Genomic DNA, 139,694 nt, shown 5'->3' with positions numbered 1-139,694 from the left:
TTTACATTTACAAATGAGCAAAAATCAGAGCAGAAGGCTCGAGGCCAATAAATTTGAATCATGAGGGGCAATGTTATTTATGGGCAGCAGCAGTTGAACCACCATTTCTGAAACCTTCAGGACAAGCCTCATTAAGGTTCACATACACAATATATGGTTGTTGCAGTTGTTGCGTGAAAAACAACATAAGCAAGCATTTGCAGGCACTTGACTTAGGCTTGCTGTAGCTCAAGTTGTACCTTCCAAAAGGTTTCAGACATGGGGTTTTTTCCTGGTTTGTTGCTTCAATGAAACTGAAAACTCTGTTAAACTGTAAAATTATTGTACTGCATTACCAGAAGCCTGCAAGTTTATAGAAATAGGAATGTCTTTGTGATAGAGGGGTGATGGTGCTAGGGATATTTTCTTGTGTAAATAGAATCAGCAAAAGGAGATAACATTTAACAATGGTGGCTCTACATCCATAAAAGATTAATTATCTAGAGAAAGTATAAATTGCTTGTAAGCAACAGCCTTTATATTTTTAAATAGTGACTCGTTTAAAGATCATATAAAGGTACAGGGAATGGCTGCGTAGGCCAGTCATCTTTATTCTGGAAAACAGACACCCAAAGGGAAATACGAGGAGTTTACAGAATCATGAGGCACAGAGATAAATAGGGATCAGCTGCTCACTGTTTTCTCCAGTGCAAAACCATGAAGGCATAAAGTGAAGACTGCATATTCCAGCCCAAACAAATGTAACACTATGGGTCTTCTTTCAATATGGGCAGTACTGGATGTTGTACATAGATGGGTTTGAGGGGACACTACATCAGTTAATGGATGAAAAATCCATTACAGGTTACTAAATACGTGGAAACTACACCTGATTCAGGAAGTCTCTCAGCTGGCAATAGTATAAAACTGGGAGTCTCCAGAGCATACTCATTTGCTTGCTCTGTTCTTGTTTTTCATTAGTTATCTGTTATGATTATTGTTCTCACTGGATTTCCCCTTACAAACATGCTTCAGTTCATGTCTAATACCAGCTACCCAGCCAGAGCAAAGGATTATGACATTAAAAATTCAGACATCAAAAAGGAAGAGAGCCAAAGAGTCAAAAGTAGAAAAAGGTAGAACATGTGGGTGAGGCAGAGACATGCCAACAGCATCACCATTCCTTCAAGGCATTCAGCTCAAAGCACACAAAGAGAGAATTGCTCAGTGGTGTTCTTCCCAAATGGAAGGGACAGAAAGAGGGAACACTGGATCCCATCGAGTTTCCTTTCCTTATATCTGTGAATAGCCAGCATAGACAGGGCCAGGAGGAGTTTGACAAGAAAGTCTTGGGACTTTGTGGGTCCTCAGGTGTGGAGATTGTAAATGAGAAGCTGAGGGGAGAAATGCAGCCACAACCTCAAGAACTGAAGGACCCAGAACTGCAGAGTTGTGGACTCAATGTACATATATGCCAGAGCACCTCTCTCATTGCCAGTTAGGGATCTTTGAACCAATTTGTGCAATGTTAATTCACATCCCTATGCCAGCTCCATATTCTCCCTGGATATAGCATAGTCTGCATTCATTCTCTGCTTTAGTATGTACCAACAGCTCTTTTGGATAAAAAATCTAAGCAGCAGTTGGGGCCAGTCCATATTGGGGTATATGGACATTGATCCCAGTTCTGGTTCTGCTAGCACATTTCTCTCTCCACATCTCACATGAAGCAGGGCTCACACTTTCTGAGATGAGGAAAAACTGTGGTACTCCTTAGCACATGCAGTGGTGCCTGTGAACAAGGGGAGGAAGAGGTGGCATTTGTAGCACAGTGTGCATCATTGATGTACAGCAAGGATAAGACCTATCCTTCCAAATGGCAGAGACTTAAGCAGTGCAGAAACAGGCCAATCTGCCTCATTTGGTCAAGAGTCACTCTTTGGTGTGAATACCACTGGCTTATAAATACCACTGTAGCTTATAAATAAAAAGAAAAATGTAGCAGCGCAGTTCTAGCACCTCAGAGTTCAAAGCCCAACATTTATACAAGGCTGTATATGGATGTTTCAGGTGTTCTAGGCTCTTGGGTAATGTGTTGCTGTCACTGGACAATACTGCCCCCCAGACAGCCTGGAGAACCACCCAATGGCCAACCATGGCACCAGCTTCACAGTTCCCATGGACAGGCAGCCATTCTGAGAGGCTGGCCCCAGGTGATCTTGAGACCCAACAGGTGGCATCCTGATCAGCCTTGACTTTCCACCTGGTTTGCCCAGAGAGGCTGCTTGTGAGCCTCCTGGGAGTCAGCTGTGTCAGGGAGCATGCCATGAGAATGGTTTCATGTCAAAGGTTGTGTAGACATAGGCAAAGTGATTTACAAAGCCAAGTGAAGAGAGGGCTAGGTCTGTTCAAATATCAGATACCATAATTCATCCTGATTAGCCTGGGATGATTCAACAGCTGTAACCATTTAGGCTACAATTCAGAAAGGCAAATACTTTAATCTAGTGCTAGCAGGGGATTGCCAAGGAAAGGGAGGAACTGAAAATACATCAATATTTCAAACTTCATCCTAGAAACAGAATTCCAAAACTTCATTAAAATTCTTATACTGAATGTATAAAAATATAACTCAGCTATACAAAAAAAATTTGCTCCAATTTCTTGAGAAGGATTGAGAGCACCCAGGTTGAATGCAATGTAGACAAACCTTAGGTCCAAGGAAAGTGATGAAGAAAGCTGTTATCCAGCCGTACGTTATCATGAAGGCATCTAAAATTTAGTGGGCACCTCTATTATGCCTTTTCAGTGTCTTAAAGCTCCCTAAGTGCCTGCACAGCCACAGCAGGACTTCAGATGTGACGCACGTTCTCGCTTATGCTGTTCCATGATCCAGAAATAAGGTTGTCTCTCTACAGCTGCAGTCCATTACAGCCCGCTTCCGACTCATGTAAGAGCAGTAAGGTCAGCATGTAGCACAGCACGGCCAGCTCCTCACAAAAACATGGCCAGTGCTGCAGCGGCCTTTCCTCTAGATGCCCTGACAAAGGACATAAAAGAGCACAAGATTAATGTACTCTGTAGGAGTCTGACCCTACAGGTGAGGTAGAAGACATGGGCATAATTTTTACCAGAGAGGGGCAAAATGGGTCAGTTTCCCTCTCTCATGTGAGCTTTCTGTTAAAAGGACTAGTCACACTGTTAGTAGAACACGGAGCCTCATCTCTGTTGGTTGACCAGTTTCCAGAGACTCATTTCTGCAGATGCAGTTCCTCATACCCCATGATAGTTCTGCATTATGCAGAACTGCCCCTCCAGTGATAAGAAGGGAAGGAGACCCAGGGTCTATGAGGACTGAACCTGTGGATGTAGCAGGCTTTGAAATAACTGTTTTTCACCATCTAACTATCAGTGTAATGCAGCCGAGTCACTGAAATGATATTAGGGTTGACTTAACCCTTCAATATGTAGTGCCTTTTTGAGCTACTTAGTAATCACTATTAAAAAAAAAAAAAAGTGGTCAGGTAGCGTCTTTCCTGTCTTTCCTCTCCTTTAATTCACAACTTAGTTACTTGTCTTCAATAAAGACCAAAAGGAGAGGCTTATGTAGCTCTGAGTTCCAACTAGGGTGGAGATTTCCCAGAGCAGCAAAGACAATCAGTAACTGCAGCACCACTGAGGATGCACTGATATAATAAGTGTATGAAAAGAAGTGGTCAGGTCCTCTTTTGCCCCATTTGTTCTTATAAATTGTTTACTCTTGTTAAAGTAAATAGGCTTTCAGATAAGCTTTCTGTCAAAGGTGAAGTGAGTAGTCATACGAGGCAACTGGGTTTTTTTTAAAGTAAACTGATATAAGGTACTTTTCCTGAAAGATACTGGTTTTAGTGGCAGAGGGAAAGTTGGCCACGTGCTTGCACACAGTCAAAAAGAGTGGTAGAGCTCAACCTCCTAGGTGTTCATAACTGACATTAATTGCTCCATGCAAATGCAGTGGCCATCCTCACACTACTTCCTAGCTACTCTGCACAATCATTTCAAATTTTACTTTTTTTAATAAGGGACCTTCCAATAAGTAGTGAAATATCAATGTATTGACATCAATGTATATGCTATAGATCTGTGGTTTGTGTTAGACAAGCAATATAACTATATAGCTTCAGACTCAGAAAGTCTTCCCACCAGAAACAATTTCTCAAGTCTACAGCTTCAGAAATTCAACAGATGCATACTGAGATGTTAAAGTAGTACATTTTAAAGGGAACTGGGCACCTTAAAATTGAAATAAACTACCAAAGAATGAATTACTGAAGACTAGGTAAAACTGCTTAGGTTATTTCTTTAATGTTTAAGAAACTACAGGAAAATTCAGCAGAAGCAACTTGTGGTACACCCTGTGACGGTACTGGTACCCCTGGGAGAAAAATTGGTAAGAGTTCCAGAATGATGACACATGTAGATTACATTTTATATCCTCATATGAGAAGTGACTTCCTTCATTAATAGTATTCTTAAAAACTGAGCATAATCTGATATATATAGGGAGAGAAAATCAGGTGTGACACCAAGAGAACCTCATTTTTAAGCAAACTCCAAACTTGACTGTTTCAGTATCAGTAGGAAGATTTAAACAAAGGTGTATTTTAATTTCTTGAGGTTATTACAGATTTAATACTAGCCAGATAGTGTCAAAATAAAGCTGATCCAAAATGTACTTTGAGGGTATATTCAAGAAAAGTCATTCAAGTAGTGCCAACACAAGTTAGTGATGTATGGCACCATACAAACTTAGAGAGACTGCTCTGACTCAAACTGAGCTAGCTTTAATGTCTCTGCACAAGTTTCATAGTTAATGCAGAACCTGAAAATTTGTTTTGGATGAACAAAAGCTGACTGCATCTGTGGTATACCCAGGGGAAAAAAAACCCCAAGGTTCCAAATTCTGACCAATATAGCAACAACAAATGAATCTGAGGGGTTCAGAGGATAGCTGAAGTTTGAAGTAACTTCTTGCAGTCATCTAGTCTGCTCTCCCAGCTCAAAGAAGAGGGTCCAGAACCTTCCCTAGTCTGATTTTGAAATATCCATGGATGAATATTTCCACAGCCTCTCTGGGCAACCTGTTCAAATGTTTGATTATCCTTACCATAAAAAGGTTTTTTCTGTGTTTAAATGGAATTTCCTGAACTTCAGTTTTCACCCATTGTCTCTTGCCCTTTCTTTGGGCACTAACAGGAAGCATCTGGCTCTCATAATACACTACCTTGTTCCCCTACCCTTCTAGTCAAAAAGTGTTTTCCTAATGTCCTCCCAAGCCACACTGTATGCCCACTGACCCTTCTTATATACTTTGCCACAAAAGATAGAAGTTTGACTCTGTCACCGCTGTAACTGTTTCTACTGCTAGTAATCACCCTTTAGGCTTTTCTTTACCAGGAAGAAACAAGCCCAGCTCCTTCAGCCTCTCCTCAGAAGTGATATGTTTTTGGGGGTCCCAACCAGTTTGTAGCCTCTCTAGTCTCTCTCCTCCTTGAACTGGGGCCAAGACTAGATGCTGTATCCCAGACAGGGCTTCCCAAGCACCAAGTAAAGGGTAATTATAACTTTCTTTGATTAACTATCCATGTTCCTCTTAATGCAGTCAATATGCGGTCTGCCTTATTCACTCATTTGTCCTCATTCATTCATCCTGTCCTTGCTCTAAAACATAAATATCTAAGCATTATTTGAAATTAATCAGTAAGTGTAATGACATAGTTAACCTAGGCTGCTCTTCAAAGATAGACCCCAGAGTCCACTGTTTCACGTTCCAGTGGTAAACCTGTTCACCTCAATAAATTAACATCACAGAAAATAATAAAATAGTTCCATCCAACTGAGCATTTCTGAGCCAGTCTGATACTTGGCACACTGACTTATGCTGCTGGTCTATGTGATGGGTCAGAGCAGACTTCTGCTGTAAGAATAGAGCCCATCTGAAAATCAAAGATAAATCTTCCTTTGTCAAGGAGGTCAGGTAGTAGCACAAATTCCAGAGTCGGTGTGTGGTACATGCAGGATCTGTTTATCTCCAGAAAAGTACTTCAAAGCCAGAGCATGACTTTTAGAAGTATTGACATGCACCTCCACCCATCCCTTCAAAAACTCTCACTCAAAACCTAAACCTTCCACCCTGGCCTAGGCGAGAGACCTTGGCTGAAGGCCCAGCAGTTCTTGCAGTCTGCCTAAACCAGGCTTGGGTGGACCCTGAAATGGGATACACACTCTCTCCTTTCATTATGAAGGCAATGGTTTAAAGATAAGCAGTGAAAGAAAAGGGAAATGAAGAGAATTGTATTCAAACTGTTAGAAACTTCAAGAAAGGGTAAGGGTTGGGGAATTAAAAAATGAACATTATCTTTTTAGAATAAAGAAGTAGTAAATTGAGAAAATTACTTGTGTCCTCTGGAAGGAGTTTGGCAGCTTCCACTCTCAGTAGCTTCAGTGGGAGAGGCTGTATTTTGTCAGCTTCTCCCTATGTTTAGCAAAACTGTGTGCCATCTGAAACACTTATCTCATGCTAAATGGTCATATGCCAGCTATTGTGATGATATCTGATCTTGCTGTCCAAGTGGAATTACACAATGACCAAGAATGGAAATAAGTAGGTGTTTAAAATAGTTGTGCTCTTAATTACATGCTTTTGGAAGTCCCTGACTCCTTGAGCTATGGCACTGTTTTAGAAAACATTGGTACCCAATGACACCCCTCCCCTTGACTGCAACCACAGCCATCAAACCAGCAGCTTCAGAAGCATCTGCAGTACTAGAGTGTGACCCAAGGGACACTTGTCCCATGCCTCCCAAGGAAGAAAGTGTGCTCCCAATGAAGCAGCACACACAAGGCCCTGGAGCTCGTGCCTATCATGGGGTTACAGTCAGAGAGCAGCAAGAACAGGATTGTCCCATAGAGGAGGAGAAGTCAACAGCCAGGGGTGACCCCAGCACAGACCATACCCTCAACCAACAAGGCGTGATCCGATAGGGTCTGTAGCAGGGGCCACAGAGCAGCATAAGGGAGGAACCAGGGTCAGTGTTCACCCACAGGCTCCAGTCAGGAGCAAAAGGAGATGGAGCTGAAGACAGATGTGGAGATAAGCTGCAACATATGACTGAGGGATCTGTTCAGGACTCAAGGTAGATACAGAGTAGGTCCAAGGTCCATGGTGGAGACAGGGCTGGAGATAGTCACACCTACAACATAGCTCAGGACAGGACTGAGTGCCCATTTGTGACTTTACAAAGAGCCCCTGGGCAGAGGAAATGCCAGTGAGCACCCCAAGTGAGGCCAGCTTAGGCCACTAAGGCCTGTCAGCGCCCTCCAGGCACTGACAGTTACCTCATATGGCCCTGATTCCAGGAGGATACATTTCACTGTGTTATGGAAAGATACCATCTCAGCAGGAGCAAGCCAGAAGCAGAGCAGCCCAAGCAGGAAGCACAAGCCATCAACCCAGCCCTCCTCATTGATGGAGACTAAGCACAGAGAGGCCAGAACTTGTTTGCAAGGAATCACTAAACCTTGTCCTGAGACCAGCTGATACCAGTAAGGCCTCACAATCCCTGCTGTCGACAGCTCATTCGCATAATTCATGGCTGCCTCCAATTATCTGTGGGAGCTTTGCAGGCTGGACTGTCCGCTTGTGAAGGAGGTTCCACATGGGCAGGCACTTAATGAACAGATTGGATTATAAACACTAGCTAATCTTTCCCACATGTACACCTGAAGAATATCACAAGTGACAGCTGTTTAAATTTCCAAGGAAATTAATGATTCCTAAAGAGGCAAAACTTATCAAGGCTTTGACTGGGCCTGATAACAGACAACCTCCAAAGGGCAAATTGTTTATAATAGTCTATAAGTGCCTCATTCTATGGGTTCATTTTGGAAACTTTTATTGACATGGTCCCTTTTATTAATGGTTGTGCTGGTAAAGACTAGAGCAGCTTGGTTCAATCTACTGATGATATTAGGCTACTAAGGCCTCTAATGAGCACCTCGTATCTTCAGGTCACAGTCAGTTTAAAGTGATTGGTACTGGGACCAGGATACCATGGGCTCGGCTGAACTCTAAGAGATGGCTGCCTTGTGCCTGCCCCATGCAGTGCTCATGTCCTTGTGGGACTCGTTTGTGAGGCTGCTGAAACATTAACTCGTGTAGTGAGTCATTTGCTGCATTCAATGCCTTGAGATTTGGGGATTTGAGAAGGGTCGTGGAAAGAGAGAGATACAGATTTACTGTGAGACTATAACATTTCCTGACAGAATACATATGGAAGAAGAAAACTCTTTCCTCTATCCCCTTTTGCAGAAAGCCTGTACTGTTACATTAGCATACAAAACCTCCATCAGTCACCCTGGCATTCCTCCTTCCCCATGAAACATGTCACAGGACATGTTCTCATTTCTAAGGGGACTCTTCAGAGCCTGATTCTATTCCAAGGAAGGCATCATGAAAAAAGAGCATCCATCTTGGCCTGTGAAAGTTGCAACATGGAAAGATCTTTATTAAGCTCAGGGGTGAAGAAAAGAGAATTAGCTACAGCAAGTAATTTTCCTGAAGCTACAAATAATGCAATTCCCATGCAGAACTTGGTTGCTATGGGAATATTTTAAAGTTCAAACTTTTCTTCCTGGTTGGTGAGTGTTTCACAAATAAGCATGGAATTAATTTAAATTCAAGACTACAGACAAAACAAATGGGCCACAAATGGTTTATAAATGTTTTCTTGCTTAAGAATAGCTCTGTGATCCATCACTGAGTTCACTGCTGAAGTGTCTGGCCACAGCAAGAGACCTGTTCCTCCTGCCACACTGGTGTAAACCAGAATTGATTCATTTGAAACAAATGGGTGAAGGTGATGGTTAAAGTTAGACTAAAGCAAATCAAACTAGGAGGAGTCTGACTTGTGTTTTATCTAAACCCACGGTAATATTACCGTCTGACCCACTGCACTCAATTAAGCTGCTTTTGTACGTATGTCATATATTCTGCAAAGCAGTTCTTTCCCCGTTTATATTCATATAATTACACTGACTCTGCTTGGTGAAGATCTAACTCAGTCTATGCAAATTTTAATTCCTCTGTCATTCAGTGTCAAAACTAGTTGAGGACTTCACTTAAAGAATGTTGGAGCCTCTCATGACTGGGTAAATAATTTCTGTATAGGTTATTTCTTGTGCTTTCTCTGACTAGCACAACATTTCTTCTGGTGATAAATCAGAAAGACAAGTAAACCACTGATCTTAAGATTGGATTAATAAATAATGGATATTTTAAAACACAACATTCAGGCAAAAGATGATATATATACTCACAGTGCACGTGCATACACACACAGATACATCATTTCCTCAGTTTTATTTTAGGACCTAGCATGATTGGGATACTTCTTCAGATGCTGAATACCTGCCACAGAGAATGTCCTGTTATAACCATAACAATGTGATACTATATTAGGAAAATAACTCAATTTGCTGGACATTTGGAATCTTTGTTAATTACGATTTTGGCCTGAGGTGAAGAAACCGAAACAGTCAGCTTAAGTAGGAGATGTTGCTAACAGGTAGTAGGACTGCTTTGGTCAAATTGACTGTTTACTAATTTGCTGCTAGATTTCTAACAAAATAAAATTCCTGAACATCATAGGCAAAGATACAGCTGTACATGGGCCCCTCAATGGCTAATACAGCACTTTTTAATCAGCTTCTAAAACCTCTCTCCTTAAGTGACAAATGTGAAGAACACATACAAAATGAAGGTATGTGTGATGCCAGTTGGTTTAAGGCAGACAAGGGACATGCTGAAGCCATGTAGAATAAATAAGACTTTCCTGAGCTGCACCTTGGTTTTTCTTCCCATGATTCTTACATCTAATATTCCATGTTTGTCTTGATATGAAGACTCTACTCCCCTCCCTGGCCCAGGGAAGCTGCACCCCAGAAGCTGGAGAGAACAGATGGACCCACCTGTATGACAGTTACATTTTCATGGCAGGCAAGAGAGGAAGAATTGAGGAAAGGGAGAATGACTTCTTTTTCACAATGGCTTTGCAGCTTTGCCGTTGTTATCAGTGTTATACTAGTCTTGTCTTAATGCAACTAGTTTTATAATACACCTACACACTACTCGAGGAATTTCTTTTCTTTTGAGGACCACTGTTCAAATACCTGTGCCTGATTCTCAAGGTCAGAAATCTCTATCTGGTGAAAAAGTTTCTGTGGCAGACAGTCCAACAAAAAAAGCAGTGACTGCTTCTCGTGGATCCTAATGAGGGCAAATGCAATAGGATCTGGGGGAAAAAAAGACTCAACAAAACCCTTTTCTTACAGGACTAAAATTTTGCTCAAATGGGCTAAGAGAGAATTTACAAGATTATGTGCAACAGTGCCATCTGATGGGCTTACTCAAAAGGGTAAACAAGGTGATGAAGTAATCTTCAGGCCTGGCAAACTACCCTCAGTCCTAAGCAAAATGAAGTGACCAGCACTGGATTTGATAAGAAGGTACTCTCCAAGGAACTCGTATTTGCATAGCCTTTTCCCATGAACCTATCTCAAACTACTTTTTAAAATAAGGTTATGAGGCTTTGGGGCTTTTTGGTAACAGTAATAGGGTTAAAATCATTTCCATGATGGGATAGTTGATTCAGTACTGTGGAACATTTTGGTTGAGGCACTACAGCTATGAAACATACAGGTCTAATTCAATACACTAATTACTGGGTAATAGACTTCAAGTGAAATTTCAGAACTGTAAGCAATGCTGGGGAGATGAAGGTTTAGATGTCTCAGAAAAAGATGATGTTTCACAGGGACAGACTGCACAGCTGCCTAGAATAGCACAAAAGGAAAGGAAATATTATATAATTATATAATTGATCAGCATTTATATGTTCATATCTCTTTGACAATATAAACAGCTGTGGGCTTCATCTTTTGCAGAGTATATTGCCCTGAAATTGTTCCTAGAAATTTTAGGACAAAGGTAACATAGGGTTGCTTTTTTTTTAATCAAATTCATTCTTCTCGAAGACCCCAGTCAAGTGACTTTGTTTTGGACAATAAGGCACGTTTATTACCCATTAAAATAAATGCAGAAATTAGGCTTCTGAGTTTCAGACATGAGTTCTAAGTGCTTGGTGTGACTACTAGACTACCTTCCCTTAATATTCTTCTTCCTAGAATTCATGAAGTTGTTATTATGTTATTAATGTTGAAAAGATTGCTCTTCTTAGATCAATTTAAATGTAAAAGTGAGTTTTTAATTGAGTTGCATCTTCACTACTGTATTATGGTATAGATAAAACAAACTAATTTTCCCAGATCTGAATTTCTGTGAACATGCAGAAGTGCACAGCAAAATTTATTTCATTTGCATCAGTGAAATAGCAAGAGCCATCCTTGGCCACTGAAATCAGTTTGTGGCTCTGTAATATGAACAGTTTTTATCAATGAGCCCAGAGCAAACCTTAAATCATTATTTATACAATCTCTAAATAATACAAATAGTGGTAATATATATAAGTACTGAATATATATATATATGTATATATAAAAATATTGGAAAGAAAGAAAGAAAGGACTTCTGAAACAGACTTGGATCATTTTGGTAAATAGGGTTAGAATTGGCATTGTATTGTTCAGCATGGGTAAATGAAAGACTTGGGGGGAAAACGTATACTACATCTTTTTAGAACTCACTTTACCTTCAACAAGAACACTATTAAGAATGTTTGGAGATTATGATAGAAAGCTGGTTAGCTGGCTTCTTTTGTGTTTGTTTTCAACTTCCTTCCTAACACTTGCACTTCTACAGACAGAAATCATGATCTTTTAATTCCACAAATTGATCAGTCTTGAAAAGCAAAAGCAATGCTGGACTATTGTCAAGCAAAAATAATTTTTTTTCAGAAATGAAATATAAAAAATTTTGCTTTAGCTCTTGATTTTCTTTGCAGTTCTAACTCCTGTCTAGGGAATGTTCATGGAGGAAAGCCCTGTTTCAGCATCTGTCTCAGAGAGGGATTAGATGGATAAGATATGAAAGGCCAGGGTAGAAAAAAGGTCTGTGTTGAACCAGGAAGAGATTGTTTCACTTATGGCCATTTGAAGTGAGAGGAGGAAATGGAGAATGATGGCAGGGGCAGGGGGAGTGAGATTGGTGAGATGTGGGCATCTCACACGTATCATTGCTGCTTTTGGAAAGCTGAAATTGAATATGCAAACACTACTGCTGAGACATCTTTGTGGATCTACCCACATCAGTCCTTGATATTACCAGAAGAACAGTCAGTTCTATGCCAAAAGCTGTTAATAACCTATGTCATAGGAAAGCTCACTTCATACTGGTACCTGGAGGTAGTACTGATAGAATATTTAGATTCTGTAATTTACACATTGGCCCTTACTAAATCCAGGAGCTATTTTTCAGTAAAGGCATAATTGAAAACCTCAGGTAACCAGGGGTTTTTTTTGTATGCTGTATTATATGTGCAATGTAGTTGTGCAACTGAGAAGGACCAAATCCAAATATCCTGAGCTGACATAGAGACCGTGTTTAAGAAACACCAAGACTTGCTGTGAGCAGAACCACATTGCTGTAGCAGGACACAGAGGTATAACACATGGTGCTACGCTTTTAGCTTCACGATCTGAGGAAAGGTAGGAAGCAAATATGCAGCCCCACATTTGTGCTTTTATCTGCTTTTATTATTGATCCCTAAGTCCTATGGGAGCCACTCATTCTACAATGAGTGATTGATATTTAAATTTATGTTTACTGTTTAATCTTCTGGCTGCTATCTCCTTTGTCAGTAAGTCTAGACCTGTTTATAGGCTACAAGGCAAGATGGAAATGTGAACTCCAGCCAGTAACATTATCAGAGTTGCTCTAAACCTGCTAAATCAATAAAACCAGAGGCAAGGGTTCATAAATCTCTCTGTGTGTATATAGCTGCCACGAACCAGCTCCTTCTGTGAGCCTGCATGTGGCCTCCAAATAGAGTTCCTGGCAGTTCATCTTTCTGGTCTAGAGGTACATCCGTGATAAAGCAGATTTAATGGGGAAGACCTCACAGTGGAATAACATAAGCTGCATGTTTTCTTTCTTCCCTCTCACCAAAAAGTTAATATTCAATTTCTCTCCTGTCCAAGTCAGATTAGCTTCCCATAACAGCACTCACCCATGACAGTCTCCAGTATTTTCGTTCATGACAAATTGAGCTCCATGAACTAGAACACTTACTTTTGGAGCTGGCTGCAATGGATGCTGGAAGAGCCTTGAGCATTTCCATTTGGAAAGGGGCAAAGCTGTGTATTTATATTCTAGCTTTCTGCCTGCGTGTCTGAGTGTATATGTAATTTAATGCCAAGCTAGAAAGTTCATATATGAATTGCAAAACTAGTGTAATCTGCAGTGCATGTAGAAAGGAATAGTTTCATTTATGGAGCACAACACACAGTGATATCTGTAATCCTTTGGTTTTGTTAGCCAAAAGAAAGTCTCGTTATTTTTTATTTGTGAAGAATCAATATTTTAGCAGTTTCTCAGTATAAATATTATATTGTACTTTATTAATACTGGAGTGGGTTGAATCTATTGAGTTAGATTTAAAGAGAAGGCATTAGCTTATTCCTTTTTTATGTTTTGTCCTTTTTTTTTTAGCTGTTCCAGTCATAAATGCAATGTTTTGCTGCCTACGTAGCATAAATTCTAAAGTTTCATGGTAGTTTTCAAAACTTATGAAATAGAGGAAGAAGTGAAATAAAAACTTAACAAGGTTTCAAATGCATCAGAAGCAAGAAGCGTAACAAAGAGTCTGCAGAGTCAACAGATTTAGCTGTAAAAGAAGCTTTCCGGAAAGATAAGGTCATTAAAGAAAAACTAAATGAAATCTTTACTTAATAAGGGAGGTTTCCACCACAGCTTTTCTTTATAGAGATCTGAGTCTGATGGGCTGTTTCAAATTGCAGTGTCAGAAGAGATTTTTTAATAAAATTTATCAAATGGGAAGTAGCAAATCAGAAGGACCAGATGGTGTTCACACAGGTTTTCTGAAGTATCACACGTGCCAATGTGAAAATGTTATGTGTAATCTGTCACTTAAAATCAGTCTCATTCCTAGAGAAACAGAAAACAACAAATGTGATACCATCAGGAAAGATTTGTGGAAGTAGAGATCAGTAAGTCTCACTTCCACAGAGGAAACTATAGAAACTATAATAAAATTTATACTTAGTAGCCACAAGGAAAGACTTGATCTAGTAAGGAAGACTCAAAACTGATTTTCTTGGTGAAAGTCAAGCTCAAATATTAAATGTTTCTTTAAAATAGTGAGCATGCAAAGAGCTTTCTAGCAGGCACAGAGGATAGAGGGGAAAATGAAAACTTCATTAAGCCACTGCATGAATCCATGCTGAGTGCTGCATGCAAGTCTAACTCTTGAATATCAAAGTGTATAATAGTCTTAAAAAACATATATAGAAAGAAACCATGTTAGCATAGGAAAACTATGAAGAAAGGACAGCTATCTTCTTAGACTGCAGCATCACTGAGAGTCAAGCAAGTTCATTTTATTGGAAAAAGCAATTTCAGATTACTGATGACAGGAAAGGAGAAATCTTTAAAGTCTTATAAAAATGTCATGGAACACATATGCAAAGTTTAGAGACAAATAAATTGCCATCTGTTTCAGGTTTTTATTGTGTTTGCACTTAGAGTCATCAGAATAAAAAGATGTCCCCTGGTTCTCTTGAGCTGTGAACAAGGGATGATTTTCCCTAGTGTAGCAAAAGGGCTACTGTTAAGTGGAGCTTAAAGGTAGTTACTGAATACCTTTTATGGAAAGAAAGGGCGACAACACTTTTCCAAATGGAGAGGAAACAAAAGTCTGAAATTTGGAAGAGTTAAAACTCCAGTGAGAATGGCTGGTTTAACCAGGACTTTATTTCCGCAACACTTTTAGCACTTGTTTCTCATGTTTCCCTCGCCATCCTTCAGGATTATCTTCTGCAAAATCTGGTTCTTGCAGGCACAAGGAACCGCATGTGAGGGTTCAGCACATTTGAGGTAGATATTAAGCCAGGGAACAAGGAATGGGAGTGGGTGGATCCTTGTTAGCACAAAGGAATTGATCCCATGTGTGAAAGAAAAATACTCATCTGCAGTGTAGGCAATATTTGGGCAAGCCCGAAATTCCGAGGCCTGTTTCCCCAGTATTGAAAGATCATGACACTCACAGACATTTTCTAAAATGCTAAAATCCTGTGATCAATTTTCGTGCAGTTTAAAAGCATCCATAGCTGGCAGGGGAATGGAGTAATAGCACCCACATTACTAAAAGGAATTAGATTTGCAGCAATACCAGGTATGATTGCTCTTTCTTCCCTTTTATCTTTATTTAGATTTATGTACATGGGCAAGGATCTATCTGTATTGCCTAGGGGATTTGTGTTTTTTAATGGTATTATAACAAATATTTACAAGAAATATTCCAATGAGCAATTTTAGAACTGTAGCCTGTCCTCCTCTTCCAGTGTTTTATGTGACTTCTTTTGGAAATGGATCTTTTAATCTATCCCAAGGGTTGTGACCATAACAATTACTTTTTAAAACAAACCTCCTTAGTGGCCAATGTCTCAAAGCCATAGATATGTCTATGTCTAAGAAGAACATCATACACGTGTAAGCACACAAGCACTCGTAACACCACAGGCTACATTACAACAAGAAATTCTTTCTCCTTTCACTGTTCTTATGCACAGAAAACACCTCTTTTTATATGCCTGATATTCCCCCTGACATCTACAGCAATTATGTGCACAAGAAGTGGGCGTCCCAGTAATATTTCTAAACCTTTCAGTTCACAGAAGGAGTCATTGCTGAGTGTTTTCTTAGCAAAAGGCAAAGCAAGTAGGCGCTCATCTTGATTAAAACCCTCTGACTCTCGGAATCTTCTGCTAAATTATATTTGTCATACAGGAAGGGTGTAGGAGGGAGGAAAAGAATTGAAAAACTCCATTCTTTTGTCAATTATCAAGTGTTTTAAATTTAGAGATTTTCCCATCAACTAGAAACTAAATCCCTTTGTTTTTTGCCAGAGAAAATGGGTGAAGATGCCATTTCTAAAGTGTGTAAAGACTTTGTGGTTCATTTCACAATAATATTTGTTGAACTTTTGTGGCACGCTTTCAGAGGAAGCAAGACAGGGCTGTGTTAGTCATTATTCGCTAAATAGTACGTACTAATCCTTCCTAGTTTTTGTTTATTCATGCCTTGCTGTGGGATTTATAGCATTAGCTCATGGAAATAAAGAGAAAATCCCAGCAGATAGTGGAATGCAGCCTTCCAGTCTGCTGCTTGGAGGCAGGTTTGGATATTTCTGTCAGGAGGACTTGCTTCGATTCTGACAGAAACCCAGATGCATGGGGAATGAGGAAAAGGAGCAGAAATAGTTGGTCTGCTTCTCTGGTGACAGCATATGAGACTGGGAAGACCAAGTTCCACATGCAAGATGACCTGGAAATCAGAAGTACAGCAGGCCAAGCTGCACCTTTCTCTTCAGAGGCGTTCAGATCCCTGCCATGGCTGCTTACAAATAAAACTGCCATCAGTTACTGATCATCTTGCTTTGGGTGCCTCAGGACATCTCCAAGCAATGTCACAGTAAGGAGGGGAGTGCAAACTGTGCTAGAAGTGTCCCCACGAGCTTTACCTCCAGCCTCTTGAGGTTGTTTCAAAGGTTGCTTTCATTCTCATCTCTCCAGGCTGAGCTGACTGATAAGGGATCGCCTCTTATTTTTTTCTCAACTGCTCTGAAAGAGAATCTGTTTGTTGTGAGAAGCCCTTTTGTCAGAGAAGGGTGTCTCCTCTTTGTTCTGTCTTCTCTTAACTCTCACTGGCCATAACCTTGGTGGAGCTGGAGGAAGGAGCTGAGTCACTGCCATGGGTGGTGAAGCCCTGTCCTACTGGTGGAGAGCAGGTGTGGAGGGGTGGTGAACAAGGGAGCAAGTGTGTTGAAATCCTGCCTGTGCTTTTCCGGTTCAGGTGATCCTGCCAGTGACAGATCTAGTCTGAACTTCAGCTACCACTGAGGAAGGCTCAGGCAATGGGAGTGGAAAACCAAAGCCTGTGGTACATAATGAAGTCCTTATGTGCTGAAGACTCATATTTGATATGCCAGAGATGGAGATGTTGACAGCCGCAATCTGTGCTTTGCAGGAAAAGGTTTCGAAGAGAAAATACGCTGCCTTTGCAAATGCTGGCATAGAGCCAGCATGAGCCTGCAGAGCATTAGGTCTGTTCAGTGATGGCTCCCATCAGAGAATGATAGAAGAAATAATTTCTTTTTTTTTTTTTTTCACTTTGGTGCTCAGTTTCTGAGTACGTGGAACAAGAATCACAGCATCCAAGAGGGTTGTATTTCTGTTCCTCACCTGTCATGGACTTGGTGTGTGAAGCTATGCAAGTCTGCTCTGTTCTGGGCACCTTGATTTCTTCATCTCAAGTCTTTGCAATTTTGGGGAACCAAATATCAAATATTAACTAAAGTCACTTGATGCCATTGGTCAGTTAATCCTCAAAAAAAGTCACATGTTTAGCAAATCTCTCCTTTCCAGTGAAAATGCTTTTTCCTACACAAAGTACTGTGAAAATTATATGGTAAGACTCCATAAACAGGATGAATGTATATTCTGAGGCTGATACATGAGAGAGAAAAGACCCTAGCTGCTTCTTCCTGAGCTGCTTGGAAATGACTGGGATGACAGGACTCAAAAGCATGTATACTTCATTAGTTTAGAGCTGACCGTACCTTGTTTTTCTGATCCATCAATTTGGAAGCAAGTATTCTTAATCGTAACACAGGATTTTAACATCCATTTTGAATTGTAGTAAGAACTTTTGGCTTGACTGCTCTAGCACATTATCCAGTTCACACATCTTTTATCAGTAGTCAGTGCTAAGGTTATCTCTCTTCATTATTTCTCTTCACTTATTCTTGTAATATTGGACTCAGATTTGCAGGACCCAACTTGTGATCACAGGTTAGACAATCTCACTCTAGCTGTCATGATGTTACGTAGCTATTCTGCCATCCCAAACTGTAATACAAGAATTTTTACCCAGAATTAGACTGAGACCCCAAACCCAAATCCCTCAGACCCCAAAACCACGTTGAGCATTCATACTGTATACAGTGGTCCATCATATCCATATGATTTTATCCCTCTTGTTCACCATATTACCACAGGTTGACAATCACCCACACTTCCCACACTGTGCTAAGTGGTAGAGGAGACGCTTGTATCAAGCTACTGTAGATTTTACTGATACAGGAATTCTCCTCAGTATTTCTATGGTAGGGTGGCCATGACCCACATGTCCAGCTAACACATCCACAGGTAGCTTGGCTGTATCAGCATGGACATATATTTATAGCTACTGCTGTGTCTCTTGGGAGAGCAGCTGTACCAGTATGCACCTGCAGGGCTGCACCCCTGGCTATAGTTAGGTGTATATACCAAATGTAGTTCTTTCCCTTTGCCTTTTCAAATTCCTCAAAATAATGTACCGATATAATATTTAAAAATGGAGACCCCAATCAATAACTTCCCATCTATGGTGGCACTTTCATTGTGCGTGCTCTGTCAGTGACTCTTCAGATCTCCCCCTTTTGTCTAGCCAATAAATCACAAGCTGTTTTCAAATTAAATGAGATCCAGTGTGAAACACCTAATTTCGTACATAGGAATGAGGGCAGGATAGAATTGTACATTTACTAGATCTCATTTTAGGTTTTTTGAACAACTGTGATAGTTTTTGCAATAAATTGAAATTTGTATTTGACACTACTTTGATTTAATGTAGGCTTTTTATTCTATATAGTAATCAGAGCATCAGTTTTAATTCAGGAGATCAGGAAAAAACAATGGGAAGCATTTATTTTCAGCTCATTTTTCAATGCCGTTGCAAGATAAATGTCTGTCCCAAGAATAGGTTTTTCTGTTACTCATATTATATTCTTAGAATATAAGGGATTAAAGGCAGAGTAAGAACTAGGTACAGACCTCTCTAAATTATATCATAAAGTGTATGTAATAAAAAACACCCTCTCCTCTCAGCACTGCCACTTCATATTTTATTCTTCAAAACATTGTCTTCCAAAATTGTGATCCTGTCTATTAAGACCATGATGCTGAAGTCTGCTGTTATGTCTACTGTGAAGCTACTGATGGCCTGACAGGCAAAGCATACAGCTCAGTTCTAGCTCAGTGCCATTTATTTCAACAGTTTTCCTCCCAGTTTTCTCCTGTGTACAAAGCAAATTAGAGGCACTTATATAATAATATTGTATTTCAGGATGCAAGCAGCAGTTCTGGGGAATTCAGCATTAACACTGTCATGCCTCATTCAAGGTGGTAGAAAAATGTGCATTAAAACATTTGGGTAAGTGTTCCCCATGTTTTGAGTAATTTCTTACAACAAAACAAAACCTGGAATGTTTTTGGGTAGCTGAAACTTGCACAGACCCACATGCAGTTTTGGAAATGTCTGGTTCAGATGATAGCATGGCCTGCAGAGGTTACGAAACTGCATTCATTTCTACTCCTCTCTATTCAAAATTAAGTTGCTTTTAGCCATGTCTTTCCAAGATTATCTCACATTAATACCTTGCACTGTTGCTGCCAATTTATGTTCTTATGAGGAGTAAACAGTGGATTTAGTTACATAAGGACTATCTTATACTCCTGCAGATACCGTGCAAATTTTCACAGGATCACAGAATGGGTCAGGTTGGGAGGGACCACAGCGGGTCATCTGTTCCAACCTCCCTGCTCAAGCAGGGTCATCCGAGTGCACATGGCATAGGATTGCATCCAGACAGTTCTTGAATATCTCCAGTGAGGGAGACAGCACAACCTCTCTGGGCAATCTGTTCCAGTGCTGTCACTGCAAAGTAAAGAAGTTCTTCCTCATATTCGGGTGAAACTTCCTGTGCATCAGTTTCTGTCCATTGCCTCTTTATTGCTTGGCACCACTGAGAAGAGCCTGGCTCTATCCTCTTGACATGCTCTCTTCAGATACTTGTAGACATTGATGAGGTCCCCTGTCAGTCATCTCTTCTTGAGACTGAACAGGCCCAGATCCCTCAGCCTTTCTTCATGAGAGATGCTCCAGTCCCCTGATCAACTTTGTTGCCCTCTGATGGACCTGCCCCAAGAGTTCCATGTCTCTCTTGTACTGAGGAGCCCAGAACTGGACACAACACTCCAGATGTGACCTCAAAAGGGCTGAGTAGAGCAGCAGGATCACTTCCCTCAACCTGTTGACCATGTTCTTCCTAATGCACCTCAGGATATCGTTGGCTTTCTTGGCACAAGGACACACTGTTAGCTCATGGAAAGCTTGTCATCCACCAGGACCTCGAGATCCTTCTCTGCAGAGCTGCTTTTCAGCAGATCAGCCCGCAGCCTGTGCTGGTGCCATAGGTTATTCCTCCCCAGGTGCAGGACTCTACATTTGCCTTTGTTGAATTTCAGACACTTCTTCTTTGCCCATCTCTCCAACCTGTCAAAGTCCTTTAAATTTTTATTATAATCTATCTTCTCCGTAGTGCAAATGTGTCTCCAAAAAAGTTAGTAGCAAAGTGAAATAATTTCCACATTAAAACAGTATTCAAAATCATATCTCACTTTTTGTGAGAATGTTATGGGGTAGCAATGCTACCTACCTTCAATTCAGCTGGTGAGGTTCCACCTACCTTCCTACCACCCTATATCCTGCTGGGAATGTATGTCCATGGGCATTTGCAAATTTAGACTTGAATTGAGAAGTATGAATACAAGGGGGAAAGTTATTATTTTTCTAATTAGATCAGATTATTAGATTCATGTTTACGATTGAGACAGTAAGTTGTTGCACAAAGTTTTCTTTTTGGAAAACAGGCAAATATTTGCCAAGTTGGATAGAGAGACAGAAAGTGGTAATGCAAATACAAAATACATCTTTATTATCTTTTCCTTGAATTGTTCCTACCATCTACGTTTCTGGTGACATCTGTCTTTGCTCAGCGAATGCGTGTCATTGCAGTCCCATCACCTTATGCTGAGTAATTGAAAAAAACCAACATATACCCAGCTCAGCAACACCCTGTTTACAGGAGAAAACCTTTAATTTCAGCACTTTCAACTTGGAGTACTATTTGGAAACATTTAGCTCATAAAAAGCCCTACAGTTCATGCTTTGACCTTATCATGACCTGAACATTTTGTTAGCAAAGTACCCTGTTAATGTTTTGACCAAAAGAACTAATGTACTTGGGTTTAGTTGTGTTGCCAAAGTGGTGCTTGCTCCTAAAAAGGGAAAGTTTTAATTCTATTTTCAAAAGCAATGCCTTACTCCTAACTATATATGGAAATGTCATCAATCAGTCCTGAAAACAGTGTGCACTGCAGTGCATTTTAATAGCTTGTGTTCCTGCGTTCGGTGTAACAAATCTCACCATACTGGAGCTCATAGCGGAAGTCTTTTGCTATATCTGTTTTGCCTCTACTAGCTTGAGTAGATGTGAATATAACTTTTGTTTTAATCACCAACAATGAAGTATAAAGAAGCAAGCTAATCAAAAGAGCAGATAATAAAATGCATTACCACTCCCAGAATTTACAACAGAATTCCCTGACTAAGATGTTTTTGCTGGTGTTCTTTTTTTAATTAAGAACTAAACCACCCAAAAACCTTCACCCTCCACAGGTACAACCTTCTGTTGTTGGCCTTTTTTTAATGTAATAAACAATAACGTAGCTAAAAAATGGATTCTAAACATTTTGATCGGTGACCTATTAATACGTACCAAAGGGCTTCAGCAACCAAAAACCACCTTCTAACTTAAAGGGGTATGTTATTTAAGCATTAGACCTACCAGGAATGCCAAAGGGTAGTTGTTTCTTAAGCAGGCAGTGAGCTCAGACTCTTTGCTCTTCATCTTTACAAACCAAATCCTAAGAAATCCCCGACAGATAAATTCAGCAGCAATGAAAGTAACAATCACCTGGAAATACTGCAACAGTAATGAAAGGCAATAATTAAGAAGGGTTGTATTAGACAAATCAGAACCGAACCCTGAAAAAGCACAGTTCATTGGGAAGTACTGCCTGTGCAGTTACCATTTATGAGCCACTTAACTGTATTTCATCTGTATCTTTTAAATTTTTGGTAAGTGTTCATCAAAACTGAAAAGCAATATAGAGTGTACATATTTTAAAACAGTCATATTAACACCCATTTTTATATTTATTTTTTTTTTTTGTATGAAGATCATCAAACATTTTGGTTTGATTTTGGAGTTTTTTTCATTGTCAGTTATCTAACTTACTACTCCTTCATATGAAAACAACAAGCCTTTCTCAGTACTTTCAGAATTGCGTTTTAGGAATTCAAAACAGTCATAGTTGATTGGATTAATATGGAAAAGGGGCTTCTGAAAGCCCCTGGTAGAAAAGTTTGCATGGAATAAAATACCAGTTAAGCAGACAGGATGCAGGAAAAAAAAGTGAAAGAGGATAATAAACAGGAGGTTTTGTGTCTTCTTAAAATATTTTCAGCTAAACGTGGAACAGCAGAGACTTTGTCAAAAGAAAGGAAAAGAAGACTATTGTAACCTACTTAGCTGCAGGATATTGTTTCTGACACTTCATCAGCACATTCTTATTAATATGGAGGGTGAACATTATTTGTGTCAAAATTGTCATTTGGAGCTCTCACTTCCCAGCAGACTTCAACTTCTTATCAATATGCAAACTCACACAGTTATTTATATTTTGGGGTTCGAACTCCATTTGAGGCCAGAGTAAAAGTGGTAGATAAACAGAAAGAGAAACCCTCCACAGAGCTCAAACTACTGAGCACAGATTTCCAAATTTAGAGTATTTTAAGTAGGAAGCCTGATTAGAAAACAGAATTCATAGTTAGAGGGACTTATTTGGTCTCTACTCACTTTTGCATCACACTCTGCCTTGAAGAGGTTATGGTATATATTTGAGAAAGTTCAGCTAATTAAAATGTTTACATTAAATGCTGAATGTCCTGAATTACAGTAGGCAGATATAAACTCTACGAGAACAATTGGATACGTTTTAGATTTAACCCAATAGCTCTGTTAACCAGGGTTTGAGGGAAATCTCCTTCAGCAAGTGTATTTTCATGAACAGTCTAGATGATGGAAAACAGAAAGTCTTTATTAAATCTGCAGACAATAGGAAGGGTAGAGCTTCAGACATGTTGAAAAGCTCAGAATGATCCTGAAAACTAAAGTTGCATGAAAAAAAACAGGATGGTATTCAACAAGGAAAAACACAAAGTTCTACACTTAGCCAGAAGGAATCAGCTTCTTAGATGCATGATGAGAAAAACTGCTTGGGTGGACAAGGACAGAAAGATCCTGGGGTTATAAAGTACTGCTGGCTAAGTATAAATCAGCCACATCATCCTACTCTGGACAGGCCAAACACTAAACTAGGACTTATAAACACAAGAAAAGACATGCAGCAGCTTCTGTCCTACTCAGAAAATAACACCTGCTATTCTGTTTTAGCCAGTTTTGGTGTTTCCACTTCTTGATCCACTCTAGCTCTATTTTCTAGGATGATTGTTACTCTAGACTTTGGAATACCTTCTTCAGAGGACATGGAGCCAGCCACTGTTGGTGAGGACATGCAGAATGAGTGGGGCTTCTGCTGTTCCTCCATACTCCGCTGCTCTGCTGAACGCAGTGCCCCATATAGGGGACTGGGCTCCTTGTTTTGCATAGCTTTGGTTGTTTTTTTTTTCATTTTCATTTAAGGAGTTAGGCCCAAACACCAGATCAGACACTAGTTCTGAAATGTTTTTGTTCCTAATTTCTCCAAAACTCTAGGCTTACCTCCAAGCCCTTCAGATGGGAAAATGCCGTATCACATTTGTATTGTCTTTACCTTGGTAGTTCTGCTGCACCACCAGGCCAAACATCTGTGGGATGGAAGGGAAGACAGAAGAAGGGATAAAAGATCAGGTCTCCAAGTATTGCACATAACTCACTGAGGGGAATGAAGAACTTTTACATTCATAATTTTACTTAAGTTCCAGCCAGTCAGTAAACATCCTTATTCTGAAAAATATGTTGAACAGCTATTGAAATCTCACATTTTCTTCTGCTGGTTTTTAGAAACCTTCCTTAGATTTTGCTTTTTCTAATTTGTTTCTGATTAGAACAAAGACATTTATTTGTTCTGACATTTTTTCTTTATTCTCTAAACTGTATGCCCTTCAGAAAGCAGAAACTGTCTGGTCACGAATGAATTATAGATTGCATGCGGAATGGCCTTATGAGGAAAACCAGCCACTGTTGAAGTCCAGTATTCCCTTTTGCCTACAAAAGACTTAAACCTTTGACATTTCTATTGCAAGCTAGTAACTATACTGGTTTTAGTTCAACCCTCCAGACAACACACCACCTCCCTCAAGTGGTCAGCATAGTTAAGATTGTTTTTTCTGCTTCAAGGGCTGTTTTCTGGCAGCGCCCAAAGAATGTGTTGAAGAACACACTTTTTATAAACATTATTAATAGATCAAGTTTAAAAAATTCTGCAAAAAAAAAGTATTTTGAATGGTAGAAAGAGATAAGAATCCCACAGAAACAAATACTTAGCTGGCATCGCTTGGGCACTGTAGGCTTTTGATGAGAAGGAACCAAAATAGCTGCTTTTTTGTGGATGGGCTCTAATAGCTTTCTGCCTGCGGTTACAGGCATTCAGTTACGGTCACTGCCATGGCGGGGATTGTATAAGTGCATAAGCTAATCAAAACAGTGGCAAATTTGGAAAAGCAGCACCGTTAATTCTGATGGCTTGCTCAAATCCTCATTGGAATAATTACAGTTTTCTTCTTTTGTTCAAAATTCTCCCCATTTAGAAACAGTTCTTTTGCAATTTGCTGCTTAATATGTGCTTGCAGTACAAACTGGAACAATGCTGAGGAAGAGCTCAAACTAGAACTCAAACTAGAGTTGCATAAATTTAAAACAGCAATAATGATGGTAAGAATAAAAAAAGAGAGTAAATAGAAAGCTTCATACTTCAAGAAGCAACCCAGTCATCACTACCAAGGTTCAGAATAAAATTTGCTCATAGAACAGTGTACTATAGAAGTACCTTACAGAAAGGCATACACTCTACACATGAAGCAATGCCTTTGTATGTACACTGACAATATTCAGCATGGCAATAGGTATAGAAATTCCTGGTAATGCAGCCAAATCATGCTCATCTACACATCAGTGGACACCTGTGAAATTCTGCAGGTATTATCCGGGATGAAACCAAACATTCACACAGACCACTACTGCCCTGTCAGTGCCCAAACACCGTGATTACCTCATATGAACAAAGACTGATAGAAAACACAAAAGGAAAGCAGTTCAGGTAGAACTGGGTAAACAATGAAAAATCAAGAACACCATAAAAAATATTCTAATTTATAGTCTCACAAAAAAGATCTAAATAAATCTATCTATCTTACAAAAAGCTATGCAACACAAAGGCTTAGAGAGAAGGCAAAAAACCTCAATGACCAACTGACCAATAAGTTAAATTAGTACAGGAAACACAATCTTCATTTCAAGGCTCAAGTCAGTCCCCAGCAGTAGTCAAGAATAAAATTGTGAAGTATGACACATATAGACAAATATATTATAAGTGTTGCTCTTGATAGAGGCAATGTTCTTTTCTAGGAAGTAATTTCTTTCTTTTGCTGGGTAAAACTGCAATCAGGTAGCTCCAACCACTTCTTTTAACAAAAGCCTGCTAATTAAAGCAACACTATCCAGCATCCTTCTTGGTATGAATGAAGTGACAGAGGAAGGAAGCCTTAAGCATTCATTTTCCTCTCAGAGCATCTAATATCCCACACTACAGCTGGCAGAAAAATGTTAACACATTTCCTGACTAAGGAAAGAAAAAAAAGAGGGAGAGAGAGGACATATTTAGCACAAAATCTTGAAGTACAAAGTTGCTTTTAGCAGTCTGTCTGAAAGCTGTTGAAAGGATAATGTCCTCCACATATTTGAAAGAAACATAAGTGGTATGAAAAAAAAGGTCCTTCTTGCCTTACTACAGCACCAGAGTGGTTTAGGTTGACTGTTGCAGATCTCTGAAAAATATGGCCAAATCAGACTGTACACACCTTGCAGATGTTGTGACAGAAGCACAGCTAAAGACAACAGTCCTTAGCTTGTAGTACAGATGTGAAGAGGTACAGAGGAAGGAGATGACTTCAGATAACTTGGAAGATCATTGCTAACTTTATGTGATTAACCTACAGCTACAATCTCCATCTAGTTGTCTGCTATTTTCCCTTATTCTGTGGCTCCACCTTGAGCTGCCTTTCATTTACTCTGGTGTCTGAGAAGCCTTTAGAAAGAAAAGAGATTCTTTGGTACTAGACGCGAGCCAAACCAAACTCCTGCCTCTAAATATCCCTGAAGTTTAGAGTTGCTTGAAATTCAAACTTATATCTAGATCCACATTTGGCTGCTTGTAGTCATCTTTACACCTTTTTGTTTAAAAAAATAGCATTGTCTGATTCCCCCAACTTCTTTCACTTCAGCCTTTTGAGTCATGGTCAGATTGGCTTACCAGAGGCCCTGGTAATCTAACATGCACATCCCATTCCCCCGCCTTTTCACTTCATAATCTTCCAGAGATGAAATTCAAGATTGCCCACTAATTATAACAGGACAGCTTCTCAGACAGATGACTTTCCAAGTAACCTTCTCATTCCACTCATTTTCAGGGAATGAAAAAGTATGCCAGAGCGTTATGTGATGACGGATGAGGGCCAACATTACAATTTATGTTTGTGACCTGACACATGGATGGAAACAGAGAGTATGATTCAGTGGTTTTTGCAGGCTTAATCCCTACTAAAGAGTGGCTCTGCCAAGGTAAACGTGGCATTTTAAATGAAACTACTTTGCATACACTGCATGGAACCTGAGATCCCACTTTTGTACTGCGGTTTCCTTCCAAAATGTAGCTACTGCCTTACAGGGCAGAGTAAGTGTACAGTCTGGGCTCCCCTGTGTTAAGAGTGTTTGGTCTGCTTCAGCAAATAACAGTGATGAGCAGACTGTGCAAAAGGAGTGAGACATGTTATTTGAACATGTATATTCCCAAGGCTAAGAAGAGGAGCAAAAATAAAGGCTGGATCCCACTTTCCTTCCCCACCCAGGCAACTCCCAAGCAACAAAATCCAAATTAGGCTCCACATTTGTAATAACATCACATTTCCTGGTAAATCAGTTATTATTCTACAGACCTAGGAAAGGCCATATATCTCATCATTATGTCCACAACTAAACCAAGATTTTAGCACTGGGAGCAGTTTCCTTTCTTCCCTCTCCATTGCTTCCATTGTGCTCTTTCTAAAAATAAAATATTGACCACTTTGAAAAAGGAGGAAGAAAAGGAATACAAGTCGTTTAGTGCTCCTTATAGCACCAACCCAAACCAGCACAAAAAGCTAGCCTCTGATTAAGTATACTTAGCCAAAATCAATGAGGTTTATCCAAGAGCTTGAAGCGAGCCTCTCTGCACCAGTGTGGCAGGAACAACACCATTTTTCCTCAGGCAAAATCCCACCAAATACCTCACATGCAGTGGGGTGAGCTGTACCATAAAATATAGCTCATCTTCCCACTTCCTTGCTCTCCTAAAGACTCTGCTGTGAGAGTGCAATGACAATATTTATCTAGACTAAGAGCAAGTTATTTCACCCAAACACCCCATAGTCATCAAATGTCATCAAGCTCATCATAATCTCTGTCACTGGCCAGACCTGGAGTCAAAGGTAGAACCTGTGTAGTAAAAAAATTACATGTCTTCAAATGCTGCACAAGCCTGGTAATAGAATAGCACAGAGACAACTAGAGACAAACAGCTAACGTGGGTTTCCTCAGCATGCTCATCTCTGCCTGGAGAAAACAAAAAGCATTTAAGAATTCCCATGTCTTAATTCTCATCCACACCCAGCCACTTCATTCAGACATAGTATGTATGTAAATAGATGAAAATTTGAAGCCTCAGTAAAGTCAGACAATGCTTTGGACTCTGGGACTGAGAATCAGAAGTGCAAGAGGCTATTCAGGAGCTTGCAGGTAGCATTCCCTTGCCTAGATTTACCCACATGTGCACATTTTTGAGTACTTGCTTTTGAGCCTTCTCAGGAGCTCTCCTGCCTAATCTCCCAGGCCCTGTCAGAAAGGAAAGAAAGATTTCTTCTTATCTTTGAGAATTTGACAGTCCTAGGGACCTATTGTTAAGATTCAGGTACTATTAATACCCAGGTAGGTGGTTTGTCTTTGGGACCAGTTTATCACGCTCTATTATGACCACAATGAAAGACAGTCCAGTCTTTGCATGCATCCTCCACGCACACACACATGCGCGCGCGCGCGCGCATCCTCTTCCTTTTGATTATCTCTGCTGGGCAGTGTGATTTGTCCTAGGATAAGAACAGGAGGTGGTAACTGCAGGAAGAACTATCTGGGTGCTTAGGTAATGAATGCATTCCAGAGATGAGGGAGCTGTGATGTTTGTGATTGGCTTTGGTGCACATTGGCTTGCAAAAGAGTATAAAATGCTGCTGGAGATTGGGCCAACTGGGCAAACTGGTCTCCCAAGATTTCCCAAGATTGCAGGCAGCTTCCTGATGGGTTCACACATACATACACACCAGTTCCCAGGTAGAGACACCTGCAGGGTACGTCCAGCCCAAAGACTGAGAACATTCACTTTTGGATGGCTGAGTAAAAGTGCAAAGGTCACATGTGGAGGTTAAATCCTGAAGTAGCTCCATAGGTGTTTTGTTGCTTTGCAATTGTGCATTCTGAAAGGCCAAAATCTGTAAACCTTTATGTTTCTAGCTGAACCTGCATATATAACCCTTTTGACCTGCTTGTATACTTCATTGGCAATATTTAAATACTGTATTAGCAATAAATCTAGTCATAATCATCCACATAATCAGTGTCATACTTTGCGTGTTTGACTGAGAGTCTTCTCTCTATTACTTTGCCACATCTATCTATCTATCTATCTATATATATACATGTACGTCTGAAAATAGCTGAAGTAATAATTTCTACATTTATTTATTTAAATATAGACAAGAAAAGGCTATTTCAATCATCTATTTGATCTAAGCCTACTAATGAAAATGCCACCACTTGGGCTTTTCAACCTCAATGCTAACAAGAGAGATGGGTTGAGAAATTCCTGTTCTTTCAGAAGAGAGTGGGTGGGGAAAGGACAAAACAGTTCATGAAGAAATAAAAATCAGAAATGTTTGAAAAACGTGATTTTCCATTCACTTTTTTAAAAAATATTTTCAAGGACAGAAAAGGGAATAATTGCATGGATTTTTCTAGTCAAACAGGTTTGAAATGGACTCTTCTTTATACCACAGAGGTACCAAGAAGGTTGACTATCTGCCTTCACCATCCTAAATATTTTAGCTTAGCCACTGTTACTCCACCACCTCTATCCTCCTCTAGCTTCCCCAGTAAATATGTCCCTGACCAACTGTATGCAAATACCACTGTCTTGGTTTCAACTGCCCCCAACCTCCCAGGTTCATGGGGGCCCTGAGTTAGAGTTAGAGCTGATTGGTCCCAGAACAGTCTTCCCTCAGGAGCAAATCGGAGCTGGTCTTATTTTGCTTCTGTGAAAATTAGATATCAGCAGCTAGCCAGAAGTGAGTTGGCAGAGTTGGCAGAGTTGTGTGTGAGAGCGTGTGAAAGAGAGAGAGTAGCCAAGGGGTGGACGGGGCCCCCACTCGGGGCCCCGTGCCCCCGCAGCCCTGGCCAAGCCGGGGCTGAAGGCAGCGTGTAGGTGTGTGTATGTGCTGTGAGAGAGAGACTCACAACCACTGAGGTAAGAGGAAGGGAGGCAGGCCTTTGGCCAAGCCCTCTTCCCCCCGCAGACAGACTGCAGAGCTCGGGACAGCTCATAACTGGACCAAATGCCTTTAGCTAGTTAGGGGGCTTTCTTTCCCCCCACTGCATGGGGTGGATCTTAAGGTTCAGTATTTTAAGCTGAGCCAAGGAGATGGGCTGAAAGGAGCTCAGTGCCAGGAGAAGGAGAACTCCAGGCAAAATTGGAGACAGGCCAAGCAGGCTCGGAGGTGCCTATGTTGGGTTTGGACACGGCTACCGAAATTGAAGCTACAACAGCTGGAGAAGAGTGAGAGCGTCAACTAGCAAGAAGCGAGTTCTGGGTAAAGACTCAGAACAGCATCTTACCACTGGGAGGAAACCTCCATGAACCAAGGAGGACGGACTCAGAGCTGTCTTCTTGGACCTCGTGATGGAGACCTCAGCAAGTAGCTGAGACAGGTGGAGGGGTGGTTCAGAGGAACCCTTTTCCTGATACCCCAATGAGAGAGAGATTGTTTAACTATCAGCCTGAGGGCTTCTCCTGGACTGATTGTGGGAGGGGCTCGAGGGATGATAGAAGTGTGTTAATATTGTATATATATAATTGCTTTTAGTTTGTACAGTATTTATTTTGTATAGGAATAAATTGTATATATTTTCCCTTCCCCCATACAGAAGTTTGCCTGCCTGAAAATTTCTCTTCGGTGTTGAGGTAAATTGTGGGGAGATTGGATTTTTGTGGGGGCCAAACCTTCACAAACACATAGCAGGGATAGCACAGATTTCTGATCCCTTCAGCAAGGTCAGTTTGGACTTCAACCACATTTCTAGGCAACTAGACACAGCATCCTCTCTCATGCATCTATAAGCTTTTCCTAATGCAGTGGAATCTTCTCCTATTTAAGCAATTTTTTCCAGAGCATAATTTAAACAGGATTGACCATAATTACATATATTTTGGAAAATGGAAAAAATGTATGATAGGAAATGAATGTTTCCTGCTTTCCATCAACTGATTTTGAGGCTCTCCAAAGGGGTCTCAAACTTCGAGAACTTTCCTGTTGCTTTTACTAATCACATCTTTTTGATATTAGAAGTCAAATTGCAGCAGTTTACAAGTCAAAAAGTCCAGCACATTTTCTTCTCTATACAGCAACACAATATTGCATTGCAGGAGTTGCAATAGTGATGCCTTAGAATTTTTAGGATTTTTAGCTTTTTGTAGATTTAAATGTAGCTGGAGTTTTCCTTCAATTTAGACCGTTACTTTCTCACAGTTTGTGTGTCACATTCCTGAAGCTTCAGTTTAACTGTCTTTTAACTGACTTTTCAAGGTAATAGATATTCAGCAAGAACATTCCATTGGCTTCCATTGGGATGTGCACCTGTACAGGAATAACAAGAGATATGGTAGACAAAACAAGATAGAAGGCTCAAGGCCCTTGGAGGGGCTCCAGTGGGGCAATTATGAGGGTGGTACCAGGGCAAAAGGGGTCTTAGGATTGGATGTCCCCATTAGATATGATAATTAGTAAAGGTGTAAGAATTATGTATGTGGGTGCATGCCTTTTGTACTCCATGGTCAGAAGGCCTTCATTAAAAGAGCTGTTCTCTGTCTTATCTATACTAAATTTGCCTGGAGGGTTTTTTTGCTCCTGATGATCTTTAGGCAAAAACAGAACAAGGGTTAATGGGTTTAAACTAAAAGAAAGTAAATTTAGGCTGGATATAAGGATGAATTTTTTTATGGCAAGGGTGGTGCAATGCTGAAACAGGAGGGGTTGGAACCAGATGACCTTTTAAAGTCACTTTCAACCTAAACTACTCTGTGATTATATGATTCTATCTATCTTTAGAAAAGAAGTGAAGATAAAAATGAGATGAAGAGTAACTGGCAACAAGGAGGAGAAATAATACAGTGATTGAAAAAAGAAAAAAAATACACAGGGACATAGAAACAGCAGATCTCTAACTAGCTGCAGATCACTACACCTTAAGAATAATTCACACTGGAAGGAGGGAAAAACTGAAAGCAGCTTTAAAATGTTGTTAGCTGTAGAGAATATCCAGGTACAAAGATGTTTATTTTAATCAGGACACTCTGAGCTCATTACTCCCTAAACATTTATGCAAAGATAGAAAGAAATTAAAACATATTGTAACATAAGAAGATGATTTTAGTTGGCTAAGCTATAGTATTAACTTTGTAAATATTAAGACAGAAGATGTTAAAAACTTTTGGACTGTGCTTTAGCACTTCTTTTAACTGACTAGTTACACAGAAACTGTAGAAGCATATTATGCATCGTAACACTTAGGATCAGATTTAGCCATTTTTATTGATATAACAGCCTAAAAGATTCACAGGTCACTTGTAAATTTATTTCCAAGGAAAGAAAAACAAGAAAGTTGTGAACAAAAACTCTGCCAATATTCAAACAAGAAGAAATGTAACTAAAGTAGTGGAAATCAGAAACCGCATATGTAGTTGTGTGAAGGTGCTGGCATACAAAAATAGGTGTCCAAAAAAGAAGCAAAGAAGAACTTTTGTGTGGGTTCCTGAGGGACTAAAATGGTGACAGCTGCTCCCAACGACTGGAGCACTTAAGGATGACATCCTGAGCAGCGCTGCCTGTGAAATTCTCCAGATGATCAAGGTTCTTCAAATCTTATCTGCAGGCACAAGCAGGTTTGCACAAATGCTAATCCAATCCTCCTTCCAGTATTTAACCCAGATTCATTTGTTCTATTATAAATGTTCTTTGGGCATTTCCATCTTCATTCCCTTTATGTCCAAAAGTGCATGCTCTGTAGAGACAGGCATACAAAGCTCTGCTGCAGAATCATTTCAGTGCATGACTATTGCACCTGAACACTGCACAAGTCTCTAGGAGAAACACAAAGAGTTAAAGAGAGTCAGAAGTACTGCTGATATCTGCTTTTGGCTAGCAAATGATTAAAGCAGAAAGCAAAAGGGACTGATCAGCCTAAGACGGATTAAGCTCACTCACTCTCTAAAAAGTGCTCTGACCACCAGATCATAGGGTATGCTCCTGAAGAAGAGCATTCCTCCTTCTCCCTCTTGAAACTGAGCCATAGTACAGCCAGGCATGCAAGAGCTACAAAGACAGACAGAGAAAAGGCAACAAGGAGTATGATTCCTATCAAGCTACTGATTAGGGCACTCATCTTGGAGGGAGAGGGTGGTAAGGCCTAGCCCATTTGCCCAGATCTGTTCTGCATTTTCTTTAACCCACTGACAAAGTGAAGGGAAATTCATACACTCCCAAGAAGTAGGATCTAACCCCAGCTTCCTCCCTTCACAGTCAAGTAACTAACTAATCAGCTAAAGTCACACATCTCTTGCTGCTGTTTCCTGTGGTTCATCTTCAACAGAAGGAAGAGATACTCTCATGCAGGATACAGTATGGCCTTGAAGCTCAGTTACTTCTGCGAGATGAAAAGATAAATTTGGTCATTGTCCAGCGGAGTGGACCCAGTGTTTAAGGCATCTCACTGCCTGTGAGAGCACTGTGATCACTGCTGTGAGAAAGGAGCATCGCTCTCCCATAAGGTACCTGTGCTCAGAAGAAAGGTATGCAGACAAGTCAGGTGAGTACAGATAAGGACTCAGTATTTCTGAAAGGTCTACTATATTCTTAGGGGAAGTTTTAGGTATCTAAATTAGATGGCTTGAATGACCATAAGAGATGGCACTGCTCACACAACTGGCACTGAATGGGATGTGGGGGCTAAGCAGATGAAGAATACACCTAATGCTGGGGGTGGGTGGGTGAGTGTGTGTTTGAAGAAACATAAGCATCTTCCAGTCCAGTAATCTCTCAGGTAATGTCAGGAGAAGTTAAGACACACAGGCACACAGACACAGAGTAGTGATATAACCAGACTGCCCTAAGCTTTTGGTTTCTATTGATACAAACCAGATGTTGGTGAGCTCTGAATTTCTAAGTTTGTTTAACTCCTTGGAGCATCATTTTAGAATAAACACAAGAGGTATCTTTTCTCACAGCTCTCCTTTCTCTTGCATCAGACTTACCTCAGTGGAAAAGGTTATTTATTGTCCAGTCAACTGTGAAATGTCTGTTGCATTGCATCATTTGAAAACTTAGAGGGAGGAATTTTCCAGTCAAAACTCCATTTTTACTCTTGATTTGATCTGATATAGTGGTTTGCTACTGTCAGCTATAGATCCATTGATAAGCAGACCAGAGAAAAATCTCACATTATTCGGCATAGTAAGATAAATATAAATTTAACGTATGACTCGTTAAAAACTGGTTTAGGATTGAAGTCAAAGAATAATATCATTCTCATCTCCCTTGTGATTTATTTAAAGCATGTAGAACAGGTGCTCACAAAAGTACTTCAGAGAGAATGTACCTAGTCAAAAGAGATCAACATCTGTCTCATTTTACTTGTGTGAGATAGTACACATCCAAAATATGGAATTCAACACCACCTAGAACAACTCTATGTACTTCAACAACTAGCATAAAGTACCCTGAGTTATGTCATCACAAATGTAGTACAATGAAATTTGGGAAGGGGAATTACAGTGAAAGTTTCAAAATTTTAGCTTGCTGCCATATTCTTTGCTCCCACACAACAAAGGTACACCTAGGAGTCTATCCAAAACTACTTCATGGGAGTCAAGAGCCAGTGAGAAGAAGGAAGTGTGCCCTTGTCAATGCTGCGATGGTCAGCAAGAACAGAGTCTCCCCAAGGTCTATCTCCTCTTATACAGAGGGAATAGATAAGCTCCGTGTGCTGTTACGTGATGCTCCCCACTACTCTTTAAAAACCTCAGTGCCAAAAGAGCTGAGAAGAGGAACAGGGAAGAGTAGAACCCTTTCTGTGCCAACTCTCCCCCTTCAGACTAGCTGACCCCAATCTGCTTTGCCTTCTGGATGTCCGTAGTCTGTGTTTCTAGCTCACAAATGGGAAAAAAAACCTTTCCTGAAGGAAAATTTCTTCAAACATGGAAACTGCGGAAAGAGGCAGTAGACCAGAATAAATGGCATGGCAAGGTCTCTGACCAAAGTAGCCTAAATTGCACTTATAAAGTGAACAAAAGTTGGGGAAAAAAGAACATGTGGATGGTCTATAATGAATTTTTTTACTAGAAGATATAGTACTCTTTTTGCCATTTCCACTTACTACTGAGAAAATCTGTTGTTTTGCAATGCATTTACATTTACAAATTTGCACAGATGTTTAGTGCACTGCTGTGCCACAGCACTTTGCTGCCTAGCTCTCCAGAAGTACACAGGGGGGGAAGATTTGGCAGAACTGACTTGATTGTTTTCACTTGTACTGATCAATAGCACCAAAAAATTTGTAGTAATTGTAATTACACACTGCAAAGATCTCTTATTGTGTAAAATTGGAGTGGGCAGCTAGCTGTTCATGAAAATCAAATTAATTTTATATTAATTTTATGATCAGACAACCTATTCACATAAACATTGCAAAAACTTTTTTTTTTTAATATATGAACCATCTTTCTCTTCTTGCCCCAAATCAGCAAGGATGATATATCTGTTCCAAAGAGAAAAGCAGATTTACAGTATCCTAGAAGAAAGCAAATGGCTGAAGAGGCCTCTTTCAGACCGGGAGGTGCAAAAGCCTGCAGCAAGGCCAATCTGTAGATCACTGGCTTATAAAGCCATGGAGGACTTCACTGAAAACGGATGCGAAGTAGATGATGTTTGCAGTGCTGCAGATGCTTAATCCATTCAACAAGTAAAATCAGTCTCTGGATGCGGTGAGTCTGCAGGAATGTATATACATATGCATCGAAACACCCTTCTTTTATTAGAATCAGAGAAGAGGAATCCTTAAACTCCCTTCTTTTTGTGACTTGGGGTCACAATCTGGAAGAGATTGAGAACCACTGCATTTAGAGAGCCTGTTTCTGGTACTAATCAATCCAACAACTTTCTTCAGTGGTAGAAAAGCTGATAACCCATTTATACTGACCATAGATCACTGACAGTAGTCTAGCTGGCTGACTGATCAGCCAGGCATCTGAATAATATTCAAAGTGAGAGAGAATAATTAGCTCTGGCTGTAGATTTTGAACATACATCTAACTAAATCATCTCTTTCTTTAAAAAATGTGCTCTTTCTGTCAATTTTGTAAAGGTGCTGCTTGACAAGCCTGGTCTCCCTGGTCTCTTTATGTCTGACAGTTCTGCTATGGACAGCTACTCTGTAATCATTCCCATTTATTAGCTGGAGTCTGACAAGTCCATTGAATTCCATTCAGCAATAAAACATGTAAAGAGTGACACTGTCTTCTGCTTCTGGGATTACTCACTTGCCTTGTTTCTGAGCAGTTTTTAAGTGCCTGGCTGGAGCAAACCAAGACACTCAGCACCATCCAGGATCTGGCACTGCCACCTTGGATCCTGCAGTTGTACATCCAGAGCCCTACACAAGTTGCATTTAGGGTAAGAAAAGGTGGTGAATGTTCAGAGATTTGAAGGAAGATGATCAGAATTAGAGTAACAGTGGAGAAATCCTTAAAGCTAATAAAGAAAACCTTCAAACCAGATGTTTTAAGAGATGTTACTCTACACAGAATAAACTAAAGGGAAATAGTTCTTGTTTGAAAAGGGACAGGACATGCTGGAACAGCCTGACACACTGAGATGACAAATTTAGTCTAAACATCAGAACTTAACTATAAAATCACTTGGGCAGAAGCACAGACTCTGAAAAGAGACAGATGAAACCACAAGATCTGCAGCTATACAAGAACCAGTAGGGTACCCTGGGATATGAACCAGGGCACGGTCCCAGAGATGTAAGGGACTCTTTTCTGGATCCCCCAGGTTGATGCTGTACTTTTCTCTACCCATTGATAGACTACGCTTACTTCTGTTGAAGCCAGTGGGAATTTTGCCATTGACTTCCAAGGGAGCAGCAGCCCTATGATTTGGCTGCATACAATTTCAATTAAAAAGTCTATGAATCACATCATTCTGCCCTTGGCAGCTGAAAGATGAAGACAGCGGGATAGGAAAAGAGCAGCTCAAGCAAATGGAAATAATTTTTCTATTAATTTTTTTTTAAAGGAAGATACTCAGCATAACTTGTCCCTTTTTTACTCCTGTTCTGTTACTAATAACTGTCTGGTGTCATTAGAGTGAATTGCTAGCACCTTGTTTACTTTTCACAATCGACAGGTTAGATCCTGTAGGATTTATTCACCACAGATAAAACTCATTCCCATAAAGAAAAAGTTTTCTTGTTCAGGGGTCATTCAAGTCCTTACTTAGATTGATTTTGACAGTTAATCTGGGCTTTGGCTAAGGGCACACCCCTGTGAATAGAGCACAGGAAAGCCTCTCAGAAGTTCTGTGAGTTTCAGTGATGCCAGTGGAGCTGAGTAACTGTTCCGATTGGAAACAGACCTCTGCCCTTTCACTGCCTCTGTGCCGTTTGCACCCAGCTGGTTTGAAACATGCCATTGTATGTGCATGCCTGCATTATAGACTGTGTGTGTTGAAGTATATTATACAAAAAAACCCAACAAAAACCCCCCAAAAAAATCCAACCCAAACAAAAAAAATTCCAAGAACACAACTGCAGTTACACAAAGAAGCATCATATGCAGTATTTTCTGAAAGAACATAGGAAGGACACAGAGTACTGCCAGTGGATAAAGGCTGATGCTCAGGTGGCTTTGGCTCAGCTCCAGGCTTCCTAAATGCCCAGGTTCCAGTTATTAGGAAGACATCAATATAGTTCAGCAGACAGATGACCCTGCTGATTTCATTAACATTAACTGCAAAACTGAAAAAAACCCAACACCACATACAGAAACCAGAAGGTTGGAGGAAAAGTGTAATGACTGTGCATAAGTGAGTGTGGATAAGGGTGTGACTGCCTGATCAGTCTGTGGAGAGGTATTCCTGTGGGTTCAGAGATGCCACTCCACAAGCCAAGCTACCCTGCATCCTCACCAGATCTGCCTGGCTCGTCTCCACCACATTGTGTGGTGCCATCTCAGAACATCCCTGGCACCAGCATCTCAGATGTTCAAGGCACTTAGGTGTTTGGCTCACATTGATTTCAGTGAGACTTAGGTACATAAAGCAGGAAGCATTTGGGAAGATCTGGGCCTCAATTTGATCTATGTAAAACAGAGATATTTGCCTTTTCCGATGCTCCACAGTGTCTATTTTCATCTGTAAGACCCTGTAGAGTACTTTCTTGCTTTGGGGATGTGCAATATTTAGCCCAGTAAGGCTGCAACCCCTGGAAAGGCTCTGCAAACATGAAAAAGTGTATTATTAGTAAAAATAGAATACACATTTTTACTGTGAATCAGTATTGACCTTAAAATAGAACTTTCCTAAGCCTTCAGAGGCAATAGCTTGCTAGCTTCAGGTAAATACCACCAAATTATTTCAAATGTAGCTAGGGTCATTGCCAATTGGGCTGACTCAAAAGATCTTTTAAGAAGTGTTTTTCTAGACATAATACTGCTCTCTGCCTCTTTATCACACTAGCATCCATATTCCACAGCACTGTGACCTTGTCATTACACAGTAAATTAATTGAGGTATTAAGATAATTCTCTCTCTTGTAAAAACAAGAGCATCAGAGCCACAGTAAATCTTAACCTGACTGAAACCCACTGATCCAAAGCTCAGCCAAGATACTGTGAGAAAAAACCCTGAGTACAGCAATAAACAACAACCTATTTTGGAGAGAAATATTTCTTGTTTGTTTTTTTGTTTGTTTGTTTGTTTGTTTTGTATGAAGGCATCAATTGATAAAGGGAAGATTAAGAATCTTCCACTCCATACATCCTTTTATCCACAAGGTCATCTTCTTGTTTGTGCCATGTGTCCCCTGGTAGTCTTCCTATCTAATACCCATAATCCACTCATAATCCTTTGATGCTGCGCGGAGCAGAGTTTAGAAACTTTGCAAGCCAAGACATTTTTAAGTGATTTATACAGTGAAGTAGAATTTCCCCTGCCCACCTGCAAAAGCTGAAGCATTTCTGTGATTATAGTTTGTTTTTAAAAGTTTCCATTCATGTAGGGTTTTTTAATTAAAAAAATAAGCACATTAAAGGGATTCATATGTACGTGTCTGCTACTTAAATATTCAACAGGTTTCACAGCATGCCACTTAGAAGAACAAATTTAGTTTCATTTGAAACAGTCTGTTTGCTACATGCAATTGTTTTAGTTGTAAATTGTTTTGTTACACTATAAACAAACAGAATATAGGAAAGGGAAATATCAATTACACATGCAGAATTTCTCCTCTAATAATATCACTACACACACTTGTTTTTATTGTAGAATTAAGAAGCAATCTGTTCATTTTCATTAATGTCACACTCTTAACAGCTATTAAAATCGCTTACTGAGGATCAAATTGGAGCAATTAAATGCCAAAAAAAAAAAGAGAAACTCATCTCATAGAAAACCATTTTGCTAACTTCCTCAGTCTAGACATGCAGTAACAAGATAGTGGCAAACATTTTCATATCCCATTGCCTACTCCCTGAGCCATGCTGTCCCTTGTTAACAGAAAAGAACATCAGATTAATCAAAAGAATATGTATCAGAGAATATTCCACTCCATTCCAAAGGAAAAATTATTATCAATGTCATAAAATCACAGATGGTGACTTAAATGTCTGCAAGGATTGCAGACAGAGAAACAATGTTCAAAATTCTAAATTAAACACATAAAAGGTCTTGTGGATATTTAAGAGACGTGCTCCTACATTTAAAATAAAATGTGTGGAATAGGATGTTGAAGAAACTAGTAGGAACAGCAACTGTGGAAGAAAAATTATTGCAGGGTACATAAACACTAGTTAGAAGAATAGCGTGGCCTTCTTCCATCTTGGAAGGCTGCTATGTTACTAAAAGGCAGCAGTAAAAGATCAGAGCATTGTTAATCACCATGAAAGGAGAATATCAGCCAAGAACGGCAAAAAATAAATATATTTTTAACAGCTATTAAAAATTGCAAGTCTTCTGGCCAAGCAAGGAGCCTGGGATGTCTGGTTACCTCACTATAGCAGGAGCCATGGTGATTGAATTTACCCTTTGGTGTTTACACAAGGGAGGCCAGTTTCAGCAGAACCTGAGGCACCTATGAGCAGGCAGCACTGGGAAGACTGGACAGCTGCTCTGGCTGCCCTCTTGGTGTTGGCCTGGGTAGACAATATCTTCATCTGTTTGTAAAGAGCAGCTGAATAACCCCAAATGCTGTGGCACTGAACCACCATTGACAATAATAGCCTAAATTCTGCCTACATTTAATATAGTAGGTTCTATTTCTTACAATATATAAAATTTCCTACAAAATTTCTGTGCAGTAAATACCATACCTCCATGTTTCCAGCTGGTGCTGGGCCTTTTGAGGCACTAAAACAATAGAAAACACTGGAAATTTTAACTGCTGGGAAGACTTTCTGTAGAGTTCAGTGAATGAGGAATATGAAAACCAATACATCAGAGTTTCAGTAACTGTAAGTCTTGCAGATCAGTCATGTGCCCACTAGAGGAACAGGGCATGGAGTCCCTGTGTTAAAAAAAATATTATCTAAATCCTACCCTCAAAGAGGAGGATCTCACTGCTGGAGTTTTGATATCCCCTGTGGTCACTCATGAGCTTCCAGACATCTCTCCCACAAAGCTTCAGGCTAGATGTATACCCAAAAGCCCTCTCACTAAACATTTTTGGCAGGAGGGCATACAAAATGAGATCAGACTGCTAAGTCAAATGTATTGATTATTGATCAACTGCTGAATAGAATTGTTCTGCATATCACAACTTTTCTTCACTCACTTTCTAATGCAGAAGTGGATCCATCTTTAATAGGAGTTTCTGAAGTGAAACAAAGTTAAAAGCTTATTTCACAGGAGTATTCAAAAAAAAAAAAAAAGAATCTTACACCACCTATTCCTGCAATGGGACTTATTGCTGTACATATGACACTGTGACCAAGGCAAGAATTGATGACACCCTTTTCTAGGAAAAGTAAAGACTGAAAAACAGAAAGTTTCGAAAATGTGATACTTCAGTGAATCATATGCCAAAAATCATCTCACCCATGGGTCATTTAATATATAATTTCAAAGCAGAGGTACTTTCCCTGATTCTATTTACAGATCTCTCAAACTCTAAATAAAATTCCTTTTGTTGCTCAGACTTTTTCTTCCTTGCTGAAATATAACACTGACACAAGTCTAGCTGTTATTTTAGGATGTCTCTAATATTTTTATTTTTATCTTTCACTGTGTGTTAAAGTTTCCCTGGCTCCCATTTAAACATCTTTGGAAAACACAAATGGATTTACATTTCAAGATGAAACTTTCATTGGTTGTTTTTAGTCCTGAATGAAATCCCTCCTCCTATTTTCATGCTTTCATGGGAGGAAATCCAGTTTTCTTCTGCAATACCTTTTTTTTGTTGTTGTTCCTTCTGAAACCTTTAAATTACTTCTTTAACTGGTTGGGAGCAAGGAAGGATTCCTTAACTCACTGTGTATTTTGGCCATTCATTTTTAGCAGCATCTCAAAATTATATAGATTATATTCACAAGTAATATATTGTGATATTTTTTATGCAGGTAGCAATTACTGAGACAGCTTTGGATTTTTAAAACTCCATCTGTTGTTCAAGCATTAAATTCAGAGGTAGTGACTGCATTGATCCATGTGAAATGCAGTATAGTCCAACCAAAGGCAGTTAAAGAAAGCAGCATTTAAGATGCATGGCACATTTCAGCTTGGGTTCAGAGTCTGGATCTGAAACTGAACCAAAGCCAAGAATAATGCTCCATTTATTTCCATGGCTTTATTTCTCATTTAGATTAAAAAGGGAAAGAAAGAAAACACAGAATTTCTTCAAATCTCACAGATCAAATGTAGTCAGAACTGCAGAGTATAATCCCACAGGTTCAGATTCAGGAAACAGAGTTTTAAGTTTCAAATGAATGGGGTTTACATTTGATGGTGCACTTAAGGTGGTCTAATCTAGAACTTTACTAGCTTATTTTATCTTAGTTTTTACTATAAATATAAAAGGTGAGTCAGATGCTCTCGCCTAACGAAGCAGCATGGTCACACAATGTTAAAATCAGAATAAGTCTTTTCAGGAGCAAGGCATTTTGGCAATTCCTATTAGACATTGTATAGGCTACAAGTATTTACTACATATAATATTGCTTTAATTCGTAGCAGCAGCAGCAGACTACTCTTTGACAGTTAGAATTTTAGTTTTATTTTGGTTCATTCTCAAAGCTAGGCCTATCTAAAGCTGCAAAGTTCACAGCATGAGATTAAAAATCCTGTGGAAGTGGACTTTACCACCAGTTTTCTAGGACTTCATGAAGCTTGAGATTTTTAATAGTATCTCAGGACCTGTGCTTTCATTGCTGATCACAACCAGAAGAGTAAAGAAATTTTAGAAGTGCTTCAGCATCATACTGCTTTATTCAGCTTCACTTCTGTAAATAACCTGCATTTTGCACAAGTACAGGCAAGTCAGTTATGCCAGGCTAGTTTGTCTGTCTATAGTCTGTGTCACCTGACTCTAGGGCTTGATAAAAGCAAATATCTTTTTGTATGTTAAAGGTGACTTATTGCAAAATCTTATCACTTTCTGTCTGCTTGGGCTTCATCCCTCCTCTGCAGGACAAAGGCAACTATTTCCACATTCACCCAGAATTTTGAAGAGCATCTGTAGGATAGAACCTGTTTGAATAGAGAGAAGTTTGGGTATCCTAACCATATAAGGCTGTAAAAAAAAAATGGCAGAAAAACAAGATATTTTGCTTATTCTTTTTCTCATATTTATTTCTTCGAAAGACTAACTGCACATGGAGAAGCACACACAACTAAACTAAACCTTCAGACTTAAAAAGATAACAAACTTCAAGGAAACCCTGAAAATATGGAATATCCTCTGGGAAAATAAACCTTTACCTTCTTGCTGTTCCGCTGCGTTAAACACTTTCACCCAATTTATTCTGATTGTTTGACTCTTACAAATTAAGGACCAGATCTACAACATCTAGTAAATTAGTGCAGTACTGCTAACCAAGGCAAGTGCATTTATAGGAGTCCAGATCTGACTCCTCTGTTGCCCTTGGGTATGTCTTCTGCAGTAAGCAATTTCCCCAAGCTCTTTAATCACTTTGGATTGTTAAGATATTTTTGTGCTCTATTAATGAGATTAGTTTTATTATGTTTATCTAAAGTTTCAAAAGATGATGTAATTTTAAATTACTAAAGCAATAAAATGGAGGGGTTTTTATTTAAAAACAAAACAAAAAATCCCTAGCAAGTTTGCCAGTACTGTAAACTGAAAAAGAGGCAGTCAGAACTGGCAAAATACTCAACATGCATAAACCAGGTTATGACTGGGAAATATAGAAAATTATTTGTCCAACTGCATAATGACTTAATAAAAATATGTACTTTACACAGTTCAGGCTACTATATCACCATTTGTACTTGTAAAAACAATCTCCTTTTATCTCTACAGGCTGTGGAACATCTGGTAAGCAGCTTCCACTCTGCATTCTTTGTTGCCCACTAAAACTTTAAGGTTTGAGGAAAACCCATTACCCAACTTGCCCCTAAAAAGTAAATATTTTAAAGATCCACCAAAATGTCTGAGGATAATTCACTTATTTATGGACATGCTATTAACTTTATAGTTCAAGACAGTTCTGCCTCAAAGGTTCTGCATATGATGGTGGGAAATCTGTTTTTCATGGCAGATGGATGGGAGGGAGGATAGCCCTTCTCATAAGGAAAGCTTTTAACAACTTTTGAGGACTGAGCTGTACAGTGCAACTCAATCAAATGTAGTAAGCTGATCTGAAGACTGAGCTTCTTGAAAAAATTTCCACCATGACTGTCTTTGGAGGGGAATTTTCTCACAAGTATTTTGTTTCTAAGGTTTTTTTAAATCTCTCATGAAAAAACTCAACACCCAAACTCTATTACTTTCCTCTCTTTGACCTGCCACATCAGTGTCCCTCAGGATAGTCATGCTCTTCCTCACTTCCCTCAACTGGTGGTGCTTCCTTCAGTTTCTCTCTGGTCATACCTACGGGTGACACAAGGAGAGCTATGCGACAATCACAGAGCTGAGCTTACAGGTCAGATTCAGAGGGTCTCCTTTGGATCTTTGCCAGATCTTGTTTAAAAGTGGATGACATGGGAGCAGAAAAATATTATGTTCTAAAACAAACCTGCAGATTTAGCGCAGCTACATAACCTCCCAATATTTTTACATTCCCTTTGCCCCAAAGCAGCAAGGTTTGAAACACCAATATTTTTACTTGGTTTGACATTTGCCTAACTTATTCCAGCTCAGAAAGGGTAACTGGATGCCACGAGATGGCAGGAAACAGAAACACCTCTGGAGCAACTTTTCTTTCCAGGTATGCTGCTGAGTCTGTCACTGAGGCTGAGTCCTAACAGTGCTCAGCAGGATCTAAGCCCAGGAACCTGCTGGGGGCTTAAGCAGCACAACATTCAGACTTGCCTGTGCCCAGGCCTTCCAGAGTAGCCGTATCAAGGCCATATGAGGGATCTCAAGGACTTTGACCTCTTCTCCCTCCATAGACTTCTAGGTCTGGCTCTGGCTTCACACCAGAGCAAATGTCTAGTGGTAGTCTGACAATAGACTCTATAGGGACAGTTTCTCTGACAGGAAAATGTCTGAGTTCCTAACAGTTTTGTTTTAGGAGTCTGGGCAGGATAGGTCAAGTAATGGTACGATCTTAAGGATGAAAGACATTGGAGTTACATCATTTCTAGACTTTGCAAAAAGAGACCGGAGCATGAATCTGAAAAGGTTTGCTTGAAATTAGCATTGAAAACATATGCACAGGCCCTAAACTGAGCTCTTATGGCTCATACAATTTGTTATACTGGCACTTCCCACCCCAGGCTTTGTTTAAACTTACCCAGATGAACAGTATTACAGAGGCCCAGACATAAGGCATGCACATTTACTGGTCCTCCCCAGCCCTGCAGACTGTCCAACAGGTGGGATTGCTGAAGAGCAATACGTCCAAATGAAGACTAGGAGAGAGATACTCTGGGTCAACAGGAATATATGAGGCAGGAGAGCAGAATTTTAGTTGTTTTAGCAACTAACTGGTGGGATTCTCTGAAGGGAGTCCATGATGCCAAAGAGAAGGTGCAACTCTCTCCCAAGACCTCCCTGCATTTCCCTACCCACATCTCAACTGCCACTTCCTTGTTGAATTTGAAGAGACTTTTTCCTGACTTCCCATGAAACAAAACTCTCTCTCTCCCTCCTACCCTGTGCTTTGGATGAAAAGAAAGGATGAACATACAACGACCCCTCCCCCGGGGCTCATGGGCGGGGTAAGGAGGAACTACTGGCACAGGTTTCCTTGTTCAACTTTAGGCATACAGGATTGCAGTTATGTCCTTAGCTTTTAGCGTGTTTCTTTTTAAGAGAACATACTGGATAAAAGTCATTCCTCAAGGCAAAAAAAGACACTGGGCTTTGAGTTTCATTCAACTTATTAGTCCAAGCTGCTTGTGGTATAATTGTAATTGTGCCAGCTATCTGGTTAAATGTCCAGCTTTCTCCAGTTCTATGACTGTTTCTCCTTGGAGTAGCTTGTAGCCATAGAGAAAAGGATATGAGTCTTAGCACTTGGAGTAGACAAGAAAAACTATTACTGTTAAGTTCAGAGGTTTTGGTATTTAAAGGGTGGGGTGGTTTTAATCTGCATATGCTGCTCTTAAAATGTTCTCCTTTGTGATTATTACTTCCAAATTGCCTATTGGAATGCAAACATGAAAAAAAATGGAAAAAATCAGCAGACAATGTCAGCAACAGCAAAACACTAACAGAGGAGTAACAATTTACCTGTAAGTATTTATCAGAAAGTGGGTTCCAGCTGAATAAATACAGTGAAGCATTTGCTTAAGTTTAGCCTGCAACACTTTTAGAGACCTAGAAAAAAGGATTCTTGGTCTGTTAGCATAGCTATGGGGAAAGCAGCATGTCCTGGGTGGGGGAGCTGGGACACTGACTCCTTTGGGAACTTGGGTGGAGCCTGGCTTCTTAGCAGCACTCATCTCCCTTCCCAAATCTCCAGGAGACCTCTCTGTGAATGCCGATGATGGTTTTCAGGCATCTCTTTATTTGCAGACACCCTAAAACATTATGCTGGAGAGGAAGAGTACATGGTACTGCCTATTACCACTGGGCTTGTTTTCCTTGGCTACCATTTACTGGCCTTTTCAAAGTAGTCCACAGGCAGTCCAGAGATGGAAAAACACTGCCCTTGGACCCTTGCTTGTGGCAGCAAGTGAAAACAGAGACAGTGGCAAAGCTGAGAAAGCATCCATCAATCACAAGCAAAATTCCAGCATGGGCAAAGGTTCACAGAAAGTCCTTAAAGAACTTGCATAGGACTATCCTAGGAGCTGCATCAGCTGCTTCTATACCAGGATATACTCTCTGAGGGAAGTTGACAAGATGGTTGACAAGAGTCTATTAGAAATTCCAACAGAAACTCCGTGACATCCAGAACAAGTGATCTAGCTGAAGAAACTCAATTATGCGCAGACACAGGTGAACACAGAGGGTTCTATGAAGCCCTGAAAACAGCATACGGGCCCACGTACCAAGTTCAAAGTCCTCTACTCAGCACAGATGGTCAATCACTTCTGACAGATAAAACCTCCATTCTGAATTGATGGTCTGAACACTTTCAGACCCCTTTCAGCACTAGCCATGTAGTCCAAGACACAGCCATTCAGTCCATCACACAACAACCAGTAAAGTATGAACTGGATACTGCCGCCACTTTAGGAGAAACCCTTAAGGCCATACAGCAGGTGAAAATCCACAAGGCAGCTGGGGTTGATGGAATTCCACCTGAAGTCTGGAAACATGGGGGCCTTGCACTCCATGCTGAATTTCATGAGTTTGTGGTGTGCTGTTGGGAACTAGGCGAACTACCATCAGACCTTCGTGATGCAGTCATCATCACTTTGTATAAGAAGAAAGGTACTAAATCAGACTGTTCAAATTACCATGGTATTACTCTGCTCTCCATTGCTGGCAAAATCCTGGCAAGAATACTCTTGAACAGACTAATACCTGCTATAGCAGAAGGAATTCTACCTGAAAGCCAGTGTGGTTTCAGAGCCAACAGGAGTACCACAGACATGGTGTTTGTTCTCAGACAACTGCAAGAGAAGTGTAGGGAACAGAACAAAGGTCTCTATGTAACCTTTGTTGACCTCACCAAGGCTTTCGATACTGTGAGCAGAAAAGGTCTATGGCAGATTTTGGAACACTTAAGTTGTCTCCCCAGGTTCCTTAAAATGATCATCTCACTCCACGAGGATCAGCATGGCCAAGTCAGATACGGCGATGCACTTTCTGAGCCCTTTCTAATAACTAATGGTGTGAAACAAGGCTGTGTTCTCACACCAACTCTATTCACAGTCTTTTTCAGCATGATGCTCCAAAGGGCCACGGCAGACCTCGATGATCAGGATGGTATCTACATTCGATATCATACTGATGGAAGCCTATTCAACCTAAGGTGACTGAAGGCCCACACTAAGACCTTAAACCATCTTGTCCGGGAGCTGCTTTATGCTGATGACTCTGCCCTTGTTGCCCACACAGAAGCAGCTCTGCAGCATTTAACATCCTGCTTTGCAGACGCTGCTGAGCTCTTTGGGCTGGAAGTCAGCTTAAAGAAGACAGAAGTTCTCTATCAACCTGCACCTCAGGAAGTCTTCCATCATCCCCATATCACCATTGGCCAATCAGAGCTTAAATCAGTCCAGCAGTTTAATTACCTAGGTAGCCTCATCTCCTCGGATGGTAAGATTGATGGAGAGATAGACAACAGGTTAGCAAAGGCATATAGTGCCTTCAAAAAGCTTCATAAAAGAGTTTGGTGAAATAAACACTTGAAGAAAAGTATCAAGATCAGTGTTTACAAAGCCATAGTGCTGTCTACTCTCTTATATGGATCTGAATCATGGGTCATCTACCGCCACCACCTGCATCTCCTAGAACGCTTCCATCAACGCTGCGTCTGTACAATCCTAAACATCCACTGGTCAGATTATGTGACCAGTACAACTGTTCTAGAACAAGCTGCAGTCACAAGTATTGAGGCCATGTTGCTGAGAATGCAGCTGCATTGGGCAGGGCACGTCTCAAGGATGAAGGACCACTGCCTCCCTAAGATCTTGCTTTATGGTGAACTTGCCACTGGCTGCCGCATGAGAGGAGCCCCAAAGTGAAGATACAAGGACTCCCTGAAACAACATCTCAGCCTTGGCCATATTGATCAACATAACTGGTCTACTCTGGCCTCAAACTGGGAGGCCTGGAGACACACCATCTATAACGCTGCTGCTTCCTTTGAGAAAGCACACAAGATCACTCTTGAGGAGAAAAGACAACACAGATAGAATCATACCCTACAGAATATACCACCTAAGGAGTCTTTCTGTTGTGCCTTTTGCAACTGGACGTGCCTGTCTCGTATTGGCCTTTTTAGCCACCAGCACGCTTGTAACAAACGTGGGTAGAGACCCTTCCCAAATCTTCGTTTGCGAAGCCCAGCCATGATGATTGACCATGATTGATCAGAAATTCCAGAAGATGCCATACAGGAATCCCTATTTCTTCTGATATCAGACTTACATGATGTCAGAGGGTCAAAAAATTGTTCAAGAACTAAAGCTGCTCTCTTCTGATGACAGGGACATGGCCAAGTCTGCTCTTCTTCAGCCTCTCCTGACCTGCAAATATATGGGATTACAAAGTCCCCATAAAATACAAGTGAGAGAGGGTACATTGCTCTTGAATTCAGTGGAAGTTAATTCACTATTTTTAAAGAAAGCAGTAACAACCCTCTTCAAAGCAGAAGTATCTTGCCAAGTGCCCACAAGGACAGTCTGATGAGGTGAGGGAAGGCTTTGGGATTTCAGGATCAGGCCCTTTGGGAATGAATAAAATAGAAGGTTGTTTTATGCTGATAACATTCTTCTGTGCATTTCAGTCTCCATAATGCCCTGGAAAAAAAACATTTAATCAAATTAGGGATAGAACAAGAAGGCCATGTTATGGTTTTGGTTTTGAAGAACTACATTAGTCAGGTTGTGATTTGCACAACCCAAATTGGGGATGGTTTAACTCTGGGTTCCATTTTTAGCCAAACCACCAAAGTCCAGAGGGGACAGAGAGCCCAGATAAAAGGGGTTGAGTTCAGTCTCATGTCTGTAATGGACAAACTGCAGTGGCTTGGGTTTAAATGTTGCAAAACCTCATCACTCAGGTTTTGGTTTCGCAAAAACAAAACCAACTAGGGGTTGGTTTGGATGTCATTCTATTTTATCTGAATCACTAAATTTGGGGGAGGGGATGGGGTTGGTTATGCCCCATCACCAGCTGTAGCAGCAGCTTTAATGGCATTGTTGTGAATTTTCCTGTGATTTTTCAGGAGACAAAGGAAACCAGCCAAAAAACCCAAAATGAAACAAAAAAAATCTCAAAAATAACAACAACAAAAAAGATAATGACATCAGTTTAGGACTCAATTTTTCAAGATGCTAAGCAATTCTGCAAGGTATCAAGCAAACGCAGCTGCCAGCACCTTTAGAAAATGTTGAGAGTGCATAGCATTTTACAAGTGTCTAAGCGAGTGGCACTTTACAAGTCAGGCCCTTGACTGGCAGAGCTGTCACCATGCCTCTGAAGATTGATAGCCAAGGATCTGGTCCACTGAGCCAAATTTCACTGCTGCAACCAATCATGTATGTCCTATTTATGAAGTTAGTCACTTGGATAGAAGTAATTAGAACCCTAAAATGTTAGAGATTTAGGAATTCAAATGACATTTGAAACTGAGAATTCATATTCTCTGAGCTGAAAGGTTAACACTGTCCAGTAAAGGACATGTGCTGGGAATGATTAGAAAAAGAACATCTGATACACAGTTATGAAACAACTCATTTAAAACAATCCTATTCATAGTGTAATTCAGTAATGTTTTATTATTCTTTCTTCTTCTTCCTCTGGCTCTATGTTGATTTTTCTCAAAAGTAAGTTCATATATAAGGCAAGTTGATGACATTTTCAGAAATTAATCCTAGTTGTGTTCTCTAGAACCATTTTCCCTCCTCCTTTTTGATTGCTCTGTTTTCAGCAAATGAAAAAATAAGATGTATATAAAAATGTGCATTTATATAAATATAGACATTGTCAATGTCAAACCCAAGCTGTTAAATTTAGGTACTCTTTTAATCTAGACCAGAACAAACATCAATACAAGGTTCACTTTAGATGATATGTCCTTTGCTTAAATCAATATTGGATCAGATCTATAATCAACAATTACATGTCTGTATAGCGCTGTCAGGTAAATGGGTGAGAATATGTTAATGAAAAGTAAAACATTTCTGTCATTTTTCTTACTATCGTCTGATCACTAGATCCCTCTTCTTATACTGCTACATTCAAACCCTTCTTTCACACTCAAGTCCTGCATATTAATTTTTCCAAAATGACTGGTTCTTCTCCAGATTCTGACACTTGATTATTACACAGACACTATGTGGTAAAGTTCAGCCATCAGAGACATCTACTCTCCACAGTTTACTGTCCAATGTCCTCAATACATCCAGGTTTCCAGAGTCCGTAAAGGAGCACTCTGGAAGACAAAGCAGATTGGAGGCACCTGTCCTCATTGTCATTCTTGGTCACTGTTAATGACTATATAATATGTTAATCAATTTTATTGTAAGTTGTCTTGTCCATTTTCTGAATTCTCTTGGTGTCTGTTGTTTATACATTCTTCTCTTCTTTGTTTTGTCTTTTCTTTCCCCTCTGTTATTTTTTTTCACTTTCTCAGCTGACTTCAGAATACACCCTTTTCCCTCCATCTCTTACCACAGCTCCACTATATCCTTTCTTTCTCTTTCCATCCCTATACCTATATCCTTAATATCAAATGCCTGTCCCAACCCCTTCACATGGACTTCTGACCATTATACTGTTGTTCTATAACAACAGCAAGTTACTCTAAGGAGTTGCTTGCCCCCTCACACAGAAACCAAGCATTCTTTTGTAACTTCTGTAATTGTTTTACACACTGCATTCATCCCTACAATCATCAGTTGTGTACTGACATGAATGCAGTTTTCAAAGACTGGAGAGCAGTAGTATGATTTTGCATTTTGTATGTACACCTAGGTATGTGTTTGAAACAGAAATACAACCTTATGTCTTTCCTGAGTGCAAAATAACATTTTATGTTGCAGTGGTAAGTTCTTAAACTCTACAAACACCTTGGCTTTGCTACAAATACACTCCTACCAGATATGTACCTACCCTCTAAATTACAGCTTTGAGAGTAACAGGTTATTAAGCACCCTGTCTACTTTAGCCTGAAACTCTACAACTGTTATTCTGCTCCAGCAACTATTCTCTTATCATGAAAAAAATGAACTGTTTTCCTGGTGGTATTTGGTTACTTGTTGTCTTCAAGGCCTAGATCTTATTCCTTTCCTGCTAAAAAGAGGCTAAGAGCTAATTTTAATGGGGAGTAGGAAGCAGGGAGGACATCAAAATATCAGACACACTCCAAAACTAATTCTCAAAGAGGATTTTCCAGATAAACAACAACAACAACATTGGGCTGTGATAACAGTAAAGTCGTCTTCCACTTACATTGTGGGAATTGAATAAACTCTTGTGAGAAACTGCTCAATCTCAGTGTGCAGATTAGAGCATCAGACCTTCTAGTTTTGTGCCTGGTAGAATCACGATAAGGGACTGTCTTGCTGATCAAGAAGAGGATGCTGATGAATGCCAGGCAATGTGCACTAGTGGGAATGGGGAAATGTGAGATTACATGGAAGCAACTAGCGCTTTAACATAGAAAATTTTTGTACCTATGTGGGGGGTAAAATTCTCCTTTGTAATTCCTAAACCAGACCTGGTGTTTACATATTCTGTCATAACTGATTTACACTGCATGAATTATAACCCAGATTTTTCCAATTCCCTACCTCAACCTCATTCAGACTTCTAGTAGAAGTATTGAGTAGACCTGGAAAAAAATAAAACCAAAAAGGTGGATAAACAGCAAAAGCTTAATTTTGCAGACAGTGAAATAAAAATAAAATAAAGATTAAAAAGTCAAAAAAATCATTAAGATGGAAGGAGTTTGGCAAATTTTGTCGCAAAGGGTTGTGGATGTGGTTTCTTTCTGCCTTTGACAAAGGAAATGAAATGCGAACAAGTCTCCTTTATAACTCATTTGAGACTTTTTAAGCACTGAGAACTCAAGAATTTCATTACTAACATTCCCATGGCAACTGTAACTTGTCCATACTGCACATGTATATGGCACCATAAAAACTAACACTCCAGACAGTAATAGCAAATTTCTGAGCAATACTTTTGTACTGTGGCAGTTATTGCAGAAATTAAAATGCTGATTTCCATCATATATGTTGCATCAAAATGTCAGTCAGAGGGCTGCATGGGCCAAGCAGGTCATGAAGAAAATGGAGTTAGTAGTATGAAGGGAAGCTGAGTATGTTCACCAAGGAGCAAGTGGAAAGATGAAAATATGGGACACTCCTGCTTCGACTGTGTTTTTGGCAGTTGTGGGACTGTCGTTGGCTTGGACCACAGTACATGACTGGCACAAATAGCTACTTGGAGGAACAAGGGAAAGGAAACACTTTATATTTCAGTACGATTTGACCCCCCATAATCAAATTTGTTAATAATAACCAGTAAATAGCTGAATGGTAATGAAATGATAGAGAACATGTTCTGTGGAAATTTCTAGACAGCACCAAAACTCTCATGCTGAGTTCTATAAAACACCACCCTTTTAAGGATAAAAAAACCATTTGAAAAACAGCCTTCCCATCCTCCCGTTGGTCAGACGCAGCAGATGGATTCAGTTATGGCAAAATCAATAAAATGAAGAATGGAATTAAAAATAATCAGGTAGCTAAGCACTAATACATCCAAGCAGTAGAGTTAGGGCAGCAAAGAAGGACGTATTGCCAGTGACCGGAGGGTGAAGGGGAAAAATGTCTGAGAGAGTGGGAGAAGAAGGAGAGAAAATTTTGGGAAAAAAATAGCAAAGCAGAGCTAGAGACAGACTCCCAGACTTGGTATTTCCCCAAGCAGGCAGACCTTTGGTCTGAAGGTACATCTACACACAGAGACCTGTGCGTAGAAACAGGAATATAGAGAAAAGTTTGAGAAAGGCGAGTCCACTGAAGCCAAATAAAGATTGTAAGCAGCGAGGGGGAAAAGATAACTAACAGGCTAATCTGGTTTTTGAATCAGATAAAATGAAGTCAAACTCCATATAGAATATATATACGTATATATATATATATATATATGGTACTTCATGACCTAGATGGTGAAGAAGGTCAGAACAAATTATTGCGATGCTTTCTACTGGGAGCCATACAAGGAAAGTCACAACCAACCAGGCAGTGGGGCTATTGCAATCACTTTTTATGCCACCATTTAGGAAAACTCTGAAACATCTCCCAGTATTTTTTCCTTATGAGAAAAAATAGCTGCAAGTTCCAGGTCTCAGCATGGGGATGAGTATGCAGGCCGGCCTGGGAAGCTTCTGCTCTGCAGCTGGTCATTTTGCACTGCTTATCTCACCACCACCACAGAGTTTTGTCAGCACAGTGCTGCTTCCTGACTAGTGAACTCCATGAATCTTATCCACTCAGTGCATCACACAGAAGGGATTTTGTTTATACAGACATGTGATGTGCACAAGTGATACAGAGCTCCCTGGAGCTGTGTGCATTATAACCTGTGCTTTGACCTTTTCCCTTCACTGGCTTTGATCAGGCTGCAAGATTTTTTTTGAGGATGTGATATATATGCAAAGTATTCAGTCAGCATGATAAGGATTAAGCAGTGCAATGCTAGCTGAACAAACAAACAAACACACAAGCAAGCAAACAAACCCAAACGGCTTCTAAAATTTAAATTTTGCTGTCACATGATTCTAGTTTGGCATCTGTTTACAACATTTAATGATAACCACACTGGTGGCTGAACTTGGAGAACCCAGCTGCACATCTATCCCCCTCTCTAACTTCGCTGTTTTCTCTCAGGTTATCCCATAACCCTCTTTTCTCTCCTTCATATTTGCCCACACACATCATTGCATTTGTAATCATAATATTTGAAATCATAAACACTGAATTTTTTTGCCTGCCTGCCTTGGAAACATTGCAGCCACTCTACCCATATGCACATTCATCTGCTGTCTTTCTACTCCACTGAAGCCCCCTCTGAAGCTGCATGCAGGCTGTCCTTGAGGCTGGTTAGGGAGCCCATGCCTGGCTGAGGGTGCTCTTAGCACAGCTGGGTGAGCACATACATGATCACGGCCCCAGAGATGCCCCATTCCCAGAAGGGGTTTCCATCAGGAACCCCTGTTGCCTGCTCAGCCAATGGATACAAATCATAGCTAATTAGGCTCATTGATTCCCGCCCACAGGAAGACAATTGCTTTTAAAAGGAACTACATCGATCCAAGTGCCACATGGAGTGTCTGTGGCCCTGGTTGGGGTCATTTGAGGTGTCATAGGGACATGGTTGCACTTCACAGACGTGTCAGATTGACCCCAATAAAGAAGAGGGCTGTAGGAAAGCCTGTGTGTCCTCCCTCCCCAGCCACCCCTGTCCCACCAGGAAAAGCTCTGGTAAGACAGGAAGTTTATTATTGTTGTTGGTTTGTATATTTGCTGCATTTGAGAGTCCTGGGTAGAAATTAGTTAGCTCATTACAGAAGGTAGTGTCAAAATAATGGTAAAATTTCCAGCCTCTGTCATTTCTCTATGAGGTACGTAGGTTTTCTGATGTGCTGTCTTCCTTTCTGTTGCTGCCTCTTTTTACAATAACATGCTCAAAAGTCTCCGAAGGTCCACTTAAATATAAACAGCAAATTAGATCCACCCATACACAATAGTCTCTATGCTTTTGCTTTCTATCTATTTGCCGATAGAAACTGAATTTGAAGACATACATTACCTTTAGACTTTACATTACACAGCTGAAAAAGCAGTGACTGCCTAGCTTTCTACAAATTATTTGTCTTGAATTTATTTCTCAAGTTATCATAAATTGAAAATTACAAATGAAGGAGAAAAAGTGCAAGAAAAAAAATCTGACCGACAACTCACTATGTGCTCTGCAGTAGTCACTCCATCAGCCAAGAGGACTAGCTTTCAGTTAAGAACTCTGACCTGTAAAGGGTTATGTCACTGACACAGGGATATTTCCTCAGGGCTAAAATCTTGACAGAAGAGATCTTACAGCTCACACTTAAAAGCAATAGCTCTGAGAAGGGCAGGTACCAGAGACTGTGGTTTTTTAAATCTCTGTTACATTCCCAATACTTGAGCAATGACCGTATCCTGAAAGGAGTGGATTTTCTCTCTTTCTCAGATCTGACTGATTTAGATCAGAATAGTTATTTGGTTTTCAAGAAAGAGTTATTGTTCCCATGTGCAGCAATTTTTATATGGCCAACAAAGCTTTGTGATGTCTCTAGCATATGGCGTGAGTGCCTTTAACGGTTGGACTCAATGATCTTAAAGGTCTTTTCCAACTTAAATGATTCTATGATTCTATGATTTACTTGACAACTCACTTTATATTTAATCCAGAAGCTTGGGTTAGAAGTGGGAAAACACAAGCAGTGATTAGAAACTCCTTAGCTCTCACCTGGCTCTTCTCACTGACTCCCTGTGTGGCTTTGGATGCTGGGCTAGAGCAGCTTCTGAGCAGGACTGCTGAGTTTTTGGCTAGTGTGAGACACTGAAGGCCTTCTCCTTACACTGCTGTAAAAAATCAAATAATTTTTTCTTCCGAAGTGTTCACCCAACAACTAAAAGTTACTGGCCCTAAATGTCTGTATCACTTTCCCAATTTCAGAATGCAGTATGCTATTATTAATCTGCTTCATCAATATGGACTGAGAATCAGCTATTTAAAATCTATACAGACCTCTGATGTTTGCTTTGAATCGGTTCATACTCAGTCTCTATTATTTCTACAGAATTAAAGTTGGGTTGAATCAGGATGTACATATGTTGTATAGATAGCATAAGGAGACCTTCCTTTACTGGCAATCCAGAATGGTCTGATTTCACCCTCATTCTAATGGCAATTGGTTGAAGTGTTAACTGCAAGTCCAACAAGTCCCAGCTGCAAGACTCCTTGTGCAAATGTGAGGATTGACCACTTATGCCGAGTGGCCATCGTGCAGGATTTCTGGACACTTGGCTGACTGAGAGCTCAATATCCAGTCAAACAAAGTGGCAAGGCATTAGGGAATTGCTAAAATTTGTGATCTACCACCAAATCTTATACAGCCAGCAGGAGTATAATAACCCCTGATTGTATCTGCAAAAGAAAATTCTTTCCGCATAAACTGTCTCAGAATAAAGCCACATTCTGGCAATTGCTTCAGATGACTTCACTCACACGAATCATAGGCATTCACTTTTTTTCCACCATTGTTGCTCTGGAGAAAATGGTAGGGTTATGAAAGGGCTCCCCAGCTTCCTTACAGCAAAGTGATAATTGTCCGGCATGAGGGCAATTCAGAAAACAAGCATCATGAAAACAATTTGTAACTCACAGGTGAACAGCCACATGGAAATGTTAGCTACTCTCAAGTATCTCTGGCACTCTCCAAGGACTTATTCTCTGGGTTCTCACCTGTCAGTGCTAAAGTGAAGAATATTTTGCTGTGTTTCCAGCATTGTCATCCCAGTAGGTGGCATATGGGGAGGTCTCTGGGACTGAGGTCTCCTCACAAGTCATGGTGCCTGGGTGCTGCTCTTTTACTGGGATTATTGGTGGGCATGTGATGAATGAAATTCATCCCTCTTATCTGCATCATCACACAAATTATACACGTTCCATAAAGAAGATATTAAAGCCATAAACCTCTATATAAGGATAATAAATTCTATAATGTAGCATAAGGCCAATGCCACACTGATCACCTGATGACAAGCAGCTCCTTTGGCAAGTATTATCTATTTGTAGGCTGTCTACTGTTGTATTCCTAAAATTGCTAGGATCTCCTTAACTCCATCTGACGTGGGGACCTCAAAAGCAATTACCAGTTTCTGAGCACAATTCTCAGAACTACCTTTGTTACTAAGCCTTGGTGACTTTGAGTGGTACTGAGAGATCAAACAAATAGTCGGGTTACTCAGACTGGTCCAGCCAGGAGTTACCAGAGGCTGTGTGTACGCTGAATGGGAGTAAGTGTCTGAGTGCACACAAGTGCAGTGTAATTTGATCTAATTTAAACCTCTCATGTTATGAGGTAAATTCAGAGCTGCCACAGACTGAAAGCAGGCACACAGGGAGGTATTGCAGCTTAGTGCACGCACAGTAATCTGCTATGCGCTAGGAGTTGTGTGGTTGTTTGGGGTCTTAGGTTCCCAAATTCCTTTCCAAAATGGAACATAGGCACTTCCAAAACTTGCACAAATCTCACTTGTATGTTGAGAGCATAAACTCAGCTTTGTGAGTGCCACATAACTTTGGAGGTACTTTTAAGATGTCTGCTACCAATAATCATAGTACTTGAGGAGAAAAGGGAAAAAAAGGCTTCAAAAAATAAAAGGTGATTCTGATAGAATTTCTTCTTCCCCTCAGCTGAAGGAACTATGGTACCTTGCAACTTTTGGTGATTTCCAACTCCCACGTCGAACACAACAATTTCCCTCAAATAGTCACAGTGAGGAGATAACTCGGTAGTGGAAAACTGAATTACCATGTACTTACTTTATTCTCAGAGAGATTGTTAATGAACTTATCATGTAATTTTCATAACAAAGTGTGTAATTATTCCTCTTTTATACTGAGTAGTTGCCTCAGGTCTATTGCTAAACCACATGCTACAATAAAGCTGTTGTTTTGTTTGAATTTAATTCTTACACTTAACAAAAGGACACCCTGGTAGAGCTTATTTGAAGTGGAAAATTGGCTACATCCCTTGAAGCTCAAAGAAAATATAATTTATTATACAGTGTTCTCAATATCTTCATAAGCATTGTCCATGTTCTGGAAAACCGTGTCAACAAATCAGCACTAATTGTACTTTGAAGGTCAAGCTAAAAGTTTTGTTTTTCTTGTACTTGGCTTCTGTAGGTGAAGAGACATTTGGCTTTGTGGCCAGACATTCTTGGAATTAATTTTCTTATACTACTGAATGTCAAATATTTCTGCCTTTGAAACTGTCACATCATTCTGAGCAGCTAAATCTAATTGTCACCTCTTTGATATATTTCTTTTAGCATTTCTGTGGCTTTTTAATTTTTGTCTGTGTTCTTTCTTTTCTGCCTTTGGTACTCTTTTTTTTTTTTTTTTTTTTGGCTCTGAAGGCCCTTTTGAATCTAAATACCTTGTTGGGAGCCAAGCAAAAAACAAAAATGGCAAGTGAAGCTTCACTGTTGTGTGCTGACTTTGTTATTATTGTAAAAAAGGGTCCCACCTGCCCCACTGGGCTGAGAGTGTCAGTGTGGGGGGCTGGGTGGGGATGCAGCCATGGGATTTTGCTTCACAGGTGTAATAGTCTGCATGGGAATAGAGGTAGCAGATGACTGGAGAGGGACATGTATAGACAAGGGCTGACAAGAGGGATACAAGGGAGAGAGCAACCCAGGTAAGCTGTCTGGCTGCGGGTTTCTGGGCTTTACCTGTGGGGATTGGGAATGCTGTGGGAAGGGCCATCCAAGAAAGGTAAGAGGCCACGATAAGAGTCTAGCAAATGAGGTAACCTGGAATCTGGATGCCTGAAACAAGCAAAGATAATTACAAGGAGGCAACTCTTCCCTGATCTCATACAAGGAGCTGCTGGAGGGAACTGCTGTATGTAGGACATGATCACAGTTTCTCTCTGATCATATGAGTTATCACATACCACTTGGCACAAGTCCCAAGGGACTGGCTGCAGCAATGTGCATGAAGCTCTGGCTATGCTGCCCATTCCTTTACTCCCCATGGTGTGTCAGGGTGGAAGGCTGCCACATCACTCCTGGTACAGTATGCTTTGCAACATCCTTTCTGCTACAGACACCGAGGCTCATCTCACCTACCAGCCATGGACTCTACCTTAGGCCCAGGGCTCTTCGACATCTTTATTAATGACTTGAATACAGGACTTGAAGGGATACTTAGCAAGTTTGCCAATGACGCTAAACCAGGAGGAGCTGTTGACTCCCTCAAAGGCAGGGAGACCCTGCAGAGAGACAAATTAGAGGGCTGGGCAATCATCAGCTGTATGAAGTTTAACAAAGAGAAGTACCAGATTCAGCACTTGAGATGGGGCAACCCTGGATGTATGCACAGACTGTGGAATGAGATGCTAGAGAGCAACACCATAGAAAGGGTCCTGGGGGTCCTGGTCGACAGCAAGTTGAATATGAGACAGCAGTGCCCTGGCAGCCAGGAGGACTAGCAGTGTCCTGGGGGGCATCAGGCAAAGCATCGCCAGCTGGTCGAGGGAGGGGATTGTCCTGCTCTACTCTGCACTGGTGTGGCCTCACCTTGAATATTGTGTGCAGTTTTGGGCACTGCAATATAAGAAAGATATTAAGCTCTTAGAAAGTGTCCAAGGAGGGCCTTGAGGGAAAGCCATATGAGGAGCAGCTGCGGTCACTTGGCCTGTTCTCTCTGGAGAAGATGAGACGGAGGGGAGACCTCTTTGCAGTCTACATCTTCCTCATAAGGGGAAAAGGAGGGACAGGAACTGATCTCTTCACTCTGGCAACCAGTGACAGAACCCAAGGGAATGGTCTGAAGTTGCATCAGGGGAGGTTTAGGAAGGATATTAGAAAAAGATTCTTCACCTACAGGGTGGTTGGGCACTGGAACAGGCTTCCTAGGGAAGTGGTCACAGCACCAAGTCAGGCAGAGTTCAAGAAGTGTACTTTCAGGCACATGGTGTGGTTCTTGGGGTGTCCTGTGCAGGGCCAAGAGCTGGACTTCAATGATCCTGATGTGTCACTTCCAACTCAGGATATTCTATGATTCCATAAAAATAACAAGGACCACACAGCAGACTGGGAGCAGATTATTAGAGAACAGAACTGAATTTTGGACAGTAGAGTTTGGATATGTTAGGTGGAAAAGAAAATCTGGGTCCACTCTTCTAAGGAAGGAAATGAAATCTTTGCACATGGACAGGAGAAAAAAAAAATTAGAGAAAGAAAGAAGAAAAGAATATAAGAAATGAGTGAGGGCAGTTTGGGGTGGTTGTCCATAAATCTCTCTCATCTCCTGCTCTGCCACAATCAGACCCCATTTTAGAAATGCTTGATAGTGCTCTCCTTCCTTGTCTCTTTCCACAGGCAGCTCATGGTGTCCTGGTGTTGCCCCTGCTCATGTTCCTGAGGAGCAAGTCTGGTCTTTAACAACAGCTGAGGTAAAGGAGTAGGAAGGAAGGACTGCAGGAGAGATGTGAAGAAACTGCTCAGCTCTGTTTGGATGGGAGGGGTTTGTACCCTACTGAGATCTAGAAAACAAGTGGAAATTGTAGACATAAGTTTTGAATAAATAAAATAAATATTAAAAAACACCACCAGTTCTGCAGTTCTAAGTAGAAAATAATATTTGATTAAAAGACAAAACATGTATGGGGTAACTTTTTCATTTCCTGTTCATGATGAAGGTATTACTGACATTATTTAAGCTGTGTTGAAGACATATAACAAGAGTCTAAGCAGATATAAATGTTCTTCTGGAATGTTATTTATAGTTCCTTGGTATACCCAATGCCAAATGCTAACAAGGTTTATGAGAAACCAGTGAAGACTGTAAACTGTTAGACTTCTAATTTAAATCATGTTGCTGACTCCATTTGTTTCCTAGACATTGATCTGACATTCAGATAAATCTGATAAAATTCTCCAAGTTGGAAAGAGATTTGTTTTTGGTCAGTGGGAATCTAACTATTAGAAAGACAAGTCGTGAGGTTATTGGGAACAAAGCCACAAGCAGTAATATACCACACTTGAATATTTCTTTTTTATTTATTTAAACGTTACCTTACTTGATAAATTGCTTATGCAGCCATTTAACTGACTCTTCTGGAAAGTGTTTATTTGCAGTCACCTCAATGTCAGCAGTGAAATGAGCTGGGACTGAAATTTCATTAAGAAAGTAATATTTCATTATTATCGCCCCAGCAATCATCACTCTGTGTACATTAAGTCCAAAACCTATAAAATTTTATAATAATAATACAGCTATGGCAAAAAATGGGCATGAGCCAGACAGGATATTCACTGTTAATGCCCTGGCCACAGCAGCCTGGGCTCTTGTGGGACAATTAGCTCAAAGAGTATGTAGGTCTTAAACTTTGAATTTCCTTTGATTTGCCCATTTTAATTTGCAGCCTTAATTTCCTTTAGTAACAAAGAAAAAGCTCAAGGTACCTGCTCCATGTCAAAATGAGCTCTCCTGCTGTAAAACCTGAAGGAGAAGGCCAAAAAGGGAGGGATAAGTTACGAGGATCCTCCCTGGGATATCTCCAAACATTTACCTCAGGACAAGAGGTGATTTCCCTCCTGTGAAGAGTGAGGTGACGGAGGAGGGTCAATCTCCCATCCCCTGGACAGCCACAGGGTGTGGACGAGGGGCTGGTGCTCTCCTGCTTTTGAAATGCCCACCATCTTATTTCCATTTTTAGAGCAGCTAAATGAAATCTTTTTCCTTACTTGTCTGCGATGTGTGTCTACAAACCAGCTTGCCCCAGTTCAGCTAAATTGTATTAAACATTTCTTCTCCCAGACCACAAGTCTCTGTTGCAAGGATTTGGTGTTCCTATAGAGGGACAAGATTCAGAGCTCAGGGAGCCAACAGAGAGAAGGAAGGATGGACGCAGAGACAAGCAGGGCTGCAGCAGCCATGCTGGCCCAAAGCAGGTGAGAGTCTGTGGAACAAAGTTCAAGGCAGGGTAGGCCTCTGCTCAGAGGGATGTCTTGCCCAGGTGTAGTCCTGCACCTGAATTTTTCTTCCTATTCCATACCCTGTCACTTAGGCAGCGTCATGCACCCCAGGTGTTACACACTGACTCAGAAGCAAGCTGCAATATTTGCATCTGACTGTGTTATGAAGGTAACAATGGTTTAGAAGCCTCATTTTGAGGAAACCATGTTTGGAAATAACAGCCTGTTAAGATACGGAGCACTTTTGTGGCTCCTTATGCCTTATAGAGATTAATGAGATGTGGAATTTTATTCCTCTCTTCTGTCGGTCTTAAAAGTCCTCAAGGGAAACAGGCATACCAAAACTAAAACAATTCAGATATAGTAAATAAAATAAATCATAGAAGTTAGGGTTATATTGGGGTTTTTGTTTGCACCTTTTAATATATCAGGCAAATGGGATCAAAGGGGACTTTGAAAGACATGCAGTTCTTACATAGCTTACCCACACCTTCCCTCCCAACAGTGTGATTCAAACCCTGCAGAAGTTGGTGTGTGCCATAGGCTTCAGTGGTTTTAACTCAGCTTCTCAGTGTGTTACAATCCCTTTGGAGCAAGAGAAATCTAACTTGACCCCTCCCATACACCAAATAAAGTTTCCAAAATGGCACCTCTGCCTTGCTGACTACACTCTTTTCTTTTTTAATGGTACACGTGAATCCCTGAGAAACCTCACTCCAAGTTCATGATAAACTCATGTTTCCTCTGCTTGCCAGACGAAAATGAAAAGTAAAGCCCCATCAATTTTATTGCTCATAATTGTGGATAAAATGCAATATATTTGGTTCATATAAATTTGCTAGCAAATTATATTCAATAAAACCCTGGTGAGCAATTTAAAAGCATAAATCGCCCCATGCTGAAAAAAAGCTCATAAATTACACAAGAAAAGGAGTGATTTCATCAATGAGCCAAGGTCTGCCCATGGAATGTTTCAATAGTACTGGATTTATAGTTTTCTGGGAGACGATTTATGATCCCTAATTTTCTGCAATAAAAAGCTCAGCAGGGATTCTCTGAGTGAAATATCTTCTAACAAAGAAATAAATAAATAAAAAATAAAATCTGAGAGTGAATGCAGAAAATGTCATTCTTGGAGAGCTGCCCCTTTCATGTTCCTACTCCAAAACTGATCATGGAAGACCCTAATAAAGATTTCATAGTGAAAAAGGAAGACCATTAGTCTTTGAAATAAATGCATTGCACAGTTGGAGAGGGCATTCTTAGTAATAAATTCATCCATGATGCTTCATAGCCATTGTCTTTAAGTAAGAATAAAATTATCAGACTGGTTTAAAGGAAAGGTTAAGCATTTCCAAAACACACGGATATGATTACATTATACAAATAACCTAGAGGGGGAGGTTGTGTGTGAAGCTTGCACGCAGATGTGACGTGCAATCACAGCTAGATGCACAGAGAGATTCACTCACTTCCCCTAATTTTAGGGCTCTGATTCACAGCCCTTGTCAAATTTAGTGGCAGTGGCTGAAGAGGTTACTGTTCCCTTGAGCCATCAGTCACCAGGCAGCAGGGACGATGGATCAGAGCACATATCTGTTGCAGGTCACAGCCCAGGGCACCAAGGTGAAATGGGAACAAGACTTAAGTTAATACACCAGACTATGAATTGTGACAGCTGAGGAGGGAACTTAATGTCTCTTTGACTGCTAAAGGGATAGCATAGTACAAAAAAAATCTGCAATCATCTTTTAAAAACTCCTCCATAAATCACCAAGGTTGTGACCAAGAACTCCTGCTTTGAAAATCTGCTACTGGGTGATAAGAGAGAGAAGATAATGGGATGGATGGACATTTGCTGTAGTATACCATGGTTGTTTTTCAAGATGTTATTATTCCTATTTTGTTCATAAGAAGCCAAGGCATATAAAAATGTAAGGATCTGTGTGAATGATCAGACAAGCAGATTGACAATACTGCGATCTGAGCACATTATCCTACATGTCAGATTGAGGGCTGTCCTCCCTCTGCTCCATACTAGTTAACCACACACAGACCATGACCATCCTACGAACGGATAGGGATAGCCAGCAGGAAAAGTGGGAGCAGTGAAAGTACCTACTGCTGAGTACCTACATCACTCAAAATCTTTCACTGTTCCTCCAGACTTTCAGAAATAGAAGAAGAGTGAAGGTGCAGTTCAAGCAGATTTCCCATTTCTATCCTTTGGATTTTCCCTGTTTATTTTTCTCTTGCAAGGGCTACACTCTAGGGCCCCAAGCTTTCAACTTCCACAGCAAAATTACAGACTTGGGCAGTTAGGGGCTGATCCAATGTCCACACAAGCCTGTAGTTGAAAGGACTCTGTTGCCTTTGGTAAGTATTAGATAGAGCCCTTGCCTAAATCCATGGAATATGAATGAAAATAAAATGCTCAAAACCATTTAGTTTTAACAGCAAACAATGGACAGAAAAGACCAGTGAAGATATTTGACAAACCAGGCTTAATGTCATTGAGTTTTGTTATGAAATAGAACAAGAATTGCTGAAAATAACCTTGGTTCAACTACCTCTTTTATAAGGTACAGCAGATTCAGCTGACTGCAGCAAGGAGGAAGATTTTTCAAGAAATTAATTTAAACTCACATTGCAGCTCTGGAGGACTACCAGCTAAGAGTGCTGAGGCGGAACAGTTGGCTGAAAGGAAGGAATCGTGTCTTTGGAAAGGTAATTCATAAGTATTAAGCATGCAAGATTTGCTATCTATCACCTCTCCCTGCTCCAAAACACTTTACAAGCACCAGGCACTTTGCCCATGTCTGTCTGGCAGGACCTGGGAGTACTTCCTAGCTCCTCTGCCTAGGTATTCATGCCAGCTACACTCAATTCTATGTTGAGACCAGACCCAGATACAGATTAGTCCCCTCTATCCCATGTAGTGGGAACCCTGCCTTATGATCCAGGAGGTGACTACAAAGTGCCCCTGCTGCTCCCTTGATTGGAGCAGAAAGTATGTGCCTGGAGCTAACCTACTCCATACTCTTACAACATTTGTGTCTAAAGCAGACCAGGAGAAGGCATTCATCAGTATCTCATTCAATGTTCCACTAGGAAAAAAATATAGACTGCAGTTTGATCATTTACTGCTCTTACAGAGATGGGGTTTTCTTTGGTTCTTTTTTTTTTCCCCAGAAAATCTGGACTGCATTTCTAATTGATCAAGAAAGCCAAATAAAACTTTTTTTTTTCAGGTGTAAATGTTGTAGTTATCCATAGATATTCCAGTAACTACATCTATATTATTTTCATCTACCACTGATACCAGAATGTATACATGTAGCCATATATTAACATGTCTACTTGGCATCCCAGTGTGCCAAAACAATCAGCATTTTCTTATGCAAACAGTGGTATCTGGCTTCCCTACCAAATAGCAATAACATTTATTTGACATAAGTAGAAACTTCCCTACAAAACAATGACTTCCCACAAAATAAAGGCATTCAAAACTAGAATGGATCAGCTTCGGGGTCCATTCAGTCAGCTGACTAAATTTCAGAGACAAAATTAAATTTCTTTTCTATACATATTGGAGATACCTCTAGCATTTCTGTAAATGAGACATCCTTGATGTTCCAATAATCAGGTGTATCCTCTGAAGCACATCAAGTGGCTGACCTGGGCAGGAGCTGTGTCTGCTTAGGAATTCCTGAAAGGGCCTTTTGAACACTCCTTCTGTGGATCTGTCCATGACTTCAACACAACTGGGGGGAAAAAAAAAAGCTATCTCTTAGATATTTATCTTGATCCACAGAATAGATACAAACCAACCCTTCAGACTTTTACTTGATCCCATATGAAAACTCAGGTCAATCAAAAATTATTAATGGCATTGTGAAGCCATACTGCATCAGTACAGGTTCCCAATGATCCGTAACAATAAAACCAGGATTTTTGAACAATCTGCCCATTATTAGTGCCTAAAGTAGCAGAGTTGGATCCCCAGAATAGGTTATGCTCAGAAAAGCAAAGGAACCCTCCCTGAAAGCTTTCCCTTTTTCTTGTTCAGCACTAATTCACCTACGTGAGAACTTGCACCTCCTGAAAAGAGAACAAAGCAAACAAAAAGCTGATTTCACAAATTGAAATGCATAAGAGGGCATCTGAAAGGAGACAAATCAATGAAATGACAGTTGTACAGAAGGCATAAAAGAAGCAATTTGAGTTAGAGCAGACCACATTTATAGACTGGAAACAGCCAGAGATGTAGCGCCTGGGGAGGGGTCCAGCTCACAAACAGCCTCACAGGCAGCATACATAAAACACAGGGTAACATTTTTGCATAGTGTGTTGTAGTAAAGTGCGAGTCATAAACATCCCAGAAACAAAGCTGGAAGGGATCTCAAGAAGTCATTTATTCCATGCTTTTAACGTGAGGCAGGCTAAATACAGCTGAGAGTATATGTTCAATCTGTTCTTAAAAAGCTCTAATAAAGGTCAAGCCATGGATATACATGGAGAGTAAGGGAAGGAAATCAAAATACACTAACAGCCTTTCAAATGGCTGGGTTCCCTATGTCTTCTCTGCAAAGATGCTTTATTGAAGCAATTAGCTGTATCTCTATTGTCGGTTACAACCAGAAGTACTGGGTGCTGAGATCAGATCCCCAGTGCTAATGCTGGGTGTGCCTATTTTGTCCAGAACAGTCAGAAGAGGATGAGGAAGAAGTGGGAAATGGCCCGTTTGTAAAAGAAATTAGCTGCTATTGACACAAGAACAAGAGAAATATCTCAGTACATCACTGAGTCAGCAACTGGATCCTAACGACTTTTCAATGCATCCAGGAAATGTCCAGAGTCACAGGCCATGGCACTGAGCAGACACTAATCAGTAATTATGATCCTGAAGTCAGCCTCAGTGAAGTCAAGATGTTCCCACATCATTCAGATTTAATGCAAAAGTTATTTTTGTTATTGTTTCTTAAAACCCAAGGCATAGAAGGCTCTTCCCAAATTTTGTGAAGGTATGATCCAAGACACACATGCAGTACAATCAATATTTAGCAGCACCCAATCACTAAGGCTTATGAGAGGAAAATATTAAAGAGAAAGGAAATGAAAGAAATGTTCAACAGTAAAAACAGGTGCTTACTAAATAAGCCATAACTGATCCATGGACTTCTGGCCTAAATATCATGGTGTACTTATTCCTTTCTCTAATTTCAGACACAAGAAGGCTGAAAACGAAGACAGAGCAAGAAGGGACTGGGTGGTTTACCGAGGGTCAGTTCTAGCATACCCCTGGGAGTCAATCAACAGAACACAAGAGAAAAAATACCCGGAAGGAGTGCACTAACCTACCTATGTGTCTGCTGAAGCAGTCAGAAGCTCACGATGATTCTGGGCTACAGTGAGATAAACTGGTGCTGATATTCGTGCCAAACCACAGACACCACACTCAATTTGTTAGGGAATAACCCCAGGTCTTTCCAACAAAATATTCACTCCTTCCATATCCCGTCAGTGAGCAATATGGAAAAATTTCCCTCTAATGGGGGAGTGCTGTGTCCTAAAACAAGCCTGGGAAACCATAGCTTGTACTTCATGCATGAAAGTACTGGACAATTAGAAACTCAGTTGAACCATGCAGATTGTCTGCTGATGAGGGTAGACGCTTATTAAAAAAGTGTGGAGGAATTTATTCTTTGTAGTTTACAGCTGTTGCCATTTCAACCACAAGGCCAAGTTTACATCCATGACAGCCGAAAACTACAGCACATTAAAAAAGATCCAGCTTGATAATTACACTACCATTTTCCACCTTTCTGAGGGAATTTTTTTCCTTCTATTTCAGTGGCTTTGTCAGGGCAAAAGATGACTTGTTTGGTACTCTAGAAAGATGGAGTCTCTTGCTGTTCCCCAAGATGGGTTAGCTGGGACAGGAGGAGGGTCTTGGAGCAGTTCCTGTCCCCTCTGGTGGGAGGCCAGGCTGTTTTCAGCCTGAATGGGATTGCTAGTGTCTCCTCCACACTCCTCATAAAACTACTTCTACAAAAAATGTACCTCCCTCACAGAGGGGAGCAGGGATGGGGCTCAAATAGATATGAAAGAGCACATTAGTCTTCATGTGGTGTTTCTTTTTTTAGTTACCTGTTAAGATCCAGCAAAGACTCCAGAGATGTGTTTTTCTTATTACCTGGATAAAAAGAATATGCTCTTTAGACACTGCAATGACACTCTTATGTCACCCGTTTAATACAGTCCATTGAGCAAATGAAGACAGTCTTCCATTACCTTGATTTGATATCCTTGATTAAACTGAGCTGCTCCCTGTTTGGAGTTCACCTCAGAGTCGAGTGATCTCTTCACTGCTATTACAAAATCAGTGAAGCAAGATAAAGACCAGCCACCTTAACATTGCCACGTGGCCCCAGTTCACATCTTCATAACAAAACCTTGTAGGAAACATCCCTGAACATGTAGATTGCCTAGTCTGATCAGAAGAGCACAAGTGTTGGGGCAGGCATCACTTGTCATGCTGCATGACTCTAAAGTTGATGTCCTAGGATCATCTGTATATGCGACGGCCAAAGAGCAGCCTATTGCATATTTAGCTGGATAGTGCATGGTGTGATAGACACCTCGCAATAATTTTAACGGTCTGCATTGGCCTAGTAACTGTTTATTGCACAAATATTTTGGTTAAGTTTAATAGCAAGGAAAACAGTCAGATAGTAAGGAAAACAGTCAGAAAGGAAGAAAAATGGCTTGAACTCAGCCAGCCCTGCAGTTAACACAGGACAATGGGAAAGTCATGGGCTCACAGGAGTCTGGTTCAGCTTCCTGCAGGGCCTACTGAACTGGCTGCGAAAAACAGAGCCAAAAGTCTGACAAGCGAGAAGCACAAATGAACTCTGGCTGCATCAGCAGGACTCTCTTTTCAGAGCCAGGGAGATCTTGCGGAGCTGTTCAGGGGCACCAGACCGAGACTCAGGCGCTCACTGCAGTGTCTGCAGAAGCAGACACCTGCCTCAGTTGCCAGAGGGGTAGAGCTTTGGATAACTTGGAGAGTGGGGAAGAATTGCTAATTTTGTAAATGCTTTTTTTGGAAAAGGAAACAATACTATAATTTTGAGAAAGTGGTTTTGACATTTTGTGGGCATCATTTGTCACACTATCCTTGAGGGAAAGTCCACAGACATCCAAACATGGTTTCTGGTGAAACCTTTCTTCCCTGTACTGTAAGCCCCTGGCAACTCAAGGAGAGTCAAGACTCAGACTCTTGAAATCTCCCCCAGTTAGCGAAGACTCAGTGTCCAAGATGAGGCCAAGACCCAGTTTCTAGTAATGAACTCTGATGGGACTACGGATGTGAGCCCCACAGCCCCACTGGTCCAGGATTACCCTGGGGCAAGCTTGCATCAGGAGAAAGCATTGACTATTGGCAGTGATGATGGTAATATCCTTTGCCAGGACCTAGTACCCTTTGCTCTAAAGCAAGTAAGTAAGCTAGGCTTGTTTAAGTCACCTGAAATCATGTTTAATCTATTATCATATCAGTGATTTTGCATTATATTTGCAGCGGAGAATGTGCCAGGCCTGCTCAGCTCCTGCCTTCCAGTTCCAGGGCACTAACAAGAAGTACTCTTTATGATCATCTGAGTGTATCCACACAGCATTGCTTTTCCATGCTGCATTTCAAGAACTAGCAGTTCTCCTCTTCCAAAACCAAACTGCTTATTTAGATGAAATTTCATCAAGACTCCTGTGGTCATTATAGATGTGTATCAGTAAGAAAGGACACAGCCCTTGCTGGACAACAGCAAACACTCACTGGCTTATGTATATAAGGACAAGTGAGTGCTAGGTCATATTTAATTTGCCCTTACCACACTGACCATAATTCCATGTAACCAGAAGAAAACATTGCATGATGGGGAAAACAGGCAGACCACAAACTAAGTATACACCACAAAATCCAGTACAGCATGTTGAGTAAGCAGATGTCACAGGAAGGAAAGTGCAATATAATGTAGGTACTGAAAACCTTCAACTGACATCTGCTCTTCTTTATTTCTGTCTAAAGATCTCTAATACCTGGCTTCATGATCTTATTTTTTATTCTTTCCGAGGTAAAATGGAAAGCTTTTATCTGCAATTCTCTGAAAGACATTTTTCCCCTGTTCAGAAAAATGGGTATCTTCTTGTTACAGGTGAATTAATGTTCATCTGGTAGATGATTTCTGACCAACCAACCATTGACACTGGTGGGTTACTTTAGAGAAGATCTATTTATGACCATAAAGAAAATGACTTTTAGCTGGAGTCAGCAGCAGAAACAAAAGGTTTGTCAATCTTAGGTAGCCTGAGCAGCACCTTGTCCCTTAGCAGGGAGCTAGTCTTGAAACCCAATACTAATAAAGGAAGAAGTGGCCCATAAGAGCATCAATCTTTTCTCTTCTGTACACAATGGCTCATAGAAACTACAGCTTAAAATCTCAGCAGGGAGCTGGATGTCAAGTACCTCAAGCTTTGGAAGCACAACTTGAGAAATATTACAGGGGCTCAATTTTAAGGAGTCTTCCAAAAATCAGGCTTTGTTTTGGGCATCATAAGCTGTTCAGCATCACCAGCCAGATACTAAGATCTTGGGCAGATAGTACATCGTCCCATAAGCAATATGTACTTCTTTACAATAGGAACTCAATCTGCTGTTTGTAATGCTTGGCATTCTAACCTCAATTAAATACACCAAGTAATCTGCAGGATATGTCTCTGAGCATGCTTACATGGTAATAATGATGTTAAAGTAGAATGGCCATATGATTTATTATGTCTTGTGAAATAAAGCAAAGCCAATCTACTACCACAGGAAGCACCATCACAGTAGAAAATGGAAACAAGAAAAAATTAAATACCACCCAGGCCTGGTTTAAACATGCAAACTTTCTAATAAAATATCAGAACCAGATGCTGCTAAAGATGAGTGATAATTAAAGAAGATAAATTAAAGAAATGTTTTTCCAGGGAATGACTCTACTGCACACAAATTGTTTCAGCATGGGGAAAAATATATAATAAAATTACTGCTGCTGCCTGTTTTCAAAAGTTTCCATTAATAAGTGAAGGCAGGTTCCCTGCTAAATTCCCTTATATCCAGGCTCCCTCTTTGCCTCTGTTGGTTTAATCTCAGTGTGGTTTAGCAGAGTGAGCAGCGGACTGAGCGCCAAGAACTCGGTTCCAACACTGACTCACTGTGTGGGCTCCCTTATGTCATGCTCCAGGCAGGTCAGCCCTGAAAAGCATATCTCTAAAAATGGTCCTGAGGGGTCCAGAGCCTGACAATCTCCCTACTCTTGTGTCAGATGTGCACAGTTCACCAGAGGTTTTCCTCTGACCGCCAGCCCAGCAAACTGATCTCGGGGTAAGATGGTGTAATGTGATTTTTTTTTTGGCCTGGTGTCTCATCACAAGAAATGAGTACACTGGAAGCCAAATTATGCAGGCACCTGTGCAAACTCACGGCAGGAAATATGGCTGGAGGATTGCAGATAAAGGGTGGATTCAGCAGACCCACTAAGACCACCCTGGAGCTTTATGTGCCTGTGTATAAACTCATCTTAGTCCAGGCTGTTGTTAAGCTTCATTTTAGCTAAACACAACATGGTGTTTAAGCCCCTCAAAGACTTTTAATTTTTTTTTAGATTTCTCGCATGCAGCAAAGTGCCTATCTAATTGTCAAAGGCATTTTTGTAGCAAATAAAATAACGTGCTGCACCAGAAGAGGAAAAGAATAAAATGAAACCACGTAAATACATGGCCTACTTCCCTTTTAACCACATGTTCCCCCGGCTCATAACCTCTGCAAAAGCCTGTGAGGAATAATGTGGTTTGCAGTGTGCCTGTAAGGTCAACAAATCTGGCCTGCTTCAGGCTGAACAAGGGCTCAGACACAGGATCAGGTTCCCCTTGCTTACTGAGTGTCTGTGTGAGCACTTTGCTTCGCACACAGCAAGTGAAAGGTGAGACAGTGTGGCTTCAACCCACCTCATGTGGATTTGTGTCCCTGGGCTCCACTTCCCGTGCCTGAGGCACTGAGAGGACAGGGCGGCACGGTGGTTCACTGCAGTTCGACTGCCTCTCACAAACGGGGATAACACAGCTGCATGTCTTGTATGCGACTGTGAAAGCAAAGGGAGCATCATGAAGGACACCGGGCTCACAGCTCTTTCTCCTGGATAGCAAAGTCAAATGGAATGGATGAACACACACGGAGTCAAGAACAGGGACAGGCCTCTTGAGCATGCAAGCTTCTAGCTATTTGCAGATGTTTTAGATCAGTTTGGGAATTTATCCTCAATTTGAGACTCTGTGCAAGCTAAATCTGTCCACAGGTCAGTCTGCTGGCCCCAGCCATGTGGTGAGGCCAGCTGCACTCTGCACCTCTTCCACCCCAGCCTCCTAGGAGGGAGGCTGCTGCCGCTGTGCTGTGCAGGCACAGGGGGACAAGGGCTATGGATGACGGTAGCTAGGGCTGATTCCAAAACAGTAACAGGCATGTTCTGCAGGCCAGACCCAGAGACAGAAGAGCAATGCTGATCACAGCTCTCCTTTAGTCCTTTAAAAAGTGCATTTATTAAGACCCTCTACCCACTGTACTTTGAACTCTAAATAAAAAGTGTTGGTTATGCATCTCACAGGGAGACTGGTGATCTCTCCTTGATCTCTGCTTCAGTCCTCATGTTACCAATGCTGCAGGGCATCTGCCCCCAAATCATGCTTCTCACCAGCTGGACAGACTTCCCTGGACATGCTGAATACAAGATTCAGTTGGAAAAGAAGAGGAGGGGAGGAGAGGGGAGGGGAGGGGAGGGTTAGGGAAGGAAAGGGAAAGGGAAAGGAAAAGGAAAAGGAAAAGGAAAAGGAGGTAAGGAGTCATGAAATGGGGTGTGTAATTTATATATGAGGGAAAGTTTAAACCAGTGTTTAAACCAGAATACAACGTTACTAAAAGCCACAGACACGCTAATTGGTGAGTAATTTAAGTAAACTCTATTGATCTTGTAAGTTTGCCAGTTTTCAATTTTCACTTTTGCTTGTAAACAGCTCAGAAAATAAGACTTAACCAGAAACGCATGATCAGTGACTTTTTCATCCAATGTAGCTTCTGTATCTTGAGCAGTGCTCAGGTTTGACTAAGGGAACAGTTACAGAGAGCTTCCCTTGACTCATCTAAGCCTCCTCCAGAGAGAGTTGGAGCAGGCCAGATCCTATATGCTTTCCATATTTCCATTATTTCCATTGCAGCTGCAAACCAAGATATTCTTTTCAACCATGGTCCTCACTGCTAGCAACCAATCTTAGGTGTATGAGAAATAACCACCAGAGGCCTGTGATACCTCAACCATGGCACTGCAGAGGTGGGGGATTCTAAATGGTCAAGTTTGGTCCAGCTCAATTTTCTGCAGTTCTTACAGCCATGCCCAGCATAGAAGCTCTGAGCTGCTCAGAAATTTGACTGACATCATCAGCTTGCTGACAGTAAAGGAATGTGACTGTTGTCTAATGATTCAAAGACGAGTTTAGTTCAACAATTCATGTAAAGGAACAAAAAAAGAAAGCTTTTATCCCATTATCCCATTTATCCTTTATTATTTGGGCTGTAGTGAAGGCAAATTTGACAGTGTAGCCAAACCAAGTATCCCTGCCCATCCACTCTGCTCCTCTGCCACAGGTTAAGAAGGTCTTGTCCTCTCTGAAAGAAGTACCACTGTCTGCTGGCCAATTCTCAGCTGCTGCAATAGAGGGCTCCTTCTTCCCCTCGGAGAGAGCATCAGTAAGCAGGCACAGGCTATTCCACATTAAGAAGAATATTTACTTTACAAGCGCTGAAATAAAATTTGGAAAAGTGAAGAATAATATTTATTTTGATGATGTTAAATTGCATTAAAGTCGAAAGTGAAAATTAGATGCATATACATACACCAAAGGCATTATTCACTAATCACAGGAACATAAAAGAACTGGAAAATACCCTCCTTCACTGCCAGCAGGAAAGTCGATCTGGAATAAATTACAGGCAAAATGTATAATTAAGCAAGCTATTATTATCCTGTGTCTTAGCAGATGCTGACCTCGTTTATGGTGATTGGGATAAGAATTTGAGATTTGATTTCATAGCTATGTCCATGATGCCTTGGACCTGTTGTACTGCCCCAGAAATTCCCAGCATGCTAGCAGTGGTATCTAAGTGTGGTGCTCATGGATTCCTGTCCTCCTCAGCTGCTTTAGCTTCTTGGAAAGGAGAAATGATTTCACTCATCTGTCAGCCAGCCTGCATACTTGTAACCTGTGTTTAATTACTTTGAAGAAGCTTTAATATTCTACCAGTACAAGGAGAGGGGACCTTCCACTGCAGTGCTATTCTCTTATTTTTTATTTTTTGCAGGTGTAGGCTTTTGGCTTAGTTACTGAAACAATAATTCTGTTGAAAATATCCTTGGCATGAGAGATGAGCTGCCAAAGTGTTATGGGCACAGTAATTTGTACATAGAAATGAGGATCCAGGGAACAACATGAACATCAGTGTCTGGAGGGGCTTATGATTAAAACATTATGCTGAGCTTTTATGATTTCTACAGCTAATTAGCAAGATTTACAAGCATCTAACAAAACCCAAGGTTGAATACAGTAATGATCCTTATTTTCCACTTGAAGCAGAAAACTACTGGGTTCTAAAATAGCAGGGAAAGGAAGAAGAAAAACACCCTTATCTTTTCATTTGCCCACAATTTAGACTAATTGCTTCTCTTTTCCATAGGATGAGTGGATGTCTCTCAGGTGGCAAGTATGAAGTCTGTGACTTACTCATATTGATGGCAAAACCTTGTTGATTTAACAGAGAAAAGGTTTCCTGCTGTTTTGTTATGGTTTCAGACTAGCACTGGCTTTTGTTTTCCAGCAGTGTAGTGGGGGAATGAGAGGTGTCTGAAAAAGCCACTTCCACCAATATATACTTGGTTGATTCTGTTCCCCTGAGGTGCAAAAGGAAAAGGAGGGGGGGGGGGGGGGAAGAAAAAATACTAAATTAGTCTGTAGAGCAATGAAGGGCTTAGTCTGCAGCCGTATACTGCAAGGGCCTCTGCTGCTCCCAGGAGGGCTTCTGGCCAGCAGCACATGGAGGGGGTATGTATGACCCCAGCCCTTCCACTACAGTTTTTGCATTTTCAGAAGCGCAAACATCCTCATGTAGTCACAGACTGAAAACCCCTGGCCAGCATTGTAAAACTTGTCTATTTTGCCTGAACGAACCTTTCAGCCAGAAAAGGAGACACTCTCCAGAAAACTTGATTGCATGGACATCTCATTGCACAGGATGAGCCTCACTCAAAGTGAGATGAAAAACAATGATTGTTACTGAAGCCAGTGGCAAAGGAATTGCTCCAATACAGACCCATAGCAACTGCAGTCATGTGTGGTGACTGGTTTTGTGGTGATTGCAGCTAGCTCCTGTGTGCAGAACAGCTGAGATTTCACCCAGAACACAGCTGGTTGTTTTGGCCAGGGTGTCCCTTGTCCAGGTTTGCCTTTGGGAAGAGACTCTCCAGCCACTGTGGGCATTGCCCTTTCCCAGCATCTGCATAGGGCACCTCTTCTGTTTCTAGCCAGGAATACAAGGACCAAGGTTGGGTCTGCACTCCCCTGGCTGGGAATTGTGACTCATGAGAGCCTCACTGGGCCCTCAGCTGCCTGGGCAGCAGTGCTGCCCTTGGAATAGCGCTACATGTAGGGAGATCTGCTGTGTGTAGAGCCACCTGAGGCAAACTTGACCTTCAGAGGGATGTAATTCATTTTTTCATGGAGGCAAACTTCTACTGGCAGGCACACCTTCCCGTATCCCAGGGAAGTGCTGTACCAACTGTAGGTCACCACAATGTAATAATTAAAAATACACAGCTAGTGTGACCACAAAAGTCCACTTATAAAGTTCCATCTATTTATGCTGGAGATATACAGCATATCTCTGCTTAGAGATATACAAATACTAATATGCCACACTTTAGAGTATCCTAGCATTTTATCCTTTTTAATGAACCACTGTCATCACCTCCTTCAGTATTTTTTTTTTCTCTTTCCTGTATTCCTAGACAGTTGACCTAAATGGGTATAATGGGAGAATTTCCACTCCAGTAACGGTCTGGCGCTTACATTATACAGTGCTTGGTAGGTGGCACATCATTAAGACAGAGAATCTGATGAAGTTTATGATGAGTCCCACACTGGAGTCATGCCATACTCTCCATTTTCACCTCCAAAGCCAGTCCATTTTTCTGGTGACATGGAGTGGGAGTAATTACACAGAAACATTTTTGGAGAGTTCCTCGTCTAACATTAGATTGGAAGGATAAGCCAGAGAACTTTCACCTTGGCCAGAAGTGCTTCAGACTATGAGAATGTCATGTTGGCACCTCCTACTGCAAAATGTCCAGTGACAGGAACATCAGCAGAGCTTGACCTCACCATATAAAGCCAGGGTGTGTATGGGTACAAAGCTCTCAAAACAAGGCTGTGTGTGAAAGGATCTCACCCTGTTGTAAAAAGGAAAGTGGAAAAAAGGCCTGGCTTGGGCAGCAGTGCTGGGACGCCAGCAGAGCTTGGACTAGTACCTGTAGCAGTGGGAGGGGAGTAGGGCAGGGGGCACCCTGTCACAGGCAGTCCCCTGCATTCTTCATCCTCCAGCACAGAGAGCGGAGTCCTCCCAGCCTCCTTTACAGGTGTGCAGGGAAATAGAGGAACAACAGGCTGCTGGGGCTCTCTTCCCAAGCATGTGCGCTCCAGATGGGCCAGGAGTGAAAGCCAGTCAATATGGAATATTATTAATAATAACAATATTAATAACATAAGAACATCTGGTAGCATTTTTTTTCCATCTACCATTTGGCTGGAGGCAGAGCATCCGGGTGACATGACAATCGGTATTTCTGTTTTCAATTTAGCCCCAGCTCAGCTGCTGCAGTGACTCAGAGACAGGCGCTTCCAGGGACATGTCTCTGGCTCCTGGCTCGGCTGGCCCCGCAGGTGTCCCACCACCAACGGCAGAAGCACCTAAGATCATCCATGCCTAGGTTTCCTTTATTGGCTGTTTCATAAGAGATTGCAAGAGGCTTTTTATGCTTCCATGGCTCCCTTCCATCCCATTCTGTGAGGAAGTTGCCCAACTGCAACGATGCGTGGTTTCAGACAGAAAACAAAAGTTAGCTGCTTTGAAATCAAACCAGAAACAGCCTTATTACACATTTCACGCTATTGAAAGGATATTGGACTAAATACATATTTGAAATATTTTGGTATTGTTTTGAATTCTAAGGCTTTCAAATTTGTCCAGTAAATATATCACTTCCCCCTACAAAAATTTCAGTTTTGACATGCAACTAACATCTAGCCTAAAAAATTCGTGCTGTGGTTAGGAACAGTCCTCTAGCTTTTCTTTCCTAATTATACTGACAGAAAGCTAAAAGCAAAATTACCACGGAAGCTGCAGCTGTTGCTCCTAAAGTGCATACAGACAGTTGCATTAGGAACATCCATCCTGCTCATCATTAGTTTCTCCCAGCAAATTCTAGGCTGGGGAGTTGATTTCTTTGGGATCTAGTGAAGTGGGTGGATTCCCCAGTCATGGAACAGGGTTTCACTTCAAAGCAGTTGAAGCATTGCACAGACTCTCATCTGCTATAAATTTATACATGATGACAAACTTAAAAGGTGCACTATTAAAACTTCATGTTCAAGAATAATGTCCATTTAAGTATTTGCGCATTCTCTCTGAAGTCATTAAAGACTGAGGTTTATGTAAAGCAAATGAAGTGTTCCCCTTATGCCTTCAGAGGCATGTATCTTGTTCCTGGTCCTTGGGGTCAGCCAGCTCTGCATGTATGCTCAAGGACAAACTAGGCCTCAACACTCACTATATTATCAAATTTGCATATGAAGTAGCAAAAAAATGGTGATAAACAGAAAATCCAGACCTTTGGTTCAGCACTTGTCCAGTTATTAAAATCAGTTGCTTTAGATGGCATCTGAAATTAATCCATTTCTCCTAATGCACTTTACATACTACTCTGTGAATAATAGCTTAGAGTAAATCTAATTATGCAGCTTGACCTCCTAGTTTATGCAGCTGAATTTATAAGGCAATGCAAGGCTGCTCCAATCATCTTTGCTCTAGTGCTGTGATTCTTAAAATCTGTAAGATGAAAATTTCAATAATGCAGCACTATTTGTAGCAGACAAAAGCTAGGAATTTGGGTTAATTCTACCTCCACATTAATTCCCCACATTCCCTGTTGTCACAAATATTATTAGCATATGACTGCTAAAGTTTTGGGAATTCCAATACTGAAGAAATTTCCATACCTTAAATCTAATACAATTTCCAAAGCAGACCCTCTTCTAATGTATATTGTAAAGCTCTCCTGGTTGGTTCAACACTTAGTGAAAGTAGCCAGGAGCCTGGAGCTCTGGCATACAAACAGAGGGCCACAATTCCATCTCTTGGCCTGGAGAGGCGGTTGCTCCCTTTCTTTTTGGAGATGCTTGTGATGCCACCAAAGTGGGGACACAACATTCACCTTTTTTCAGAATCTCATGGCTGGCCCCAAGTGCAGTGATTACATTACGGGGCAGAAAGCAGACTAGAAATTTGGCCACTGAGCAGCCAGAAGAAATGGAGAAGAAGCAGAGTGGAAACGAGCAGACTTGGGAAAAGGAAACTGGGAAGGAACAAAGAGAGAGTTGTAATCAGAAATCATCTGAAGCAATGCTGTTAATACATTATGCATAACAACGTCCTTGATGACAGCCCAGGACTCTCAGCTTGGGCCAGGGAACTGTCAGCTAGAAAGGAATAAGTTGTTACATAGGTTCATGCTATTAATAGTGACAATGCTCAGTAAATCTTACCTTGTGTGATGTAAACAAGTTTTTATTCCTGTGGCTCAGGACAAGTCCTTCCAAATCCAGAATTTATCTGTCTCCCAGCTACACAGACCAGAGGTCCAGCTTTGCAGGCAGAACTGAAACACTATGATACTGAGCACTGCACTGGGTGCATCCATTTTTAGCATAAATAGGTATGATTCACCTTCCTCTTGCAAGATGTTGATCTTCTCTGTTCAGTTTCTCCTCCACTTCTCACATTATACTTCTCTAAAATGAACTCTTCCTTCCCTTCTGTAGTGCATTCACTCACACACAAGCTCTTCTGCTTTATGTGAACTCAAGTATTTGTAACAATCAACTGGGAGGGGGACAAGTGGTTCCTACCTTTGTCAGAAAGATTTGGTGCAGCAGAAGGGTGGGAACTACATTTCCACAGTCTCTAGAGAGGTCTTGCAGCCTGGAGAGACAGCCTTACCTCTTCCAGTGCTTCCTCCAAATATGATAATTAAATCCTTGAACCCAAAGATGACAGCTTCAATGGGGAGACTGAAGTCCACAATCGCAAAGCTTTCTAAACCCCTTTCTCCTACAAGGTGTGTAAAGAGCCCTGGTTCTCCCTGGTAAAGGGGTGTGTGTGTGTGTGTGTGCATACGTGTTCAAACTGTGTGTCCCAAAGACTGGGTAAGCAGGTAGAGCCAGAACTGAAAGAGGATACACTTAGATTAGATATGAGGAAGAAAATATTTACTGTGAGGTTGGTGAGACACTTGAATAGGTTGCTCACAGAATCTGTGAGCATTCAAGATCAGGCTGGATGGGGCTTTGAGCAATCTGGTCTAGTTGATCTAGAATATGCTCCTGCCCATGGCACGGGGCTTAGAACAAGATGATCTTTAAGGTCCCTCCAACCCAAACCACTCTGTGATTCTAAGAAATACCTTCTCAGTCCTTCACAGTGTGCCTTACTTTATCATCAGAGGGAAGCAGAGAGCCAGTCAGCCAGTCTTTAAATACCAATGCAGAGGATACTTCAATTTATTTTTGTTGGTTTATGCCTTTTTCCAATGGTTGCCTTTGAGCATCACTCACAGACAAGACACTTTCCTCTCCTTCCAGGCCAAATAAAGAAAAAGCTCTTTCCCCAAAAAGGTCTGGAGAAGAACAGATACAGTCTACCCAGCAATTAAATTTGAGAGTTTCCAAGAACTGCAGGATCTTCCAAGCATCAATACCTGCAAATCTGGTTCAACATTCAGACTTGTTCTTCAGCAAAGAAGAAATGTTGACTAGATTTACCTTTGGTTTCCAAATTTAATTTATGGGCTCCCTGAGCACTGAAATATTTGGCACTTCCACCTACGTAATTCTGAGTGCTTTGGCCAGAGGACCATGGATTACTCTGTATTCTCAAAGAATACTTTGCTGGAAGTAAAGTTCCCTTCTGACATCAGGTTAGAGCTGCCGTTAGTGAGCTGACGGCTCGTGCTATGGGGGAAGGAAGAGAAATATTTCCTGGATTCATAAAGAAAGGACCCCAGAGTGGTCAGTAAATGGGAGAAGAAGTGAAGATGACTAGTGTTGTATTGACTGTTGTCAGCAAGCAACTCAGAGCACAGTCCCTTCCAAACTCTTTTTAAGGAAAAACAAAAGACTAGGGAACAGAAGCCATCCAGTCCAGTAAATCAGAATGGACAGTCCACCGCTACACTGGGTAAATGAGCTGGTCCAGTTCCTACTACAAAATAGCAGAAGCTGGAGGGCTAAGCCCACTTAACTTCAACCACCTTTTGCTAATGTGGGACCTTAAACCACACATTTTGGGGGATCAGGAAACAAGAGTGCTACTACAATGAACAAAATAAGCAGCAAAGTACTGCATGTGGGTAATAAAAATAATAGCCAGTGGGAAACATGAGGAATCACTTAAATGATGCAAGAGAAACGATATACATCTGAGTATATTTTTTCATAGGCAAACAGATGAAAACTGGTCCTCCAGCAAAGCTGGGGTACAGCCAGGGACTTAGATGTTGCAATGTTTTAATTTGCAGATTTCCTGTTGCCTAGCAGACTCCTCAGCCAGGAATTAGACACTCAAGATACAATTCCCAGGGAGAATTAGGTGCCTTAGAATAGTATTCCTAGAAACCAGCACACTGATCATGAAGTTATTTGCACTGCCCTGGAGAAACCACAGCAGAAGAGAATGGGACCACAGTCAGAGATATCAAAAATATCTCTCTGCTTAGTCTGAATCTCCTCCTGATGGAAGGTGTTCACACCCAGGTAACTCTTTGTCTCATAAGGATACGTTGCTCTTTCTTCACCTCCCATTGCCTCTAGTATTTCAGTAGCTAGATCATTCTCCACAAAGAAGAACTCTGCCAGAAATTGACCTTCTCCTTATGCCCTCTTATTAAGTGTACATGAGTAATATTTATGTGAAATCACCTGAAAGATACATCTAAGAAACAACTATCCCAAAGAATATTTATGTGATTTTATCCACCTAACAGTAAAATGTTTCTGCATAAGCAGAATCTGTTTAGGTAATCTTATCATTCAGACAGCTGTATACTGCTTGCAAGCAATTTCTCCACTGATTTCAGTTGGTCTGCAGATCTTAAGGCATTGAAGAAACCTGCTTTAAAATAATTAAAATATACTTCTCATTGTCCAATTTAGAATAATCTTGACAGTCTAGCCTTAGAAAAACATTTTGAAATTGGTATGAATTATATACGCTTTAGACTTGTATTAGGGATTTTTTAAAATTTAAGATAAAAGTGTACTAAGTAATTTTCAATGCAGCATCACTCCCAGTCTCAGATTCAGCAGATTTCTGTCTCTAGGCTGCCAGTGAAACTTTCTTTCTGTAGGCGAGTAATTTTCATTAGTTCCTTATTTAACTCTTTAAGACAGGCTTCCCTACTAGATAACCACTGCAACTTGAAACCACAGGAAAGCAAACTGCAAACCTCTTTGCCCAGAATGACTGCAAACATGGTAGTAGCAAACATGCACTCAATAAACAAAACAACCTTTAAGTTAATGAGAATGCATGCCAATAGCCATCATGTTTTCCGCTATGTGAATATCCTAAACTGAAAGGATTGAGATAAGTAGGACTCAAACAGTGCTGGTGATGTAGACATTTGACTTAACAGTTAATGGAATGTGCTTCAGAACAACCTACTGGAACTGGTATGAGTAAAAAGAATAAAAAAACAGATTATTTTTCTGACCATACAAGACCATCTCCCACCTCTCAACAGTACCCCAGACTACTCCCCTGTTATAGTTAAGGTTATGTGGGATATTATTAGTGGCAAAACTCTGTCGAATAAACAGGACCCATTTAGCAATCAGCTGGACAAAACAATAGCAAATAGACCACAGAAACAATAATCCTGTGCTGGCAGAGATGGACACTGGATGATCTAATTGGCCTTCTGCATCCGAACCTTGTCATCTATCACTGGTTATGGGCTGCAGAAGAATGAAAAATGTGTAAGATGAAAACAGGTTTAACAATGGAAAAAGAAAACACAAATGCAAATGCAGAGTGAATACGATTGCTCAAGATGCAAATTATAACCAGACCCAGAGACAGATTAAGAAATGATGAGTATACTCAGAGTGCCAGGCTCCAAATAGTAGGTTACTGTAATGCCTCCTTTTTAACCCCACTCAGACACTGAGCCAGCAGTAAACTTCATTTGCAGGATTTGGCTCTCCCCATGTTCAGGACATAGGTAGAAATACACATTCAAAGCTCCAGTTTTACTTCTAGGTCTACAGCACTTTAGAGGCAACAACCTACACTTCATTTTTCAATAGGAAGAGTCACAGAAAGTAGCTCATTTCATCCAAAGCAGCCGAAGGCTGGATAAAACCTGTGTATGGTATAACTAACAGATCCCCTCTAAATACAGCTCTATAAACCCTGATTTCCCAGAGTTTATACTAGAAGCTATGTGAATGCTAGTGCTGCCATTAGCTGAAAGAGCACCTTGGATTTCTACTATAAGCACTCCGAAAATCTTTGATTCATAGACCAAGTTAATCTGTGTTTCTTCCATCTCTGCAGCCAGTTCCATTAGGCTAGACAGGGCCTGAGGATAACAGAATGCTAAGTGCTTCTCAACAATCTCACTCCTTCAAGATTCTCCATCTCTTTTCCCAGGTCCATCTCAGGCACATCATCTCCTCAGGCAAAATTCAGAAAAAGAGACTGTTCTCCTGTTCTAGAATTGTTCTCCTCCCTTTCTCTGGGAAACAATGGACTTGCTCCCCAGTTCCTGGTAAAGAAGCAACTCTAATGCATCCCCACTTTGTGATGAAGCTCAAAAGCAGAAACTTTATAAAGGAGAGAAAAGCAGCAAAAGTACTCATGAGAAGCCACAGCTCTGCTCTGCTCTCCTTCATCTCTGCTACTCGGCTCAAGGTCCACAGAGCACCTGGGTTTCTACAATATCAGAAGGTGGCTGGTAAAATGACTACACCTTGCTTCAAAAAAACCCACAGCTTCCAACCCACAGCTGACAAGCATCACCACCTGCTAGAGAAAACAGTGGGAGCCAGTCCCTCAGCCATCAGTTTTTATGGGTAGGCAGAACCTACTGGAAGGCATAAAGACATTTTTATTATCAACATGTCTAATCAAATGGTTTGATTACAAGATTAACCTAAGATTTTGCAAAGTGATTAGCTTGATTGCCAAAGATTTTCTTACTTATTACTGACCCTTTTTTTCCAACAAAGAGAGGGATTCAGAAAGTTTCGTAGATTTTATAAGACTACACCATTCTTCAATTAAGAAAGGCTGAGAAATACTACCCTTTTTCAAACTATTCAAAGACATTACAAATCCCGCTGCTCTCTGCAATATGATTTTCAAAGCAAGATTAAGAAGGGAAAAATATAACCTTAAAACATACAGCTCAACCTCTCCTAAGATCTTTGCCGCAATAGAAATGGAGCTGAATGTATTTGAGTGACCGCCTGTTTTGAAGTTTTACAATTTCTTCTCTTACAAGTAGAATTAATAATAAGTTTAGGTTCCTGCTGTCCTCTGACTCTAACAAAATGTCCCCTATCTCAGAATTACCCCAACAGCTCTAATAAGCTGTTACAGGTCTCTGTTGAACAATTTCTTTGCAAATCAGATTAACACGGAATAATTTCCTTGGCCAAGAAAACCAAGAACTCAGCCAAGAAAAGAAAGAAAAAAAACCCCAAACCTTTCCCCTAAATTTTCATGCAAACACACAACTGTAATAATATTTGAGCATATTTTATCATCAAAATCAACTACTTCATTCTTAAACAACTTACAATATCTAGCCAGCCATCCAATTAAACTGCTGGTCTGTCCAAACAATTAGTCATATTTTAAACCAAAGATAACAAGCAAGATCATGGTTTCCATAATAAATAAATTGATCATTTTAGTAGAAACCATACTTTGTATCTGTTTCTCCAATGTATATAAGTTATTGTATGAATTTCGAGGTAGTTAATACTCAGATTACAACTACTGGAGAATAGAAAAGAAACTGAGGCTGGCATAGATCCTACCTCATCCTGAGTTTCTGCTTCTGGGGCAGGAGTCAGGAAAATGAAAGGTCTCAGTAAACTTCAGTCTGTCATAAGTAATGAGTAGGAATGAGGAAGGGGAACCCACAAAGAAATCAAAACAAGATGAGACATTGAGATTTCAAACTCCCTTCCAATTTATATAAACAGAGGCTATTTCCTTTGGGTTTAAATCTCTACTCCACCTTATTGATGTGTTGTACATTACAAGTAGAGGTCCTAAGTATTTACTTGACTGAATAACCACAGTATGTTGCCAGAAGAACAGTGATCACCAGGAGAACTCAGGTCACCAGTGATCAGTCCAAGAGACCGGCTGCTCTACCACCTGCTAAGGGGTGAGCAATTTTACTGGCATGAAGCAGACACGTCTGGAGACAAGGACATGGCATATTTTGGTCCTTCCAGGCCCTGCACCTCAGGGCACAATGTCCTGCTTTGCCAGAAGAGGTATCCACAACACAAAATAAAGCAGATGGCCTCCCACTGCAGTGGGGAGAAGGCAAGAATGTGTGTCTGTCATGGCCTGAGGCACTCAGGCACAGAACCCCTTCCCCTCTACCTGCCCATCTGGGCACGTATTCAGAGGAGGTTCGACACTGGCTGCTGGTACATCACCTCAAAGCTGGCTGCAGCAGGACTCCCTGAACAAAAAACCAGGCTTTGGAGTGGGGTTTTTCTTGGATAGGTTTTGTTGTGGGTTTGTTGGGGTTTTTCTTCAGGCAGATATTTATGTTGCAGAGAGCACCTGAACTAACTGAAATCTAAGTAACGATGTGGGGAAGGGAGAGGGGTAGGAACAGGGAAAGGAGTGGAAAACATTGGTCATCAGTAATTCTGTACTTATAATAATTTCTAAAACTGGCTAAGCACCTAAGCATGTGTAAGACTGCATAGGCTGAAGTCTTCCTTGGATCACCTCCAAGATATTAATGCAGGTACACTTAAAATTAATGAGATCACGTATTTTGTGAGATCCCATCATTTCAAGTTCAAGGTAAGAAGAGTAATTTTGGAGGGGTCAGTTGCCCTTTCTTATCCAAAGAACTCATGCCAATGTAAAATTACTAAGTGGGAGAAGAATTAAAGCATGTCACTGGAAACTGGACAGTTTAAGTCTCTGGAGATATACATCTGACTTTATAGTTCATTCTTTGATATCTTTGTTTTAAAGACTGAAAGAGTACAAGCAATTGAATACCAATTAAACAATTACAGTGTCTGCAGGGCATTTTTTCCATTACCGTTTCAATAACCTAAATGAGGTATTTTAGTTATTTCTGCAGAATCCAGATTTACAAAAACACACACACAAACAGGCACGCCTGTGAATGCTGAAACCCCTGGTTTATAAAATCACATATTGCGATCAGTTCTGAGGACAACACAGCAGATTAGTTGGACACTTTTCAAACTGCTCTATCTTACTTTCCAGATGCTCCAAATCTACAAAGAAAAAGATAACTGGTACCGAAAGACTCTTTGGGTAGCAGGCTTACAGACTGGCAAAACCTTAAATCAAGAAGCTGTTAGGTCTCCTTTTCTCAGCCCAGACTATAAAGAGGATGTAATATTTCAAGGTAGAAGATTGTCAGGGAAGATATTTGCCTCTGCTTTTATAAATAAAGTATGTTTGGCAGCTACAGGGAAATGGACCATTAGGTACTTTTCCATCTCTAGAGTCTATTATTCTAATTGCATTTAGGAATAGCACTGCAGTATCCATCTGTAGCAGTGAAAGCTAAAAAGGCAGAGCTAAGCACAGGCATAAAATCACAGGCTGCTGGAACATGCAACATGATCAGTTGTCCATATCTGGTAGCCAGTAATCTGATAGTCTAGTCTTTTACCTTTAAGACTGAAAATATCCATCATCATAGAATAGGAATTCATTTCTAGAAGAACAAACATAAAACTTTGAAAATAATCTTCTAGGCATGTGCTGGAGGTACCTCACCACCCTGTCCTCTGTCTTTGTGCTGATGTGTTGCATCCTGTGAAGAAGGTTAAGACAGATTCTCTGAAATGTTGTGATGTTTTTCTCTTCACCTTGTCACAGCTCTGCTGAGTGATGGAGGAGAATCTGAATGGTCTGTTCTCTCTGGAGTGAGAGAATAGTGTCAACACTGCTCTAGATTTCAGATCTGGCGAAACGTGCCTGAAGGTGACATGGAAGAACAGTAAGTTTTAATGACATCTCCATTCTCATGACTTTCGTGAAGGTCTGGTATTAATAAAATAAAGCTTTCTGAAAAATTAAATGTTATTCTTGTGTTTTTCATACTGAGTATCTCAGCCCAATGCTGAGTTAAATAAGGCAGACACGTGCTTTAGATGTGGAGTAATAAGCCCCAGTTACTAGATTTAATGAAATTCTATGAGTGTGCTTTAGTCCCAGCACCATCAGTACTCACAAACTAGCAATGCTCCATACATAATTAGGCTTTCTTGACACTAGCAAACACAAATATTCATTTTTTACTTTGGAAATCCTAACACAGATGGGTCTTTTGTGGAAAAAAATCTTTCAGACAGGCTTTGAAGATAACTGCTACAATAAAGGATTGATTTTCTCAGTTTCCTAGGTCTTAATCTGTTTGCCATAGTTTAGTATAAAATATAGAGTACCTTTCTTACAACTGACAACTCAAAGTGAATGAAACCAATTGTGCAGATTGCAACCTCTGAAGTATTAGTTGAAGATCATACTAATTGCCCAGAAAAATTTAACAGCAATTGATGAATTCACTTGCATTGCTGCTCATGGTATCAAGCAGTTTTGTTTAAGAGAACATGCAGTATATTGTGGACAATTACTTTATATTTCAGCATGAATTTCCCCACTAATTTTAAAACCATTCTTTCTTTCATGTATTTTTAGTACACTGCTGTGGATCATTGGTTCTTTCCAGTCAGAAAGCAAATGAATGTAAATGATGCCCAAAGCACTAAAATATTAAATGTTACAACAGAACCCTCCAAAATACTAGTTTCACAGGTAGATCCAGATTGAGATTTACAGGTCCAAAACATTTTGCTTCCCTGATCTCCTGGCACAGAAAAAAATCCCAGTGGACATACAGTGTGGGCTGCTTGTGATCAGCCCTAGAAGAAAAGATGGTGGAGTGGTTTGGGAGCTAGTCTGAGATTTGGGAGATGTTCATTTTCCTGCTACACTATGATGTCATGTATGACCTTGGGTATGTCACATTTCTAAAACTAGAATATCTATTTCATAAGGATCTTCTGAGGACAAATGCATTCAAGAATGCAAGACACTCAAATCATAGAATCATAGAATGATAACATGTTTTGGGATGGAAGGGACCTTAAAGATCATCTTGTTCCAACCCCCTGAACACTTCCAGGGATGGGGCACCCACAACTTCTCTGGGTAACCTGTTCCTGTGCCTCATCAACTTTGCAGGGAAGAATTTCTTCCTAATATCTAATCTAAACCTACCTGCTTTCAGTTTAAAATTGTTACCCCTTGTCCTATCGCTGCACTCCCTGATAAAGAGTCCTTCCTCATCTTTACTGTAGGTCACCTTTAGGTGGGAGGCTGCTGTAAGGTCTCTCTCAAGCCTTCTCTTCTCCAGGCTGAACAACCCCAACTCTCTCAGCCTGTCATCACAGGAGAGGTGCTCCAGCCCTCTGATCATCTTCATGGCCTTCTCTGAGCCTGGTTGAGCAGACCAATGTCTTTCTTATCTTGAGGGCCCCAGAGCTGATAGTTTACATAAATACATGAAGTAACTATGTAAGCTATGGGTTTAGAAGCTCCTAGGATAAGAAATCCTAGATTCCCCTACAATTTGTAGAAAGAATGGCCACAGCACCGTACAGAAGGAGTTTTAACCCTCCTTTCCCAAAGGCAGATGTTCCATACAGGAAGATGTTCCCAGCCTCAGAGATGAATGTGTATTTGCATTTCACACACAGAAACCACCTTCCGCTTCAGGCAGGATATAAAATCTGGGTTACCCAGTGCAGTCACAGCTGCTCTGTCACTCTGGTACTGCTTCATCATTTCAGCATATAGGGTACAAATGTCCCCATGTGGTATCTCATTCCAAACACCTCCCAAAACTCTGTGTGCTGCTGTTTTCTGGCTAAGTGTTGCTACACAACACTGCTGCTTCCCCATGTTATTCAGGGTGGAATTAACTAGTCATTGATTTCACACCTTGAGTCTTGTTTACGTCCTGCTACTCAGACCTTATCCGCACAGACAAGGACTGTCTCACAAAACCAAGGAGAGAAAAAACCCACCACCCCAGCACATCCTCACACAAGCTAGCCAGGCATGCTCTCTGAAATGCCTGGGTCAGTATGTTGCAGCATCCAAATGAAAGGAGTGCTAACACACTAAGAGTGATGAATGTCCCACGGTCTTTCAAGAGGAAAGGACTGACTTCTCAGTAAAAATCAGTAGCCACTGAGATATAAAATCCAAATAGGCCAAAGACCAAATCAGAAACATACTGCATTTCAAAACGACCAGTTTCACACAGTTGGAAACTATCATGAGCCAAATCAGCTAGGAGAGAGAATTTTTGAAAGGAAAACAGAAGTAATAATTGGGAAGTACTAAAAAAGAGAGCACTGAATACACAAAAGATGCACAATCACACACAAAAAAAGGAAATTTCTGCTGCTGTGACACACACTACTACTCTACATCTTAAACCCCTCCAGAATTTGAAGAGAGGTTGCAAGTGCTGCAGGGCTGCAAATCTCTTTACGCCCCTCCAAGGTGCTAAATCCCACAGACCATAAGCCCAATTGTACTTCTGGGTTAACTTTGGCAAACCCTGTCCCTGGATCACAAGAAGTAAAGCCATGACACAGCTGTTCAGTTAAAGGAAAAATGTAATAAAGCATTAAGTCTCAAGTGAATAAATAACCCTCAAAGACAATCCTTCTCACTTTATCTTTCCTTTTCTCAAAGGCATGGTCAATCTGTGTTGAGAAAGGCAGCTAATGACTTTTCTTCTTCAACTTTCCAAAATTTTACATTTAACAAAAGCCCACAGTAACACAAAAGCTGCTTTCCTTCTGCCAGGAGGTTCTTGGGCAATTCAGCAAGGAGCTGCACAGCCTCCACAGTCAGCCTGAGGTCTAGGAGTGATGTGACCGAGACCACGATTTCATGACCAGTGTGAGCTGATCCAACAACTCACCTCTGAAGAAAGAAACTCACTCTCTTGAGGTAATATTTTTCATCAAAATAAACAGTTTTCTGCTGTCTTAATATGTTAAACTGGCACATGAAAGGCTCCAGTAAGAATCAGAGTCAGTGTAAGAGAGGGCAACTCTGCTCAGCAGAAGGTAAGAAAAGCCAGGACCAGGGAATAGGGAAAAGGCACAAACCCACTCTCCTTTCAGCAGCACTGCACTGTCACATTAGCTCCCAAGCTTGTGAAACCGCAGACTGAGGACCTGCTGTGGAGCAATAACTCTTCTGCAGAACCTTTCATGAAATGTAATCCAGTACTCCCAAGGAGGATTCATATCTCACCCATCAGCTCCCCCAAAGCATCACACGTATACAGTAACAATCCAGTGAAAGGGGAAATAAAATTAGCTGCGCAAATATTTAGATAACCCACAAAAAAAGAAGTAGGCAGCAGTTTATAGAAATCACAAGCCAGAAACCTGATAACATGGCCAAAAGGACAAAAGGAAATAAATTCTGTGACTGCCAAAAGACAGCAAGAGAGATTTTGATCTTCAGTGTTTGCTCTCCTGTGTGTTTCTTGAATTATTGTATTTTCTTGTATATCAAAACCTAATTGGTTCATTTTTGGATGGACAAAGTAGATGAAAATGAAGATGCAAAACTATTTCATAAATATTCTTATCCAGCATAGTAGAAGCAGGAGCTGATATGCGTATATGAAATGGCGATGAATTAACTGGCCTCAATGTAAACAAAGAAGTACTGTAAAAAACCAGACAATACCAAGTACAGTAACTCATAAATGAGGAAGTCTGAGTTGTACATATCCAAGAACTCCAGAAGAGCAAACTGACAAGTGCCCTGGACTTGGTCCTCTCCACTAGGGGACTAGAAGGAGACTAACATAACTGCTTTAGATACGGCATTGACACAAAAGATTAGGTGCCGCCTTGAGACTATATTCACCCCTACCTCAAGGCATCCTGAGAAGGAAAGATGATCTTGGTCACTGTGCATTTCCCCTGCTCCTTCAAAGCAGCTGGAGGCAAGTTAAGGCAGCCTCTCAAGCATCTGCTCATACTTGCTGAGTAGCAATGGGGCGAAACAGCAGCTAAGAGGGACAAGGAGCACATTCTATAAAAACAAAGCCCTTGGACCACTGGAAATGAGTGGGAGGGGTAAGTCTCCCACAGAAGAAGGGCTGCACATCTTTCCATGCCAGCAGGCACAGTGTGGAGACAGGAGATGCTACTGTGCCTACATCATCCCCCTACAATGCTTCAGCAGTGGCCACGTCCTTCACAATCTTCACATTTGCCAGAAAGTGCAAGTAGGTAAAGTTGCTGTTATTCATAATTATTAACAGACTATGCCATAAATATAACCGATAGTATTCATGTGCCTTCTCTGTGCAGGAGGTGCTCCAGCCAGGTCAGCAAGGCACTTAAAACATCTGCAGTGACGAGCTCCTGCCACCTGCTCTGGCAAGCACCGGCATCTAAGCCAGCTGCGCACACAAGTAGCTTTCAGATGCCTTTGTGAGCTGCAGCCTCACACCTGGAGGGGCTGCACTGGTGAAGAGGACACCCTCTGGCAAGGCCACAGGAAGAGGCTGTCAGTGTCCCATGGCTCTGCTTGTGTTCGGAGCACTGCCTTTCCTCAGACTCAGCATGGTCATGAAGAGAGGAACACACTGAGCAAGGGCTTAATAAGCTCACAAGTTTCCAGAAGACTCTCCTGGCGAGAGGGAGGAGGAGCAGGAACATGGGCCAGTTGCCAGAGATCGATCTGTCCAATTTAAAGAAATTAATTTAATTGTTTGTGGCAGTAGGAGAGCTTGCAGCTGCTGGCTCCAGGGAGCCTGGACAGTAAGACAACACGGCGCCAACACTGCTAGAATTAAGCAAATGAGGTGAACACCCAGCAGCTGGGACTCAGGAAGCTTGGTGGCTTCATGTCCCTGCAAAGACAGGCTTGCACACCCAGCATTGCCATTCTGAACTGTTACATCCCAGGGCGGCAACTCTCTCTAAAATCCACACTGGCTGTTAACATTCAGAGTAGCTGGTATGAGATAGTGCTTAAGAAACCCACCACTCTGCAAGCAAAACCTTGTCCTGCAAAATCCAGGGGTCTGTCCAGCAAAGAGGAGCCCCAGCAGGCTACTGGGGTGGCGGGACCCTGTGTCCTAGACCAGGGAGGGGAAAAGCGGGGAAAACGTTAACAACTGTGTAATTACAAAATGATGTTTGCTTATTTTCTTTTTTTTTCTTTTTTGCCTCAGAAGATAAGAACAGTTGGAGAAGTATATGCTGTGGGGCCTCAGCAAATCTACTGCCAGGATTTGCTGTTTAAAGCTTTCATCCATCCAGTTTTAATCCAAATTAGTAGGAGCTTCAGAAAGGGATCCTGGCAAAGTCACAGCTGGAAAGATTTTCATCATTAATTCTTCCAGGCTTATAAAAACACAATTTAAAAAAAAATAGGAAGGGGGTGGGATGTAACAGCTCTTGGCACAAACTTGTTTTGGTTTGCTTTCTGAGTAAAAACAAAAACCAAAATAAAATCTATATTTAATTAAGAAATAATCTGTATCTTTTGTCTTCAAGATCTTTACATAAGGCTGAAAATGCTATTCTGTGAGATTTATAAAATTAATTTCTTTGCTTCATGAGGAGGCAAGGTGGCTGGGGGTGAGAAGGGAGGGCCCACTCCCCCGGCCCCAGTGGCACGAGGCCCATGCATTTTTTTGGCAGGTCATTCCCTGTAGCAAACAGCAGCAGTTTAACAAGTTCAGCCTGCAGCCTGTCAGGTCACTCCGGGGAACACCAGAACGAGGAGGCAGAACAACTGCAGGTGGTGCTTGGGTGCTTGTATGTATTCACCCAGGATGCACCAGCACATTCACACTGCCCATAGCAACCCCTTTCCTTATGTAATTTCATTACCTTTTTCCAGGGACTACTGTGTTAAGGAATGAGGTTTGAGCAAAGGCATACAAGTATTCTCTGTCACACAGGCATTTTGAAGAGAGAGTAGGAACTTTCCAAAACCCTCCTAAATTGCTACAGGTCTGCTTATTAACGAGACACAAGGCTCTCTTCAAGACAGGAGTCTATGTCCTATGGTGCTGCTCATGATTCTGTTTATCCTAGTCTCTGCCACAACTGTTATTGCAATAAACCCACTGCACCTGCCTAGCACTGCTAATCTCAGGATCTCATAGCTTTAAGTAAACAGCCTCAAAACAAACCTGAAGGGCAGAACAGGTTATTAAGGCATGAACTGTGACCACAGAGGCATCATTCCACCCATCACATACATTCACACAAAGGACAGGACCACAGCTCAGTGGAGAAGACTGCCTGCGTGTAAGGAGCTATCCTTCCAACTTAAAAGATCCAACTACTCACAGGATTTTCTCCACAGAGCTATGTTTCATCTCTAGCCAAAAATCACAGTATTTTAGGAACCTTCCCTATTAGGTGCTAAGAACTTTCATAACTAAATTTTTCCTGTACTGAAATTATCTACTTGTATTTCTTCTAGTGATACATCAATAGAAAAATAGATAGAACAAGCATGAGTCTTGCCTCTAAAATACAAGTGTTCAGTGGAAATCTTTCACATCAGTCGTAGAATAAAGCAAAGACACTCTGGGCTGTCCAGTCATGGCACAGAACATTCATCCTTACTCATCAGTCAGAGACATCACATCTTTTGGGACAGACTCCAGAGAAGGAAGTATTGTGATTAACTATGACTATTTTACCAATGGTATCTTCTTATGGAGATGAGATTGTTTAGTTAGGAATTATATATTAGATTAGAATTAACTACTTGTCCCATCACATACAGTAACATGACCTGCTATTTTGCACTTTATTAGTGAAAAAATTATTAGAACAAATCCATGAAGAAAAAGTTTTAGATTAAAATTTTATACTTCAAGTGGCATTTTAATTGGAAGAAAAAGAATCTAAATAAAATGTTGTTTTGGGGAGAATTACAACATTACAACATTATACTGTTTTTACACGTTTAGATTTTTTTTTATTTTCACCATTTTTATGTAAAGTAAATTTGGATTAGAATTTCACATGATCATTGCCAATCACCACCTCTTTCCAGCACCCAAACCTGAATGTTAAAAAATTACCTTCTGGGGAATTTTAAATGAAGCAAAATATCCTGTTCCTACCCAGTGGTACTCAAAGTACTCCTTATTAGACCTGATACGCATGGTCAGAGCCTCCTGTGCCTTGGGTTGGCAGCAGCCTCTCCGGGGCACCTCACTGAGAGTACAGTGACCTACTATCAGTGGCAGCAAAGACACCAAGATCTCGCTTCTATCAGTGGATTTTACCTTTCAGCTGCCCACCTCACTTTATGCAACCTGCAAGAGCTGTATAAGATCTTACTTGGCAAACCTGTCTCAAGGTCCAATACCCTTTGTGTAGCCAGATGGAATGTCCATTCTCCAGGACCTTGGGTCTGATGAGGTGTTTCAGCTAACAGAGAGCTGACGTCTCGTTTGAGTGGTGTCCTGCACACCCACAGGCCCAGGAAAGCTGTAGCTGATAAGAGCAGTACAAAATACAGTGTACAAAATAACAGCATCCATGATAGAAAACTACAAAGAAAACAGTTGTGAGGATACATACATGAACAGAGATTTTTACAGTCCAATAAGCCAATAAGAGAACATCACAGAAATATATTAAAAAGGGTAGCATGGAAACAGGTAAGATGTGCTTTGCTGTTTTAAATTAAATGATCATCAAAATCAATTATATAAAAGAATAAAGTTAAAGAAACATATTTTTTTTCCAAATAGCAAACACGAAAGAAAGGGAGAGAGTCTCTTCATTCTCCTGGGTACCCACAACTCTGTTTGTTTTAGGAGCAGGGAAGAAATCTTCAGACTGAAAAGACAGCCTTGTTTAACTCTGGACCTCAGTTTAAACTGCAAACCAAGCTAAACAGCAAAGAATGAACACATTAAATTTTTCTTCTCTGCTTTTACAAAGGGGTGGAAAGGAGAGTCAGAAAAGAGGAACATGGTGGTGACTGGAGATCCTGTCAGGTAACCCCAGAGCTGCTTACTGTCCAACAGGAAAACCTGTAACCACTGCATATCACCCACTTCAGTCTTGTCTGCTCCAACTGGACATTTTTTTTGTCTCTGGAAAACCTGTGACCAGAGGACAGTGCCAATGTCACCATCTCTGTGACACACTTCTCTGGCTGGTGGCCTTGAAGTTGTGGAATTGTCCTGGTGACAGTGGAAATAACCATTAAGAAGAAATCTTAAAAAGCAGTGATAGAAGGAAAGCAAATACTGAGAATTATTAAGGTGTTTTTTCCCTATAACATTTCTACATTCAACCAGTATCAAAACAGCCAGAGAGAAAACCCGTACTTTATCTTCTAAGCCACATTTTTCAGTAATTTTGGACAGGTGAGCTTGACTGAGAACTCACAAAAATTTGACTGCCTTCTGCCAACTGTGGTGGGCATGGATACCTATGTCCTTCTTTTAAGTCCCAGCTCTGAGCTACAATGATACTCTAAGGAAAAAAGAAGAGATACTGAACAGTTAAGCACTTCCACCACAGCCTTCCAGCCCTGTTGAACAGGCAGAGAGGAATAAAGGGTCCACCAAAACCAACCTTCAAGAGTTGCTGTTGAAGAGTCCATATCCAGTGAGGCAACACTGCTTCTCTACTGGAGGAGACCCAGAGTTAGATGTTATTCCGTTAACAGACACCAGTTTCTTAGGCTGGTTTACAGAGAGAATTGCACTCTTGAGAAGTTCACCAAGCTGATACATCTACTCCTCTCATTGGTGATAAGGAGAAACCACCGAGTCGGAGTTTCTGGGAGTTTGTCTCGTACCTTGGGTAGAAGTGGAAAGTTCAGCCAAGACCTTTATGTTCCATCTAAAAAAAGCTCTTTGTATGCTTTTACTTGTGTCTCTTTGTTTTAAAGAGAAGACCAAGAAGCAGCAGGGCCAGCACTGGTTGCCACAGCAGGAACAAAAAACATTGGTGAGAGCTTCTGTCTCCAGGTCTTGTTTCCGTGTGGGTTCTCTGATGTTTAATGAGAGCTGAACTTGTATTACAGCCTTTTCCTTGGAAGAGATTAACTAGGTCTTTTTTTTTCAACACTTCTGCCTATTTCAACAAAATGCATAGCTTCCTGTTATCTGGTAAGACATCATCAAACCTTGACCTTCTGTTACACTTGATCATACTGGCTACTAATTAAAGTATTAGAGAGAGAGAGCAGGTAGGACACACAACGACTGCAGAGAAAATCTATTTCCACTATTTTTCCAATTCCTCTTCCCATAGATATGTAGGAGGCTTGCAGTCAGAAACACCAACATCAGGTAAAGGGATACTGTGAAAAGAGGGGGCTCTCTCCCTTTGTTGCCTCAACAAATCGTTCCCTACAGCAAGAGACAGCCTCTGACCATATGACCTCGCAGCTGTTTTCAGCTCCTCCCTCCATCCAATTTGCTGCAGCACAACAAAGCATTCCAAAAATAACATTTATCTTTAAAAACTGGAAAATGGCATAAACCACCCCAAAGAAGAGAATGACAACGGCATGAGTTCAGCGCGGGATTGTGAACTGATGCTCCCCGCCAGGGACAGGAAACTGGAACTACTCAGAAAGAGACTGAATGGAACCAGATTGAACGAAAGTGCCAGAAACCGCGGCCATGGATGGCCAAGTCCTGCTGAAAGGATAACTCACCCGCCTGTCAGTCCTTTGACAGAGCAAGGGCAAGGACTGTGTCACGGCTCTACAGCTATACATGCCTGTGCTTTGCAAGGCTGCACGTACAACAGGCTGGAGCGTGCAGATTAAACAAGGAGAAATTTAAAGATGAGGAACACTTCCAAATCATAGCTTTAAAGTTGCGGATCAGCAGAGCTTGAACATCTGATTTCAATTCTAAACGATTTTTGACTAGTGGGTGTTGATGCAGTACCCCAAATACACTTGCAGTTTCTGTTCAAAACGGTATTCTTGAGTAATGATAGAACTGTTATGTATGAACTGCTAAACAGAGGCTACAGCACCACTGCTGAAGGGACTAAAAGTTGGACCAGGTAGAGGAGAAATAAACTCAATCATTTTCATTGAATAGACAGAGCTAGATTTGCCACTTCCTTCCCTTTTGTATAACTGTGTAGATCATGTCTGTGTAAGGGAACTTTTACGAAAATGAAGTTACAAAGGCATAATAAATCCATTTAGAAAAATTTCTTGCCTATGAAGAATTGAAAGTAATTTTAATTTGTAAAGTAATAAAAGCTGAATGCCAAATTGTAATGTCGAAATGAAGACAGGTTTTCAGAAGCAGTAATTTTTGAGGTAATATTTGAAAATGATCAATTCAAATTCTACTTTCGAAAAATTTTCTGAGCTTTTGATCTTGCTCCAAGTTTAGCCCAGAACAACTATTATATGGCTGACATAAGAAGTCTCCAAAAAAAGTGATTTATAATGGAAACAGAGAAAATAAATCACTATTTGAGAACTTTTTAACACACAACAAATTAGATCCAGAAGGTCAGGCAAAGCTGTCACTGAGTTTGTAAGCTTTCCTGCTGCAGCTGAAGACCACAATACACAAAAGAGCAAATTCAGTTAATGAACTTGATCAGATACACACAATGACTGGTGCCTTCCTTGGAGAGGCACTTAAAAACTATGATCTACAAAGATTCTAACATGACCACAGTCGGCAACCTGCGGCAAGTTGAGAAGCAGGGTTCCTCTGGCTGGAGCAAGTAGATGCATTCATCAATGCCCTGCTGAAGAATATGTGACCATATTCGACCACCAAAATGAGAAGGACCATTAACATCCTGAATTAATGGGCTTAGTGGTTTTCAAATGAGGTATTTTCATGATGGACATGGTGTGGATTCAGCAAAGTCTGCCCTTTAACAAATACAGCTTCAGTTTCAAAGATTTGATTAGGCTTAATACCATTAGGGAACCATTACCGATTTTATGCTGTTGTTGTTACTGGTTTAACTATCAATTTCTGAACCAAAAATTGCAGACAGTTGGCTTGACCAAGAGTCAAGGTTTAGGAATGCAAAAGCAAATCCAAGGTACAGATGAGCTTCAGATGCAGACAGGCTTCACAGGGTTTAACAGGCTCTCCAGAGTTTGTCAGGTCACAGAGGTTTTCCTTTTTTTTTTTGTGGGGTGTGCACGTGCCCAGTTGTTTCTTTGCATTTTTTGTTTGTTTTAAATACTTCTGACCTCAGCCAGAGCAAGTGGAATTCATTCAAGCAATTACTGCATGCAATAATTAAAAAAAACTCACGACAATCTTGTTTTATTGTGTACCATATACAAAAAAACAAAACAAATGAAAATTATCTTCTTAATAAGCAATTCTTGATCACCACCACGTGTTTCTCAAACAGCCAGATGTTCACAGTTTAAGAAGCCAAATAATACGACTACTTTTTTGTAAATGTTAATGGTGAAAGAACAATAATAATGGTTTTAGTCAATCATCATTAGTACTTGAAAGTACAAATATAAATTAAATAAGACTCAAAAAACTTGTACAATAAAATCTGCTGTAAACAAAGCTAATTAAAAAGAACTGCTCTCAACCTGTGTTGTGGGTTTCATCTTGTTTTAAAATTAAAAGCAGTATTTGTTTTTCTGAAACATTCAAATGAATGTTCATATCCAGATGTCCTTACAAAGAAACACGGTCTCCATTCTTTTCTCATTTTTTAATCTGTTTATATTATATTTTACTTCTGATTGTCTTTTTCTTCCTTGGCAATCCTCTTTGTCACACCACTGAAATACTTCTCACGGAAAGAATTGTGTCCCCTGTATGGCATATACTGGCCATCCAACAAGTAAGAATTCTCATCTTGATCCTGCACAGTATCAAAATGCAAGCATTAGACTTCAGGATAGTATGTTCAGCAGGTATTGCCACTGGTTTGCTTCTAGCCTTTTTCAAACACTTACAAGTAACGGTAAAGTAGTTAAGTTTTTTTTACAATTCAACAGCACCCATTTAAGACACTAGACTGATTTAAAGAATTTTAAAAAAAGAATGCTAAGGTTTCCATTAGGATTAACAAGAACATATACATTCTACTTCAAAGTCTTAACATTTAACAGAAATGAAATTCCATATGCCATGGATTCTCATTTGACATTAATCAAATACAAGCTGTAAGCAGACAAAGAGATTTTGTTTGTGATGTTAGTTTTTGTTTGTGTTTCTTAATGTACTCATTCAAAGTTCCATTATTCTACTCTGTACAGCAAAATTATGCAAGTTGTCAGTTTTAACAGCACTGCATCACCGAAAATATCTCATCTGGCATCACGAGAATCTTACCCTTACATGAATGAATGAGCACAGGTACTATGCTACACAGACTTTTATAAAGGAAAACATGTATTTTCCAGAAAAAATGCCATCTGGAGAATTCCATCACTCAGAGGTCTCTAAGGCAGGTACAAACAGAAGAGGAACACAGTCAGCTAAAATGAGTTCCTACAGTTATTGAAGCACAATCAGAGAAAATTTTTTTGTGCAGCATTCATATACCTCTGAAAGTTAAGTTGATACAGTATCCCTACACATAATACATATTTGACACCAGCCAACAATATAGTTTAGAAAACTGTCCCACTACAAATACAAAGGTTTAGTTCATTATGTATTATGGCTTTACACAATGAAGATACTTGTCAACTAACATTAGCAATGCTATAAGCTAAACAGTACATCAAACTTTGACTTGAGTGCTAAAGAAAACTGATGGGACTTCTAAAAACAGTGTTATGCTTATTGATGTCACTTCATTATGCTCAATAGCATAATCCCCACAACCTCTAAGAGGTCACACATGTGTACACCATTCATCTTGATTCTGTAAGAAACAAAATGCTGATTCAGGGTGAAGGGAGGAAAGAGGAAAGAAACTTCTCCTTCCTCTATCCCCGAGTTGGTTAAGGCAAAGAGAGGATATACTGTGTAAGAGAACAAACTTCAAGTAAAACACAGGTGTAATAGGAGCATCTGTATTCATCAAATGGAAACAGGCTTGGTGCACCATTCCACAGCAGAATCTATCTTGAAAATCCAAGCCTCATCAAAAGCTCTGCTCGCTAGATGAGAGATCTGCAGCTACGCATGGGTTTATTGGGAGAGATTACAAAGGAAGCTCCTGGCCCACATCACAATAATTCCAGTTTAAGAGGTTTCATTCTCTACCTTTCTCCTGTGCAGGTATGACTGCCTAATAAAGATGGTGACTGCTTAACAAAACCCCAAAAACCAAACAAAAAACCAACCAACCAAAAACAACAACAAAAGAATCAACAGATTGTGAACTGCTCCTCAAAAGAGTGAAAAGAAAATAAAGAAATCCTGAACTACCTGCAGGTACCACTCACTGTTAGCATTTACTAGTCAAAATAGTTTTATGGGCAACATGACAATTGATCAAAGTAAAAAAAATTCTTGGATTTCAGAAACTAATGATTTCCAAATAAATTCTAAATTACAACATTTTGTATCAGGGAGATGAATGGGTACAACTTGAACACCAGGAATGCTTGTCCAAAAAACTCTTCATTAAAGAATTTATTGTGACAATTTGCAATAGAATTTGCCTGGCCATCAAGCAGCAGCTTGTTTCAGTAAGGAAATCAGTCAAACATCCTCAGTTACTCTCTGATTTGAGTAGCATAAATTGTTAGAATATGCAAACTAAATATATGACAGGAACATTTTGCAGTAAGAGATCTCTCTTATGGAAGGTGTCAGGGGTAGTGTCAGGTCTCCCTCAAACGCATTAACTGTCCAGTGCAGTTAACATGGATGTTTTTTAACTTTCTTTTTCTTTTTTTTTTTTTTAAAAAAAAAAAAAAAAAAAAAAAAGCAGCTTAAATTCAGGGAATGGAGTTGAACCATAGGGTTTTAAGGAAGACAGTCTCTTTCCTCCTCTTGACACGCTGGAGGAGAAATAAGCAGTGCTGCTGGTGACACACAGCTGCATCTAGGGATGAGTAACTTTTTTCTCTCATTTCCTTTGAAACAACCATATGTAGTTTTCAAGGCATAAAGTTTGTAATTGGTTATTTAACACAAAACAGTGAGACTTTCCAAGAAATAATTTACAAGACCGATCAGCAATGATCAGCCTACTTGGCACTAAGTCAGCTCTTTCCCTAGTGCGTCAGCACTACCAAGAAGACAAAGACTTCTTCTTTTATTTGTAAAATTCAGAACAGGAGATGTTTGTTAATCTCTGGTCATTCTTTATCATCACCCTTGGTTCTTATTTTGAATAATATAAGTTCTCAAAACAGCAGACTAATTGCAAGCAGCAGTTACCACATAAATGTTGCTCTGAAATGTTTTATGATAAGTTCTGTGACAACTGCAAACCAACAAAGTTCTTGTCAAAAAGCTACCAAATTGCTTTTAGCTACTTTGAGTTTTCAACTCAACACTTATCTCTTGTAAAGACAACACTAAAATAGGTGTTACAGATCTCCAGTAAATAATGACAGAGGTGGAAGAGAGGAGGACGCTTAATGATAACAAGAAAGTTTTGCTTTTCTTGAAATCTTGGTAAATATTAAGTGATATTCTAAAGATTTTTTATAAACCTAGCATGTCTCCGTTTGGCTCCAGGGTAATTACCCACATTCAGTTTTTGTTTAAAGAAAAAAAATTCTTCCTAGCCCTATCATCTCTTCCTACCACTCCACATCTGGTACAGGACAGTAGCTACAGAAACCACTTGTACTAATGTTATACAGCTATAAACAAAAGGGACCAGTTACCAAAACGGGGACAACAGGGTCATATCCAGGAACAGACACTGCTAAATTCAACAGGAAAAATTCTACACCAGTAACAACTCTGGAGTGACCATGTGACATGAAAACTTTGGGGTGAGCACTGTGCTGGGAGGAACAATGGCAAAAGTTGCCTGAAACGGTAATTTAAAAAGAAAAAAAAAAAAGCTTTAAATGTTAATAAACAAACAACTCCTCTGCTCATATCGTGCATATGCTGGAAAAGCCTATTCATATCAACACTGAGTTCAGTAAGAAATCTTTTCCAGTTGGCATGATTTCACTGTAAACTTAAAAAGAACAGACTGGATGCTCACTAGACAGTGAGTTATATACCAGCTTTTGTGAGGTTTTTAATTCAACATATATGATCTTCATGTTAATGATTAGTTACGATAGATCAATACTTCACCTAGACATACTCACTTTTTGCATTCATTTTGGTCTCCTTTTTATTACAATTCAAAAAAAATGCACCATCAATTTCAGTAACTGACTGAATTCATCTTCATTTAAGAGTTTAGAGTGTTAACAGTGAAACCAAATTTGCTGTGAAATCTGCCAATTCCTTACTGGTGGCAAACCCTGGGGAAACCAAAGAACTGCATAATGACACTACATGATTCATAAAACTTCCTAGCCACTTGCAAGTGCTGCACTAAGCTGAATTAAAAGGTAGCTGTGAAGGTCTGTTACAGACCAGTTTAGTAAAACAGACAGGAACTGTCTGGAAACATAAATGTTTGTATATTCATAAAAATTCACTCTTTCATTTAAGAAAACAGCCAAAACACTATCTATTGAATTTTATGATCACATCTGGTGAGTCAGAAAGAAATATTCAATTCAAAGGTTGCTCAGGATATTAAGAAAGGAAAAACCATGTTCCAAGTAAGGGACACTGAGGTGGGGAAATCTTAGACACCAAACAAGACCCTAAACCAGGCAGGCATTGGCTAAGGACTCAATATGCATTTTGTTCTTTAGATAAGTTTTACATCATCAAAAACCATACATGGGTTCTGGTATCTTCAGATTATCTAACAGACATTTGGAGTTCTGAATATAAGCACTTGCACAGTTTTATCTAAACAGTAAGCCTGCCAAATATTCTCAGGTGCTCAGAGCTAAGCATTTCCAGACATGAACCTGTCAAATCACATACTGAAGAACAGGTGATGCATAAAACAAGAATAACAAATGACAAAAGTCTAATCACAGAAGGGTGGATATATTTTTTAGATTAGAACATGTTATCCTACAGCACCGGTATTAATAAAACTCCTGCAGAAAACCTCCCTGAAAACCCTGAGACACACATGTCAAAAATTTTCAGCATCTACCCTCCTAGTTCGCTACTGGTGATGTTGGCAACTCCGACACCGAACTCCAACTACGGTGTTTTTAAAAATTCAGGTGTTGCTTGAGAACTGCACTTATCATGAGCATTAAGAGCACAGTACTGAAACCCTGCTGTGTTATTAGTGCAAGCACCATGCAGACACAGCAGTTTGACTGTATGTCCTGTCATCTGAAACAGCTCTTCCAACTGACAAGGATTGTACTAAAAACACTTTCTCACTGTGTGCATTTTCATTAAGAATTTGCCTCACAGTTGTTTAGCATCTCTTTTAACAGTATCGAGTGAGAGAAGCATCGAGAATGGAAAGGAGACCTGAATGCAGTATTCCCTCCCCCCACTGCCTCAGGAGAGCCACTCAGTGTGTCCCAAAACAAAAAAAGAGTCAGTGTGTTTCACTGTACTTTCACAACTTCAATATTATCTCAAAAACTAAGAGCTTTAAAGATGAAGTAACAGAATCGAATATGGTTTACCTGTACTGAAAGACCCACAAAGCCATTTAGTATATACTCGGGCATCAAGTTACACTTTGAAATCAATGGAAACTTAGGCATCTCAGTGGATGGGATTCACAAGTAACCATAAGTTCAAAGATCTTTTTCACACTATTCAGGGGCTTGCTTGGGATGAAGAGTTTACCAAAAACTGAGAAGAAAAAGGAAAAAACCAAATCTTATATCACTATCCAATTTTCCAGAAGCTCTAAATCTGATAATAAAAACTCAAGTGTGATAGAAATAAGGATCAACTGGTAAACAGCACAAACTTGTCATGAATGCTATAACTACTATTTTACACAATATAAGCAAGAATTCAAGCTTACCTTGAATTCTTTCACCTTTTCCATGGTAATCAGGCGCCTTGATGTGTGGCTGGAAAGCATCTGCTCACAGTTGCTAATAAGTTTCAGGCACGGGTGGCGGGGAATGATTTCTTCTGTATATCTGGAAGAAATTAACATTCATAATGCTGTAAGCTCATGAAGTGGAAGACTTGTATCTGAAACAAAATTCTTACAGACTCTTCACAAAAAGACTTACACTAGAAAGTTGTTATGCACTTTAATCTGATTAAAGAAATTCAGATATCGGTGCTCCAGAGTTTTGACAACATATATTTCAATCATCTTGTGACATATAATGTATAGAATAAATTAAAAGCTCACAGTGAAGAGACATAACCCTCCTCCTTTTTTCATATCTATTTAAATTACATTAATGTATGCACACAGGCCTGCCTGTATAATGTCAAGTAGAAAATATCTCAGCCAACCAGAAATAATAACTTATCCAATGGGAGCTGTGATTTTAAAAACATATTCCAGCCAACATATATGATGTTGCAGGAATAAGAGATTTAACTCCGGCTCCCTAAAAAGAGACCATTATGCTTCAATTTCAAATCTTATTAAGCCAGATGTTAACAGACAGTGACATTCCTGGACTTCAACATTTGGTGTTACAAACCTATCTCATCACAATTATTTTTTCTAATGGCAAGAAAAAAATCCATTATCATTTAACATTAGATAGCAGCAACACTGGCTTACAATTAAATCCTATCTATAGAAGCAAGCAGTTAAAGTGTTTTAAATGCCCCACCTCATATGAATACTATTTTCTGTGGAAAGTGCTTTCTCTAGATTGCTTTCAATCTTTCTATTTCTATTGCTGAAAGAGGAATTTAAAGATTTAAGACCTTTTGTAATGGTTTTGAGTTTAGGCCTTCCTTCCTGGTTGCCAGGAAGGAAGGAAGTATCCCATCCTATTCTTTTACGTAATCCAAACATATAAATAGACAGAGAGAGAAGCCTCTTCCTCTCTTCCCTTACGGCAGGGTTTGGAGACAGCAGATTCCCCACAGCCGGTCTTGCTTCTGTGGGGGAGCTGGGGCCTGGTTGGGCCTACAGGGTCTGTTGTTCCTGCTGATCCGGAGTCCGACAGTGTGGTAGCGGCATCTGGGCGATTGTGTTATCCCAAGGAAAGCAGTAAGATATTCTTTTGCTAATTCTTTAGTTTGCTAGATCCTGAGGGTTTTTTTTGATTATGTATATCTGTTTTGGTTTTTTGTTGGGTTTTTTTTCCCTTCCTCTTCCTTTCCCTTTCGGGACTGTATATAGTATTTCAACTGTATTTAACTGTAATATACGTAAATACATTTATTTTAATATAGTTTGGCTGGTCTGGATTTTTCATAGGTTTTTTTTCTTTGCTCTTTGCCAGAGGTTTTTGTGTTGGGTCTGCGGACTTGGCAGGGAGCCAAGTAAAACTTAGACACCTTTGCATGGGACTAGAACAGCAAGAAGTATTGACCTAGCTAATATAATAAATATGAGATCAGACACCCTTCCCATATACTGAAACATAGATCCGTCACTTAGTCTTAGTTTTTGTAATAAGCTGTCATGTAATAGTTACTTCCACATAACACAGAAAATGGGTTTTGGTATTGTCAGGGACTATGACTTCGTACAAAATGTCTGCTCTCATGATTCTCCAATGCTTGGGAGTCAACAGGAGTCAGACATTAAAATGCAGAACTAAACAACTGAAACACCTATCACTTCAACTTATAAGGTAGGAAAGAGGAGCTTCGCATTTCTCTTGTGAAGAGGTGGATTTTATGAATGCACTTTACAAAGTAAAGGTATTGTTCTGGGAGAAAGAGAAGACAAATGTAACACAACCCAAAATAGGATCCGTCTAGATGCTGATGGAAAACTTGGCATTTCTTAAGATAACAGTGAGCTGTTAAACAAGTAACTCAATACCAAACACAGATTTGTAAATAAGAGAAAAAGAACCCCAAACAGTACTGCCTCTTTGTTTGCCTCAAAACTTCCAGAATGCAAAACAACCTTTCAGTCACTTCTCATGTGGAATCAACTTGCTAATTCCGCTAGCTGATGTCAAAACATGCTTTTGACAAAGGAGAATAAAATTATTTCTCAACTGTTCTTTCTATTATACAAGACTTTCGATGCATCTAGTACCACCAAACTTGCTCTTTCTCCTACAAAGGTAGGTACTCCACCACATCATCTTAAATTTTTATATATACAATAATATATATATAAAATATATGTAATAAAGTTTATACATAAAGTTTATAAATATATAACATTATAAAAGACTGACTGCAAAGGAATTAAAAGAATTCTGACTCAACAATGACTTCAATGTCAGACTGAAAGAGTAAACTTCGGAGTGAGATGCTATCTTGCAGGTGAGATCATTATCAGTTTGTTAAAAAGCCTTGTCTGTTAGCATTAATGCATGTATTTCTACATTCTTTCAGGTAAAACTCAGAACCTCATCAAGTAAGGAATACAGAAGTAGTGGTTTTAACAGACATCCAATTCAATCCAGTTTTGGCTTTAATTTAAGGTAATACACAAGGATCTCAAGAAATTGAAGGCAGGTGTTGCCAAGAGATATTTGATAATGCAATATGTTAGTAGAAAGTATCTTCCCTTCCCCCTACATACTTGTTTTAAAGTCTGTTCCCTTGTTCAGCATTACAACTGAAAATAAACTGACTGTACTAATATTCCGTGCTAATATAGTGACTTCAGTATTTCAATTCACAGTAGGATGTACAAATTAAATTCACTTTTTATGAGGTAACTTAACTAGACCTCCCCAAAACAGCAACCAAAGTAGATCCTGAATGTGCAGTTCCCAAGTTATCTAAAGTGAGGAAACAAGCTTTTTATCAAAGTCCAATGAGCAGACAGAAAAACTCTAGTATCTTGATGAACAGAATAAACCGACTAAATCCAAATAGTTTTTATTGACATTGAAATCTTAGAATTCACAATCACACACAGTCTGTTGGGGCTAGGCATGTATAGACATTTTGAATAACTAGCTATAATACTATTAATGGCATTCATTGCTTTGTTTTTTAATTGTCTCACAATAAAAAAAGCCTAAAGATACCAATTCTATCATTTATTAAAAAAATGCTAAGTGCACTCTTCTGTTACAGCAGCACGTAAAAGAAATGGCTCCATTTGATTTCCAAATTTTCAAAGCGTGTGATATATAGGATATATAGGACTGGCACAAGCCATTTTCATGATGAAACCAGGCACAACCACCACTTTATTCATCAGTAATATTTTGACTGTACATAGAAACATTGTAAAAACTACCTTCAGAGCACATTTGTATCTGGAAGATACTTTGAAAAACCTACAGAACTCTTCACTTTACAGTGTAACAGTTTAAAAAAAACCCGAAATGAAAACAAAAATACCATCAAACCTTATCTAAGAGATGCTTAAGTAAGGTATGCAAACAGTTGTCTTTCCTTTTAAACTCAGTTCTGAACCCAGGCTGCACTACTGAGCAGACAGGATCCCGCAGTCTCTGCTGGCCCCTCTCGTCCTTAACAGGGCTGCTCCCTTATGATTCTTGCCTCTCACTACCATCTCTTGGTCATTTGACTTTTATTTCTCAGAAGAAAGCTAAATTAGTAGTGCCAAACTCCAAAGAACCAAGAATGTTTTTCATAGGACCTTGTCACACATCTTTATCAATTACTCTAGAGAAACACATTCTAATATGTACCTTGAAAGTTTAATTTCCTAAGCTTAAACCTCAACTCACTGGATGTACATTTGCAATGACACACTAAGGCTTTTTCTGTTTGGTAATAGTCAGGAATTATCGCCATTCAAAACCCTTATTTCAAAATCTGGTTTTCCTCACACAAAGTTTTAAAATATGAAGTCTGGGCACTACTCTTGAGTGCTGGTGCTACGGAAGCTCCAGCTGTACTGTGCCCCAAAAGAAACACAGCGAGAGTGCAGCAGCCATTCTGAATTACAACATAACAGAAGTCAACAATACATACTCAGGCCTGTATATTGGCAGCCAGTAAACTAATCTTCCTCCCATCACCAGATATTCTGCCGCAAACTTCAACAGGTCAAAAAAGATGTCACTTAGATGATAATTGGATGAAACGAAGATGTGATTTTCTGTGCTAAACAAAAAATGTACAAGTGTAAACAAACATAAAAGCACGGGTAAAACCTACATTTCTTAAAATAATAACTAAAAAAAAACCCAAAACCAAAAACAGACCACAAAAGCACTATCTGACACTTGCAAAACTAATTGTGACAATCCAGAAATACAACTTCTAATATGAGGAATATGACTTTGCAAGTTCCCATAACTGGCTCTTCAGACTATCATCTTTAGTATTTGAAGTCAAAGTATCACAGGTATACTGGGAATAGTTGTTTCTTAACAACATCTTTCTTAACAATTTAGAGCAAAATGCAGAAGAAAATGAAGGGCAGGTAGTGGAGAAGTCATGACCTATCTCTGAAAAGAGCAGTGGAAATCCAAAAGAAAAGAGGTTGGGGTAAAATATGGGTATTCTATTTTAGACTGATTTTGCGGCCTGCAGAGACTGAAGAGAACTTTCTGAGAATAGGAAATAAAAGGTAATGATGGCTCACAGAGGTGAGAAATAGGATTCAAAATCTGAACACACACAAATGATAAGCAGGGAGAACAAAACCAAGATGATTTCAGGAAGTGACATACAAACAGAGTAAAAAGGGCTTTTCTTCTTTAATTTATATTGCCGCCATTTTTTTAACTGTTGATAGCCGACCAAGAAATAGTAAAGATTCTAAAACTATGACTAGATTTCCATTAAGACATTTATATTCTACAACAGATGAGACAGCTCACCTACCTTCTTTCAACTGACTTAACTGCTTCCTTTTGTGAACCTGTTCTGCGAGTAGCTTCTCTGATACCATATGGTGCTAGACAAAGCAAATGCATAATGCAGAGATGAGAACCTCATTCCTTGTCCAAATAACACACAATTATACCATACATACACGACAGTGCATAAACTGTGGCTTATACAAAGTTAAAAAAAGAAAAGCTTTTACAAAGTAAAACTAAGCAAGGGAAGTTTCTTCAAGATCTATTAAAAGTTTATTACTCCAAAAGGTTACTTTAGAACTGATTCAAAGAAAGCCCTTCAGCTTTCTAAGAGCTTCTAATAGCCTAGAAGTTTGCTACACTACAAAGAACAACGTTTTTCTGTTTTGTTGATTAAAAGATATTCCTCAGACTTGAACCATGTGACAAATAATACCATCCTCTTTTGTTTGCTAGACATGAACATGTCCCCTATAGCACTTAGTTAACCTTTTTCAAAATGAAATTAAATACATTGGAATTTCTTGCCAGTACATTACACAAATGGTAATTCTCACACATGAGAACCAGAGATGGCTTTTTCTCACACATTTTTGCACATTTCTAATAACATAACATATTTATTTCACGTTCAAAACCTCTGGTTTTGTGAGACTTGTTTCAGCATCATGGAAGTACCAATATAACCACCACAGAAGTCTTACAAATTATGTCACACTCAGTTCTGAGTCCATATAAATATTCTACACTGTTTTATTGCCAAATGGAACGAATAAAAACTAGCAAGCAACCCACGAAGAAAAGTCACACTCCCTATTCCTAATTAATATGAATGCCTCATCATAAGAGTCAGCACTAGAGATCAGAAATTGCTGTATCAAGGTCTTTCATTTATTCCCTTAGTTTCTATTCCCTCTCAGACATGACAAATGGTGTTTAGTACACAGGTTGCTAAAAGAGTAAAGGATCCTTCCAAAATGCTAATGCTTCTAGTAGTTAAGTGTATTGGAAACACATTAAAACTTCTCTTTGGAAGCATTACAATAAGCATTTAACATAAATCTTCAGAAGTCCATCAGGGCTGCATGGCAGACTCCAGTGTCCTGCAGATCAAGTTCTAGCAGCAATATGGTACCATTCTGATAAGAAATCTCTGTGCATCAATAAAGTTACACTTTTACTGAATGAGACTTCTTCAAAGGATGATTTCCAGCCATATTGATTTCTGCTGGTGAACATAATATTCTTTCCACGGAAGAAAGAGTTACTGCCAGCTTTGTTACACATTTATAACTACCCTTAAAATAAATGCAGAGATATCAAATGCAGATCCAATTTCCACAGTGCTGCTCTCAATAACCGTATTTGATAAACTGCAGATCTGAGCACTCATCCAGACATTAAATCAACACACATAGGCACAGACACAGGCAATAATCTTTCAGTCACTGCTAGCAGGCAACAAAAAGCAGTAACAAACTTACGGTCTGTAATGATTGCATCGAACAGCATCCCTTTTCGCCATATTGGCCTTGAAGAATCAGCAACCAGTGCATCGAGGTAGTATTTCTCTAAACCATACTGTCGGAGATTAGCTCTGATATTTTCATCTGGCCCTCTCCATTTCTGGTTCTTTCTGCTTGCCTTGCCTGGGAGGGGAGAGGGCCCAGAGTGGGGGGAAAAAAGCACACTCAACAAGAAACTATTATATAAGAAAAGCTTTTCATATACTCTACCATTTAATTTAAAGGAAAATAATTAAAAGTCACTACAAAACCTGTCAAAAGTACTTGCAGTAAACTTCAGAAGTAGTAAGAAATAATGAAAATACACTATAAAAGTTCTGCTGCACCATCTGCATAGGGTGTCCCAGAACACATTTGTAAAAATGTTGTTTTGTTAGACATTCTCTCTGACCCTCAGTCACAATCCTGTCCACTAGGTCAGACACAATTTGCACTACAGATTTTCAGAGAAGTAAGAATAAGATTAAACTTCCTGGGTTAGGTTACAAGAAGCTTCCTACATCACAGGTTAAGACAGCACACAGCTGTGGTAATTATTATTTGGAATTTTGTTTGGGTTTTATTATTCCTTTTTTAAAATATTTCCTGTTTAAAAATAAGATAATATTTTATCTAGGATACATGTAAAATGGTGAATAAAAATAAGCATGACCAAATAAATCCTAATAAGATTAATATTGCTTTAAAATCCACTAAGTATCATCCACTACCATCCTAAATTCCAGAGAGCAAGATTTCAGTGCCTTAGAAATATGTAACATACCTAATCCGTGGATTGTGTTGTAATCTATATCAGTACCACACACATATGCTCCAAAGTGTGCTGAGGAGATTAGAAGGCCACCTACACAGGGGAGAAAAGAGGAAAAATATAAACTCCTGTCATAAATGCTACTTGTGTTGGAATTTTTTCCTCAGGAACTTCAGGATTTTACAGTAGTAGCACACTAGACCCAAAGCTGGACCCAAGCATAAAAAAAAGAAACTAAAAAAAAGAAATAAAACTACCAACCTGCTAGAATCACTATGTAACTATAATCAGAAATAATTACACCAAGTCCCTTGTCTGCTATACCTGATTCTCCTTATCTTACTATGCTTTATGTCACTCCTTATCTTTTGAGACTGCTCTTAGGAGTTTGTTTATGGTTTTCTGTATTTCAAGGCAGTAAGATTCTTTAATCATTACATGAAACAAAACTTTTGATACTACTTTGCAAGGAATAGAATTTCAAATTGTTGGCACACAATTTGAAAAGTCATCACCAAACAAATGGCAGTTCTCCTGTGTCTGTTCTCAAAGTATCTCCTTAACTGTGTCTAAAATCAAACTTGTTGTAAAATGTGGCCATTCCCTGCGTAAGAAACAATGGTCAAGAACCTTGCAAATGTAAATATGTCTATTGTAAACAGGAACATCAAAACAGTTCCTGTAATTGTTATGCCGTGTGAAAATTATATACAAATGCATTTTTCTGTGAGTATGCTGCCTATTTTGTCAGCAGTTTTACCAGTGTACTTATTCTGCAATAAAATCATTTTTTTAATTAATACTATTGCAATCTGCTTTACTAATTTACAAAAAAAAAAACCCTAACAGAAAAGCATGTGTGATTTCCCCTTGAAACTTGATAGTAGTTGAACAGACCACAAAAATGTACAAATGACATTACCTCTTCAACAGCTTCCAAATGAAACAATGGACAGACTGCAGAAGATTACCAAACACCTGTGTGGTCAAGTTATTAATTAGGAGGTATATAGCTAGCAGAATGGTTTAAAACAGAACAGTGACTGAGAACAAGGCTGTGAACCCCACACTGCTGGTGTCAACAGTCCTGCTAAAATAAAGGGGAAGACTGCTGCAGGATGAAGAGTTGACAAGCAGAGGGAACAATGTGCAAGCTGGCTGTGCTGATGACACCAGTTTTCCCATTCACAGGGAGCATAGAGAGAAGCACTTCAGGTGGCTAAACTACCCTGAGCCATCCACTCAGCACGAACACCTCCCTAACATGCCCTGTGTGCATGGGCTGAAGGATCCCATCTCAGAGCACTCCTACACCATATGGTAACTAACTCTACAAAAACCAAATGTGAGGGAGAAAGAAAAGTTTTCAAATTCCTCTGATTTTTCCTGGATCAAGGAAGTGGATCAGGGAAAAGCAAGGCTACTCACCCCAGAGGAGTCACCCATTTCCCTTCTTGGCTGCAATCCCTCAGAAGAGATGGGCAGTACCTCCAGAGGGTCACAACAAATCTAGCTAGCCCTGACCCCAAGTAAGGCATACCACCCAGTCCTACAAAAAAAGTAAGAAGAAAGTACTTTGCCCATCTAAGAATAGTTTTAATCATAAGCAAAAAAAAGTTAGGAAAACATGAACTTAGAGCTTTCAATAAGTCTCAGCTGCTACTAGTTCAGTTGTGTTCACACAGAAGGTGCATGAATACTTAAATACAGTCATAAGGCCAGCTCTTTGATCTACTATATGAAACATGCTAAGAGTGTTATTCAGGGAATCACTGTAACCCCTGATGACTATTAGCAGAATGCCAGTGGCACAGAACTTCATGCCTTTCTATCGTACCCTATTCCCCCATCTCTTCAGCACACACGAGGACTGGTCATAGCACTGTCCCTCAGAATGTCAAAGAAAAAAATTCTTGTCATTTGCAACTACACAGTATCACAAACTGGCAAAGAGAAAGTAAGGACAAATAGCTTCCCATGGTATAATCAACAAGATTACTGAGATAACCTGAACAGACTGTCTAGGAGGAAGTACAAAATATTAAGGTAGAAGACTTGATTTATTCTTCCAGAAAGCTCCAAGCTTCTTTCTGCCCAACACTGAGGAAAGAATATCTAAACATTTATGGAACTTAAAAACAATCCCAGATGTTCCAATTCTGCTCTACAATAAGAAGGGGAATCAAGCCTCCTAAAAGCCAGCCTGGTCAAAGAGCACTTCATATTCCAATGACAAATGCCAATTTGCCACTGTTACACTAACGTGGAAGACTTGTGATTTGGCTTATGCAAAAACCAGTTTCTTTCCAACAAGCAAGCACCATTTTGCAAGGCCATTCTGATTTGGCACTATTTACATTTTTAGTGTAAAAAAACCAGGAAGAAACCAAACCAGGTAATAAAGCTGCATCAATAAAGAAATCTGAAGCACAGTTTCAAAATGCTCATCAAATCCTGTATGTATGTTCTTTCTAAACTGGTCAGCAAACTCATGCAGCTTTAATCTCTAGCCATTATATTACAGATATCCAGGGAAAAAATCCCAAAAAAATGTAATTCAAACCACTAGGCAACTTGTTGAGATTTTTATATACTTGTATTGTATTTGTTACCTTTCAAACTGAAAAATGATTTGACATTTATATAGAATTTCTATAGCTTTGCCATTTCCATGTGATATTTCTTCCTCTGTGTTTACCTTCCTTTTCACTCCCATGAGAATGAATGCTCTCAGAGATTTTGCTTAGCAGATTTTTGTAAGAAGATGCAAAGCCACAGATACCAAAATCAAACGAACTGCTCACAGATAAGAAGAGGAATTTCCTGAACCTTTCAAAGAAGGACAAGCACAAGGATGAAGAGAAAATTTCATAAGACATTATTATGCAGGAAAAAACCCCAGATCATATATGAACAAAAATTTAAGACAGAAACATAAGAGTTCACTGAAGCCTTGTGTTTCTGAAAATATTATATCCCTGGTTTGTTTTCTGTGGTACAGAGAAGATACATGCTATTAAGAATTTATCCTACTGGTGACCCTGTAGTGTTGTCTTCTCTCTCCCTAACTTCTCTGCAGTCATTTCTGCAGAAAACTATCCTCATCCTCCCATTAATGTAACCGTTTTTAATTGTATGCATTTCACACGTGGTCATCTTGATCAAAGTCTAGCAAGTTGGCCAGGAGGGCCAACAGTATCCCGGGGAGGCATCAGGCAAAGCATCGCCAGCTGGTTGAGGGAGGGGATTGTCCTGCTCTGCTCTGCACTGGTGTGGCCTCACCTTGAATATTGTGTGCAGTTTTGGGTGTCACAATATAAGAAAGATATTAAGCCATTAGAGAGCACTCAAAGGAGAGCAACGAAGATGTTGAAGGGCCTTGAGAGGAAGCCGTATGAGGAGCGGCTGAGGGCATTTGGTCTGTTCAGCCTGGAGAAGAGGAGACTGACAGGAGGCCTCATTGCAGTCTGAAACTGCTGTGGATGTGGAGGGGCAGACACCAATCCCTTCTGGTGACCAGTGACAGCACTGGAGGAAATGGTTTGAAGTGAGTCAGAAGAAGTTTAAGTTAGATATCAGGAAAAGGTTCTTCACCGAGGGGGTGGTTGAGCACTGGAACAGGCTCCCCAGGGAAGTGGTCACAGCACCAAGCCTGACAGAGTTCACAAAGTGTTTGGACAATGCTCTCAGGCACATGGTGTGACTCTTGTGGTTGTCCTGTGCAGGTTCAGGAGTTGGACTTTGATGATCCTTGTGGGTCCCTTCCAACCCAGGATGTTCTATGATTCTACTCTATGGTTCTAAAATCCAGGTCAAAAACACAGCCTACGTTACGTTTTTGAAGAAACTACTATAGGCAGCTTAATACAATATACTCTGCTACGATTATATGGCACAACCTGACACAACAGATCAGCTATTTCACCTACACAACAGCTCAGTTTCCCTGAGTCAAAATGTACTTTTATGTCATATGTGGAATAAAAGCTCCCCCTCCTGGATAAACTAGGAAAAGTTCAGCTGGGGCGGATACATGGTGTGAGCAGTATTATCCTGAAGACAGGATGTGAAGGCACAACAAACTGATCTCTACTGAATGCTACGACCTAACTATTGTTATGTTGTGTTAAAAGCCTACAACATGTGCCCTCAGCACTCTAAATAGCCAGCTCTAAAATGCTACTCCTTGTAACCTCCTGAAAGTGACTGCAGGAAGTGCATTAGCCAAATATCACTTCTTGGTCACTTTGGATCTTAGGCAGTCCATAACAAATACGAAGTAGCGTTTAACCCATGGTGCATAAAATAAAACCATGAAGACAGATTTTTTAGAAGCGTGAAATAAACTGTTTATAGCTTTGGAAGTTGGTCTCCTTCCCCCAAAATCCCTTTCAAGTTTACAGACTACTCATTTTACAATCACCATTTTGCCTTTGGTATCCTCTCAAATATCAGCTGAGCACCAGAAGTCACTGCACCAGGTAAAACCTGGTGTAAACAGTAAGAAAACCTTCCAGTTTTTCCAACCAGTGGAAAAAAAAATATATATACCTGTTCCAACAAATGGATCATATACAACATCATTGGGTTTTACTCTCCCATGGTTGGCCATAATGAAAGACAGGCAGGCATCCATGCTTGTATTTCCAATGAAGTGTCTCTTCTTTACACTGTAGGATTCAATGAGTTCTCTTTGGCCATCTGCAATCTGTTGAAACATTTAAAATCCCTGTCAGGTCTTAAATACAAGATATAAGCAGGCAGGCTAACACGCACTTAAGTGACACCATCCAAAACCAGGTAACTTCATTTCATAACACATCATCTTGCTTTCTGACGTCTGAAAATATGACAGACTTCTTTCCAAGCAACAGATATCTTGGTTCAACACCTAGATAAATTCTTCAAGACAGAGGTTAAAAATATACAAACATTTTAGACAGAAAATTCTTCTGAAGAAATAACAATTATAGCAACTTCGCTATTATTCTGAGTATCAGAAAAACAATTCCTGGCAATTCAGAGTTAAAAGAATTTCAAAATTAAGAGGAGGAGAAATGCATGTTAACACATGCATTGCACATACACACACGTATGCTTAAGGTCATACAGAACTTCCTTCTTCACTGGCACTTCTGCCATGCTCAAAATCTAAATTTAGGATAGCACTGACAGATCAGAATTTAATGGAAAAGCAAACAAAGACCAAATGCTATTATTTTTACATCAGACTTCTAAAATATGTTGAAGAAGACCAACGCAATCTGCAAGAAGACATGGTCAAAAGCTCTTCCAACACTATCCCCCCATCTCTGGTCAACATCAGTCTTACTGGGTAAACAAAATACATTTGGCTATTTTTTTCAGGTTAGTTTACTCAATGCTTCAGAAATCCAGCACAGATGGGCCAACAGCTGCAATGTTTTACAGTATTGTCACAACCCAGAGTGCTTACAAATTAATCACATGCAGAGAGAACACCCACAGGTCCTAACAGATCACTTGGATGTCTGACTTCCCTGTATACAAGCCACTGACTATAGCTGTACAGCCTCTGCAGCGGTTCTCCCTCCTTCCAGCTGCCCTTTACCCAGGACACTGCTAGCACATATTCCCATCAGTGGCTAGTGTCATCCTGGAAGAGCCACATTTTCCTCACAAAAATATAAAGACCAGATCAAATTTCCTCAGGATATCCTAATAATGCGGCGGCTTTAGAGTGCATACGGCCGACAGGCAAGAAGGTTTGTAGTGAAGACCTCAGCTGACAGGCTCCAGATAGTTTTTATAACTGGTTCCTGCTGTAGGCTCTGCACTGCCAGTGTCTCCTCGGGCCTTTGTGCTGAACCTGCTGATGTCCAAAGCCTCAGGGATCAGTCTGCACCTTTCTGTGGAGGTTCCCGTCAGGACATCTTGAAGCACTTACAGAATGCTCTAGTGGGCCTGACACAACTCAGCAGGGCCACAAGCCACCTATAGCTCTGTATATCTTTCTACATGTCTGAAACACACTGCTGGTGCATTCAGCTGCAGTTAGTCCCATAATAACATAATACACCACCACAGCTGCGCAGTCTCACAGCTGTGCTGAGTTCTCTCAGTGGAGGGCAAGAAGGTGTGTTTCCAGATACAACTTCATTTTTTCCACCTCCAAATTGCTCAATAAACCCACTTTTTCCTAGTCACAGTCAAGTTTCCCAGACTTGTAGTGACAGATTCAGACATAATTATATTGTCTGCTTCCATTGAAAGTCAATACAATTTTTTACATTTCAATTGAAGAACACTCTCCTGAAAATACAAGCTCATAAGAACTGAAGCAAGCATATTCACGCACCCATCTACCAAAATACAGATGAAAGGGCTCTTCTGGAACATTATTTGGGTTCATTCCATAATCTTCCAAAATCCAGAAGATGTGTTCTGGATTCTTTAAATTTACTTTTCCTTTGAATGGCAGAAACTCAAGGGCCTATACAATAAAGAAAAAATAAGAGTAAAAAAAAAGTCAAACCAGGGTCAATTTTTTAAATAGGCACCTCCCCTCCAATAGAAAAAAAAACAAAACAAACTCTTGCCCCCAAAAAACCTCACCACAATTTTACTAGGAGAAATTATAGATAAGTATTAAAAAGTACATTCTCAATTTTATCTAGATTTTTGAAATACCTTTCTTGTAAATAAAAATACCTCAAATGATTAAGAATTAGAATTCAGGAACCATAACACTTTTTATTAACTGAAGAGAACCCAACTTTAGAGGAAATGAATGGTGCATATTATTTATGCAATTTTCAAGTTATAAAAACAACACTGATGATAAACAATAGGATATAAAATTTCAGTGATGTGCAGCTACACCAATTTACATACTCAGCATTATTTCATGTACAAAAAAACTGAACAAACAGGAAAGAGTGGCTACTACTAATACAGATAATTTCAGCCTCTGTAAATGGTGTAAATAAAAGAAAAAGCTGATAAAATAGAATGTGGAAGAACAAAAAATCAACAGTAATTTAGAAAAATTTCCTAATTATAATACTGATACAGTTAGGAGGAGAGCACAAGTGCAGAAAAGAGCATAACGACAGAACAGGAGATTAGCACACAATCCACTGCTTGCAACTGAAGTCACTTGTTCCACATTCTGCAACAATAAAAGCCTAATGCGCAGATCAAGCAACAGATTTTCCAGAAGTCTAGCACCTAACTCTAGCCACTTGAATCTTAGTGTTTTGGGCAATAAGCTTCAGTTTCCCCAGCACACTGGGCCAAAATCAGCGGTGATGTTTATTTGGCTTTGTATGTGCCTCACATGGGCTGTTTAGGGAAACAAAAAAAAAAAGTAGTAAATTTTGAAGGAATTTTAATTCAGACGCAAAGATCTCATTTAGACCTGATAAGACATAAGCAACAAACTTCTTTCAGATCTTCAGGAAACCCAAACTTAAAAACTCTGATAGCATGGAATAAGAACAACATAAATGATTCAACATCAAAGATTTCTTAACCACCTACTTACATCGATCTTTTTTATTTTCTGTGCTTGAGTCAGTGTTTTATTAAACGTATGAATATGTACTTTGTAAGTAGAGTCTGACTGTAGATACGGAAGCTGAAAAAAAAAGGCAAAGACCATTTCATTAGTACAGATGCAGTGCTATTCAGTACATAGAGGAACCATATTATCCAGATTCTTTATATGCATACCATCTTGTCCACTGGATAGTTCTTCAGAGAGGCATAGAGCTCGCCCTCAGATCTTCCATGACCCCACAGTTCAAATATAGACCTGGAATTACACAGTTTTTGAGAGTGCAGTCACATGGAGGGGGCAAAATGCCTTACAGACACTTATTCCTTTTAACCTTCTCGGCCAATTTATTTAGGCTTTACTTCATGGAGTACTAAAGTGGGGTATTTAACTTTTAGCAAATGTTTTATTTTTTGTTCTAATTTTTAATCCTAAGATGACATTTTAACAATGCCTTTTTTTTTTTATTTGGTAACATATACCAAAACCTTTAGATCTTTTGTTACTGATTAGCAGTGCAATGAAGATGCACGGGAAATTTTCTTCTAAAACTAACATGTCTTCCCACAATGAGCAGTAGGCCAGAAAAATAAGCTGTGGGCTAGCTACACTTTCTACATAAAATAAGGATACATTAGCTGAGAGATCATGGTATACAGAACATCTACAAGCTGCTTTGTCGTATTTTACTTCATTGGTTGCCTACAGCTGCTTTCTGAAGTGCAGTACAGTTGATCTCCACTGGAAACATACTGTAATAAGGACAGTTTTGTACACATGGGACTCCTTTAGGCAAGACTGGACAGCCCTAGTCACTGGAGGTAAAACAGAATAACTGACACAATAAGCACTCAACAGGGGCTACGCAACGCTCTGCAGAGGGGTCCAAACTAACTCTGAAGAACACAGCACAGACACCACAAATTTAGTATGGTCAGAGAGACATACCACACTTACACTGGCTCTCATCCTGAACCATACCTGCACAGCCTCTCTCACAAGCCTCACTGCAAAGAATATTATTCAGACACCTCTAAAAAGGACCAGCTGGAACAATCACTCTCTGGCATACTCTTGTGCTCTTGAATTTTCTAAAAGGACCTCTGCTGCAGCAGATTGGGTTGAGGGCTCAGATGCCAGCACTAAGAGAGAGTAACACAACCTTTCCCTTCAAAACTTGATTTTCAATTTTTACTTATCATTGTTTTTATCTTTTAGTTCCAGACGTGGTTTAAAACAACTCACTAACTAAACTTTATTCGTGGTCAATAAAACATCAGTGAGTACTGTCTCTGGAGTGAAGAACACTATCCTGACTTTATCATACACCAAGTAAAGAGAACTCTACATAATCAGTCCTACAGGAGTCCTACAAACTCCGGTTACATCTTCTCAATTCTAGAAGGAATCAAAGACTGTTTATTTGAAGACTCCATAAAAAAATCTGTATTTGCCACAACATAAGAAAACAATATTCCACCGCTTCAGTTATTGTTTACAAGATTTTCCATCTCTTACTTTGCACATACTGTCCGTTTCATTAGTCCCCTTGCCATCTCTTCTGAAGGAATATTGAGAATCCAAAATGGAGACTGAAATAAAGAGAAGATAAGTCATACAAATACCTAGTTGGAGAATGTCAGATGAATTACACAACTACACAATTCTGTTCTATAAAAACAGAACGTGCATGCTGAAAATAAATAAAAAAAAATAAATCTGTTGACTGTAATCATACAGAGGATAAATATTTAATTTCAGGCAAAACTGTTTACTTGGCTTGAATGTCTGACAAATTTTGTTATGTATTTCATTTTTCCACTGTATCTTTGACTTAGCAAAATATTATTTGTTTGCACTTCTGTACATTATTCAGCCCCTAAAGATGGAAAACATCTCGTTACACACAAGTAGTAACTTATTCCCAGTAACATCCTCTGACTAGGCATTGAGACCAAAATCATACAGTTTCCTAGCCGTATTCTGTCTCACTGATTTAGATGCAAACACCAAATCCAAAGTCCTGCTGAATGTTTTCACAGTTCGCCTATTTTGAGAAGAAAGGAGAGCCTCCCAGCAGATGGCACTACTTCTTTTCACAGTCTTAAATGAAGACAGCCTGAGGTGCATTTTGTGCATCTTTTTTTTTAAGTTCTGAGTCTTTACTGAAATTGAGAGTTCCTTGTTTTTGGAAGATTTTTTTTTTTCTAAGAAACTTCAAAATTTATTCAGCTACCCACATTTAACAAAAATACTATAAAGAACGTACTTGCATCCCATACACACACTCAAGCAAAATATTTGGTCCTCACTTACATTTACACGAATTTCCTGCTCACCACTGAATTTTCCACCACAAAGGGAGAGCAATGATGTTATTTCCTAAATTGAAAATATAAAGGTCAGGCCTTAGAATCATTAACGAATGTTTTGAAGAAAGAAAGGGGGGAAACAAGGAAAAAAGGGCAGCATAACACAAATTCTAACGCAGACGGTGAGGATTATGAAGAAAATTCTAGAGACAGCAAGAGAAGACAGAATGGCATGAACTACCAAATTCACTGTGGGAACCAACAGTGAAACACTCAGAGTAGTTGTGTGGATAGGACAGAAGTTCACACATAAATTCAGCTTGTAGGTACTGTTCATGAACAGAAAAAAAATTAAGACTTTCCTGCTGTAAAAGCAGCTTTCTCAGAGTTCAGTGGCAAAGGAATGGGCTCTGTTAGGCAAATTTCAGTAATAAAATTCCCCTGCTTCATATTTTCTCTTTCATCTAAATCTTTACTGTTCAACCCTGCACTCTCATAACGATATTCCTCTTACAATATTATTCTCTCTATTCTTAAAATATTTTTCTGCCTAATTCCCATAAAAATGATGTTTCACTAGTAACACTGACCCAGGGCCAGGACAAGCACCGAGCATCAATTCCATTTCTGTTACCCCTCTGCTTTACAAGTAACTCAACACTTTTCTTCAGTAGATGTCTTATCTAAATCAAAAGACTGTAAATTGAACATATGAAAGAACAAACCACCAAGAAACAAGCTAATAAGTAATACCTGAAAAAAAGAAAAACCAATGCACTAAAAAGACTTTCAAACTCAAATGAGATGTAAACACCAGGGATGTTTCTCATGTAGCCCCAATACTAGAAATTACATGCTGCAATCTCTGAATGATACTGGCAAAAGAACACGGAGGCAAAATTTTATACTGGCTTAGATTTCAACTGAGTGGGTAAATGAAAAGATTACCATTAATTATCACCAAAAAATGGAGAAAAGGAAAACCCAACATGACACTAGCATATGGTTTTAGTGGGACACGACCCCACTCATTTCCATCTTTCCATTTGAATAGAAAGGACATAAGAAACATTGGAAAAAACAGGGGGTTTGCTCCAGGAGAATATAAGATTATGTGTAACCACTTCACTGTACAGTCCTGAGGCAGAAAAAGCACCTGAGGTGTTACACATGAATCGGTGGCACCTCCAAACACCAGTAATATTACCTACAGGAAAGTGACAAAAATGAGAAGCAGAAAAAACACGGCCTGCAAGGAAAGGCTGGGAGAGACTAGCTACATATGCTAAAGGTTGCTGTGATAAAGAAAGATAATAATCTGTTTTCAACATTTATTATGGAGGAGATGACTGAATGAGGTTCAAACCACAGCAGTACTCTGGATGAGAATTTGGGAAGATCCTTCCAAGAGCAAAGACAATGAAGCACTGGAACATATCTGCCTGAGGACATTGATAAGAAAACATCCGACATGCACTGATCTGTCCATTAGACACAAGCTTTGCTGTAACACAGGATGCCTGATCTTACCCCTAAGTATCTGACCTAGCAAAAAACAGATCCCTGATTATGGAGCACAGTTTATCAACTAAGAAATATGAAACATGTAACTTCAGACACTGAATAACAAATGTAGAGTCTGACAAACACCTTCAGCTGCTGTGATCCAGCATTACCGGCAGTACAGAAGGAGTCCTGTCATATCCCATATTCAGATGTGGTAGAGATGGAGATCAAGCAGATCATCTGGCTAAAAAATCTGTCCTTCCTTGTTTCATTAAGTCCTTAACACAGCTCATGACAAAGCCAAACACACAGCTGAGCAGAGTACAAGAAAAGGGAAATGGAACTGCTTCCTTCAGCAGCTATATCAACCAAGTGCCACTACAACTCTGGTGATAAAACAAAAACTTTGTTACATATCATCTTTTTACTTCACCTGATGACCTTGCCTAAAGACAAACTGGGTTGATCATAAATAAATAAATTCATGTTCCAGTCTCTCAAAGTAAATAGTAAAAATCAATGCACAAAAGAAAACCTTAATGAAAACAAGGAAAACAAATGATGTAAGACACATTAAATATTTTATAACACATTTAATGATGAGCCACCAATTCTAACAAAATAACTCCGCATTTCGGCACTATTTTAAACAATAACATACTATCCTGGATATTACTAGCTCTTTCTACATGGTGCCTAGAAGAGCCCTTTGGGTATCAAAATTTGTTAAGGTGTATAGCAGCTCCATAAATTAACATGGGAGAAAAAAACAATCACAAGTTAAATTTACAAACAAGAGGATTTTCTTACTAATGTGGAAACTGAGTGTATGCTAAACTACACATTCACCAAGGGCCCATAAAAAACACTGGGGATTCATAAAAAAGACAAAGGATCTTCAAATAAGTTACAATTTATTTTTGTTTCAATCATTTCTGTGAACACTACTTGATAAGGTAAAACAGATTTAGCGACAGGGAACAAACTCTGCACCCCAGATTTTGCAACCAACCATCACACACGTGTCAATGACAAGCAGAGTGCAGCACTCCAGGCATCACTTGCTCTGATCCCACCACAGAAGCTGCTCTACTCTGCCTAATCCCACACAGGCCAGTGGGGCACAAACCCTTCTGACTGTATGGAAGCAAACACTCAGGATCACAACTCAAAAGCGAACAGTCCTCAGTGCCACTGGTGCCAGCAAGGTTCACAACCAGGACGCCAGCCGAGGCCTTGGAGACCTGTGCTCATGTGCTCCCGGCTCATGTCATACGCCCTAGGGCTTCAGAGAGCACCATGCTCGCTGCCCCCCATATCTTCCTCCTGAAAATGCAACTCCTGCAACTCTCCTGCCTCACAAAGCTCCATAAACACCTGGGACAGGGAATCACAGAATCAATCAGGTTGGGAAAGACCTCTGAGATCACGGAAACCAACCTATGCCTGAACACCACCATGTCAACTAGACCATGGCACAACGTGCCGCATCCAGTCTTTTCCTTAAACACCTCCAGGGACGGTGACTCCACCACTTCCCCCGGCAGTCCATCGGACACTGGAATGAGAGCTGACCCCACACGTCTCCCAGGGCTGCACCAACCTTTTCCGTACCCACACCACCATGGCAGCAATATAGTTTAAACAAATTTTAAAAGTCATCAGAGCAAGACCTTGTGAAAGCATTCTTGCAACCCCATTTCCCCCCCCCCCCACCTTCCCCTTCTCACGTGGAGCCCCACGTACTCTGCTGGCAACCTCTCCTAGCGCCAAAAGCAAGGAAAAAAGCCACCACGCAGACGCTCTCCATGGGGCAGGAAGGGAGGAGAGGCAGCCCCACGCTTGGGGGTCCCTTGCCACGGGACGCGGGGAGCGGCGAGCGAAGGGGGACCGAGAGCCCTTCGTCCCCGGTTTTCCCCGAGCCGGGGCGGGAGAGGCCCCGCCGGGGTCCGGCCGCCCGCGGGCACACCCGGGACCGCGCTGTCCGGGAGCGCTCCGGCTCCTGGCCCTGGCCCTGGCCCCGGTCCCGGTCCCGGCCCGCTGCAGCGCTCACCGGCAGGCGGAACTCGAGGTGCTCCTGCGCCAGCAGCAGCAAGTACCGCCGGAGCGCCGGAGCCGCCAGCTCCATGTCCGCCCATCCCCCGCCCCCCGCATGCGCCGCCAGGAGCGGGCGGGCTCCGCGCCGTGGGGCGGGAGAGGCGGGATCAGCCCGGCCGGGGGCGTGTGACAGGGATACCCCACGGACCGAGCGAGGCGGGCGGACCGGGTGCTGCGCGCACTCTGCGTTAACTACTGTTCATTTCGTCTCCCTCTCATCCTTCTTGTAATTTGTATTTTGTGTGTGCTTTATCATGCGGGCCACGTGTCAGGACAGCAGAGCCTGCGTATGGTTTATAAATAACTACACGTATCCTGGGGACACACGCTGGCTCAGAGGTGTTAGCACTGGTAGGGCAGCGCTGCGGCCTCTCCTGGCCACATTTAAGGATCTGGAGCATTAAATAACATTAAGAATTAACAGATGCCAGAGGAGTCGCATTCGTTTTTCCGTGGGAAGGAGGTCAGCACCGGCGACGTGGGTGTCGGACCACATAGAGAAGCAGATTCCCAGGAGAAGGACAGAGGTGTGACGATCCAACGGGGGGAAGGGGGGGGAGGGAAAGGGATTTGTCTTGCAGATTATATTTTTTTTTTAATATCTAGGCTTGATAACTATAATCTTGTACTCACTGATCTCCCTGTTATGTTGAGTTGAGAGATTCGGCTTATCCAGATTTCGGTAAGCTTTTCATTAGAATCAGGCCAGCTCAGCACTGAACTCATGTTCCGTATTTTATGTGCTAATTTTTGGACAGCTTTTTTTCTAGATGGCTAAGATTTTGCTCATGACCAGTGTGCACTCCACAGGCCACCTTCCTTATGCATCCCCATAATCCCATCCTGCAGCTTCTCCAGTTATCCCTTCCTGCAGTAATCAAAACTGAGGTTTACTGTGAAGTTTTAGCCTTGATGATTGACAGGAAAACAATCTAAAGTGACCTGGCAGCTAAACGTGAACTTTCCTAGAAGAGAAAGAAAAGAGGTAGATGTGAATCAGGCTTGTTCACCTGAGCAGTTGAATGCTGGCACCCAGCAATAAACACATTGCTGAACTGCTGACAAACCCCGAGAGCCTGAGATTGCTTACAGAATCTTGGGATTGCTGAGAGAGATTTATTGAAAGAAGCCTGCTTTTATTTTTACATTCTGTCTCACTTTAAATTTCTTAGCTGTATGGCTTCCATTTTTGAAACTCCTTAGGAGGTGTTATTGGTATTATTTTTAAGCTTAATCTCTTTGAGACTGGCTTTTGCTTACTTTATCTGCACTGCTTTATCTTCATAGCATTGCTGTCTGTTCTCACGAGATGAATACCTCAGTTTTCCAGTGATACTGCTTCTGCAGAAGAATTTAACTAAAGCCCTGGTTTTTTCTTGCTTTAGACTTGAGGATCCATGCAAAATCTCTGGTAGTCTATATATGTTGCTCAGCATAGTTTGAAAGTGAATGTACATTACTAAGACTTACAGAGTATTTGATTCTGACATAAAAACAAAATGCTTTTCAGATGCCGTATTTGTAAACTGAACATACATTCCTGTAATGTCATTGAGGAGAATCAAACAGTTTGTTAGTGTGGATTTGGGAAGGCATCCTAAATAAGCAACATTATGTAACTATTTTAGGGAGGGAAAGAAAGAAAAATTGTCCTTTTTAGCCTTTTAGCCTTAAAATTTTTAAGTACACAAAATGTAATTACTTATCTTGAAATTTATCCAGGAAGCTAGAATTAACCACCTTCCTCTCACAAAAAATATAACAATAGGATCATATGCCAATCATGAGTTTCAGTTTAAAAGTGAGAGAGCATGATTGAAAAGCCACTGTTTAATGTGTGCTGTTGCTTATTATTCTCAGGTCTCTTTTGTAGCAATTGTGTTGCCATTTTCTGCTCACTTCATGCCCTCTTCTGGACCCAAAGGCAACACAAGTGTTTTTTGACTGACTTGCACATTCTGCTGGGGCATTCAGGGAGCTCTGTCACTGCTCGTGGGTTCGTGTGCAACAGCACCAACATGGTGCAATTTGGGCCAAGTTGCCTGGTATGGGCAAATATCCATGAAATTCTACCTTAAAAACTTAAAAAGATTGTTTTGAGTTATAGAAATACCTGTTCTATAATTCAGTTGTTAAACTGTTCAGAATTTGCATTTCTGTCCATTTCCCCATAGAAAAACTAGCACTAATCCTCGGGTTTGTCTTCAAATGTCAGTAAAAGTATCAGCTCTACTAATGTGCTATATGGAAACTCTAGTTTGCATATTTCAACAGGTGAAAAATACGACCCAGCAAAGACATGGTTATAACACATTCAGATCTCTGTAGGTATGCAAAAGTCTGTGCCTAATTCATCAAAATAATCCTGTACTTCACAGATAGCCCGTAATCTAAGTACATGTAATGTCATAGGGGGTGGGCAGCCCGTGTACCCGGAGCGGTAAGGCAGTTTCCCCTCTGGAGCGCAAGCTCCCTTGCCTTGGAGCCTGCCTGTGGCTTGTAGCTGGCAGACATGGCTGTGCAGCACAGCCTTTTAAGGGAGAACTATCTATTCGGGTTTTGTCTTCTTCACTAAATAGGGTGTTGCAGACAGTGACACGCTCACTAACTGGGATTTCCACTCCTCTTTGCAGTGCCTGATGAGGAAAATCCTCCTGCTCTCACCATGTACTGCCATTTCAGCTCCAGATAATATTTTCTGTGCATAATAACTTTCACAGTCTGTGGGAACCTTGTCAGCACAGCGTGAATTTGTCCACCTTTAATCAGCGCGCAGGCAGGAGAAAGGCTTTCCACCCCTCTCCATGGGTTGGTGTGCTGCCTCTCCGGGAATGGTTTGCTCTCTTCCCGGGTCAGCCAGCACTGCATCAGGTTGTTTGGGAAGTCAGCGGGGCTGCCGGGTACTAGGATAAAGTTCTTTAAAAGGCATCATTGCAGGAAAAGTAAGTACTGCACTATGTTTGTGTTGCACAGAGGCTGTGGGACCAGTTGTACACTGGGTAACCTTTTAAGAATTACTTACTGTGTTCCAACGTTGCTTCTGAATTTCAGCTGAATCACTTTTACTTTCTTCATTGCTGTAGAATTATGGGTGGACTTAAAAAGTCTTCAGATGTTTATTGTCTTTTTCAGCAGCCTTTCCTCTCACTTGAACAAAACTCCTCCAAAAATTATCGAGCTGATTTGTTGTTTATCTTTTACAGCTGACAGTGCACCCAAGAACCGCAGTTACAACCAGTCATTGATTTGTTTCCTGCTTGAGTACCATAAAACGTTTTTCAAGAAATGGAAGGAGATAAAGGGCAGAGTGCTAAAGCTACCAGTGCAGTGGGTGACCTGAGGAGAAGCTGGCAGACCTGGGCAGAGGATCACATTGAGTATCAGAAAAAGAACCCGTTCAGCAGTGACGACAGGCTTGCATCTAAACCTGCGCACACTCACCGAGGAGATCCTACCTATGGGAGACCCCCTGAAGGGTCTCGGACAGAGCAGAGAGGGAAAGATGCTCACTCACACGTGGGCAAGGAAGTACAAGAGCTGTGCTTGATCATTAGAAGCACTGGACAGGTGGGAGAAGATGGACACGTGAGTGTGACATTCGGGCAGCTGTTTGAAACATATGTGACTATTTCCAACAAAGTAGTAGGAATCTTGTTAAGAGCCAGAAAACATGGTCTGGTTCATTTTGAAGGTGAAATGCTTTGGCAAGGAAAAGATGATGATGTGGTCATCACTTTACTACAATAAGGCTTTGTCATGGAATGAATTTTGCTGCATGGTTCCATTTGGACAAACATACCTAGATACCACATTGAAAGGTTTTCATTGCAGAATTTCAACTCAGCTACCTACTGGGACATGAACAGGAGAGAAAACTGGTGAGAAGGATAAAGCATATTATTGTAAAAATGTAGAGATTTGGACAGAAATCACAAATGATGAGCTGATCCATCATGCTGCCATTGGATTGTCCTTATCATCTACTATTATGTATATCACAGTTCTTCAAATGACTCTGCTGGCTGACTGCTTTTAGGTTACTGAAAGGATAAATAACTAACTTCCTACCATACAACACTGATCCTTGCAGGTTGTGAAACACTTGCTGCATGGGGGATTGAGATTTGTAAAATGTGGAATTGAAAACTTTTGTGGGCATTCATATACTTCTTCAGACAAAGAGCTTGGATATATTTAGGTTTAATTTCATACTGTTAAACTGAATAAATGGAAGCTATTTTCATGAAGGAGAAAAAAATTCCCTTAAAACTTAGTAAAATACCACAGCAAGGATATTTGATGGTTCCTAAATTAGTTGCACCTTGCATGTATTTTGGAGAGCTGCACTAGTCCTGGTATTTAATAGCCTATTCTTATAATCATATTTTCTCCAAACCTTCTGTGTCCTGTGTTCTTTTTCTTCTGTATCTCACACCATTTTTACCTCTTCTGTTCTTCCAGTGTTGTGTCATACCCTTAGAAGGTCACAAAGCTCTGTAGTTTTTTTGGTGAATTCAGCTATGCCCCTTCATAGGAAGTAAGGTGCCACAACATAAAGATGTGAAAGACAACAGAAATTCTGTACTGGGGCACCTGTACATTCATAAGAAAAAAAAAAAGGCTCTTCTTTAACAAAAATGAGGCAATGTTTTTTATGAGAGGAGAGATCCTGTATGTAGTGCCAAATGCATAAATAAAAATATAGCAGTGCTGTCCCATACCTCGTTTACCAGAGGCAAAGCTGTGCTTTCAGAGCAGAGTTGTGAGCTCTCCAAACTTTTTAAAAGAAAAAATAAAGGATTGATTATATAAAATAGTTGTAATAGTGCTATTAAAAATAATCAGGAGCTGTATTTACAATAGTTCCCATCAGTAAAGCTGTAAAATTAGAAATCTAAAGTTCTGGTTTTTATCAGTGCAAATAAAAGCTTTTGTGTGGTGTTAACTACACTACTTGATGGGTCTTTAAAGATACTCTCTTGCATCAAAAGGATATTAAAATTTAATATAAATTAAGAACTTGATAAAAGTGATGTTACTTTATGCTACTTATATAAAAAAACCTTTATTGCAAAAAGCCTAAAAGAATGGTTTTTTGTTTTGATGTTTCCATCCAATTGGGATTTGCATCAAAATAAGCCTTTTGACTGAGCAAATAAGAATACAGATTTCATTATCACTCTGCCTGCTTTTTTTTTCTAGTGAGAAGACAATGAAAATAGGTAAAAAGGAAGAAATGAATGTGCTGAAATAAGTATATCTGGGGAACAAGGGAGTCAGATGTAGGTAAAAAATGGATGAGGGAACAAAGGGTGGGTTTTAATCACCACATAATTTTACCATGTTGGAAACTGGGGAATATGTGCTGCATCAGGCATTGCTGGTGTGTGTCCACTTAGTTTTCAAACCTGCCATTTCTTCCAAATAAATCTATGTCTTGCAGCTGAAAATAAGGCATGTCATTTGTGATCTTAAGACATTTAAAATTATTTGATTTTTTGGGAAAAGCATTTTTTGCCAAAGTGATGTGAGCACACCTCAGGAGATTTCAGCTCCCATTAGATGAAGTCTTTACATACATTTGGATTTCAAAACAAATCGAGCTTTTTATAAAGCAGCTATGGAATGACTTTTCTTTAAATCTGTCAGTTCTGAAATTCAGTCAGGTCTGCTGTAGTGTTAGTTCATAGCTTGCGGGAAGCAGCATCAGGTGCTTCAAATGTCACCAGCCAACTAATGGGGTTGTAATTATCAGGAAATGTAATACATTGCTAGAAATTGTACAAATAATCCATGGCAAGACACACAGTTGAGGCAGAGTGTAGTCTGAGCACTCCAAGATGCAACTCCAGCTTATATAAACTTACTAGTTCTTAAGGCTGGCTCAAATAGTTAAATATGAGCAATCTAAGTTCTCACTGTAACTACTGTAAGCAGTTAGTGGCAGATGCTTATGCAGCCTCTGATGCATCTTTTCCTGCTGCTGGTTGGTTTAAATACCCCTTGAGTATATCTTAAAGCATACCTCTGATCAAAAGAGATGGAAACAGAACAAGCCTTTAATGACATGGTCTTACCTACTTTGTAAGCAACTAAAAAAAACCTTGCTCTATCATTTTATTTTGAATAAAACTAAGGATTATTATAGAAAAAAATATTATTTATAGAGGGGTGGTGTTTTTTTAAACCATTATAGGGCCACATTTCCTGCCTGCCAGCTTTAGATGAGCATTCTAGAAAGAGTGACTGAAATCCTTCTATGTGCCCACACAATGATTATAAACGCTGAGCTGCCAAACTGGGTCAGCATCCAGGTTGACAAATCTGATCTCGGGCTTCCACTAATAGCCAGTATTCAAAAAAAACCAGCTAAAAGATAAGTAACACCATTGGTCAGCTTGCCCACTCCACTACAGAATAAAAAATTACTCCTGAAGGCTGTATAGTCATGAATGCATCATATCTAATGGGCATGACTCAGTTTAGCTACTAGTTTACAAGTTTTATAAAATTCTGTTACCTCATCTGTGATGTGATTAATTAGCATCTACAGATGAAATGGGAATGTAAAAACACAACTTTTTTTTTTCAGCAGATTCCCATTAGAGTAAATGAAACAGAATTTATTGAATTATTTTTGCAAAAACTGTAGCACATGAGGAGTAGTAAACTCCAACACTCTAAAAGGTGTTCTTGCCCTACTCTAGGTAACTTTCAGCTCTTGAAATCTCTCCTAAACTTTACTTCTTTGCAGCAGGCTCCCTCCGTGGTCTTTTCTCTTCTTTCCCTTGAAGGCTGTGAACTCTCCATCTGTTTTGGACTGTACATCATACAGGGATTATCTGTGGTTTGTCTTGTCAAACACTGAAAGCACTTTCACCATTTCAGTAAATATTGCACATCAGTTTGAAATGACAGTTTTTAAGCAGCATTTTATTGTTTCCAAGTTTTTCAATTTTCAAATACTGTTTTCACTGATTTTCTCCCATTTTTATGCTTTTATTTACAGCTCTCACTTAAAAGACTTTGGAATAGTTTGGGGAGCTATTACTACTTTAAGCACGTTGAAAATGCTGTCCGTAGTCAAAACACAAACTTTTTTTTCATTCTTAATTTAACAGCATTGTATGTGTATCTGTTTCATCCTTTCAGAGGAAGCTTTTAGTAGTTCAGCATAACAGCATTATTTTTTGGGTTCACATTAGGTTGGGAGTTTATGTAAAACAATTGAGCAAAACAGTACAAATAAAGCTTTGTCATTTCTAAACATGAGGGCAAAAAAGCAGCTTTTCTCAGGATTGCTAATACTGGATCAAAGAACAGAGCTGGGGCAGTGGCTAAACAACTTTCCTTTGCTTCTCCAGGCTCTTGGAGAGTAAGAGCTACTGTGTTCACTCTGCTTATTGATCTTTGCTCCTTGGAAAGCTCTACAGATGATTTTTTAAGTTTTAAAATAACTAAAATCTTCTATGGAAGATGGTGACATAGTCAATGGGATTTGCCCACTGCCTGTTCCAGAGGACAGCCAGTAGTTCAGAACCATATTCAAAGTATTAGGATAGGCTTTTCACAAAATATTTCTTTCCTAATTAAAAAAATTATCTGCAGACTCCAAGAGTGCTTGTCAACGTAGAAGGAAAATGAACACAGTTCTGTGCTGAAAAATGCTAACGAGATGCTGAGCATTCCTCAGTAATTAATGTTCCTCTGTTTAACACTTCGTTGTTTGAGCTGGTTTGAGACCTGTCTATTGCTATCAGGGATAAGTGAGATTCTCCATCTCACTCATCAGCAAAACTCTGGAAGCTAGAATTATATCCAGATTTTTATCTTTCCAGTCTTATCATCATTTGTGCAACCCTTCTCAAAAGTTAAGATATAAAACTTGACCTTTTTGCTTTTGTGTACATTTGCCAGCATACTGAGTCTGGCTGGGACAGAGGTGACTTTCTTCAGAGCAGCCCATGTTTTGGGTTTGACTGGAACAGTGTTGGTAACACAGCAGTGTTCTGGCGATTGCTGAGCACTGCATGCACAGCATCAAGGCCTTCTCTTTTTTCTGCTCTGCCCTCTCCAGGGGGCAAAAAGCGTGTAGTGGGCACAACCTGCACACCTGACACTGACTGGCCAGCAGGGATATTCTATGTCATATGTCTGCTCAGCAATAAAAGCTGAGGAGAGGGCTTTTTTTTTTGGCAGGGAGGTGGGGGGATTGCTACTGCCCTACTTGTGGGAGGTCATGGGAGGATTACCTTTGCATTGCACACCTTGGCTTTCTTCTTCCAGTTTCCTTCACATATTAAACTGCTTTTATCTCAATCCATGAGTTTTCTCATTTTGCTTTTTCTGTTCTCCCATCCTGCTGGGGTCAAGGGTGAAGAGTGAGGCTATCTAGGGTCAACCCTCCCAGTCAACTATTCCATTACACTGGAAGATCATTCCAAGATTAGCATTTATTCTGTTTATTAATCCTTTTTGACAACAGTTCATGTTGGTACTTTAAATATTACATGTCCCAGTTAAGTACAGTTACATAAATTAATTACAAATCAGAACACATGCACAGTATTAACTCTTGAAAGACCTTAATGTCTGGGTATTTCCCAAAGCTAGAAGCCAGCTCAAACCTCCTCATCTATTGCACAGAAGTAAAGTTCAGTGTCTTTAAGTCACACTTTTCCTACCAAATGTTAGAAACTAAAACCCTAAAGGGCTGCAAATTACATGTAAGTGCCCACTAATAAGAATAACAAGACATTAGGAAGAAGATCTTACAAATAGAGAGGCGTAAACTCTTCCAGGTAGAAAATGCTGTTCTTCAGACTGTTGGGAACTCCCTTAAGTACTGTAAGAATATTACAATACATCGTATCACCAAGGCAACAGGTGCTGGATGCGTGGAAAACACAGAATATTATATTCAGGGAAGCTTGCAGGTGGAACAGACATCATCACCTCAGCTGCATCTAAATGCATCAGGTAAGGGCACTTCGTTAGTTTGACACCAAGACGCGCTCTGTGAACAAAGAAAATCCACTCCATGTTTTCTAGAGTTTTAACTTTCCAAACAGTCTGCCTTATTATGGTATTGAAAAACAAAGTGCTGGCATTCCCAATTAGAGTCATACAGCAATGGCAAATGTTCAGCAGGTTCCTTAAGCAACTCAACAATTGAGTTTTCCAGTTTTGGGCTGAGTCCCTGCTATCCCAAATTCAAATCACATTGCTCTTATGTAAGCCTGCCACACACTTAACTGCACTAAAGACCTGTTTCTACAATGACTTCACTTCAAATCCAAATTCAGCCAAGGCATTAGTAATCTCCAAGGAACTTCCAGCGAGAAAAATATCAGAAAATTTGGATTTTTGTATCTACTGCCATGCAGAAGAGCGATGTATTAAATCCATTCCTCTGAACTCTTCGCTTTTTTTGTAAACATACGATAACTACTTTCAAACATTGTGCATATTAGAGGGAAAAAAACCCGTTTAAGTCCAACATACAACCACTTACACATAAACTACATTCAATGTTATACAGCATTATCACATCTTGGGCACATATTGTATTGACATTTACTATGTCATTGTGATGCAAACAAATCAGGTAACGTTGAAGTGTTTTAGCACCAGAAAGTTAGTAATGGACTTTCAGCAATGCACCTGCTAATAACTAGGCATAACTACCATATCATACAAATGTAGATGGAAACTTAAATGTCTTAATGTTACCTGCAATTCCAGAACAATGCATCCCGAAAATAAAGGCTTGATTCCGCAAGAAATACTCCCTCTGGCACCATGTACATGCTGTTAGTTGTAACTTGTTGCCTTAGCTGCAGTACATTCCACGACTATACCCTGCCTTTCATTAGGAAAAGTTCTTTGCCTGTGTGCAAGTGTGCGTGCGTATATTATGCGTGTATATACACAAATATAAAATTATAATTAAAATACACTGAGCTATTGCGAGGGAAGTATACAGACTGAAGTATCCAAAGGAGAATAAGGTTGGCAGTTACAAAACCTTTGTGCCTTTCCTCATAAGGAACTAAAGCTTTTTTTATCCTGGAATATTATTGGCAACATCAAACTGTGCAACCTTAAATCAGAGCTCAAAGACAAACTGGCTAACGACACAAGTTTTCAGCTGGCAGCATTTTCACTTTGCAGTCTCTCAATCAGCTGTTCAGCCTAGGAGAGAGAGAAAGCAATGTTTTAACTACACCGTGGGCCTCCAGTTTACTGAAAATTCCATTTTAAAAACAGTGACGCTGACAGAGCATTTACTTTGCACTTTTACAGACAGAGCATACAACAGAAGCAGAATACAACAATTGCTTTCAACAGCAGACTCTCACAGTTTCTATCACACTCCCACACGGTGATCAGAAGAGTTAACATAACCTGTGGAAGTCAGAGGATGCTGGAGCAAATAAATGGCAGATCTGTTAAAGCACTGTGAATTTAAAGACCCCAGAAGAAAGCAGTGCTCATAACAACCAAGTGGTGAGACCTGGGATTTGTTGTGAGACGCTCCAGAGCAGAGTGTTGTGAGCTCTCATCACCCAGCAAGCTGCACACCAGCTACATACGACGCTGAGAGGTTGGGGGTGTCCACGTATGTGGTTCCTGTCACGAGATACACATCATTCTTTGGTCCTGTCACTATGCTCATATGTGCTTTTCTCATTATACAGCTTTTCTCACCATATCACATCTAGGGCAGAACTGGGACGGCTGTGTTTTGTACACTAACAGCACCAGCTCACCAAGCCCTCAGAAAGGCTCAGGGCAGGAGGAAGTCGGCCAACAACCGAGCCAAACTGAGCCCACGGGCACTTCTGAAACAGATGAGTTTACTGTCAGTCTTTCCTTTTTTTGACAGTCCTACCGAATTAAACTTTTAATTTGAGCTAGTGCTTGAGGTTTTATTGAGATCTCCAAAGGAACTACATTAAAAGGTGAAAAGTTTAAGTTTGGCGTATTTTAAATACACACAGTAAAAATGCAATCAGCTACTTAGGGTAGGAACTTAACAGGACTTCAGTAGTTACTGTGGGTTTTTTGCAGTAAATGAAGCTACATGAAAGATGGATCAACTGAAAATGAAGTTATCTGAATCCTGATTTGCATTCCGAGACAAGTACTACATTCAAGACACTATAATTAAAAAAACCAAAATCAAACCAAACCCAGCACCAACCCAGGAACATTTTTCAACTTGACAACGAGGCAAAATACCTTTTAAAGTGCATTCATATTGAATAACCAGACTTCATACAGATCTCCCTGAACTAATCCAAGATAATAAGCAGTAAAACTACAAAACTGTACTTATTTTAGGGCCAAATATTTGTAAGATCCTCAACAACACAGCAAATACATCTGCTTTTTTTAAGCTGAGATCTTCAGCAAGGTACCACACTGTGAAGAAGCCAAGTTTCTTCTCTTTTGTAAGAGGCTGTCTATATTCTTTAGATGAGACAGACATTTTTCAGCAACTTTAATTTGGGGCTGTGTAATTATACCAGGATGCTGCAGCTACATCGCAAGGATAGGTGCTTTGCTGTATCAAAGCAGTGAGAGTGAGCTTTAGATCCCAAGAGAGAGATTTTCAAAGTGCTTTAGTCAGTGCCAGTTCAGTTTCACTGCTTATCTCTACTGGCATAAATCAGCAAAAACTGACACAAATCAGTACAAACAATATTTTTGTAAAGCAGACACTTGTTTTAGTCTAAAGACCACAAGATGAACTGATAAATGCAATCATTAGGTGGATATGTTTTCACCTACACTGGATGAACCAGAATATGTACAAAACAGTCCATCACATTTGAATATAACCTTTAAATTAATCTTTTAAATTAAACCCCAAATATTTACAAAGTGTCCACAGAAGCATATCACAGAACCTGAGCTTCACATAAAATCCAGAAGTACTGTACTGTTTGCCTGTACTGGTACTATTACCATTCCCTGTAATAGGTAAAAACCTTAATGTTTATGCTATTATGTTTTTCTCAAGTAGTTCACGCAAAATATACATGATTAAGAATTATAGTAACAACAAAAATCATTGGTCAAAGTTAAAAGGTTAGAAAGACATCACATCTTCAGCTTGCACCTGAAAACCTATCAAAAAGCTCATGTGCATTACACTCACCGTTATAAACCAGTAGGAATTGATTCTGTAATACAGCCTGGATAAGAATCCTAGCTGACTGGCTGGGGCCAGGACATGAAGATGCAAGTGGGATATTGAGCAGAATGGAGGCCAGTGAAAACCCATTCTTGAGAAAAGGAAAAGAAGTAAAAGATATTAGTGATGTTAATTCAGGAAGAAGTAGAACACTGCAGGTTATTTAACATGATAATAGAATTCACAACTCATCCCATTTTTTTTGTACATAAAGGCAAGAACAAAAATATGCCTTTTCATTATATCACAAAAAAAAACTTTTCAAAAACCCATTAACCTCCTCCCTCTCATCTCTGTATTTAAGACACATTTTTTTTAAAAAAAGAAACAAGTATTTAAATGTATCCTATCAAGTTTTCAGCTGGAAAACCAACTATCAATTTTAATCATTTCTCTATACTGTTTAAATTATGTTACGGTTTACTTCAGCCATCAAATGCACTGCCTTAAACTACAGGGTCCAGCACTGAAAGAAATGAATGCAGGTATGACTGAAACACAATGCAGTGCCCTTGAACAGGACAAAGTTATACCTCTCTTCTAGCATCTAGGATTTAGAGCATACTCTCAGCATATAAAGAGAAAGCAGCCTTTTAGGTAAGTTGTTTGAAGTGCCCTCCCTATTCCAAGATATGGTTGTTAAAGAATCTCAGAGCTGGAATGCAATCTGTGCTGGAAGTCTATCAGACAAAAAGTTTATATTCAATGCCAGCATATTCTACTTGAGAAGTCATGCAATAAGTGAACGTAGACCCAATTTCTTCAATAAATCATATTGCAGTTTTTGCCACCGTCTCTGAAATAACAATTTAAAGTTAAGTAAAAGTAAAAGTAAAAAACCATGCTCAGTAGACAGAAGGTTTCCATTACATACCTTACATCATTCAAGTCACTAAAATTATTTTTCTGGAGGACAGATTTTCCAACTTCCATCATTCTCTTCACTGTTAAACACAAATAAATTTGATTTAAAAAAGGATTCTTCAGAATATTAACTTCAACAGACTAATAACATTGAGATTACAAACAAGGATTTTTCAGAATATAAACACTGTAACTACTCCTAATCAAACAAAGACAACCAAGAGAGTGTGTGCAATGACTGACTGGAAAATTGCCACTGTTACCAATTTCCACGTTAGTGATACTTTTAAGTGTGGTATTATTCTAAGGACTTTGGCCAAAGCCATGCTATCATCACATCCTTATTAAAAAAAACCACAACAAATACTGATTGGTCAGAATGATGACGTTTACACTAATTCCAGTGTTGTGCCCCTATACAGGTACAGGACTTTGATCTCCAGGTCCTGTGCAGCCTGGTGTAAGTTTCAGAGACAGTACACAAATTAAAATAAAATTCCTAGTCCTACTTATTACTAGGACAAAATTCCATTACTCTAGCACTAAAAAATGCAGCAACTCTAATAAAAAACTCAACGTAAAAGTCAAAGGAAATTGTCTTCAATCCAAACACATACAAAAGGTTTTTTTCTGGAGAAAATCACCCTATGTTTAGAAGAGAAATACCACTAGTGATGCAAGATTTGCAAAATACCACTGTAACTATTTTCTTGCATCACCTGTAAATTTCCCTAAGATGGAATCTCTTCATGGATGTATGGCTGTAGTTTCTTCTGTTACTCAACACATTTAGCTAGGCATATCTTGTGAAACAAATTCCAGGACAGTGTTTTCCTAAGGATAAAAGAAGCCTGACAACAATAAATCATAGCTTCAGCATTTTAGAATTTTATTTTTTCAAAATTTTTTAAAGTTTATTGGAACAGCATTTCCCTTTTCATCTATCACTCCCTTTTTTCTGAAAAATGTAGCACTTATTTCGAAGTATACATTTTATAAAATTCTTCTGTTAAGTTTTTCATATAATTTAAAATTGCATATATATTTAAAAAAACGCAATGAAACAGCACATAAATGCTTTAATAATAAAGTTGCAGTTCCAACAAAGTGCAGAGGCATCTGTACTCCATGCAAGCATAAGAGATTTCATGCACTAGTGCAGCGTTTTTACAGAATTGCAAAAAAAATGTGCCATTCCAGAACAGCACATGGAAGTTCCCAGGAAGCCTAAGTCCCTACCTATACTCACTTACATCAACTATTTCCGTGTTTACAAATAGTGTTCAAAGGTGTAATTTACTTCAGAACGCACTATTTAAGGCTGTGAAAAATTATTTTCCCTTAGTTTAAACACACACTTAGAGCCTTACCGAGAGGTATGTGCTCTGTCTTCAATGTTTTGCAGTTTCCCATGTGCTTCACAGGCACCACCAGGTAGTGGTGGGGGGCACCAGGTTTCCTATCTCTAAAGCAAACAAGGTCTTCATACTAAAAAAAGGATGTAAACATATTAAATTGATTAGGATAAGGATACTGGCGAAGAGTTGGCAAGAAAGTCCATCCTTCCCATATCAACAACAATACCAAACTAAAAAATCTAAAAATATTTAATGCCGCAGCTGAAGTAACTAACAAAAAACCTTGAGATTTTGGAGCCAGCCTAAAAGCACGATGTTCTGACCTCCTGCAGTCAGGATTCCTCGGTGCCAGCTTCACGGCTGCTGTGCCAACATTTACGGAAGGCACAGTGTTTTCCATCCGATGGATGCTTCACCCCCATGTCCCAGTGTAGGAGCTGACGACCCTCAGGGCTGCCGCGCACCCGCCCCGCCTCTGAACACGACCCCTTCGCCAGGCGGCCGCCCGGCACCGCCCGAGGGAAGGCAGGAGGGAGGTGGGAAGGATGGAAGGATGGAGGCCGCGCTGGCACCGGTGCCCCTCACCCACCTCGCAGGGGAGCAGCGCCGTGCCCGGCTCCTCCCGGCGGGCGATCCTGCAGAACACGCACTTCCCGTCGTAGCCACCGCCGCCATTCCCGGCTTCGCCCCCCTGGGCGGCGGCCGCCGCACCCGCAGCCTCCCCCTCGGCCATGGCCCCGCTCCCGTTCCCGTCCCTCTCCCGCCGCCTCCCGCGGCCGCGCCTGCGCCCCGCCCGCCGAGGGAGGAGCGCCG

General features: G+C 40.2%; 2 protein-coding genes across 13 annotated transcripts; both read right to left on the bottom strand.

Annotated features, from left to right (window-relative positions):
* Positions 1-21,446: 21,446 nt before the first annotated feature.
* Positions 21,447-124,530, bottom strand: TRMT11 (tRNA methyltransferase 11 homolog). Of its 12 annotated transcripts, none has more exons than XM_027669680.1 (14): positions 124,414-124,507; positions 120,859-120,924; positions 120,061-120,134; positions 118,719-118,800; positions 118,531-118,623; positions 117,343-117,477; positions 115,557-115,713; positions 111,018-111,098; positions 110,213-110,377; positions 108,751-108,823; positions 107,893-108,024; positions 103,856-103,976; positions 23,940-24,025; positions 21,447-22,079 (listed from the first exon to the last, which is right to left on the bottom strand). In XM_027669680.1, exons 1-13 carry the CDS (start codon positions 124,486-124,488, stop codon positions 23,951-23,953), a joined length of 1,329 nt encoding a protein of 442 aa, XP_027525481.1. In that variant the 5' UTR covers positions 124,489-124,507; the 3' UTR covers positions 21,447-22,079; positions 23,940-23,950. The 12 variants fall into 12 exon arrangements, 10 of the variants coding, with proteins under 10 accessions (XP_027525481.1, XP_027525515.1, XP_027525507.1 ...); XR_003532004.1 differs by lacking the exons at positions 21,447-22,079; positions 23,940-24,025 and adding exons at positions 73,691-73,956; positions 94,208-94,363; XR_003532005.1 differs by lacking the exons at positions 21,447-22,079; positions 23,940-24,025 and adding exons at positions 73,691-73,956; positions 94,217-94,363.
* An 8,361-nt stretch (positions 124,531-132,891) lies between these two features.
* HINT3 (histidine triad nucleotide binding protein 3) lies at positions 132,892-139,647 on the bottom strand. Its single transcript, XM_027633821.1, has 5 exons — positions 139,471-139,647; positions 138,894-139,011; positions 137,534-137,603; positions 136,624-136,750; positions 132,892-134,651 (listed from the first exon to the last, which is right to left on the bottom strand). The coding sequence occupies exons 1-5, from the start codon at positions 139,612-139,614 to the stop codon at positions 134,604-134,606; spliced, it is 507 nt and encodes a 168-aa protein (XP_027489622.1). The 5' UTR covers positions 139,615-139,647; the 3' UTR covers positions 132,892-134,603.
* Between the last annotated feature and the right edge of the window lie 47 nt (positions 139,648-139,694).

This window comes from Corapipo altera, unplaced genomic scaffold (genome assembly GCF_003945725.1).
Source record: "Corapipo altera isolate COAL_440 unplaced genomic scaffold, ASM394572v1 2b, whole genome shotgun sequence".
NCBI lineage: Eukaryota > Metazoa > Chordata > Aves > Passeriformes > Pipridae > Corapipo > Corapipo altera.
The sequence above is the reverse complement of the archived record's forward strand: the minus strand, read 5'-3'. Positions and strand labels throughout refer to the sequence as shown.

What these genes read in the sequence shown, in the direction of transcription:
- TRMT11 (XM_027669664.1), bottom strand. Translation starts at nt 124,488, where the DNA reads ATGGAGCTGGCGGCTCCGGCGCTCCGGCGGTACTTGCTGCTGCTGGCG. An exon ending in ATCTGTATTTTGGTAGATGG is followed by an intron (nt 115,714 to 117,342) that starts GTGCGTGAATAT and finishes ATGTTTCAACAG; the next exon opens with ATTGCAGATGGCCAAAGAGA. An exon ending in GTTAAGTCAGTTGAAAGAAG is followed by an intron (nt 108,025 to 108,750) that starts GTAGGTGAGCTG and finishes TTTTTTGTTTAG; the next exon opens with CACAGAAAATCACATCTTCG.
- HINT3 (XM_027633821.1), bottom strand. Translation starts at nt 139,614, where the DNA reads ATGGCCGAGGGGGAGGCTGCGGGTGCGGCGGCCGCCGCCCAGGGGGGC. An exon ending in CGGCGCTGCTCCCCTGCGAG is followed by an intron (nt 139,012 to 139,470) that starts GTGGGTGAGGGG and finishes TCCTTTTTTTAG; the next exon opens with TATGAAGACCTTGTTTGCTT. An exon ending in AGTGACTTGAATGATGTAAG is followed by an intron (nt 136,751 to 137,533) that starts GTATGTAATGGA and finishes CCTTTTCTCAAG; the next exon opens with AATGGGTTTTCACTGGCCTC.